At 55.1% G+C, this 138,595-nt stretch overlaps 6 protein-coding genes and 1 long non-coding RNA gene across 18 annotated transcripts; 2 read left to right on the forward strand and 5 right to left on the reverse strand.

Annotated features, from left to right (window-relative positions):
* Positions 1-1,709: 1,709 nt before the first annotated feature.
* LOC120392543 lies at positions 1,710-15,975 on the reverse strand. Of its 5 annotated transcripts, none has more exons than XM_039517361.1 (3): positions 15,877-15,975; positions 13,200-13,349; positions 1,710-4,451 (listed from the first exon to the last, which is right to left on the reverse strand). In XM_039517361.1, the coding sequence occupies exon 3, from the start codon at positions 4,440-4,442 to the stop codon at positions 3,057-3,059; it is 1,386 nt and encodes a 461-aa protein (XP_039373295.1). In that variant the 5' UTR covers positions 4,443-4,451; positions 13,200-13,349; positions 15,877-15,975; the 3' UTR covers positions 1,710-3,056. The 5 variants fall into 5 exon arrangements, with proteins under 5 accessions (XP_039373295.1, XP_039373293.1, XP_039373294.1 ...); XM_039517359.1 differs by having other exon boundaries at positions 13,196-13,349; XM_039517360.1 differs by lacking the exon at positions 15,877-15,975 and adding an exon at positions 13,718-13,795 and having other exon boundaries at positions 13,196-13,349.
* A 12,907-nt stretch (positions 15,976-28,882) lies between these two features.
* Positions 28,883-34,574, reverse strand: LOC120392360. The gene is made up of 3 exons (XM_039517078.1): positions 34,563-34,574; positions 33,133-33,633; positions 28,883-29,460 (listed from the first exon to the last, which is right to left on the reverse strand). The coding sequence occupies exons 2-3, from the start codon at positions 33,599-33,601 to the stop codon at positions 28,883-28,885; spliced, it is 1,047 nt and encodes a 348-aa protein (XP_039373012.1). The 5' UTR covers positions 33,602-33,633; positions 34,563-34,574.
* A 9,745-nt stretch (positions 34,575-44,319) lies between these two features.
* LOC120392541 lies at positions 44,320-51,650 on the reverse strand. The gene is made up of 2 exons (XM_039517357.1): positions 51,324-51,650; positions 44,320-46,302 (listed from the first exon to the last, which is right to left on the reverse strand). Exon 2 carries the CDS (start codon positions 46,215-46,217, stop codon positions 44,844-44,846), a length of 1,374 nt encoding a protein of 457 aa, XP_039373291.1. The 5' UTR covers positions 46,218-46,302; positions 51,324-51,650; the 3' UTR covers positions 44,320-44,843.
* A 3,894-nt stretch (positions 51,651-55,544) lies between these two features.
* LOC120392383 lies at positions 55,545-61,406 on the reverse strand. Its single transcript, XM_039517098.1, has 3 exons — positions 59,239-61,406; positions 57,498-57,982; positions 55,545-56,585 (listed from the first exon to the last, which is right to left on the reverse strand). The coding sequence occupies exons 2-3, from the start codon at positions 57,949-57,951 to the stop codon at positions 56,113-56,115; spliced, it is 927 nt and encodes a 308-aa protein (XP_039373032.1). The 5' UTR covers positions 57,952-57,982; positions 59,239-61,406; the 3' UTR covers positions 55,545-56,112.
* A 4,749-nt stretch (positions 61,407-66,155) lies between these two features.
* Positions 66,156-73,514, reverse strand: LOC120392508. 5 transcript variants are annotated; one of them, XR_005591706.1, is made up of 4 exons: positions 73,337-73,514; positions 71,915-72,217; positions 70,330-70,644; positions 66,156-67,514 (listed from the first exon to the last, which is right to left on the reverse strand). It is a non-coding gene; the product is annotated as an uncharacterized LOC120392508 (long non-coding RNA). The 5 variants fall into 5 exon arrangements; XR_005591708.1 differs by having other exon boundaries at positions 70,520-70,644; positions 73,337-73,511; XR_005591707.1 differs by having other exon boundaries at positions 70,541-70,644; positions 73,337-73,510.
* DDR1 (discoidin domain receptor tyrosine kinase 1) lies at positions 71,941-117,476 on the forward strand. Of its 4 annotated transcripts, XM_039517305.1 has the most exons (19): positions 71,941-72,075; positions 85,084-85,265; positions 101,732-101,867; positions 104,291-104,393; positions 104,747-104,975; positions 105,729-105,876; positions 105,975-106,077; positions 107,114-107,300; positions 107,505-107,751; positions 108,426-108,584; positions 108,700-108,863; positions 109,206-109,404; positions 110,864-110,974; positions 111,633-111,871; positions 112,863-112,990; positions 113,618-113,818; positions 113,951-114,185; positions 114,555-114,704; positions 115,732-117,476. In XM_039517305.1, the coding sequence occupies exons 3-19, from the start codon at positions 101,792-101,794 to the stop codon at positions 115,870-115,872; spliced, it is 2,820 nt and encodes a 939-aa protein (XP_039373239.1). In that variant the 5' UTR covers positions 71,941-72,075; positions 85,084-85,265; positions 101,732-101,791; the 3' UTR covers positions 115,873-117,476. The 4 variants fall into 4 exon arrangements, with proteins under 4 accessions (XP_039373239.1, XP_039373240.1, XP_039373238.1 ...); XM_039517306.1 differs by lacking the exon at positions 85,084-85,265 and having other exon boundaries at positions 71,959-72,075; XM_039517304.1 differs by lacking the exons at positions 71,941-72,075; positions 85,084-85,265 and adding an exon at positions 86,943-87,218.
* Positions 117,477-120,900: 3,424 nt separating this feature from the next.
* On the forward strand, positions 120,901-127,015 carry LOC120392539 (nuclear factor 7, brain-like). Its single transcript, XM_039517355.1, has 6 exons — positions 120,901-121,396; positions 122,693-122,788; positions 123,556-123,789; positions 124,676-124,698; positions 125,214-125,545; positions 126,677-127,015. The coding sequence occupies exons 1-6, from the start codon at positions 120,968-120,970 to the stop codon at positions 126,718-126,720; spliced, it is 1,158 nt and encodes a 385-aa protein (XP_039373289.1). The 5' UTR covers positions 120,901-120,967; the 3' UTR covers positions 126,721-127,015.
* The last annotated feature ends 11,580 nt before the right edge of the window (positions 127,016-138,595 follow it).

The following is a 138,595-nucleotide window of genomic DNA, read 5'->3' on the forward strand; positions in this document are numbered from 1 at the left end:
TTGACTCAGACAATTGGTTGTAAATGACCTTATTTACCTGAAGCCTTCTTGTGTAGGTGTGGGCCAGCCCATGGGTACTGGGGAATGAGGTCTCTCAGACATGTGACCATGTTACATGATACTGGAATCCATCTTAATCCTGGTACTTTTCCATTGAGAGGCTGGGGGTGGGGACCAAGCACAGATAAAAGACTCCCGCCTTGTGCCAAAGCTATAAAAGGGAGTGGAGCAGGACAAAGGGGTGGCCAGTATGAGAAAACCCCAGGTTACCACAGGAGATGTCTGCTGGAACTAACAAGGAAAGGATCGGGCCCAGACTAGGAAGGAGTCTAGTCTGTGAAAGAAGCTTATTGGAACATCTTTGAGGGTGAGCTATTACCTGTCATCAATTTCTTAATGTATTAGGCTTAGACTTGCATGTTGTTGCTTTATTTTGCTTTGTGACTTACTATGTTCTGTCTGTTATTACTTGATACCACTTAAACCCTACTTTCTAATAAGGTTTCTTGGGGATGCAGTATTTCAAATGAGCTATATAAGCTACTCCCTGACCTCTTGTGTTTGTTCTAGATCTCCAGTCACTTCTGCCCTTGCCCCCAGGATGCCGGTTACAATCTGGCCCTAGGTCCTGGGGAACTGGCCACCCCAAGGTTTGAGTAATGTGAGATGGGGTCTTTCTTGTCTAGGGGCCACTGGCTTCAAACTTGCACCATTTCCCTTTGTGGTGTAACATTGTGTGTTTGGGGGAGCCTGCCCTGCCTCTGTGGGGGCTACTGAACTAGCACCCAGGTATAAAAAACAAGCTGAGCTGGTGCATGAACTGATGTGATCACATGAAAGCGCAAAAACCTAACAGAGGAGATTAGGCTGCATTTACCCTGGACAGACTAAGAACTGATGCACCTGTCACAGGTTAATTTCAGTAGGTGTATCTAGCAGCACTGCTATGGCCTGGCAGTCAAAGAGCCCAGGGTGAACTCCTCCAAGAAATAAGGGCCATCACAAACTGCACCACTTTCTGCTCTCTAAGTGCAAGGTGCATTTCTTTGACCTTGTCCTCTAATGTAAACACAGAGCAATAGGTATGTTAAAAAACCACCCGACCAAAACAAGACTCTACACTGCCCATGCTTCTCACTCTCATCACTATGGTGTTGAGAATGGTAAAAAAACCCTTAATAGATTGGAATAGAGACTACATGTTGGTGTTTGATGCAGGATCTCTCAGTTTTGGGCCCCGCACTACAGAAAGAATGTGGACAAATTGGAGACAGTCCAGCGGAAATGATCAGGAGGCTGGAGCACATGACTTACGAGGAGAGGCTGAAGGAACTGGGCTTATTTAGTCTGAGAAGAGTGAGGGGGGATTTGATAACTGCTTTCAACTACCTGAAGGGGGGTTCCAAAGAGGATGGAGCTCGGCTGGTCTCAGTGATGGCAGATGACAGAACAAGGAGCAATGGTCTCAAGTGGCAGTGGTGAAGGTCTAGTTTGAATATTAGGAAACACTATTTCATTATTTCACAGCCGCCTAGTCCGCCTAGTGGTTGCACCGGCCCTGCTGGGTGGGATGATTTAGTTGGGTTTGGTCCTGCTTTGAGCAGGGGGTTGGACTAGATGACCTCCTGAGGTCTCTTCCAACCTTAATATTCTCTGATTCTAAATTTTGACTAAGCTGTTGTAGACAGAAGTACATTCAGAAGCCTTGGTTAATTGGAGTCACAGAAGCTTTATTGAATCAGAGCCACTAAATGAGTCACAGGTAAGAATTGCAGCAGAAATGCATCCCAGATAAAAGTCAACTCATGCACCCCAAATATACGGCAACAGGGAGTCAGCAGCACTTCAGATGGGACAGTATTGAACAGCTGTCTCTCAGCCAGTTCTACCCACCTCCCCTCAGCCCTGGGAATGGAACTCAGGAGTCCTGAGTCCAACTCTCCTACTTGAACCACTAGTTCCCACTCCGCTCTCAGACCTGGGAATAGAAACCAGGATTCCTGACTGAATCTCTTGCTTTCACCAGGAGCTAGCTAATGGTTTATTTTGCAGTCACTGATGTGCTGTATGTGCCAATGCATAAAGATAGCAATCAGCAAATAAAGGAGAAGAAAGATCAGGCCGATGATTCTCTCCTTGGCCAGAGGCTCGTCAATTGGTTAATTCTTTATTCACCAAAAGCAGCATTGCTAATGGGATTGGTTCTTGCTTTCTCCCTAGCACCGTAACAAGGTGGACAGCGTTACACCAAGTGAAACATATTAACAACCCCCAGACTGTCAATTCACTGGAGAGCTAATGGATCTTGAGTTGACAGGGCAGTGTCCCAAGAGGAAGCTCCCCTCAGGGCACTCTGGTTCCAGGTTTCTTCAGTCTCCATCCCTATCAGAGAAGGTTGGAGTTTCTGGCTTCTTCTATCCCTTTGGAGGAACATGGGGTTCATCCATGATAGGCTCTCCCCCAAATGTTCATCATCCATCCTTGTTCCAGCCGCTGATGACTTCCTCTGCCTCCCATGAAATCTCCAACTACTTCCTGCTGATGTCTCCTCTAAACTGAGCTAATGTGTCAGGATCTGCATAGACCCACTTCTTGCAGTGGGGCCCATTCGAGACTCTTCATTATGTGTTTAATAGGAGAGATATATTTGAAGGGTCGTATGTGTGTGTGTGTGTGTGCGAGAGAGAGAGAGAGAGATGAGAGTCTCATCACTTGGGACATTTAAAGCTAGAGCCCTGGGGAAATAGACTGAAGGGAACAATTCTGCCTTGGTGCCTGACTGGGCTGAATGAACTGAGACCTGACGGGGCTTCTTTCATTTTTGTTTCCCAAGAAGGATGAAGTGGATCTGAATGGAGCTTTTCAGAGGTGAGCTTCGAGAGAATGGCTGGTTGAGATCTTCAAGCAGAAAACAAAGCAAAAGAAAAAGGTGGGAATTTTTAATCACTTGATTGTGGAGCTTTGTCCAGTAGCTGGCACCTAACTGGGACCTCATATTCATACTAATCTTCTAACTTTGCAGTTGGCCCCATGAGTCGCTTTCAGCTTCTCCTTGCTCATGGGTGCTGCATGGCCTTCATCTTCTCGATGGTCTCCAGCCCGGCATTTAAATTCCTCTTGAACTTATCCTTCATCTCCAGCACTAGGCTGGAGACAGCTTTCTGGGCCTCATCACAGCCACTGGCTATCTTAGCACACTCAGAGTCAAAACTGGGATTGGAAGGTTCCATAGTGAGGATTCTCCCTGAGCTGCTGACCAAGTTTATCAGGTATTTTTCACATACTTGAGTGAATGTCTGGGAGATCATGTGCACCAGCTGAGTTACATTGGAGGCACTGAATGCATGAGTGATCTGCTGGATGCCTTCAACAGACGCTAAACATTCCTGAATGTGCCAGTTGAAGCAGAATTGGATCAGGTTGGAGATCATATGAAAGAACTGCACCATCTTATCCCACTGTTGCTCCACCTTCCCCAGGGCATCTTGCCCTTCGTTCAGCATCTTCTTGGCTGTCTCAAAATCTTTTCGTCTCATCTCATACTCCTTCATCTCACAGAGGATTTCTGTCTGCTCCTTCATCAGTTCAATGATGTTCTTCAAACTTTTGTAATCCTCCTTGTGGGACTGCCTCAGTGCCTCCCCACTCTCCTCCACTTTCGATAATTGTTTTTTTATCCACTCAGTTTTATCTGTCACATCTGAGCCTATGTCATAACATGAAATGGGACTGAAGTTCAGAGCTTCTTCAATCTCACTGAGGGCCCTCTTTATCTCCCCTTCCACTTGCATTTGCTTCCACTTAGCATCCTCCATAGTCTTTCTGACTGACTCCTGCTTGATCTTTGCCTGCTCCAGCTTGATCTTCACCTCATCCAGGTCCTTCTCATAACCATACTCGGCATTCCGACAGGCCTGCAAGAGCTCCTTGACCAGGAAAATCACCTCCAAGAACTTTTCCTTCGTTGCTTGAGCTGACTTTGTGCACTTCTCTGCCTCATTCTGTATGTTCATTATCTCTTTCCTGAGCTGGTTCTTTCCCTCTTGAGCATTTTGGAAGAAGCCCTGCCTGATCGTTGTCATCTTCTCTGAGACATACTTGGAATGGCAGCAGATCGGCTGCATGTTGATCTCATTGAAGGCCTCCCATGCTCTTTCACTTACTTGGCGCAAGCAAGCCCTGAAGGATTCTGGGTGTTCAATAGATTTAAACCCATCTGTAGGGCGGTTCTTATTGATGGAGACATCATCTTTCTGCCTCATGGAGATGAGTCCTAGTTCCCCCAGGATGGCGATGGAGATGGGGGCTGGCATGAAGATCTCCTCCCACTTGGCATCAGGCTTCAACAGCAGCTCTGCCTCCTTCCTCACTTTGTCCGCTTCTGTGATGCTTACCATGGCTTTGGTTATGGCCTGAAATTGACCTTCTGCTGCTGCTGCCATTGTCTAGCCCTATAAAACACAGAAAGATATCACAGACCTGGCTGAGATCCCCCCGCTGCACTCGCACAAGACTTCACTGTTTGGATCCAGACAGTGGATCCTGCATGCTTCTAAGTCAACTGAATGTGAGCCATGTCCATGCACCATCTCCGGCCTCTCAGGCTCACATCTGGCATGCAGACTCTGTCTGATATGACTGCTAGGAACTGGGATCCCACAATCCAGCTGCCCCCCAGTGCGGACCCCCCAAGTCTTCCGAGTAGCTTAGGCATCACCTCCCCAGAGCTCTTGGGGACTCTGGTTTACAGTTTAACCCTTCATGGACATGTGACAGTTTGAAACAAGTAACTCACAGGCTTTGGAGAGGGATTATAAACCAAACACATTTTCATAGATTCCAAGGGCAGAAGGGACCACTGTGATCATCTAGTCTGACCTCCTGTATCACACAGGCCATAAAACTTCCTCAGAATAATTTACAAGGCAGAACTTTTAGAAAAACATCTAATCTTGATTTTAAAATTGCCATGCTGGAGAATCCACTGTGACCCTTAGTACATTTTTCAAGTGATTAATTCCTTTCCCCTTTAAACATTTTACATCTTATTTTCCAGTCTGAATTTGTTTAGCTTCAACTTCCAGCCACAGGATCGTATTAGACCTTTCTCTGTTATACTAAAGAGCCCGTTATCTAACATTTGTTCCCTATGTAGTTACCTATAGACTGTGATCAAGTCAACCCTTAACCTTCTCTTTTTAAGCTAAACAGATGGAGCTCCTTGAATCTATCGCTATGTGAGGTATGTTTTCTAACCCTTTAGTCCTTCTCATGGTTATTACCTTTTGAACCCTCTCCAATTTAGCAAAATCCTTATTGAATTGTGGACCCCAGAATTGGACACTATTCCAGCAGTGATTGCACCAGTGCCAACTACAGAGGTAAAATATCCTGTCCACTCCAACACAAGATATCCCTGTTTATGTATTAAAGGATTGCACTAGCCCTTGAGGCCACAGCTTCACACTGGGAGCTCATGTTCATCTGATTATCCACCACGACTCCTAAATCTTTTTCTGAGACACTGCTTCCCAGGGTAGAAGCCTCCATCCTACAAATATGGCCTACATTTTTTATTCTTAGAGGTACGCATTTACATTTTTCCATATTAAACCACATATTCTTTACTTGAGCCCAGCTTACCAAGCCCTCAACATCAGTTTGTATCAATGATTGGTCCTCTTCATTATTTTCCACTCTCCCAATTTTTGTGTCATCTGCAAATGTCATCAGTGATGATTTTATGCTTTCTTCCAGGTCATTGATAAAAATGTTAACCAGAGTAGAGGGGCAAGAACCAATCCCTGTGGGACCCCAATGGAAACACACCCACTTGATAACGATTCCCATTTCAGTTAGATTTTAAGACCTATCAGTTAGCCAATTTGTAATCCATTTAATATGCGCCATATTAATTTTATATCAGAGTTTCTTAATCAAAATGTTGTGCAGTACCAAGTGAAATGCCTTACAGAAGTCTATTACATCAACACTATTACCTTTATAAACCAAATTTGTATTCTCAGCAAAAAGAGATATCAAGCTAGTGTGACAGGATCTATTTTCCATAAATCCATGTTGATTGGCATTAATTATATTACTCTCCTTTAATTCTCTATTAATCTAGTCCCATATCAGCCATTCCATTATCTTGCCCCAGATCAATGTCAGACCGAGAGGCCTATAATTACCTGGGTTCTTCTTTGAGTGATTGCTTATATTGATTCCAATTAAGCGTGCATGTGCCCTGTGCACACTCGTTGGAAAGTTTTTCCCCTAGCAGCACCCATCGGGTCAGCTGAGGAGCCCCCTGGAGTGGCGCCTTCATGGCATTCAATATATGACTCTAACGACCTGGTACCTGCTCAGTTCCTTCTTAATGCCAGTAATGGTCACTGGAACAGTGGTGTCTTGCTCAGCAAGTTCTACCATGTTTCTGTAGCCTCGTTTGTTGTTCTTTATTCATTCTTTTTAGTTTAATTGTTGGTTAGTATTAGTAGTTAGCAGTTGGGCTGGGGGGTTTACCCTCTGTCCTGACCGTGTTTCTTTGGGAGGGCTTTCATGCCCAAATCCCAGAGGTTCAAGCCCTGCAAGTCCTGCTCCAAGCCCATGCCAACTGGCGACTCCCATGACGCTTGTCTAATGTGCCTGGGGGAGGCTCACCAAGCCAATCGGTGCAGGATTTGTAATCCGCTGGCGTGGCAGGACCTGGCAACAAGTTCTTCAGTGTGTAGCACCCCGGTGACAGTGGTGGACGCAGCACCATGGAAGGACTCTGGCAGAGACCCGCGGCTCTGCTGCTCCCTGGCGCCGAAACCAGCGGGATCGACCCAGCACCGCTCCCACTCCCCGGCACAGAAGCGGCACTGGAAGCAAGGGAGGAGCAGCTCTTGTCACAGAGGCCCACCCCGTTGGAGCCAGTGAATGGTGCGCGTCCTCGTGAGGAGCACCTAGTGCCAAAGTGTGCAGAGACGGTGCCGCCGCCTTCGGAGCCGCAAGGCGGCCTGTTGAGTCCGGTGTCATTGGACTCCCGGGTCATCAAGGAGGTGGAGCTGCCATCCATCTCAGACACCTTTTGAGGCCACGAGGGACCTCATTACCATGACAGCACCAAGGTCACCCAGCATTCATGCCAACCCTCCAGTACCACATCGGATGGCACCATCTCGAGGCAAACCAGCATTGCTCCGGCCCTCGGCACCGCTGATAGAATTGCGGCACCGCTCGGAGTCCCGGTACCGCTCGGAGTCTTGGTGCTGCTTGCACTTGCAGCACCAGTTGGACTCGCGGCACCGCTCCAGGTCGTGCCAGCGCTCCCGCTCGTGATGCCAATCCATGCGTCGATCCCTATCGTGCAGCAGCATCGGTCTCAACACCACTTAGCGACCCTGCACAGCTCCAGATCATGGCACTGCTCCAGGTCACGACACCGCTCCCCAGTCTCGCGGCACTGCTCCCCAGTGTGGCACTGCTCGCTAGATCAGCTCTGCTCAGCAATGCCCTGGCTTTCGCAGTCCCAATCTCAGTCTTCAGACTTGGAAGCAGGCTCTAGATACTCAGAGTGGGGCTGACACTGATGAGGCTGTGGATGCTCTGAGGTGAGGACCAGAGCAGTGGCCATTCTGGACTCTGTGGGCATAACCACCAGGCCCGGGGCACCCAGTATAAAGGCTCCTGATCAGTCACCTCTTAACTGTGGGTGCCGGAGGCCTCCGCTAGTCATCCCACCCCTAGAGCTGCCGAGGAGGCGTTGTGCCCCTGCTCCCCCTTGGAACCGACTCCAACTCCGGTTCCTGAGCCTGGTCCAGCCAGGGAGACAGGACGAGAGGTTCCTGATGAGCAGGAGGGACAGGAGCCAGTATAACTTCAGCTCCTGGGACTTGATACTCAGGTTCAAGGAGCTAGTGCCAACAGAGTCCAGGGAGGAATTTGGAGCTATAGTGGAGGAGAGCAAGGCAGTGGCTCAGACCTCTTTTCAGGCCTCACTGGACGCTGCGGATTTGGCAGCGTGCACCTTGTCCTCTGGTATCTCCATGAGGCGCACCTCATGGTTGCAGGCCTCGGGCCTACCATCCGAGGTTCAACAGACAATGCAGGACCTGCCTTTTGATGGGGCAGGACTGTTTGTGGAGCAGACTGACTCTTGGCTGCATAGCCTAAAAGACTCAAGGGCTACTATGAAATCTTTGAGTATGTACACCCCAGCAATCCAACGCACTATCGTTGGGTTACAAGCAGGCCTTTTGAAGGGGCACCCGAGGACAGCACCCCAGACTCATTCTCCGATTCTTCTCTGTCCTTTTTTAATCGTCTGTCCCACTTCTACCATGCTTGGTTCCAAATAACTTCAGGCCTCTCGGTCCTCTGCACGGTGGAAGTGGGATACTCTCTCCAGTTCTGCTCCTACCCCACTTCCCCGTCCCTCTTCAGGGACCCCTCTCACGAGCAACTCCTTATTCAAGAGGTGCAAGCGTTCCTCGCCATGGGAGCGGTGGAGGAGGTTCCTCAGGAGCTAAGGCGCAAGCGATTCTACTCCCAATACTTTCTAATCCCCAAGGCCAAGGTGGGATCTCAGACCCATTCTAGATCGGCACGGACTCAACAATTTCATGGTAAAGCTGAAGTTCTGCATGGTCTCCCTGGGCACTATTACCCCTCCTGGGATCTGGGAGACTGATATGCCACCCTCGACATGAAGGCTGCGTACTTCCACATAGCGATTATCCAACACACAGGCGCTTCTTACACTTTGTGGTCAACCACAAGCATTACCAATTCACTGTCCTACCATTCGGTCTCTCAACAGCTCCCCAGTGTTCAGCAAGTGCAAGTCGGTTGTGTCTGCTTTCCTCCATCGACAGCAGGTCAAGGTATACCACTACCTCGATGACTGGCTGCTCAGGGGCCGCACTGGGGCACGGGTGCAATCCAAAATCCGCTTGGTCAGGCACACATTTGAGTGACTAGATCTCCTCCTCAACTTGGGGAAGTTGACCTTGGAACCGACCCAAAGAACAGAATTCACTAGGGCTCTATTAGACTCGGTTCAGGCGCAAGCCCTTCTGCCGGAGACCTGATTCTGTGCCATCACAGACATAATTCAAAGCCTCCAGCAATTCTCACCCACAACAGCAACAGGGTGCCTGAGTCTCCTCGGCCACATGGCTGCTTGCACTTACATGATCTGGCACGCCAGGCTGTGGCTCAGACCTTTGCAGGCATGGCTCGCCTCGGCCCACCACCCAGGGTGCAACAGCTTGAATTCAGTGGTCACGGTGCCAGGGCAGCTCCTCACGTCCCTCCACTGGTGGTCCAACCCTCAAGTGATGTGCAAAGGAGTCCCCTTCCACAACCCTCAATCTTCCTTGTCCTTGGCTATGGATGCGTCGGCTCTAGGATGGGGTGCGCCCATCCTAGTGGTTTAGGCACTTTACTGGTTTGCCAAAATCTCCCCGAACAGAGGAGCCCGTTCCTCTCTCTTATGCCAGGAGGCCCTCCGACTGTGGGAGTTCTGCATATCCCACTCCATTCACCTGGAAGCATCCTTTCTACCAGGAGTTCAGAACATGCTGGTGGACTGCCATACACACACACACACACACACACAAGTGGCCCATCCGGCCGGATGTCATACACCTCATTTTTCAAAGATGGGGATTTCCCCAGGTCGACCTGTTTGCCACCCGACGCAACAGGAAGTGCCCAATGTTCTGTTCCTTCCAGGGTCACAGCCCAGGCTCACTCATGGACGCATTCCTGGTACCCTGGAGAAGTTACCTGCTCTATGCCTTTCCCCCATTCCCTCTCATGCAAAAGGTCCTTCTCAAGGTCTGCAGGGAAGGGGCAATGGTAATTCTGATAGCTCTAGCGTGGTCTCGACAACAGTGGTACCCTAAGCTACTGGAGCTGTCGGTCGATGCACCGGTCATGTTGCCTCTCCTCCCTGACTTACTCGCTCAGGACTGCAGTCGCCTCCACCACTCCGACCTGCGGTCCCTCCACCTCACAGCTTGAAAGTTTCATGGCTGAACCCCGTGGAACTTCTGTGCTTAGAACAAGTAAGGGAGGTTCTCCTCGGCAGCAGGAAGCCCTCCACTAGAGCCACGTATCTGGCAGAGTGGAAGAGAGTCTTGTGCTGATGTGATCTGTGTTGTAAACCCCTCCTCCAGGCACCTGTACCCCTCATCTTGGACTACCTCCTACACCGGAAAAAGCAAGGCCTGGCAGCGTCCTCCATAAAGGTACACCTGGCTGCTATCTCGGCCTTCCACCCAGGAGCATCTGGTCGATTCGTCTTCGCCAGAATCCTGGTTCCTAATCTTTTATCTGCCCTTCTTTCATGTCTAGATTTCTGGGACTTTCCAGGGGCTGAAAATAACTCTGGGGAAAACCCAGCAAAAATTGGGGTAGAGCCACCCATGGGTGCCTCGATCTCTGCCTGGGGTTTACTGTCCTCCCCTCACTCGATGGGAGGGGAGTAGGCTCTCGAACCTGGGAAAGTCCCTGCCAATTAAGACCAGATAGGGGAGCTTGGGGACCACGCCTGCAGTCATGTTGGTAGTGTTCCCCTGGATCTCAATCCATATTGGGGTTCTGGGGTAGAAATGTACTGTGCCATGGACACACATCACTCTTGGGCTCTTGGCTCGGCTCAGCAGGTGTTCCCACACTAACTTCCCTGAGACCAGTGTGACAGCATTCCCAGAGTCCACCAAAGCTATGGTCTGGATGCCCTTCATCTTTACTGGCTTGGTGTACTCATGTGGGGCCATTGTGATGCCCCCCAGGCTGATTAGGCCACACTGGTCCCCGTGATCCCCCAGATTGCATTGCATGGGCTCCTCCCTATTGGGGCACTGGGCTGCTATATGCCCCAACTTCCAACACTCGTACCAACGATATCTCATCCTGGAGATTGCCCTCTGTCTTGGACTCTCTGTACCGTTCCCCCAGTCCTCTCCTGCCGGAACCCAGGTCCCTTCGGGGCCTCAGGCTGCTTCTTGGTGCCTGGTCTTCCACCTGTGGCTTTCCTGGAGTTCTCGATGATCCGAGGCCTCGGGAATGGGACTGGCTTCCTGGAACACTGTGTTTCACCTCCCGGGTTTTCAAACAGTTCAAGGGCTGCCAGTTGTCTCTCCATGAGGGTGACCAGTTTGTTATAGGTGGAGGAGACATTCTGACCTAATCAGGCTTGGAGGCCCGAGGGTAGTCCCCTCGTATAGCGGTCCAGCACCAGGAGTGCCACAGAGCTGAGGGCCTCCGGGCATAACCACTTCCAGGCTAGGTGGATTAGGTCAAACAGTTGAGACTGCGGTGTCCTGTCTTCAAAATACTGCCATTCATGGAACCTCTGGGCTCGCAAGGCCGTCGTTACCCTGGACCTGGGCAGGATCTACGCCTTCAGTTCGGGGTAATCTGCCACCTCCTCTGAGGTCATATCATAGCAGGCCTTCTGGGCCTCCTCACACAAAAATGGGGTGAGGATGCCCAACCACTGGTCTCAGGACCAGACCTCCTGCAGGGCTGTCCTCTCAAAGGACAGGAGGTACGCCTCCACATCATCCTCCTGTGTCATTTTCTGCAGACAGTAGCTGGCCGGTATAGTCCACGTCCCGTCATACCCATGGCTCAGCTCCCTAGGGGTCTTCACCTGGCTCACTAGTTCCTGCAGCATGGCCCGATCTTGGGTGGCCTGGGTCATCAGCAAGCGATTGGTCTCTTGCTGCAGCTGCATGGTCTCCTGTTGGGCGGCTGCCTGGACCTGGGTCGCCTCCTGCTGGGTGGCAGTGGCTTGCACCAGTGCTTTGACCATGTCCTCCATCTTGTGGGCAGGGTGGTCATGCCCCACCCTGGGTTACATTCAAGGTGCGGAAATCCCACTTTTCGCATCACATGTGACAAAATGACCAATGTTGGCATGATAGGTCCCGTGCTTTTCTTGACGGGGGTGGGGAGGGTGGGGTGGGGGGCTAGGATGCCATCCCTGGCCCCTACTCTTGAGGCACCAAGGGCCTTGCTAGTGGCCCGGGAAGGTGGTAGAGGAGGGAAGGGGTCTGGGTTTGCTCCTCACTCTGAGCCCCAGCCCCTCTCAACCCCTGTAGGCGTCTTACTCTCTTCCCCCTTGGGTAGGGTTACCCTTGGTCCTTGACACTGGGGGAGGGAGTCTGCCTTCCTTGCTGGGGCAGGGTCTCCCTTCCTCTGGTTCTCTGGTCTGTCAATTGTCAGCAACACAGCTCCAAACTCCAGTCCTCTCTCCTTCATTGCACATCCTGTCTGCCTGAAACAGGGCGTTTTTATTAGGTTCCTGACAGGCCTTTAATTGACTACAGGTGCTCCAATTAACCTATAGCAGCCCTCCCTAGTCTACGGGGAACCATGCCTAGGGTTTATATATCTCCCCTTTACCACTCTCCTGCTTCGAGGCGCAATGGGCGCTGTCCAGGGTTCTCTGCTCAATGTCCCCTAAACTTGGTTGGGTTCTGAGTTTAGTTTATCCTCCCTAGGCTGAGGGAGGGGCTTTTGGCAGTGAGCAAGCTAACACCCACCCATGTCCCGGCACTCAAAAGGGGCACTCTCCCACTTCGAGCAGCTGTGGGCGCTGTCCGGGATTCTCTGCTTGGTGTCCCCGTCAAGTTCCCTTCATTTAGCCGTGACCTCACTCCTGTCCCTGTTATATCTTTAGTTGTCCCTCATAATTAATTGAGATCCCGGACTTTGTGGATCCTCCCGCTAGGCCGGGGGAGGTCCTTTGCCAGGCTTCCACCCACCCACTTCCAGGATCCCAACAGGACCACTCTCCCACTGCTCCCTGGCCCTGCTGTATCACACTCCCAAGACTGGTGGGTAATACTGAAGTTAACCCCCCCAACCAGTCAGGAACTGTGCTTCTGATCCCCCACATTGGTTAGCAGGAAGCAAAAAACTAAATCACACAGCCCCCTTTACTGCATTCCAGTTCTCTGGCTCCCAATCACACATAGGTCCAGTACAGTGAAAAGTTATTTAAAAAATTCTGCTCACATATACAAAATGTTCTTCTGACCCCAAAGCCACATTACCAGGTCAGTATAGGTTTGGATATTACCCAAAATACCATGCTGCCAGCCAGTCCTTTAGTGTCTAAAACTAAAGGTTTATTATAAAGAAAACAGAAAGAACAAGAAGAGAGACGTTTAAAGGTAAAACAGTCACATACATACAAAGACTTCAAAGTCTATCAGGTTCCTAGCAGTACCGGTGAGTTTCCTGGCTTGAAAGTCCCTCTGGAACACATCCACAGCTTGGATGGGTCATTCAGTCCTTTGCTCAGAGCTTTGTAGAAAGGTTACTCCAGAGGTAAGAAGCAGGGACTGAAGACAAAATGGAGAAGAGGCAGTTGCCGTTTATAGTCTTTTGCCAAGCAGCTTGTATATTTCCTTTGTTCCAAACACAAGCTGCTCAGCACATGAAGCCAAGTTCTGGCCATAGGCATGCCCCTGCCTGCCTTGCTGAGTCATAAGCCTTTCAATGGGCTCATTGTACAGCTGATGTCCCTTGATGGGCCATCAAGCAGGCTAGGCAGTGCTGATGCCAACCTGTCTGGGGATGTCACCCAGATGCACAGCACAAGTTTGAAATACAGATATACCCTACGTATCTATAACTCATAATACAAAGATGATACAAACATATAAAGAAGATCATCATATCTGGCAAATCATAACATTTCCACAGATACCTTACACAGCATATCTGGTCAGATTCCTTGCAATTTTACAATATGGGTATTCATAATATCCTAAAGTGTCCCCCAGGTTCCATACAGTGTCCCAGAGCTAATGTCGTTTTTCAGAGTAACACTCCCATTCCCCTTTTGCCCATTCAATCCTTCCTCAACAAGTTATAACTGTTCAGTTTCACATTCCAATTGTGTGAAAAGTCACAAGAGTTACACAGTTCTAAACAAAATAATAAAACTCCCATGTGATATTCCCTCCCCCAGTTTCCTCACTACTGTTGAGCATTGTTTGGATTTGATCGGTGTCTTCAAGGTCCCAAGACCACTCTCTCTTCCTTCCTCCTGCTCAGTCTTGCCCTTTTGTACTGGTTGATGAGAGAGTTACACAGAGCAGAACTTGTGCTTTCAGAATTTCCTGTCCCCTCTCTCCTGCCATCCCCCTGGTCAGCATCAAAGCATCAGGTGATCAAGGTCCCTGGTCAAGTGATCTGTTGTGGGGCTACTACCCACCTGTATTCCAGACTAAAAAGCCTGGTTCTTGATGCTCAGCTACCCCTGCAGCCAACTCATTGTATGGCCAGGTCGACCCAATCGAATGTTCACATGGGCCCTGCATTGCTCATCTTTGTTCACCCTGTATCAACACCTCTTGGAAATAATATCAGTTGTGATGGGGCAAGGCCAGATGGCTATAGAAAAGTAGTGGGAGACAGATATATTAGCCCCAGGTTAAACAAATCTCTGGTACCAGGATAAGTAAATGGCAGCTGCTCCAGGTCAATTAAGACACCTGGGGCCAATTAAGAGCTTTCCAGAAGGCAGGGAGGGCTCTAGGTTGATTGAGACACCTGAGGCCGATCAGAAGCTGGCTGAAACTAGTTAAAAGCCCCCCAGTTAGGCAGGTGGGTGTGCATGCCAGGAGCTGTGAGAAGTTGTTCTGCTGGAGAGACTGATCTGGACACACCATATCAGGCACAAGGAAGATGGCCCTGAGGTAAGGGTGAAGTGGAATTGAGGAAGTAGCCCAGGGAATTGTATGTGTCCTGTTCCTAAAAGGTCAGTTACCACAGCTGATACTATTAGGGTCCCTGGGCTGGAGGCCAGAGTAGAGGGTGGGCCTGGGCTCCCCCCCGATTAATCACTGAGACTGGGAGACAACAGAGAGTGTGCAAGAGAGGATAGTGTTTCTTCATCTCCCTTGCTGGCTTATGATGATGATGATGACTCAGACTGTGACCCTTCTCTCTAGAGAGGGAAGGGTTAAGTGGAGGGTCACAGTGAACTTCTGAGGCTGGTGAAATCAGTCAGGAAATGCAGGACCCATGGAGACAAGGACAGAGCTTTGTCACACAGGGCAAAATGGAGCCAAAAACCCCACAAAACAGAGTTTGTATTTTGATAGAGATGCATACAGAAATATACTAAACCCTCACAAAAGCTCCTGAGAAATGTACCAAGATATGACAAAGGAGGAGGGAAAGATGCTTTATGGTTTAAGTCCGAGCATGTCAGTTCAAGATTCAAGGCTGGGAAATCCTTTGATTTAAATTTTTCCACCTTTTGTGCATTTATTAAGCGCCTCAAAGTTGATCTGCAAGTAGGAATAAACCAATCCCAGTACTTCAGGTTAATGTGCTGGATACCTTTGTCTGCTAGATTGAAGAGCCAACTGTCAAATATTTGTTCCCATGTAGATACTTATAGACTGTGATCACGTCACCCCTTCATCGTCTCTTTGTTAAACTAAGGAGCTTGAAACTCCTTGAATCTCTCCCACTATACAGCATGTTTCCTAATCCTTTAGCCATTCTCATTGCTCTTCTCTGACCCGCTCCAATTTATCAACATCGTTCCTGAACTGGACACAGGATTCCAGCAGCAGTCGCACTAGTACCAAATACAGAGATAATAGAACCTCTCTACTCCTATTTGAGAGTTCCCCTGTTTATACATCCAAGGATCACATTAGCCCTTTTGGCCATATGGTTGGGGATCTGACCCCACTGAATCCAATGAAGCAACTTTTTCCTCCCAGTGCAGGGTCAGATCCCCAGCTGGTGTGGATTGATATACACCATCTGAAGATCTGGCATATAACCCTACAAGCCTTTTTGCTCTTTCTTGTGCCTTACCAACTCCCAGTGACAGAAGGGACTCACCTTTATATGATGGAAAAGTTGCCTGGATTTTTGTCAGCTTATGATGCCTCTCAGAGTCAGGCTGAATCTCCAGTGCTGGTGAGTTGCAGGCAAAATGGGACCTCAATATATGGGAGTTCTTATGCAAATGACCTGGTGGGTAGCTCAAGTAACCATGGCTGAAGGAGGGCCCTCTTAAAGTGATAGTGCACTGAAGTGTGTTTCCAGGGCTCATTTGTGTTTTACAGCAGTGGGTCTCAAACGTTTTTACTGGTGACCCCTTTCACTTTGCAAGCCTCTGAGTGCCCCCCTAATAAATTAAACACACTTTTAAATATATTTAACACCATTATAAATGCTGGAGGCAAGCAGGGTTTAGGATGGAGGTTGACAGCTTGTGACCCCCCCATATAATGACCTGATGACCCCCTGAGGGGTCCTGACCCCCAGTTTGAGCACCCCTGTTTTACAGTATCCAAATCTCTATAGCTGGTAGCTCCATTGTATTGCTAGGGCAGGGATATTAATCAGGCATTAGGTTAACACATAGTACAGAGAGACAGTACAAGTGAGGTAATATCTTTTACTGGGACAGTGTTAGTTGGTGGAAGGGACAAGCTTTGACGCTTCACTGAACATTTCTGATGAGCTCTGCAAAGTTTGAAAGCTTGTCCCTTCCACCAACTAAAGTTGGTCGAATAAAATATTACCTCACTTATATTGTCTCGCTCATATCCTGCGACCAACACATGTACAACACTGCAAACAAATATAGTAATGACATTTATACTGTTCTGAATCATAGATTTTTATCTTTTTTTTGTCCTTGCTGGAACTAGAATCTAGAGGCTCCTCACACAAAAAATTGATATTTGACCTCTTTTTCAAAGGCCCCACCACGTTATGAAGAGTCAACACAGACTTTAAGGTCAGAAGGGAAAATCATGATCATCTAGTCTGACCTCCTGCACACGGAAGGTCTCAGAAGGCTGCGTGTTACCTTGCCTATGAGCCTGAGATTTACACTGAGATGGACCCCGGACCCCTGACTCCTACGACCCACCTCCATCCGGGACCCAGGCTGAGGCTGCTGCTCCTCCTGCCCGACACTCTGGCTAGCTTCTCCCCCGCCCCCAAGTGGTGACGTGTATCTTAATTATTCATTTCCTGGATTTCAGATGTTTACGTTTTGTGTTATCTAGGGGCAGGAGAAGGGCTTAGATACCCCATGAATTCAAGGCTGACACGCCCCAAACCATAAACCCCCATCTTCCTTTGCTACCCCTCTTAATCTCCAACCTCCCCAGTCGCCTTCCCTCCCACTCTCTCCCCAATCCCTACCTTACCCCTCCCTTTTACTTGAACGTACCCTCTTCCTTCCCCTGCCACTCATTCCCATTCATCTCACATGCATAGTCTCTAAGGACCGTTGCACCAGCCAGAGGGGCCACAAGTGAAGGCATCGCACCAGGCGACATGTAGCTAAATTCACAGAATTAGCTCGTCCAACGAATCCATGAGGTTAGGGTCAGGGCATGCACCCTGTTGCATGTCCCATTTATGCCCCTCCCCATAATACCCCCATCCCTTGCTGCAGATCCAAACTCCCCTTCCCCATTACCACCTAGTCTTGCACCCCAAATTACCCCATCCATCCCAGTGAGCATAGGCATGTGTCATTTTTTTCTTTAAAAAAAAAGTCAGCACTTATGAATATTCTGACATTCAGATTACATTTCTCCAACATAATATAATTAAAGCGATTTTAAAAAGTAATCATGATTAACATTTTTATCATGTTTAATCACACGTGTGATTGTAACTAGAATATGCTTCATGCCAAAGGTCTCTTGTAAGGTAACGTTACAAAGTTTATAATCTGAGTAGTCATCCTATTTGTTTGTATGTATCACTCTTGTATCTGAAACTAGAAATATGAAATATAACTGAGGGCCTATTATAATTATGCAAAGTAGGGCCATTAATGGTGGTTTGGAATCTTGATGGCTCCCATCAACCAGGACGATTGACTGTGGGTGGCTCTGTTTGCAGCCAGGCCTTCCTGTGAGTCAGTATGGGAGGAGTGAAGGCTTGGAGTCTTGCAGTGATTATGTCACCTGAACTGGAATCCATCTTTAACCTGGTGCTTTTCCATCTAGAGGGCGGGGGCCAGAGAGGGACACAGGATTCCCACCTTGTGCAAGCTGTATAAGGGGGTGAAACAGAAGAAAGGGGGTTGCAGTCATGAGAAATCCCCTAGCTACCACCTGAGCTGGAACAAGGGCTGTACCAGGGGAAAGGATTGTGCCCAGACTAGGAAGGAGTCCAGTCTGTGAGAGAAGCTTATTGAAACATCCAATGGTGAGATCATTATCTGTATTCAGTTTTCTTACTGTATTAGGTTTAGACTTGTGTTATGTTTTCTTTTGTAACGCACTTTGTTCTGTCATTACTTGGAACCACCTAAATCCTACTTTTGTAGTTAAAATCATTTTTTACTTATTAATTAACCCAGAGTATGTGTTAATACGGGGAGCAAACAGCTGTGCATCTCTCTCTATCAGTGTTATAGAGGGTGAACAATTTGAGTTTACTCTGTATAAGCTTTATACAGGTTAAAACAGATTTATTTGGGGTTTGGACCCATTGGGAGCTGGGCATCTGAGTGTTAGAGACAGGAACACTTCTTAAGCTGTTTTCAGTTAAGCCTGCAGCTGTTTTGGGGGAGGAGGGGGGAACCTGGTTCAGATCTGGGGCTGTTTCCAGCAGGCAAGAGTGTCTGGCTCAAACCAGGCAGGGCACTGAAGCCCTAAGCTGGCAGGGAAAACAGACTCGGAGGTAATCAAAGCACATCATCTGGCAGTTCCCAAGGGGTTTTCTGTGACCCAACCCATCACAATGCTATTAAACAATAATAGAATACTATTTATATAATTTTTTTTGATGTTTTCCACATTTTCAAATATAGAATCATAGAACTGGAAGGGACCTCAAGAGGTCGTCTAGTCCAGTCGTCTTCACTCAAGGCAGGACTAAGTATTATCTAGACCAGGGGTTCTCAAATTGAGGGTTGTGAGGCTATTACATGGGGGGTGTAGCAGGGTGGATCCCTGCTCCAGGTTTTAAGGGGTTTAAAAGCGGCTTGGCAGGGCTTGAGAGCTGCTGCTCTCAAAGCTGGGCTGATTGGGGAAGTAGCCGCAGCTGGGCCACGCCCCAATCAGGCCACAGCTGACCCCTATAAAGGCTGTGAGCCAGGAGCCCAGTCAGTCTCTCTCTGCCTTCAGAGAGAGAAGGGCCTGGCTGCAGGGACCTGAGACAAGGTACCTAGGGTGAAGCAGGGCTGGGGAAAGGCTGAGGAGCTGGAGAAGCTCCAGCCTAGAAAGCCCCAGGCTGTGGCCTAGCATAGGGCAAAAGGTACTGGGGGTTGCAGGGGGCAACCTAGGGGTAGGCCAAGGCAGCAGGTCCAAACCCCCTTTGCCGATGATGAGTGCTGGCTACTGCAGTCTGCCCCAGCGAACGGGGGCTAGATAGAGACTGGGCAGTAGCCACTACTGAGGCGAAGTGGGGATAGTAGGGTGGGGGTTCCCCTGGGAGGGGGAAACCCAGTTAAGATTTAAAGGGGCACCGGGGTCCTGGGAGGGACCTGGGGGCCAGGAGAAGACAGGGGGATCACCAGCCTGCAGAGGGCGCTCCGAATGCTGGAAAGAGCTAATTCCCCAGAGTCACCAGCAGGAGGCGCCGCAGGGGTGAGTCAGCCTGTCTACAGGGAGTCATGAGGTGTCAGCCTCCACCCCAAACCCCCACTTTGCCTCCAGCATTTATAATGATGTTATAAATTAAAAACACTTTTTTATACATTTAAGGGGGGGTTGCACTCAGCAGCCTGCTATGTGAAAGGGGTCACCAGTACACAAGCTTGAGAACCACAGATCTAGACCACCCCTGACAGGTGTTTGTCCAACCTGATCTTAAATCCCCAATGATGGAGATTCCACAACCTTCCTAGGCAACTTATTGTAATGCTTAACCACTCTGACAGTTAGGAAGTTTTTCCTAATGTCCAACCTAATCTGCCCTTGCTGCAATTTGAGCCCATTGCTTCTTGTACTGGCCTCAGAGGTTAAGAAGAACAATTTTCCTCCCTCATCCTTGTAACAACCTTTTACGTACTTGAAAACTATCATGCCTCCTCTGTTTTCTCTTCTCCAGACTAAACAAACCCAATTTTTTCCAATCTTTCCTCATCGATCATGTTTTCTAGACCTTTAAAAAATTTTGTGGCTCTTCTCTGGATTTTCTCCAACTTTTCCACATCTTTCCTGAAATGTGGCTCCCAGAACTGGACACAATACTCCAGTTGAGGCCTAATCATCATGGATTTCAATTACAACACAGAATACAAAGTGTACAGTGCTTACTTTATATTCATATTTTATTATAAATATTTGCACTGTTAAAAATAGGATTTTTCAATTCACTTAATACAAGTACTGTAGTGCGATCTCTTTATCATGAAAGTTGAACTTACAAATGTAGAATTATGTACAAAAAATAACCACATTCAAAAATAAAATAATGCAAAATTTTAGAGCCTGCAAGTCCACTCAGTCCTACTTCTTGTTCATCTAGTTGCTCAGACAAACAAGTTTGTTTACATTTTCAGGAGATAATGCTACCCTCATTTTGTTTACAATGTCACTTGAAAGTGAGAACAGGTGTTCACATGGCACTGTTGTAGCCAGCGTTGCAAGATATTTACATGCCAGATGCACTAAAGATTCATATGTCCCTTCATGCTTCAGCCATCATTCCAGAGGGCATGTGTCCATGTTTATGATGGGTTCTGCTCAATAACAATCCAAAACCGTGCAGACCAACGCATGTTCAATTTCATCATCTGAATCAGATACCACAAGCAGAAGGTTGATTTTCTTCTTCTTGTAGGCGCTTAAGTTTTACTATTGTTACTTTGAGTGCAGTTGTGTAACAGAGACTGATGGGGCCAGGATATTGACTTTCTTTCCAGGAGTCAGTCTTAATATTGAGCTTGATCAAGGCATCCAGACCGGCCAGTGACTCTACTCATACCAGCTCATCTTTGATCTGCACTTCAAGGCTGAACCAGAAGGGGTAGCGCTGTGCAGACTCATTCCATGCAGTGTCAGCCACCAGATATTGCAACTCCACAGCATAATTGGCAACTGGCTAGTGTCCCTGCCCTATGGTCTGGAGTGTGACCTTGGCTCTGTGCACACAGTTTGGCTTGACCAAAGTCCTCACACTGGTTCAGAAGAGGACTAGGCTTTCCAGGAGTGGGGAGGTCCAAGCTAACAGCTCCCCAGGCAGCAAGCTAATAAGTCCCACCTGAGACTGGTCTGTGGGGAAGGACTGTGGGTGCAGCAGGATAGGACCCGGCGCTGGTACATAAAAGTGCAGACTGGCTGTAGTCACCTGTCTGGGAGGGGAGCTTTAGGTTCCTGAGGGGGAGGAGTCATGGGTGACAGGGCCTGTGACTGCGGCATAGCATTCTGCACCTGCAGGGTGTCTGTCTGCATCTGTAGATATGTAGTGTGCCCACTATCTCCAAGAGCGAGATGCTAGCCTTAGCAGGATCCATTCCTGTAAACAATCCATCCCTCCACCCCTTCTTACCTCCTTCTGTTTGTGTTTGGGCTGCTCCAATTGTCTCAGACAGGGGTGGAGGTGGTCCAGCCTAGTTGTTGGAGCTGAAGTTAAGATCCAGGAATCAGACAGAGCTGAGGGTCACAGCTCGGGTCAGGAACTAGAGATCAGAAACTGAGCAAGAGAGCAGGGCTGGAATGGACTGGAGCAAGGTTGGAAATCAAGCCGGCACAGGAGTGATTGCAGCTGTGGGCACAAGCACTGAGCAGCCACTGGCCAAGTGCGACTGCTGGGCATAAGAGCAGCCCTGGCAATGCCGCTCAGGCTATCTAGCTCATTCGGGGTTTCGGCTGTTAACTAGCTGATCCCAGGCCCTGCTGCAGCCCTCATTCCTGGCACCAGCTTCTGCCCACAGAACAAGTGTAGGAGAGAGAAGATCTCGTGCAGGAATTGGGGCTGAGGAGGTCTCTGTCACCCAGCTCGCTGCCAGGTAATTGGGAAATTACCTTGATATCTTCTCCACGGGGGATGATATCCTGGGGTGCACGGGGTTGACGCAGCACGGGACTGAGACTGAAGATGTCAGATATGTGAGACAGGGATGACAAAGGATCCCAATCCACCACCAGGCAGAGTTCAGCAAACAATTGCAACAGATGGTGAAGAGAGGCATGATCCAGCTCCCGATGAGCCCATGGGCTTAAGGAAGAAAGCTGGAGGGAGATGGACACGGGTGGATTATTGACAGCTGGATTATATTACCATGAGAGATGCATGTCTCCTCCCTTAAACTGGTGACACTCAGGACTTGTTGGTAAAAGCCTGTTGGTTCTTCACCCTGGGCCTGGCCAGTGGCTACTGGCAGGTAAAGGTGCACCCTGATGACTACTAACAGAAGACAGCATTCACCACCAAATAGGGTCTTTCTGAGTTTCATGGCATGTGTTTTGGATTCTGTAATGCTCTGAGGACATTCCAAAGGTGGTTGGATGTCGTGCTGGCAGATTTGCAGGGCACATCCTGCATGGTGCATCTTGACGTTATTGTCATTGTGAGCTCATTTGAAGAGCACCTGCAGATGTTGGGCACAACAGTGACCAGACAGCAAATGTGAAAAATCAGGATGGGGTGGGGGGTAATAGGAGCCTATATAAGAAAGACCCAAAAATCAGGACTGTCCCTATAAAATCAGGACATCTGGTCACCCTTTTGGGCACTGCTGGAGAGACTACACCAACCCAACTTAAAGACAAAAACAGCAAAAATCAATTTCCTCTCCCCCCCCTTCAATGAAGCAAATTGTCTGAGGCATGTGATCTCAGAGGATGACATGGGAGCAGCCATGGAAAGGGTAGAAGCCATCCAATCCTGGCCAGTGCCACGTTCCCTCACTGAGGTGCAGAGTTTCATTGGCCTAGCTTCATACTATCGAGATGCTGCTGATTTCACCACAGTTGCGCAACCACTGCACAAGCTGGATAGAAAAAGAGTGGTGGTTTGAGTGGACTACCCCATGCCAAGAAGCTGTTCTTGAAGTGAAGACTGACGTCTGCATCGATAGTGGCTTCCCAGATCCTCAGCTACCATTCATTCTTGACACAGATGCCAGTGAAACTGCCATTGGCTAAGCCAAGACAGCACCATATGGAGACAAGGAAAGAGTAGTTTGACCCAAGAACCTCCTAAAACTAATTGACAAAGGGACAGTGGGGTTACAGAAGGGGTTACAGAAATCTCATGAGCTCGGTATGTACATTCTAGTTTACCAAAGAATGTCAGTGAGGTCTTAAATGAAAGTCAGTAGCACACTGGTCATTAATATCATTGTGAAATGTGTGTACAAATACCATGTAAGGAGGTGTGTGTTTACTGCATATTGAAAATATGTTCTTAAAGTCTGTGTTTGGGGGATTGGTCCAGAGCAAAGGTGAAAACCAGAGTTTCTGCCAGATAAGAGATGTTTAGTCATCTGTGTTTACGTGTAAAGTGAGGATTGTCGTCTTTACTATGCACTTCTTACCGCTAGTGTGTAAAGTCAGCAGGCAGGGTGCACACAGTTAGGTTCCCACTGCTCCATTTATCTGGTTGCTACACTTCACAGGTTTGATGGACTATATTTTGGGAAGCAGAGAAGATGCCCAGACCCCGTTTACTGAGGAAGCAAAAAGGACAGTGACTTTGCTTTATGAAAAAGGGATGCAGGATCTGCATCAAGGCTTCATTGGAGTAAATGGATCAGATCCCCAGCTGTCATAAATCAGCCCTACTCCACTGGCATGAATGGGACCAGATCTCCAGTTGGTGCATTTAGTGCTAGGTGCACTGAAGTCACTGGAGCGACACCATTTGCACTGTCTGTAGATCTGTTGCAAAGGATCTAGATGTATAACTTGGCATTTGGTGGCTCTGGGGAGGAGGGGGGTGTCACTCCTATTCCCATTTCGCTAAGGCTCGGATGTAGTTGGTATTCGCAACATCATTGGAGGGAGAGTTGTGCATCTGTCTTCTGAGGATGCCTGTGAGAGTCAGCTTGGTGCTGTTCAGTGGTAGGGCTACCCACATTGCTCATGTGACTTATAGGTGTCACCTACCCCTCAGTACAGCCCACGCTGTGTATTATCACCCCATACCTTAATGTAGTATATTTCACAGCATGCAATGAAACATGCTGTACCCAGGATCCTTGCTCGTGCTCATGCCTGACTGTGGAGGGGTTCTTCTGTCAGCATAGGTAATCCACCTCCCCGAGAGGTGGTAGCTAGGCCAATGGAAGAATTTGTCTGTTGACCTAGCACAGTCTACACCAGAGATTAGATCGGTATGTCTGCATCGCTCGGGGATGTGGATTTTTCGCACCCCTGGCCTGAACAACATAGTTATAGCTACTTAATTACCTAGCATAGGCCAGGCCTAATAGTACAGGCTATAAGAAGGCAAAAGTGTTACTGGGCTATGATTTGGCTAACAGAAACTAGCAAGTTGGTCAATATCACGATTTAGGTTTTCAGAATCAAATTACACAACCACAGTAGAAAATAACACTTGTGGGAAGGTGACTTTATATTTCTGACTGAATCCATCAAAATAGAATCTCTCTTGTTGCAACTGGTTATCAACTCATGTTGCTAATACAACAGAGGAAAACCGAACAGAGCTAGGTCACGAGACAACTTGATCAATTACCTACATGCCAATTTATCAAGGTTTCCTTCCCAGTGTATCTGTAGTAGTCAACCTTTGTTATCTATTTCCTAATGAATCACACTAGCTCCAGAATCGGATTTAACACTCCTAACTGCCTAAGGGCACATCTTCACTGGCAATGTTAAAGCGCTGCCGCGGCAACGCTTTAACATGGCTTGTGTAGTCGCAGCACCACCTCCACGAGGGCGCTGCCATTGTCTACACTGGCACTTTACCGCGCTGCAACTTGCAGCGCTCAGGGATGGGGGGAGTGGTTCACACTCCTGAGCAAGAAAGTTGCAGCTGTAAAGTGCCAGTGTAGACAAGCCCTAAAATCTCTTACATATATGACAGGCTCAGCCTGTGTAGACTGACAACAATTCAAAGAGTTTGCATTCTGGGTCTCATTTTATGTCCATACACACCTAGAATAGGGGTCGGCAACCTTTCAGAAGTGGTGTGCCGAGTCTTCATTTATTCACTCTAGTTTAAGGTTTTGCGTGCCATTAATACATTTTAATGTTTTTAGAAGGTCTCTTTCTATAAGTCTATAATATAGAACTAAACTATTGTGTATAAAGTAAATAAGGTTTTTTAAATGTTTAAGAAGCTTCATTTAAAATTAAATTAAAATGCAGATCTCCCAGACCGGTGGCCAGGACCTGGGCAGTGTGAGTGCCACTGAAAATCAGCTCGCGTACCACAGGTTGCCTACCCCTGACCTAGAATGTGAACATCATTATGAAACTGTTGACTATGGTAAACACATGTATAGTGCTTTACAATCTTAGTTAACAACAGTAACTTGTTCAGTTTTAAAGGTACTTCATGAGAACATGATTGGAACCTGTTACAAAACAAAGACACACTGTCACAGAGTTACTATCATTACAACATATACACAAGCGTGTACATTTAATTAGGTAACCAGTTTAAAGAAGTGGTCAACCGACTGCTTTGGGTCATCACCCAAGTGAAATTCTGTGTGTTACGTGTCACCCTTTGCACAGCTGTCAGCTTTCAGCTCAGTTATTGTTCACAGCAGGAGCTGACACTGCAAACACAGGTGCAGTGCCACAGGTGGAGTGGAGGATGGCTACAACTATTGCCTTTTCCTGGTGAAAGCAGGCAACCCAGCCTGCTGGAAAATAGAAAGAGACGGTTAAGGTTGCCTAACTAAGATAGGTACTTGATGTCCCCAGGAGAACTCCCAGATGGCTGGCCAAGACCTCAAACTTCTCCCATCCAGGTGTTTTTGGCTTTTGGGAAACGATGGTGCTGAAAGAGAGGATGTTTAATCCCATTTCTGCTGGGTGGTCCAACTTGATTCCTCTTATTGGAGGTGCTGGTGTGGACCAATCAGATGGTGACCCATACTTCTTCCAAAGATTCGAAATGTCCAACCAGAATGAGAGTCGTCCCCTCTCATGGTTCAGTCAGGGAGTGAGTCATCAGCTTTTGGGTTCTTGCAACTTGGACTGGAATCTTCCAGTCACTTTGTAGAACACCTCTGGTGTCACTAGTTTTTGTAAGACAAGTTAGGCCACAGCTGTTGGTACGACCATCTTGGGATAGTACCTTGGACAGTGGCTGGTTCACTCCATTCAGCAATTTACCTCTGCAAGTTTCTTCCCATGGGCCCGTTTGTGGTGCATCATGCAGTTACTCTGCTAGCTGCTGAAATGTCCAGTTTGGAGTTTACATTCGTAAGTCCCTTCCTATTCTCCGCTGCTCTTTGCGTTGTATGGCGGAGTGCTCAAACACCTTTAAAGTCGCTCCAAGAACTGCTGTGCTCCAGCAAGCTGGGACAATTGTATAAATCTTCCATTTCTCCTCTCCTTGTTTTATCAACAATGGTGGAACCTTAGTATGTCTGGCTGAGCTGAGTCTGTGCATTATTAACCAACCAGTTACATTTCTGATTATTCCACTTTGTGGTTAAGTGTCCTTAAAAACACATTACTGGGTTCCTTTTATTTATTCTATCAGGTTCCCTATTTTACTACAGTATCTGGCACAGAATATGCTATAAATATTTGATATTAATTTAATAAGATTTTTGAATCAATTTCTTTATTCACAGACAGGGGAAAAAAGGGGAAGTCTTTTCAGCTGCACCAGTGGCTCACTCTTGCAGAAGGCCTTCTTCAGACTATTGAAGAAATCAGGCCCTTAGACTTTGGCTTTTTATTCTCTTAGCTCTCCATTGTCTTTTCTAAAAGACCTTGTTGCCTGGGCAACACTTGAGTAGTAATAACTTATAATTTTGGGGCCTAAGTTACTATACGCCCTACCGGGCGAGCCATTTTACTTATCCAAAGGGCTTTACAATCATTAGCCAATAGATTAATGTGTTTTCATGCACTGATTTTCATGTGGCAGTTCAGACACCTGAGGAAAAGGATAAACGGACACAAATCAGACATTAGGAATGGCAATATACAAAAACCTGTAGGAGAACACTTCAACCTCCCTGGCCACACAATAGCAGATTTTAAGGTGGCCATCCTCCCCAAAAAAAAAAAAAACCAGAGACCAGAGAAGAGAGAGAGAAAGCTTCATTTGCAAATTTAACACCATCAGTTTATCAGTTTAGGAAAACTAAAGATGTGAATGGCTTGCCCATTACAGTTACAGTTTCTCCTCCTCCTTTTTTCACACACTCTGCTGCTGAAACAGGGCCCCTCCTCCTGATTGATCTCTAATTCGTTATCTCTAGCCTGCTTGCTGCTTGCTTATATATACATATACAAATTTCCCTGGCTTGCATCCGAGAAGTGGGTATTCAAGTGGGTATCACCCAAAACATATGCTGCTGCAAAACATCTGTTAGTCTATAAGGTGCCATCTCTCTCTTTGCTCAGAAGAGAACTAGACTACCTACTCTCTGATCTGACACCTATTTCATGTGTGTCAAATCTTTGCCAGCATGGATGTGTGCCCCCAAGAACACCTAACAGGGTCTGGCTTTTACTGATGGCGTTGGGGTTCAGTTCCCCACCTGCTCACCCAGTAGCCTGACTGGAGACATTCTGATCTCTAGGCAGTTCTCTCTGTTCAGTGGGAGGATGCCTCTGGAATCAGGAGCATGGGCTGGGCAGAGGGTCACTTGGTGGGGGTGGGGGACACTGCCCAATGTGCAGATAAAGAGACTGAGACAAAGAGCTGAACTGAGAAAAGAAACCAGAAATCCTGCTCCCTAGCCCCTGCATTAGGGTTTATCCCAAATAGTCAGATGGACTTAAGCCCTGATACATGGGAGTTTAATATCCTTAACATCTAATTTTTTATATAATTAATTTTGATAACTCTGGATATTCTTATTCTTCATATAAACTTCCTATCCCATTTTGAATTTTACTAGCTTCTTGGCCTCAACAACTTCCTGTGGCAATGAGTTCCACAGCTTAATTACATGTTATATTAAAAATATTTCCTTTTATGTTATTCAAATTAGCCCAGTGTACCATGCGGTCCAGATCACTCTGTAGTGACCCAAGCTTATCCTTATTACTGTTCTACCAATTTACCAATTTGTGTCATATATCAGAGGGGAGCCGTGTTAGTCTGAATCTGTAAAAGCAGCAGAGTCCTGTGGCACCTTATAGACTAACAGACGTATTTGAGCATGAGCTTTCATGGGCAAATCCGACATGCATCTGGCATGCATCCAACGAAGTGGGTATTCACCCACAAAAGCTCATGCTCCAATACATCTGTTAGTCTGTAAGGTGACACAGGACTCTTTGCTGCTTCTGTCATATAAAAACCTTACTAGCAATGATTAAATGTTTTTCTTCCAGGTATTATTGATCCTGTTTCCATAGGAGACTGTATGGATGACTGGAGAAATGGTAACATTGTTTCATCACAGATAACAAAAGAAGCAAAACCCAGATGATTGGTAGATGAAGAGATATTTATACAAAACTGTTTTGGGGCAGATACAGAGGTCATGATTTATAAACTGGTGTAAATGGGCCACTTTTTTGATGAAATGAGACAGCCTTATACTCACTTACAAAGACGTAACATATACCTCTTCCACCCCAGCTTTGATCTCCAGCCTACCCCAGTGCAAATCCAGAGAGACCCCAGGGACAGCAGTGGAGTCAGAGCCGGATTCTGATCTCAGTGACCTGGGTGTAAATTTGGTGTAAGTGGGATCAGGCTCAGGCTCACTGACATGTCGCACCCCCCTCTGCCCTGGCTTAGCTCAGCTCTAAAAATTCCTGTCTTTAGCCTTGGCCATATCCTCCCTAAGCTTTTCAACCACACATTTTAGCTTCTCGACCGGGTTCTTTATTGTCTCTGTGTCAAGGAACCTCCTGCTCTCCCACCCTCCTTTTTCTACCACTGGCCGCACTAACTGATAAATCTCCTCCAAAATCATGCAGGCATATTCATAGTCTGAGGGGTCATCAATGTATGACCTGAGCGCGTTGACTTTCCCAATCAGCTGACTCACAAATTGTATGTGTTTTTTCAGCTCCTCCACCTCCTCCTGCACTGCTGAAAGCTCAATTGGTTCACCACCAATCTCTCTGTTTTTCCCCAGACTGGCCCTGATGTGTTCAATCTTCTCCTTGGTTTCTCTCTTCTCTTTGTCACATATGCAAACTTCCCGTTTGTAGTCGGAGACCTGGATTTTGTACTGGCTGATGGTTTTGTGCAATTCCAAGGCTGCTTTCTGAGCAATGTACATAGACACCTGGCAAATGATGGTCACAATGCTAGCCGACAGGAAAAGCAACTTCGTATCAGTCACTTTTAGGGCTTCTTGAAAAAATTCCATCGAAACTATTTATAAAAAGAAAATTGGGTTTTTGACTAAACAACATTTTTCTAAAAATTACCTGTTTACGCTGGAAAATTTTGATTGTTCTGTTTTATTGTATTTAATTTTATTTGATAAAAAACAAATACACCAGTAATAATAAAAAAAAGTCTGAAATAGCTTTTGTGCAGCCTGATGAGATTTACAGTTCTGTTGACTCGCATCCCTTTCTCCTCTGTGGGCCAGGCTCCTTGACAAGACAACCTCTCCCATGGTGCACACTCTCCCCACAAGAAGAGAAGAGGCATGTGATGCATCATGGGAGATGTAGTTTGACCAAGGAGCCTGGCCTATATAGGAGAATAGATGCACCTGAACTACAACACCGATGAGGCACCAGCACATTTCCAAATCAAAATGTTCCTTTTTCCATATATGATCTTTTTGATGAAAACTCAATTTTCTGTGGAAAATTGACCAAAAGAATTATTTTCATTTAAACTTTTCATAGGAACAAAGGAGAGAGAGGAAAAACTTTAACAACTGTATAGTCTTTGCTAACAGAGTTGGGTCTTTTGCCTCATGCACTATAGGCTCATGACTTAAGATCCAAAGGTCGGGTGTTTGATCCTGTGGTGAAAGCTGATTCCTTCTGTGTCCCCCCAGAGCAAAGCCAACCTGGGTAGTGTCAGGGTGAGCTGTTCCCACACACAGAGCCACCATCACAGTGCCTCCCCCGACCCGATGGGTACCCCTGTGACAGACAGTACCCCTGTGTTCACCCCTTGCACACTACGGTAGTGATCGTGTACAAAGTGTGCCTTGTGGGCTGTTCAAAGTATGCCTCATGAGCTATCATCTGAAAACTCATCATTTACCAGTCTTTATTGTACGGGTGAAATGTGTGGCAATATTGTAGGTAAAGTTATGAGTCCATTACACAGTGTTCCTAACACGTGTTCCAAGCCTAGGGCGTAGCTGCACCAGTTCCTCAAGTGTTTGGGGAAACTCCATGTGGGATAACAGGATTTGTGCATATCATTTCTAGTAATAAAATGAAGGACTTGGTAGGAGCTTCTATTGAAAGGGCCGGCTCCAGGCACCAGCTCAGCAAGCAGGTGCTTGGGGCGGCCAAGAGGAAGGGGCGGCACGTCGGGATCTTCGGCGGCGGGTCCCTCTCGGAGGGAAGGACCTGCTGCTGAAGTGCTGCCAAAGAAGAAAGTGGCACGGTGGAGCTGCCGCCGATCGCAATCGTGGCTTTTTTTTTTTCCCCCACTGCTTGGGGCAGCAAAAACCCTGGAGCCGGCCCTGTCTATTGTCCAGGAGAGGGCTGGGCAGTACCAGATGTACATTTCGGGGGAAAGTCTGGAGCTGAGAGTGAATTGGGATTTGGGATCACTCTGCCTTGGGAAGAGCCAAGGTGCGGGTGGCTGGTTGGCTGCAGCACACCCACAGACATAGCTGGGAGAGACTTATATACTGGGGGCTGTTGGTGAGCCATCTAGGACCGGAAGCTTTGGCAGCAAAGTGCTGTGAGGGGCCACCCAGGGTAGAGGGCAGGGGGACACAGGGAGATTAGTCAGTCACAACCCCCTCTACTAGACTAAGGGGGGTTCAATCTCTGTGGCCCGTTCAGCAACGCGGCTGAGGTTGCGAATGACGGGGTGAATGCAGCAGCTTCAGAGATCCCCAGAAATAGTAAGCCTAAGGCTGGATCGGAGCTGCCATGCCCCAGAGGTGATAGGCCCCATGGTCAATTTCTCACCACCTGAGCCAGCCAGTCCCCCTGTCCTGGGGCCAGATCAGAGCCGCCACCTTCTAGCTGGGAAAGGCCCCATCTCCTGATCCTGGACCTCCTGGGCCAGGCAATCCCCCACCCTGGGACCACATTGGAAGCAGCACCCCTCTGCCCCCAGGGGATTAGCAACTTTAGTCACACAAAACTGAACACCCCACCCCTCCTCCGGGGCCTGCCTCTTCTCCAAGGCTCCGCCCCCACACACTCACTCTCCCCACCCTCAATCACTTGCTCATTTTCGCTGGGCTGGGGTGGGGGTTGGGATGCGGGAAGGGGTGAGGGCTCCATCTGGGGGTGCAGACTCTGGGGTGGGGTTGGGGATGAGGGGTTGAGGTGTAGGAGGGGGCTCTGGTCTGGGGGGTGGAGCCAAGGGGTTCAGAGAATGGGAGGAGTCTCTGGGCTAAGGCTGAGGTGTTCAGGGTGCAGGAGGGGGCTCTGTGCTGGGGCAGAGGTTTGGGGTGCGGCAGGGTGCGAAGGCTCCACCTGGGGTTGCAGGCTCTGGGGTGGGAATGGCAATGAGGGTCTTGGGGCGCAGGAGGTTGCTCTCGGCTGGGATTGAAGGATTCAGAGGGCAGGAGGGGGATCAGGGCTAGGGCAGGGTGCAGGCTCCGGGTGGTGCTTACCTTAGGCAGCTCCTGGAAGGAGTGGCATGTCCTGTCTCTGGCTCCTAAGCGGAGGGATGTCCAGGTGGCTCTGCACGCTGCTCCCCCAGATGTGCCACCCCCCCCATAGCTCCTAATGGCTGGGAACCACAGCCAATGGGAGATGCAGAGCTGGTGCTTGGAAGGGGGCAGAGTGCAGCGCCCCCTGGAGGCAAAGCAGGGACATGCCGCTGTTTCCGAGAGCTGCACAGAGCCACAGCAGGCAGGGAGCTTGCCTTAACCCCACTGCGCCACCAACCAGACTTTTAACAGCCCGGTCAGTGGCGCTGACCGGAGAAGCCAGGGTCCCGTTTTGACCAGGTGTCCGGTCGAAAACCGGACACCTGGTAACCCTACCCCCAAAGAGGAAATTCCCTGTGTCCCAGGCTGAAGGGCTGGATAGGCAAGTAGAGGTGGAAGTGCAGCAGAGTTGTGGTCAGGAGGAGGGGCCCCTTTAGGGCTGGTAGGAGCAGCCGGCCAAAGCAGAGCTGGCAAGCAGAGAGACAGGGGAGGGCTGGGTGCGGCCCAGTATCCGTGCGCACTGTTGCCAGGGAATTATTACTGGTGATGAGAGGCCTGAGCAGTGAGTCAGGGCGCGGGGTGCATCGAGCATCCATGGGGCAGAGAGACGACTCTCAGGGGACACTACTGATGGCACCAGAGCCAGCCCCAATCCCTAGCCAGAAAGACCTAGATCAATGGATCAGTGGAAGGACTCAATGGGCTTTGGATCAGACCCTTCCAGGGGAGCCCTCATGTGTTGAGCCTGAGGATGTCTGTTGTGGTTCCTGTCATTGAGACTAACCCCTTTGTACCCAGGTCTCCCACACACTCGTTTCCCACCTCAGCCCTAGAAGATAGCCCTTTCCTGGCTGACATGCCTGGGGGCTCCCTCTGGGTGCCCACAGCACTATGTATCCCCATGGTGGGTGGGTGTTATCCATCGCCCTCTGTGCCACCCACAGGGGATGTGAGTCTGTTACAACCCGTGGATAGGAAACATGGCTTTTTAGCTCAAGCTGCAACAGCTCGGGCTCCCAGCTCGGGAGGTGCCTGGTTCAAACCCTGGGTATCAACCAAGGTGGTGGCAACCATGTAAGTGGCTCAGGGAGAGAAGGGGACACACGAGACATGCCGACCCACGTGCTATGCTTCTCTGTGAGCCAGTGGCAGCAATTGATGTGCTATCAGGCATATTGCGAAGGTCTGATATCCTGCTGCACCCCTGAGCTGGAGCGGCCTTGGTGGATACTTACCTAGGAGAGTGTAAAGAGGCAGGAGCACCAGGGTGATATTTGTCATGATTTTACTACACTTCTCCTCCTTTCTCGCCTTCTTCAGCAGTGCCATCAGCTCCTCCAGATGGTTCTCGGCCATGGTCAGCTTTACTTGGACGTAAAAGTGCATCTGCTCATGGTTTTCCATTTGGATCTCTAACTGACCGAGCTCCCTTTCCTTCTGCTTCTCTTCATCGCTCTGCTCTTTCTTTTTGACAAGCAGTTCCCCCATTTGGGAACTCAGGGCATTTTTTCGGGCTTCTAATTCCTTCTTCGTGGCGTTCATTTTCTCCAACGCACATTTACTGTGTCCCTGCAGCTTCTCATGCTTGTCCGGGTCTGTTTCAGCCTGGGGCAGGCATTCGGCTAGAGACACCAGAGACTTCATCCCCATGGTGAACTCACGCACATAACTGTCATCTTGTGAGGCCCGTGGTGAAAAAGCCATGATGGGCAAGCCAGAGACAGGGCATGTACAATCTACAGGAGGGAGAGAACTTTCATTACCATGGACCAGAGAAGGAACAAGGGGAATTGTTTTCCTACCCTTGATCTCAAGATTGCCTGCCCCATGCATTATGCAACAGTGGCAGCCTCTCTACAATTAGGATTGAATGCCCACACAAAAAGAGTATTGTGAAGGCTATTAGTTCCTTCTGAACATTTAACCCTTCCGGCATGTGGGATATTAAATGTGTTAGAAAACCGGGAAATAGAGAATGAAGGTGATTGAGAAGGAGCTAGGGGATGGGAAACGCCTCTGAAAACTGATCCCTGATCTAAATCGGAGCTCCGCCAAAGTCAATGGAGTCAAGGTCACATCCTGATCTCAGTGACCCTGCAGTAAATCTAGTGACTATATGGAACTAAATGGAGTCTGGGACAGATTCTGATCTGAATTACTCCAGTGCAAGACTAGAGTGATCCCACTGACCTCACTGGAGTGAAGTCCAGATTCTAAACTCCACTCCCCCAGTGTAAATTCTGAGTGACCCTAGTGACTCTGGATGAACCGTGTTATAACTGAGATGAGACTCTGTCCCACTGAATTTGCCATCTGGAACCAAGTCTGTCCAACCCGCAATCCTGGCTGCCTTCCTGGACCAAATCAGACCATGTATAGCTCAGTATAAATCCATCCCCTGCCACACCAGATCAAATCAGTGTGCCCAATCTGCAGCCCACCACCACCACCACCACCCAGGATCAAACCAATGGGATCATCTAGCCCAATATCTCCCCTTCCCCCCCCGCACTGGTTTAGACCTTCTGATCTCTCTTTGTCCCCGGTACAACACTGGACAGTGCCTCCGGGGGACAGGCTTTCCCCAAGCTCCCCATTGCAAAAGTACCATGAAATAATCCCTACCCCACCCCACCCCACCCCACCCACCGCCGCCACCACTTACCTTTCTGCTCACTTCAACCCTCTTCTCTTCTGTAACTGAACCAAGTGCCTGAGTGGCGGTGATATTTATACAGGGCTCTGTTGATCAAGGACTCAGCCTAGTGGTGTGTTAGTGTCTCTGCATGACCTCAGCTGAATCTTGAAATCTCAACATCCAATGAGGTTACACGTAGGAAAACGCCTTTGATCACTTGTCCAGAAGGTGAGCACTAACCCTCAGCATCCGTGGGTGAATTGCAGCTGGGATGGTTCCATCCAACCTCCCTAAAAGCCAGTTCCAAATGGACACGGGATTCTCCTTTTGGAAACCCAGGAGTCCCAAGTCCCTGCAGTGTTGCTTGCTCTGATCTCCTCAGCTCTAGGTGAGGTTTCCTGATCCCCAGCCAGAACTTCCTCGTTGCTCATTCTCTGCCCCCTCTCAGCAATCCTGCTCCTTCCACACAGTTCTCAAACTTCAACAATGATCGCTGCTGTATAGATCTCTAGCTATAAAACCAGCAGGTACCACTGTGATCATCTAGTATGAACTCCTGAATAGCACACACCACAGGAGTTCCCTGAATTAATTCCTGTTTGAATTACAGCAGGTCTTCTAGAAAAAGAGATTTCATCTTTCTTTAATAATTACTTCTCATACCCCCTAAACAGAACGGAGTTACAGCCTGGGCACAACATTGCGTTTATCCACAGGGGCTGCACATTCTTCTTCTAAGGGCCTCTTCTGGTTGACTTGACACAACCCAGTACTTCTGGGTTTTGTAATTCGTTCAGCTTCTAGCCACCTGAGCTAGTGAACTGACCACAGAGGGCTGAGTGGATAACTTCCCTGGCCCCAGCACTGCTGTGTCTTTCCATCCTGTCATTTCCCCGTTGAATAGGTTACCAGAAAGCTGGAAATCATCTCATTTTCAGGACCTCTCTGTCCACACATTCCATGGGAATAAAACTCTGCTGTCCCTGCTCTAACCACTAGATCACCCTCACCTTGCAGAGCCAAGAATAGAACCTAGGAGCCCTGGCTCCCAGCTCTAACCAATAGACCTCCCCCAGAGTTGGGAATAGAAGCCAGGAATGCATAGCATTATCATGTGCATTGCAGTAGTGCCTCAGGGCCCGAGTCACAAACCAGGTCTCCACTGTGCTAGGTGCTGTACAAACAGAACAAAAAGATGGTGCCTGCCCCAAAGAAATTCCAAAAGGGTACGTCCAAACTGCACACTTCTTAGGTGGCGTGTAGAGTCCGTACACTGAACAGGTGTGAATAGCAGTGTAGATGGACACGCCTGAACCCTGCTGCAGTGAGAGACTCCAGCAATGAGGAAAGGCTCTGGCAGTGGGGAGGCAACAGGGAAAGCCTCCATCAGCGGGGACAGGGCCGAGCTATACATACCCTCCGCACCGCCGCCTGTAGTGTGCAATGTAGACACAGCCCAGGTTACATGGCAGTGCCACCTCAAACACCCGAGTCAAGGTTTGCTTCTCCAAGAGCTGAGGGGCAAAGATGGGTGCTCTAGAGGTCTAACGAGGGAGGCTCTAATGAGCACCCAAAGATCACATGGTGGCAGGGTGTTGGTTTATGGGGTGGAGGGGAGGAATGAGAAGAAAACACACACCTACATACTGCTAAACAAATATTAAGGAAATTCAAGAGTGTCAACATTCATAAGCTGTTTTACTCAGGTGTCGCAATCCAAACATATCCTCCAAATGGGCATTTATTCCAGCCCGTGTGAACACTCAATATTGAATTTTATCTCCCTTCCCTCCACTTCTCATGCCCAGATGTATTGATGCTTGGAGATTTTTCAATCCCTAACTAGAGCCAGCTGAAATTTCACACAAAGATTTTTTTTCCTGTGATTTCACTGAAAATGATTTTTCAAAACAGGAAGTGTCGTGGTTTTGGGTGGGAAATGTCAGTTTTAGGCAGGGAATGTTTTGTATTTTTTCTGAGAGTGGAAAATGTTTTTGCGTGAAATATCAGGGTTTTCTATGAATCTTCCATTGCTCTTCTCCTTTTAACAACAATGGTGGAACCTTAGTATGTCTGGCTGAGCTGAGTCTGTGCATTAACCAGCCAGTTACATTTCTGATTATTCCCCTCCGTCGGCAAGTGTCCTTAAAAACACATTATTCGGTTCCTTTTATTTACCGCCTCTTTCAACACAGGTGTATTTCATTAACTCGATGGCACAAGCATGAGCCTTACTTCTTCTCCTTTATCACTGGCACTCGGAGGGCAGGTCTACACTTAAAGCACTGCAGCAGCACGTAAGTGAAGACGCTCCTATGCTGACGGGACAGAGCGCTCCCGTTGGCGTAGTTAATCCACCTCCCCGAGGAGCAGTAGCTATGTCGGGGGAGAAGCTCTCCCATCCACATAACGCTGTCTGCACAGGGGGGGTTAAGGTCAGTATAACTATGTCATGCAGGGGGGTGGATTTTTCACACCGCTGAGCAATGTAGTTATACCGACGTAGGTGGAGTAGCCCAGAACTGAGTACATTTCCCAGAGCTGACAAAGAGCTCTGTGCAGCCCCAAAGCTCGTCTCTCTCCCCAACAGAAGTTGGTCCAATAAAAGATATCACCTCACCCCCTTCCCTCTCTATTATGGGGTGGGAAGTTTGGGAATAAAACAAAAAAAATTATTGCATTTGTTTCACCTAGAAACTTCAATTTCAATTAAATTTTGAAAAATTGAAATTTCCGATTTTTACCCTCATTTCCCCTCCTTTGTCTTTCTTCCATGTAGTTACTTGTCCAAGTGTCACTAACTTGTCTAAGTGTCTCCGCAAAAGGAAAAAATGAAACCAGTCACTACACAAGTGTGTTACTTTCCAAAGGTGAGGAAGCTTAAAAAAATTAGAGTGAAAAAAATGGAAAAAGTTGGGGGGGGGAAACCCCAACAAAGATGGACATTATCCATTTTATTTCTCCCACTGATGAAGCGCTGTCCACACTGGCGCTTTTTGTTACTAAAACTTTTGTCATTCAGGGGGGTGTTTTTTCACACCCCAGAGAGACAAAAGTTTTAAGGCTGAAAGTGCAGTGTAGACATAGCCTGTGTCTACACTAGGAATTAGGGGTGTGAGTCCCTGCTTGTGTTCACATATTTATATAGCGCTGATTGAGGTAACACAAGTGCCAATAGCAGTGTAGGTGCGGTAGCATGGGTAGCGGAGGTATGGCTGAGCTGTGCTGAGTACGTACCCAGCTCAGCTGTACCTCTCTCACTGCTGCCTGTGCTACATAGACTCATAAACTTTAAGGTCAGAGGGGACCATCATGAAGATCTGTCTGATCTCCTGCAAATTGCAGCCACAGAACCTCACCCACCCACTCCTATGATAGACCCCAAACTTCTGGGTGAGTGACTGATGTCCTTAAATAGTGATTTAAAGACTTCAAGTTACAGAGAATCCACCATTCACAGTTCTTTAAACCTGCAATTGACCCATGTCCCATGCTGCAGAGGAAGGAGAAAAACACCCTGGGTCTCTGCCAATCTGACCCGGGGCGGGGGGGGGGGATTCCTTTCTGACCCCAAGTCTGTTGGTAAGTAGGACCCTGAGCGTGTCAGCAAGACCCAGCAGCCGGACACCTGGGAAAGAATTCTCTGTAGTGAATCCAAGCCCTCCCCATCTAGTGTCCCATCACGACCACTGTGCATATTTGCTGCTAGCAGTTGCAGATCGGCCACATTGCAGGCCACCTTATCAACTTATCATGCTCAGCCTTGAAGCCAGTTCGGGTCTTTGCCCCCACTGCTCCCCTTGGGAGGCTGTTCCAGAGCTTCGCTCCTCTGATGGTTAGAAACCCTCCTCTAATTTCAAGCCTAAACTTGTTGATGGCCAGTTTATACCCATTTGTTCTTGTGGCAACATTGGTTCTTCACATGAATAACTCCTCTGCCTCCGTGGCATTTACCCCTCTGATGTATTCATAGAGAGCAGGTCATATCTCCCCTCCGCCTGCGTTTGGTTCGGCTACACAAGCCCAGCCCTTTGAGTCTCCTTTCATAGGAGAGGTTTTCCATTCCACCGATCATCCTAGTAGCCCTTCTCTGCACCTGTTACATGGCACACTGCTATTTATAGTCACGCTAGCTCGAGGAGAGGCAGCACGGGTAGGTGTCCGTGAGCTTGTAGTGTGGGCATAACCTGAGAATCGTAGCAGAATCAGAGAATCTCAGGGTTGGAAGGGACCTCGGGAGGTCCAACCCCCTGCTCACAGCAGGACCAACCCCAACCTTAGTGAGGTCAGAGCTGGGAACTGATTAATGCTCTCCAGAACCCAGCCCAATGCCTCCCCCACAAGCTCGTTCCCCTGCTCTTAAAGTTCAAACAGTGGGCTGGGACTCAGCAGATCCGCATCCAGTTCCCAGCTCTGCCATCGGTTCCCTGTGTCACTGCAGCTCTCTGGGCTTCCAGTTTCCCCATCTGTAAAACTAGGGATACCGTGAAGATTCCTTCATACACGTCTGTCACGTGCTCACTATCTATTATACCAACATAAAAGCTTCTCTTTATGAAGCTAAAGAGATTTAGTTCCTGAGTCTCTCACTATACGGCAGGTTTTCCAGATCTCATATAATTATTGTAGCTCTTTCTGAACCCTTTCCAGTGTGTCAACATCCTTGGTCAGGTGTGGACCCTAGAATTGGTGTCACCTGCGCCATGTGCAGAGATGATCCCACGTCCCTGCTCCTACTAGGCAGGGCCAGCTCCAGACCCCAGCGCGCCAAGCGCGCGCTTGGGGCGGCATTTTGCCAGCAGGGCGGCAGGCGGCTCCGGCGGACCTTCCGCAGACATGCCTGCGGATGCTCCACCGGAGCCGCGGGACCGGCAACCGGCAGCGCGCCCCCTGCAGTGTGCCGCCGTGCTTGGGGCGGCCAAATTCATAGAGCCGCCTCTGCTACTAGGTATCCCCCTGCTTCTCCATTCAAGGGTCACGTTAACCCTCCTGGCTGCACCATTGCACGGGCTGTATCTGGAGTAACATAGGGAAGGATCAGACCCCCTTGTATCTGATTCTTGAATCTAAGGTCCCTTTTTACCTCTCCAGCCGCGTGAAGGGGTGGCAGAGAACTGGAGCTAGTTGAAGCTTTTTCAGTGAAGATATTGTATTTGGGAAAGAAAAGCATTGAAAATATTCCTCAACAAAAGAGGTTTTTCCAATACTTTTCCATTTTTTTCTACAAAATCCCCCATTTTTTTCAGTTTTTCTTCCCCATCTTTTTCTGCAGCAATAAAAAGGGGGTGGGGGAAGTGAGCTCGGAAGAAGAAGGAGTTGTAATGGGGGGGGGGGAAGAAAAACCGAAAAAACCAAAATTTTCATAACTACCAATTTTCTATGAAAAAAAAATATAAAAAAAACAAACCTGGTAACAAATTTGAAATGTCAATATTTTTTGTGAATTTATTTTTCTGCTTTCCAAAGAGCTTCAGATTTACCATTTTGTCTCTTACAAACATTCCCACCCTCCTCTTAGTATTTATTATTTGTACTGCAGTAAGCCAGTCATGGACCAGGGCCATCAGACAGGGTACTGTACAAACAGAACAAATGCAATGAGGCAGCCAGAAGATTTACGAGAAAGGTGTGTCTCTTTATTTCCTGGGCCCAGGGCCCAGCACCTATGGCTGAATTAACTCATTCTGTGGAAGTCACTCCTAGTGAAATAATACACTCAGGGTGATATGTATCTCTGCTTGCTGGGAACTGGGTAAAGGTGAGCGAATGAAGGCAGTGATCTGAGGCAAGGAATATTTTCTGCTGCTGTTTACAAAAACCCGTTCCAATACCCTGCACTGACTCAGGGTAGCAGGCGGCTCTGTTAACCCCATGTCTGAAAACCCTCATGTTGTTTCATCTGGTTAACAAAGAGTGAATTTCCTAGGGGCTATTGGGCAGCGTGTGATTGGTGTTAGGTAGTCAGGGGCATGGCTGAAGGTCATATTGGTCAGTACACAACTGAGCAATGAGACTTCACCCCAAATACCTTCCCCAGGACAGGGCCAAAACAGAAGCTTTTATCAGGGTCAGGGCCAGACATTGAATCAAAATCTTCAGCTCCCAGCCTAATGGCTTAAGCACGCACCTGTTCCCCCTCTCTTGACCTTATAGCCTTGGGCTGGGACTCAGGAGATCTGCGCTCAGTTCCCAGCTCTGCCACCGATGCCTTGTGTGATCTTGGGTAAGTCATTGCATTTCTGTGGGCCTCAGTTTCCCTATCTGTAAAATACAGGATTATATGAGGATTCCTTTGCACTCACTGCATTTTATGAACTTTTACTCACTTTCTTACAGCTGGGCTCACAATTAGGATACGTGTGTAGGCCCAGTTATGGCAACCAACCACACTCTCCACCCAGAAATAGAATCCAGGAGACCTAACTCCAAGCCCCCACTGCTGTGATCCATGAGACCCCCATCTTCTCCCAGAGCTGGGTACAGAACCCAGAGTTCTGGTGCCCCAGCCCTCGCTCTAGTGTACTCGGTCCATCCTCCCATTCCTAGATCTAGGGATAGAACCCAGGAGTCCTTACTTAGCGCCCCCTCTGCTCTACCCACTAAGCCCCACTCCCCACCCAGAGGCCAGGATGTAACCTAGGTGCCCTAAGCCCTTGCACCCCTGCTGGAGTCTTCACACCCCTGGGTCTGACCAAAAACATTACGGATCCGGCACCTATGCACGTCCTTCATGGTAATGGCATTTTGTGAGGGCTAGCGGGGCCACTGGGCCACACCAGGGAAACCGGGGCAGGATGGGAAGGGGGTGGGGGCTGTGCAGGGAGGGCAGTATTGGGAAAGGGATGCAGTTCACAGGGACTGAATAGGGTGGGGACAAGGGCTGCATTAACTGTCGTGCTGGTCTCACAGAGCGTGGACCATCCTTTGCTTCTCCCATTTAAAATAACCTCTAAATAGTTCCCATTGTTCCTGCTAGAACATCCAGTGTTCAGTGGCAGGTTTATGGGAACTGCCCGTCCGGGCTCACTGTAGCCACGTCTCATGTTTCAGACACTCCTAAACTTTGTAAACATGGGAGTGAGTCCCCACAAACACCAAACCCTGTGCACTTCCGTGGAATGAACCACAAAAATCTCATTGGATTTCACAGCACAGGGGCAGGAAGCCCATGGCCTCACCCTTGGAGGGTGAATGAACCAGAAATGCAGCTGTTCTCATCCAGGGTTGGGGATGCCATTTTCTCTCTAGACTTCTTGTTACTGACCGCCCTTCACAGGCTTGGCTGGTGATAGAGAAAACTGATCTCAGACCCCCAAAGGATAAAGAGGGGGCTTTGTTCCAGCACAGATCACCCATCGCAGCCGCTGAAAATTCCCTTCTAAGTCAACCAGCCAACAGCACAGCTGGAAATAGAGCCAAGGGGATCTAACAACCAGTGCTTCTCACTGCTGGATCCCACTCCCCTCCCAGGGACAGGATCAGAACCCAGGAGTCCTGAGTCCCAGCTTCCCCTGCTGCTCTAACCCACTAGATCTCACCTGCCTTCCCAGAATTGAGGAGAGAACCCAGGAGTCCTGACTTCCACTCTTATGAACTGTAACCAATTAACCTTGCCTAACGCTATGATAAAGGGCGTGTATTATTGTTTGGGAAGAATGCCTGGTAAATATGTGCCAAAGCTTTGCAAACAGGATTGTGAGTTCCCATGAATATCAAATATTGCAGATTTCCGTGGGAGAAACTAAACATCCTGCTTGATTTTACAATGTGGTTGCCATAAAGCCTCAGCCTTCTCTGAGGCCGCCCGCATGCCCCGACACTTCTCTGAGTCCCCGTCCCCCGTTCACTCCATGCCCCCTCCCTCTGTGGCTCACTCCTCCCCACCCTCCCTCACTTTCACCGGGCTGGGGCGGGGGGTGAGGACTCTGGCTGGGGGTGCAGGTTCTGGGATGGGGCTGGTGATGAGGGGTTTGGAGTGAAGGAGGGGGCTCTGGGCTGGGGCCAGGGGGTTCGGAGTGCGGGATGGGGTGTGGGCTCCAGCTGGGGTTGTGGGCTCTGGGTAGGGTGACGAGGTGTCTGGTTTTCAACTGGACACCCGGTCAAAAAGGGACCAGCCAGCACCACTGAGCGGGCCGTTAAAAGTCCGGTCGGCGGTGCTACGGCGCGAAGGCAGGCTAGTCCCTACCTGTCCTGGCTGGCACCGCGCTGCGCCTTGGAAGTGGCCAGCGGCAGGTCCAGCTCCTAGGCAGGGGGGCCATGGGGCTCCGCGCGCTGCCCCTGCCCAGAGCACCGGCTCCGCATTCCCACTGGCTGGGAGGCAGAGGCGTAATGGGAACATCATGATGATCTAACACGGTTGCTACTGGCTCGGCACCCAAAGGGCCCAGACTGTTGGTGTTTGGGGTGTCAGCCCAGTTGTTATAGACAGAAGGACACACAGCTGCCTTGGTTCATTGCAATCAGCACCGCTTTATTGCTTCAGCGCCACAGAGCGAATGACAGGACAGAATCGCAGCAGAAATGCACTGCAGATAAAAATCAACTCAGCCGTCCCACACCCACCACAACACGGAACCAGCACTTGATTCCCAGCTCCACCCTGCTCTAACTACTAGAGCTCACTCCCCTCTCAGAGCTGGGACTATACCCAGGAGTCCTGACTCCCAGCCTGCCTTTCTAACCGCTAGACCATGCAGTCATAGAGCTGGGGAGTCCCAGCTCTGAATCTCTTGCTCTAACCATTAGCTGGCACTCGCAGTTTATTTTCCAGCCATGCAAACGCTGTATGTACCAATGCAGCAACATGCTAAGAACCTATTGAGACAACTATCAGCAAATACAGCAGAGCAAAAGTTCAGGTTAATGGTTCTCTCCTTGGCTGGGGACCAACCACTCCCTCTGCAGCTGATCAATGTCAGGAGCTTGCACCAGGTGCAATAAACTAAACAAACCCGAGATGATCAACTCCCGTGGAAGCACAGGCAGTGGGGGGCTAGGGGGCTCAGCCCCTCCAATCTATTTTCTGAGCCACCCCATGCACTTGTCCTGACAGGCGAAGCCCCACATCTGGCAGTGCCAGGGCCAGGAAGGGAGTGAGGTGGGGTGTCATGGGGGGAAGGCCCCATCTGCACACTGGATTCCAGGCAGATGGAGCTAGATTCCTCAGTTCCACCAGGAGCCCCTGGCTTCTGCCTGCTTCTTCCTGGACAGGTTCACTGGGAGGAGGCGAGAGTCCTGGGGGAGGAGAGTGAACCTGAGGTTATGGGGGGAGGGGGAGCCCCAGGACAGGAGGGATTCTGAGGTGTCTGGACCCAGCCCCAAAGGACAGGAGCCTCTGCTGTGGGGTGAGTGCGGGGTGGGCTCAGCTCCTACCCCAAGAATATTTTCACCAGCTGCTTTGCTTAGGAAGCTAATGGCTCTTGAGGGGTCAGGGCAGGGTCCAAGCTGAACCCTGCCCAGCAGCAGCTCAGGTGGCACCATTAGGCCTCAGGGTTCCCAGCACCTCATGGTTCACTTCTCTCTCAGGGCACTCTGGGTCCATCTTCCTCTGTCTCCATCCCTGTCAAGGGGTCTGGCTTCTCCTGTCCCCTTGAGGGAACACGGGGTTCATCCATAATAGACTGACCCCCCTCACACACCGATTTTCATGACCCACCTTCCTCCCCGCTGCCAATTCCTTTTCCAATCCCCCTCCTCCTCCTCCCGTTCCCTGCTGCTGATTCCCACTTTAAACTAAACTAAGGTGACAGGATCTGCATAGACCCACTTCTTGCAGTGGGGCTGATTCAAGACACTTCATTATGGGTTCAGAGGGGATAAAGGGGAGGAAGAAATGGAGATGGCATATCTTTGATGTCTCCTCTCACTGGGGAAACAAGGTGAGTCCCTGATGTTGGCTATGGACCACATCTCCTCAGGTGTGTATCCAATAACCATCCAGTGCCTGGGCTGAGTTAGCGGAGAACCTCATTGTTCTCCTGGGTCACTGACCTTGGAATTATCTCCTCAGGGGAAGGGCTGGGAGATGCATCACTTGGGACATTTAGTGCTAGAGCCCTGGGGACATAGACTGATAAGAACAATCATGACAAGGGCTTGCTGGGGATGGCTGAGTTGGGAACTGGCGGGACTTCCCCCAGAGGGTCGAAGAGTAGACTAATGGAGTTTTTCCCAAGGTGAGCTTTGAGAAAGCGTCTGGTGGGGATCTCCAAGCAGAAAATCAAGCAACAGGAAGAGGTGGAAATTTTTAATCTCAGTTTGAGCCAGTAGCTGGGACCCCACTGGGTCGTCATATTCATACTGATCTTTCTATTGCACTCTCAGCTCCCTCATTGCCTGCCGCATGGCGCCTTCTATCGCCTTCAGCTTATCCTCATTCATTGGGGGCTGCATGGCCTTCATGTCTTTTTTGATGGTCTCCACCTGGCCCTTTAAATTCTTCTTGAACTCTTCCTCCTTCTTCTGCACCAGGCTGGAGATGTTTCTCTGGGCCTTGTCACACCACTCCTCAGATTTGAAACTGTCTTTGGAAGGCTTTGTAGAGATTTCCTCCAGCTCTCCCAACAGAGGCATCAGGTGTTTATCAGATACCTCGACATAGGTCTTGGAGATCATGTACACAAACTGAGCCACGTTGGAAGCTTTGAATGCCGGAGTGTAGACTGGGTCCATTGTGGAGGGGTTCGTGATAGCTTTAACAGAATCGAAATATTCCCTGAAGCAGGATTCGATCTCACTGGAGATCATCTGAAAGAACGGCACCATGTTGTCCCACTGCCTCTTCATGCTCTTCAGGGATTCCGCCCCTTGGCCCAGTATCCGTCCAGCTATCTCTAACTCTTTTTCTCTTGCCTCATATGTCATTATGTCACATTCGGTTTTCATCAGCTCCTGGTTCTGCTTCTCGGTGAGCTGAAATTTCTTCTCCTCCTCCTCCAGGGTTGACCTCAGCACCTCCCAGTTCTCCTTCACTTTTAAGAACGTCTCATCTGTCAGCTCAGTTCCGTCCTGCTCTTTGAAAACAGGTCCAGGTGCTGCTCCTGGGTCAGTGACACAGCTTTTTATCATTTGCAGCAAGCACATGCCTACCGATTTGCCTGAAGTGGGGATGCTTGCCTTGTACTTCTGGAAGGCCTCTTCCAGCTGCTGTCTCCTCTTCCTTCCATCCTGCTCTGACTCCTCCTTGTCCGGCTTCACCCTGGTGATGTCTGCCTTCAGATTCTGTACATCCTTCAGCTCATCCTCATAGGCCTGCTTGGCCTTTTCACAGGCCTGCAGCAGCTTCTCAATCAGGTCGATCGCAGGAGAGAATGTGTTGTTAAACTTCTGTGTGGAGTCTCTGCAGTTCTTTAATACAAGCTGCATGCTTTCAAGCTCCTCCTTGGAGGGAGCCTTCCCCACTTCATCCTGGAAGAAGGCTAGGACAATGTTTGCCATCTTCTTTGGGACACCCATGAAGTGCCCCTTGATTTCATTCATGATCTTTCTGGTGTTGCGAAAGGACCACCAGACTTGGTTGTTCACTAGCTGCAAGCAAGCCCCAAAGGATTTCGACAATGTTGGGGTGTTCTCCTTGAAGACGACATGTTCCCCACCTGCAGAGATGGACATCAGCTCTCCCAGCTTGGTGATGAAGATGGGGGCCGGCATGAAGAACTCCTCCCAGTTGGTGTAGGGCTTCATACCTAGCTGAGTCTCCTTCCGCAGCTCCTCTTCTTTGCTGGTGCTCAACTCAGCTTTGGCCTGAGATTGTCTGTCAATGTGTGGCCTATAAAAACAACACAGAAGATCAAGAGGAAAGTAGCGAGGGATGGAGAAATGTGCTTTATGATTAGAGTCAGAGTGAAGCAGTTCAAGTCAGTACCTTTAAATATATATATATTTCCACCAATTTTTGTTTTGTTTAACCATCCAGCAAAAAGTTGATCTGCAAAAAGGAATAAGAAAACCTCACTAACTTTAGGATGATGTAATGGGCACATTCCTCCCCATGCACCCCAGATAAGGAAGGGGGACCTCGGCTTACAACTTTTGGGGTGGGGAGGGGCAGAATTGATCCCTGATGTATCTCCACTCTAGTGGCCACAGTAAACCAACGAGTTGAATTCACGCCCATATAATCATGAGGCAGTGTAATCTAGTGGCCAGTGTAATCTAGTGGCCTCCTTATGCCTCTGCTTCTCCTCTGCCCTGTGTCTGTTTAGAGTGTAAAACCGAGATCCACAAAGGGACTCAGGCATTGCAAAGCCTCGTCACGTAGGGAATCTACAAACCTTGGCTTAGGCCCCTAAACTCCCTATACAATGTGTGGGGAGGGATTGGTGCCTGAGAACAGGATCCAGACAAGCCAACATGCTAGGCAGGGAGCCACCTAAGCTAGCAAGGAGGAGATTGGTGCCTAAATCCAGGGATTTCTCTACACCCCTCTGATTTCTCCCCCACCCCTACCCAGTGGTCAACTAGTCATATTGAAGTGTTGCCAATTTAGTCATTTCCCAACTAGATCTTGTTTTAAATTTTTCTAGTGGGGGAAAAAAATTCCATGTAGTTGCTGGTTGGAAATTTGAATTGAAATTGAAACCTTAAGACACACTTTAAAAGCAAATATAAGATCAAATACTTGTATCTGAAAAAGCGTGATCGGTTTGAAAACTAGCAACAAAGACTAGCTTCCTCCCACAGCTGCGTATGGTATGACGGTGCCAGTGCAATCATTTCGGCCAAGTTGGCCGACCCAATAATTTCAAATGGTGATTTATAAACAACGATCAATCAGCGTAAATTCGAATGCTGATGTTTATTGGTGCTTTATGATGTTTAAAATGTGGGGCTGAATTGCCTTGCTGACGAAAATGTACAGCGCACCTTCACCCTCACGGTCTCGCCCCATGGCCCTCACCTCCCCCGTAAATTCAAACACTCCCTCGAATTTCAATTCCTGGGGAAACACTGCCTACATGTGGGCTGGAATGAGACATCTGTCTCAGTTTAGGAGCCACCGTTGGGAACCCGGAGTGCCGGAAGCTCCCTAGAAATGGAGACCACCGAGGCCTGAACTGTGGCCCCGCTCTGCCTCTTCCCCCAGGGCCTCACACCCCCTGCTCACTTCTCTCCATCCCTCCCCCTGTTGCTCACCCTTAAGGCAGGTAAAAAGTCATGGGGCCATGGCCACCCCTGCAGGGAACCCCTGTTCTGCAGTCAGGCAGCTAAGCCAGGTCTCACAGGAACATCAGTGGCAGACACCTAACTCTGTACTGGTGGAGAGGTGGCCTCCCATCCAGCCTTTAGCCCAGTGGTTAGAGCACTTCCCCGGGATGTGGGAGACCCTCTCTGCCTGATGAGGAAAAGGGGTTTCCTGCTTAACCACAGGACTATGGGATGCTCTGCTGAGGGGCTTGCTTGGTCTCCCGGGGTGAGGCTGTTCCGCTGGGCCAAAGAGAGCTTGAGAATGGCTCCATAGCACAGTGGTAGGGCTCTTGCCAAAGGGGTGGGGAAACTCCCTTCTCCTCATCAGAGAGAGCGAGCAACTGAAACAGGATGTCCCCCAAAATCCCAGCCAAGCGTCCTAACCACTGAGCTCACAAGAGAGGCTTGTGTGGAGTTAGGTGTGATCTGAGAACGATGCAGCAACGTCTGGTTTGGCCTGGTTTGTGGATCCTGTTGAGGTTAGGCATGAGATAGGCGCCTAGATGGAGGCACTGAAGCTTAAATGCCTCCACCATGAGGACTTGTACAGTGAAAATTTAAGTGCAGAGGGGTTGTAGGAACCATCAGGGATGAGGAGCAGGGATTTTGAGGATCTCAGAGGTGCCTACATTTGGGGAGTTAAGTACCAAAGTCCTTTTGTGGATCTTAGCCTAAGATCTTTGGGGCAGGGACTGTCTCTTACCATGTGAATGTAAGGCATCCGGCTCAATGGGGCCTGATCTGGATTGAGGCCATTAGGTGGGAGACCAACAGGGCTGGCTCCAGACCCCAGCGCGCCAAGCGTGCGCTTGGGGCGGCATTTTGCCGGCAGGGTGGCAGGCAGGTCCAGCGATCCGTCCGCAGTCATGCCTGCGGGAGGTCGACCGCAGCCGTGGGACCAGTGGACCTCACGCAGGCATGACTGCGGAGGGTCCGCTGGTCCCGCGGCTCCTGTCGACCTCCCGCAGGCATGACTGCGGATGGATCGCTGGTCCCGCGGCTCGGGTGGATCTCCCGCAGTCATGCCTGCGGATGCTCCACCGGAGCCGCGGGACCATCGAACCCTCCGCAGCTGCGGGAGGTCCTCTGGAGCCGCGGGACCAGTGGACCCTCCGCAGTCATGCCTCTGGGAGGTCTGCTGGTCTCGCAGCTCCGGTGCACCTCCCGCAGGCATGACTGCTTGGGGCGGCCAAATTCCTAGAGCCGCTCCTGGAGACCAAGCAAGTAATCCAGTTCCCACTGAAATGATACATCTAATATTACAGAAATAGTAAGTAATAGCAGGGAAATGCGTTAGAGTATCTTTTGTTTTAGCTTGTGAATTTTCCCTGTGCTAAGACAGAGGTTTATTCCTGGTTGGTTGTTTTTTTTTGTTTTTTTTTGTTTGTTTTTTTTTGGTAACTTTAAAGTTTTGCCTAGAGGAGAATCCTCTGTGTTTTGAATCTTTTGTTACCCTGTAAAGTTATCTTCCATCCTGATTTTACGGAGGTGATTCTTTTATCTTTAAATAAATTCTTCTTTTAATAATCTGATTGATTTTTCATTGTTCTTAAGATCCAAGGGTTTGGGTCTGTGTTCACCTGCACCAATTGGTGAGGATACTATTCTCAAGCCTTCCCCAGGAAAGGGCGTATAGGGCTTGGGGGAATATTTTGGGGGAATAGGACTCCAAGTGGTCCTTTCCCTGCTTCTTTGTCTAAATCACTTGGTGGTGGCAGCAATACTGTTCAAGGACAAGGTGGAATTTGTGCCTTGGAAAAGTTTTTAACCAAAGCTGGTAAAAATAAGCTTAGGGGATCTTTCATGCAGGTCCCCACATCTGTACCCCAGAGCTCAGAGTGGGGAAGGAACCCTGACATGATGGCAGAGTGGTGGGATCATTTTGAACCAAAAGCACAGTAGGAAAGCAGGGAAGCTTTTTTAAGGATTTTTTTTTTAAGTTGTGAGCAGCTGGAGGTTTTTTTTTCTCTGCCTGAGGGCAGGGTAGTTAACTTCCTGCAAGGGAATTCACAAGTTTTTTTTTTTCTCTCGGGTTAGGCTAGGTTAAGCACAGGAAGGCTGGGATGATGGACAGTGAAGTCCAAAAGAAATTCGAATTAGCCAGATTCGAAGCAGAAGAGAGACAAAAAGAACACGATAGACAGGTGGCCTTAAGGCACTTGGAGATGGAGGCAGAAGAAATATCCTGGGTGACCCTGGCCAGACTTCCACATCCAAAGCACAGGCTCTGGGATGTCTGTTGAGGGTCTCACTTGCGGCAGCCATTCCACTTTAATTAATATTAATTGGACCAGAGAGAGTGAGGAGGACTGTAATTCGGTGGCTAGAGCAGTCACCTGGGAGGTGGGAAATCCCTTTTCCTCATTGGGTAGGGAGAAGGGGAATCAAGCTGGTGTTTCCCATATTGCAGGTGGGGACCATGACCACTGGGCTAAAGGGAAGCTGCAACCTCCTCCCTCTGCTCCCGCAGCCATTTGGTTTGGAGTGAGGCAGCCACCTACAGTGCCTCTCTGAAGGCCAGACTCAGGCACTACAATCTGAGAGAGGCGGGGTGTGGGACACACCTCTCTGTCAGTGCCTCCCATTGGCTAGCTTAGACAAATCCCTGCTGTTATTGTCAGGTCCTTCCTCGGTCTCTCCCAAGACTACACAGGGCCAGTTTTTTTAACCTAGCCTCACAGGTCAGGTTTTCTAACTTTCTGATCATTTCTGTTGCTCCCCTCTTGACTCTCTCCAAATTGTCCACAGCTTTGTGAAACTGTGGCACCCAGAACTGGACACAGCATCCAGCTGAGACCTCTCCAGTGCTGAGAAGAGCAGGACAATGACCTCCCATGCCTTAAATACGACACTCCTGTTAATGCACCCCAGAATGATACCAGCCTTTTTTGCAACCGCATCACATTCTCGACTCATATTCAATCTGTGATCCACTATAACCCCCCAGATCCTTTTCAGCAGTACGGCCACCTAGTCAGTTATTCCCCATTTTGTAGCTGCATATTTGATTTTTTTCCTTCCTAAGTGAAGTACTTTGCACTTGTCGTTACTCACTTTCATCTTGTTGATTTCAGACCAATTCTCCAATTTGTCCGGGTCATTTTGAATTCTAATCCTGTCCTCCAAAGTGCTTGCAACCCCTCCCACTGTGGTGTCATCCACAAATTTGATAAGCATGCTCTCCAGTCCATTATCCAAGTCATTAATGAAAATAGTGAATAGTACCGGACCCAGGACTGACACATAACCCCTCTCCCTTCACCTTTATTGGATCCCTTGCTAACAAAGCCTAACCCCTAAAAATCATGGCACTGACATGGCTGCTATTACACTGATCACTCTGCCTGTGTGTTCTACCCCTTCCCACACCATGGCTTTGTCTGATCTATTGAGACTGTCAGCTCTTCAGGGCAGGGACTGTCTGCTACACTCTGTGTGTGTGTGTGTGTGTGTGTACGTGCGTGCAGCACCTAGCACAATGGGGCCACATTCTTGGTTGGTCCTTAGGCACCACTGTAGTGAACATAATTAATAATAAGTATAACTCAAAGTTTTTTTGCCCCTCTTCTGTCTTACCAACACCCACCAGCAGGAGTGACTCACCCTTCTATGGAGTAGAAGTTGCCCGGCTTTTCCTCATCTTGTGATGCCTCTTGGCGTCAGACCTGGTCTCCAGATTCTGGTGAGTTGCTCGTGAAACAGGCTCTCCGGGTATTATGGTGTGCATGCAAATGACCTTGTGGGAATCTCAGCTTATTGTGACTGAATATGGGAGCTCGTAAAGTGATAGAGTGATTACAACAAGGTTACAGGTGATAAATGTAATAGTGCTGATGTAATAGACTTAGACTTCTTTAAGACTTTGTACCGCAAGACATTCTCTTAAGGAACTAGAACGATATAAAATCAGCAAGATGCCCTTTCAATGGATTACAAACTGGCTAACTGATAGGGCTCAGACTGTAATTGTAAACAGGGAATCATCACCGAGCAGGTGTGTTTCTAGTGAGGGTCCGCAGGGAATAGTTCTTGGCCCTACACTGTTTAATATTTTTATGGAAGAAAACATAAAATAATTATTGACAAAGTCTGCAGATGACACAAAGATTGGGGGAGTGGTAAACAGGGCCAGGCTTAGGGAAAATGACACCCTGGGTGAACTTGTAGTTTGGTGCTCTGGCCCCTGGGGGTGCGGTGCCCCCCCCCTCCATTGCCCTGGCCCCCATGAGCTCCCCAGACTCCCCACTCCCCCTTCGCCCCAACCTCTGCCCCCTCCTCTATCTCTAACCCCTGCACACACACACTGCACCTCAACCCCTACCCCCTGCTCCCCTAACTCCTGCACTCCCCCTTCACCCCAACCCTGCACCTCCCTTCTGCACCCCTAATTCCTGCACTGTGGCCCCTTCGCCCCAACACCTGCACCCCCACTCCTGTGCCCGTGTGGGGAAACTGACCTGGATGCACTGAGCACCCGGCACTGCTGCTTGCTCCCCCTAGGGGGCTGTGAGGGGGTGGCAAGGAGCACCGTCAGGGCTCCCTGTATCCAGGTCACTTTCCTCCCCTGCGCTCCATAAGGGGAGGGCAGGACAGCAGCAGTTCCTGATGCTCAGCTCACAGCGCAGCCCAGGTGCAGAAAGTGACCTGGATGCACGGAGCGCTTGCTGCAGCTCTCACAGCCCCCTAGGGGCACAGAGGAACATTGGGGGGTGGGGGCAAGGTGAGCAGTATCTGTGTGTCACCACTTACCCAGATTTCCCCCCCGCAGAGGAACATGGAGAAGGGGGTATCCCCCCTCCCCCACACGGTGCTCCCCTACCGCCGGGAGCCATTTCTGATTCTACAACAGCAGCATGCGCCTCTGTGCTGCCACACAGCACCCCCTTGACCACCAGCATCCCTGGGCAGTGGCCCGGGTGGCCCACCCCTAAGGCTAGCCCTGGTGGTAAATAATAAAAGGGCAGATCCCTGATACCGAGTGATCTGGATTGCTTGGGAAGCTGCACACAAGCAAACAATATACATTTTTATACAGCCAAATGCAAGGTCATATATCTGAGAAGCAGTGACTGAAAAATACTTGAGGGTCATTGTGATGGATAATCAGCTGAACATGAACTATCAGTGCAACGCTCTGGCCAAAAGCGCCAATGTGATCCTTGGATATACTAACAGCGGAATCTCGAGTAACAGAAGGGAGGTTGTATTACCTCAGTATTTGGCCCTGGGGTGGCCGTTGATGGAATACCGTGCACTGTTCTGGTGCCCACAGTTCAAGAAGGATGTGTTGGAGGGGTTCAGAGAAGAGCCACAAGAATTATTAGAAAACCTGCTTGAGAGATGCAAGGAGTTCGATCTACTTAGCTTAACAAAGAGAAGGTTAAGTGGTGAATTGATCACAGTCTATAAGTACCTACCTGGGGAATAGAAATTTGATCATAGAAGGTTCTTCGGCTTAGCAGACAAAGGTCTAAGAAGATCCAATGTCTGGAAGTTGAAGCTAGACAAATGTTGACCAGAAATAAAGTTAAAAAAAAAAAAAGAGAGTGAGAGGGTAATTAACTACTGGTACAGCTTACCAATACCAAGGGTTGTGGTGGATTCTTTGTCACTGGCATTTTTAAATCAAGATTGGATGTTTTTCTGAAAGATTTGCTGTAGTTCAACCACAGCTATGGGACTTGAAGCAGGAATTAATTCAGGGAAGTCCTATGGCCTGTGTCCTGCAGACGCTCAGAAGATGATGGCAGTGGTCTCTTCTGACCTTAAAAATTTCTGAGTCTATAGTACAATGAAGTTCTCTTTTCCCATTTCCCTTTTCTACTCTCCAAATCTCTATAGCTTAAAGCTTCATTCATTCTATTGCTAGGACAATATTCACCAGGCTTTGGATTAATAAATATGATAAAGACTCTTGTGCTGGGACGAACCACTGATTGCCATGTTCCCACTGGAGCTAGAATTTTCAAATTTCATAGATGTGTTCTCTGGGACACTCAGCACAGATTCTAATGTTGGCCTTAGACCTTCAAATTACCCCCAGAAAAGGTCATCATTTTTTTCACGTGGGATTTTAACCTTTTTACTGTAGCAGCACAGTAGGATTTTAAATTTGCACTGGCACATGAAATGAATTGGCCAAACGAGGTTATGGAGACATTTCAGAACGCACAGATTTTACAAGGCATCGGTAGCTACATCACAGCTCTGCTAACCCCTTTTCACCCAGCTGGCTTCAGACCAACTACTGCAAACATCTCTGTGTTTTGCAGTGCACTTTGGCCAATCAGCAAGGATCATAAATGAGAGTTTAAGATAAATATAGTGTTTTGTGTTGGCACATAGGTTTGCAAGGGAACAAAGACTTCTCAGAGCCATGGAGGTGGGGTTTCCTGTCAATTCCAGCATCAGCTTGGGAACCCAGGCTGCATAGCTAGCTGGTTTACCCATTTTCTTTTTGCTCTTTGCCTCTTGGGGACAAATCTCATGGTGAGCTCCCAGGGAACATCAAATCCTGCACCGCTCCAAGGAAGAAGCTGTAAATCTCCTGTTTAATTTTACAACCCGGTGGGATAAAGTCCTTGGCCGTGCCCTGCAGAGGATGAATGGCCCAAAAAAGGGAGCTGTACCCATCCAGGTGTGTGGATGCCACTTTCTCTCCAGACTTCCTCTTAGGGCAGGTCTACACTAAGGGCGGGGGTCGAACTAGGGTACGCAAGTTCAGCTACGTGAATAGCGTAGCTGAATTCGAAGTACCCTAGTTCGAACTACTCACCCGTCCACACGCCGCGGAATCGAAGTCCGCGGCTCCAAGGTCAACTCCGCCACCGCCGTTTGCAGTGGTGGAGTACCGGAGTCGACCCCAGTGCTTCCGGAGTTCGAACTATCGCGTCCAGATTAGATGCGATAGTTCAAACTCCGAGAAGTCGAACTCACCGTGTCGCCCCAGCTGGTAAGTGTAGACTAGCCCTTACTGAACGTGCTGAGGCCAGTGTCAATATCCAGGCAGAGAAAGACAGACGTGCTGCAGCGGGTGCTGCTGAGGGGGGTATCTCACTCCCCTCCCAGACCCTGGGTGGCGATAAAGAAACCTGATCTCAAACCCACAAAGGATAAAGAGAGGGCTCTGTTCTGGCTCAGATCACTCATCGCATCCCTGCTGAAAATTCCCCTCCAAATAGATTCTCCTAAGTCAGGAAACCATCCAAAGGCACAGGTGAAAATAGAGCCTAGGAGAACTGATAACCAGTGCCCTCCACTACTCGACCCCACTTCTCTCCCACAGTGGGGACCAGAACCCAGGAGTCCTGACTTAGGGTTGGAAATAGAACTGCAATCCAGACTCCCACCTGCTATATTAGATCTCATCCTGATCTCGGATAGTTAGAGAGTGGTTTAAACCCAGAAGCCTGAGGTCTAATATCCCTGCCACAAAATTGTATTATCATTGTTATGATAACTCAAGATGTTCTTGTTCTCCATATAAACTTCCTAATTTTTGGCCTCAATGATTTCCTGTGACGATGAGTTCCACAGTCTAATTAAAACACTGTGTTAAAAAGTGAACCAAGCTTACCATGTGATCCAGACTGCCCTGCCCTCATCATTAATAACCATTCCCCCAAGCTGTGTGTTAACTGCAAACTTAACAAGCTCTTATTTTATATATTCTTCCAGTTATTAACTATCCTGTTTTCCCTGGGAGACTATGGCTGAATGGAGAAATGGCAGCATTGTATCATCACAGATAGCCATGCAAGTGAAACCCAGCTCATAGGGATATAAAGGAATTTTTATTCAAAACCCACTATTATGACAGCCCTTATATTTAACTCAAATGCCGACTAACACCTCAGAGAAAAGCTTTCTTAGTTAAAGATTCATATGTCCCTGTCCCACAATAAAAGCTGAGAGTGCTTCAGCTGCAGTTCTGTTGACCTTAACCAAATCTCCGGCAAAGACATAGTGCGCATGATGTCTGAAATCTTCTCCCACTGCAAACATGGGAAAAACTCATTGACTTCCCTGGAGCCCAGATTCACCCAATATTTTGTAAGTATGTTTAGCATTTCCTGAGCCAGATGCAAAGGTTGTGACATATTATGTGATTTTACTGGGCCACACTCTGACCAGATGAGACACCCTTCCATTACATATCTGTTTTCCAGTTTACCCTAGGATAAATCTGGAGTCACTGAGGTTGGAACTTAATTCTGATCTGGTATCCCAGTGTAAATCCAGAGTGACCGCACTGAAGTTAATGGAGTCAGGGCTGGATTCTGATCTCTGTGGCCAAATTGTAAACCCGGTGTAAGTGGGATCAGAATCAGACCCACTAACACATCACATTCTCCTCTGCACTGGGCCCAGCTCAGGTCTAAAAATCCTTCGTCTAGGCCTCATTGCCAGCCCTTTTCTCAGTGAAGTCCTTTAGTTTCCAGACAAGGGCACTTATTTCCTCTTGATCCAGAAAGTTCAACACCTCTTGGCCGTCTTTGTCCTGCCACATCTCTGCAATCGTTTCCAGAGGTTCCCAGGCAATTTCATAGTCAGAGTCATGCTGCACCTTTGACTTGACTATCTTGACCTCCTCGGCCAGCCGACCCAGGAAGTCGACATGTTTCCTCACACGCTTCTGATCGTCCTTCCTTGGTGATGCTGAATGTTCCTGATTGATCTCGTCAATTCTCTTCTTATTGGCCTCAATCTTCACCTCAATTTCTTCTTTCTCAATGGTGCATTTGCAGGTATTTTGTTTGTATTCCGAGACTTTGGTTTCATAGAGGGCGATAGCTCCTTGCAGCTCCTGGGCTGTTCTCTGAGCCATGGACAGAGAGGTCTGGAAAATGGCAGCCACAATCCCAGCTGAAACGAAAGAGCCATTCTTACAGGTTACATATAAGGCTGGTCAAAAAAGGTTTATTTTTGAGAGAAAATTGGGTTTTTACCTAAATTATTTTTTCTTAAAGACTCTGCTTTCCACAGAAAATCTCATCCTCTTATCAAAATATTTCAGCCAAAAACTGAAATATTTGGACCACAAATGGAAGTTGAGTTGCCTCATGGGAGTTGTAGTTTGCTCCTTGTATTTCCATTCATTTCTATGGGCCACACTTGGTGGTGCATCATGGGAAATGTGGTCTGACTAGTGAGCACAGTCTATAAAGGTGAATGAGAGCATAAGGCACCTGAACAACAACTCCCATGAAGCACTGCTGTGCTATTTCACAATTGAATTACTTCAGTTATCAGTGTTTGATTTTTTTATTGCTGAAAAATCAAAAATTTCTCTGGAAAATTTGGACAAAAACAACTGTTTTGCTATTTAGTTTGACATTTTCACAAGGAAAAACAAATTCCAACCTGCTCTAGCTGCGACTGACGGAGCTGTGTCTCTTAGCTCAGACAGCTCATGGCGTTTGATCCAGAGTCGTGAGTTCAATCTCCACAGTGAAAGTTGATGCCCTCTGTGTGTGTCCCCCCCACACACATCAGAGCATGGCTAGCCCCCCCCACCACCATTCCCCACACAAAACCCCTCCATCAACTTGCCTTCCTATGGACCTGGAGGGGTCCCCTCTAGCAGACTGAGAGGAGCTCAGTCTCTATGAATGAAGAGGGGGAGTGACAAATGCAGAGTTGCACCCAAAAGAGCTAAAAGGCCCCATGTCCTATTCCCTGCCCCCTGAGTCTGAGCTGACTTTCTAGCAGGCACATGAGAAAGCACCGATGACCTGCAGCACCCTGTGTAATGGAGCGGTCTTGGTCGATACCTACCCATGAGAGTGGAAAGAGGCATGAACAACAGGGCGATATTTCTTGCAATTTTATGCCACTTCTCCTCTTGTCTCACCTTCTTCTGCATCTCCTTGAGCTCCCCCAGGTGCTTCTCTGCTGTCCTCTGCATTTCTTGGGCACAGGCATTGGTTTTCTCACTGTATTTCAGCTGGATTTGTAATAGATCCTGGCTTAATTTTCTTTCATTCAATTCATTGTTCAGCTGTGATTTTTTGTCAATCAGGTCCACGGTCTGGTCATCGATGGCAAGCAGCTGTTTTTCCAGCTGCTCCACCACCTCTGTAATTTCCTCACATGCATGGTGGGCATCTTCCCTTATCTCCTTGTGAACATCTGGGGTTTTATTGGAAACACTCAGATTGTTGGCCAGAGACACCAGAGACTTCATCCCCCTGGCGATCATACTTTGTTGGTCACGGGTCAAAAGAGCCATGTTGAGCGAGCCGGAGACAGGGACATATGATCTGCATGAAAGAGAGAACGTTCAGTACCACAGACAAGAGACACTTATTTTCTCCCCCTTGGTTCGCAGACCACCAGACCCATGCATCATGCAGCAATGGCCGCCTCTCCACAGCTAAGTCTGAATTCCCACACAGAAAAGTATTGTGAAGGGAATTAGTTCCTTATCTTTGTTGTGTCCTTCCTGCACCTGGGTGTTTCAATGCCACAAATCAAGTGCTGGAAAACCAGGAAGTGCAGAGCCGCTGTGGGTGTTCAGCACTTCTGAAAACTAGCTCTCCAGCTAGTGTGAATCCGTGGAGCTCCACCAAAGTCAATGGGGTCTCAGTGACCCTGATGTAAATCCAGATGGGTCAATGGAGTCAGGGGTGGGATTCTGATCTCAGTGCTCTGGTCTAAATCTGGAGTGACTCCACTGTCACCAATGAAGTCAGGGCCAGATTCAGATCTGAGAGCTGCCGGAATAAATCCAGAGTCACCCCCGTGACTTCAGTGGATCTGCTCTGGGTTTACAATATTATAACTGAAATGAGAATGTGGCAATTGAATTCATCACCCTGAATCAGGCTTGTTCTGTCTAGCCAGCTGTTCTTGCTGCATTGCTGCCCCAGATCAGACCACCTATAGCCTGCTATGAACCCACCAGTCCTGTATCCTCCAACCCTTGACAGAACAAGGAGCAATGGTCTCAAGTTGCAGTGGGGGAGGTTTAGGTTGGCTATTAGGAAAAACTTTTTCACTAGGAGGGTGGTGAAGCACTGGAATGGGTTCCCTAGGGAGGTGGTGGAATCTCCTTCCTTAGAGGTTTTTAAGGTCAGGCTTGACAAAGCCCTGGGTGGGATGATTTAGCTGGGGATTGGTCCTGCTTTGAGCAGGGGGTTGGACTAGATACCTCCTGAGGTCCCTTCCAACCCTGAGAGTCTATGATTCGATGAACCCCCAATGCTGCCGTGGATCAGAGCAGTGGGTCCAGCTAGCCAGGTGTCTGCCCCCATCTCTGCTACCCTGGATTGGACCTATGGTCCATAGATTCTGGTCTCTTTCTGTCCCCAGCCTGCTCTGCACAGTGCCTCCATGCTCTTCCCTGAGCTCTCCACGTTCCCACCACAAAAGTGCATCGAAATATTGTTGTTTATTCATTTGCACTAGGTGGTGCCCAGTTAGAGACCAGGACCCCTTGTGGAAGGCACGGTACAAACACAGAACAAAAAGACAAGTCCCCACCGTAAAGACCTTCAGGTAACTCCCCCCCTCTTACCTTTCTGTTCACGTCGAACCTCGTCCCGTCGGTAACTGAACCCAGTGCCACGTCGTGGGGGTATTTATACAGGCTCTGTTGAGGAAGGGCACTGCCTGGTGGTGTGTTAGTGTGTCTGCATGAAATCCCAGCGTCCAATGAGCTTACAGGTAGGGAAACACCTTTGATCGCCTATCCAGCGCTTGGGTGCGAACCGTCCACGTCCCTGGGTGAATTCCAGCTGGGGTGGGTCCTTCCTGCCACCCTAAAATGCAGTTCCAGCAGGACACAGGCTTCTCCTTCACGGAACCCAGGAGTCCTGAGCCCTGAACCCTTCTATTGTGCTGCCTGCACTGATCTCTAGACGAGACTTCCCCATTTCTAGCTTGCCAGCCCCACCCCCACCACTGACAGTCCTTCCTCTTCCATATGGTTCCAGGGACTAACAGCTGCTGCTCCTATGCCCAGCAATTGGAGTTACATCCTGGGCGTGACTCCATATTTCCCCAGGCTGGCCATATGTCCCTCTTCGCCGGGCCTCTCCTACTCGGCTTGGCAAACACCACTGGTCCTGCTCTGGGGCTGTAACCCTTTCCTGAGCCAGCCGGCCGAGCTAGTGAAACTGGCCATGGTGTCAGGCCAGTGACATTGGCCCCTATTGCAAACTGCCCTTTCCTTCCACACCCTGCTGGGTAAGTGACCAGTATTCAGCACCCCCTTCTTCATGCTCTCCTCTCAGAGCTGGCAATAGAACTCATCCAGCGGACAAGTTAAAACTAGAAGTGATTTCACAAATGCAGCCCACACAGCACTGGATGTCTGGAGTTTACACGCCCAATGAGGACAGCCCTCATATGTACGTCACCATGACTCCGGATGTTCTGGGTTCCCTGAGATGGTGGATGAACAGGTCAAGTGTTCTCAGGAGTGTTCTGTTCAATCCGCCTTTGCCATTGGTGATGATAATGTAGAACACTTCCTACCCTGGACGGAAGCCCATTTTGTTCAGTGTATAATCTAGGGTCACAACTTTGCAAGAAAATGCACAACAATGTGTTGGAATGAAGGGCCACTTGTTTGGGTCTCAGAGCGTTTCTCTGACACGTACAAGGGAAGGTGGTAATGGACAATTCAACTGCTCTCATCACGTGAGCAAACAAGGTGGAGCTCACTCGCTCCAGTTATGTGCTAAAGAGGGCAAGTTATGGGATTGGCGCATTCTTCATGGGATCTGTCCAGTGGATCCTGCATTTAGCAGGGGAAACCCATGTGCTGGCAGATCATTTCAGCGGGGACAATTCTCAAATTCATGAGTGGTCTCTGAAGGATCGGGTAGTTCAAGGCAGCTATTCCCAGTGGGGTCAACCCCGTGTAAACCTGTTTGCAATGGAAATCAACAAAAAGTGTCTCCTTTTCTGTTCGAGAGCTGGGAGGGACCGTTAATGTAGACGCTCCTTCTACAATGAGGAAAAGACCTGCTGCAGGCTTGCCCCCTCGTTTCCATTGATTCAGTAAGTAGTAAAGAAGATTTGTCAGGACAAGGCTAAAATTATATCGATTGTTCCAACTTGGCCGAGACAGCCGTGGTACGCAGACCGGCTTCAGCTGTCCAATGGATGGGACACGCGTGTTCCTCTGTGTAGCTCGAAAGCGTGTCTCTTTCCCAACAGCAGTTGGTCCAGTAAAAGATATCACCTCCCACACTTTGTCTCTCCAGATATTTTGTCGCAGCAACAAAGCAGGGTTCTTCATCCAGATCTGCCGTGGCTTCATCAGATAGCTTGGGTCATCTGACTTTGAGCAGACTTGCAGTCATGTTCTTCCTTTGTGCAGAATGTTCTGCTAATTCTAAAAATCTAACTCTCCAAGGGCAGCTTCCATAGCCTGTATTTTGGAATATTTAATATATTTAAAGTCTGCAGGATTGTCTAATTCTTCTGTAAAAGTTCATCTGGCTGCTATTTCAGCTTGCCGTGTTTTGGTCAATGGCACAGCAGTTTGCACATGCTACTGTTCAAAGGTTTATGGAGGGTTATCCAACATGTATCCTCTAAGAGATCCGGTTTCATGCTTACCTAGATTTATGTGATCACCCTTTGGATCCACAGCGGATTGTTCTTTATCTTATTTATGTATTAGCTAAAGCAGTGCTCCTTACGGCGATTAGGTCAGCTGGAAGTGTTGGTGCATTGTGTGCACTGATGGCTGACCCGCTGTTTATGAAGGTTCACAGAGATAAGGTGGCTCTTGGACCTGATCCCATAACTTGATCTATGATCACTGCGATCCCTGTGATCTATTATCCCTGATCTACATAGCCAGACAATCCTGCTGCCAGGCAGTTTCTTGAGTCATCACGAATAGGTCGAAATATGAACGAGTAAATATGAACGAATAAAATAGTGTCTAAGTTCCATCAGGGCTGCCCAGAGGATTCCAGGGGCCCGGGGTCTTCGGCGGTGGGGGGCCCCGCTTTGGCGGTAAGTCGGCGGCAGGGGGGGGGTCCTTGCGTTCCGGGACCCGCTGCCAAAGTGCCCCAAAGACCCACAGCGGGGACCCCCCGCCGCCGAATTACGGCCGAAGCAGGACGCCGCCGAAGTGCAGCCCCCACCGCGGGTCCTCCGGGCCCTTAGGCGGTGGGTCCTGGAAAGGAAGGAGCACCCCCCGCCCCGCCGCCCAATTACCGCCGAAGACCCAGCTGCACTCCGGCGGAGGGTCCCGCTTCGGCGGTAATTCGGTGGTGGGGGGGTCCTTCTGTCCCGGAGCGGAAGGACCCCCCCGCCAGCGAAGACCGGGAGCGAAGAAGCTCCGGGGACCAGGGCCCCGCGACAGTTTTCCGGGGCCCCCGGAGCGAGTGAAGGACCCCGCTCCAGGGGCCCCAAAAAACTCTTGTGGGGGCCCATGCTGGGCCCGGGGCAAATTGCCCCACTTGCCCCCCCCTCTGGGCGGCCCTGAGTTCCATAGCAATCAGACAATTAAATTATTGGTTTTCTTTCTGAAACATCATGTTAATAAAGGGGAGTCTTTAGATGCTAGGCAGCTCTTGCTTGCTACTTAGATAGAACTAGAAGTTTTAGGAAGTCATCTAGACATTTTTTCTTATGCTTAAAATCATAGGGGTCATAATGTGCCCGGGCAGATTATTTCTAGGTGGGTTAAATGAAGCATAGTGCAGTGTTATGAGTTAGCCCTGCCGGTTGTGTGGTCTCATTTGACTAGAGCCATATAAGCAACATCTTTTGCTTCACTGAAACTTGCTATTAGGAAAATTTGCAAGGCTGCTACATGGACGTGAGAGCACACAGTGAGTAGCCATCACAAGCTGGATCTTGCTTCTGGGATGGATGCCAAATGTGACAGAGCAGGGTTACAGTCCTACTTGGATTAGGACTCCACTCCCCCCGTGAGTTTGTTCAGCACTGCAGGGTCAAACTACCCACAAGTGGGAATATGCAGAGCCACCTGAAGAAGCAAAAGTTACGTGCTTGCAACCCACGTCCTATGAGATGACTTTGCATATTCACACTTCCCACACACCTTCCCCTCTCTCTCAGCGTCCTATTACATGGTCAGCTGGTTGGGGGTGAAAGGCACTGAGGGGGTAGGGGATACAGCCCGGATTCCTGAATTCATAGTTGTATAAGTCCACAAGGGATCGTAATGTTCATCTTCTGTGACCTCCCGCATGGCACAGGCCAGAGAATCTCAGCCCGTGTTCAGATCCAACGACTTCCCAGTGAATTGGAGCAGAGCTCTTTTGAAACACCCAAGGTATCTAGGCGTAAAGACTCCAAGTGATGAAGAATCCATCACATCCCTAGGGAAATTGTTCCGACTCTTCATTACCCTGCAAATGTTCACCTTATTTCTAAGCTGAATTTGTCTAACTTCAGTCTCCAGCCATTGCATCTCGTTTAGCCTTCGTCCAATAAATTAAAGAGTCTCTGCTGCCAGAAATCTTCTCCCTGCATAGGTACTTATTGACCATCACCTATTAACCTTCTCCTCCATGAGCTAAAGAGATTAAACTCCTTTGGTCTCTCACTGTATGAGTGGTTTTTCAGACCTTTTCTGGCTCTTTTCTGAACTCTTTCCAATTAATAAAATGTCCCTTTTGAAAGGCAGACACCAGAATAGGACCCGTATCCAGTAACGGCCGCACTAATGTCGTATACAGAGGTAGCACCACGTCCCTACTCCGGTATTCCCCAGCTTATACATTAGTGCTCTTAGCCACAGCACGGCATTGGGAATTCATGCTCGGTTGGCTTCTATGGCCCCAAAGTCCTTGAGAATGTCACTGCTTTCCAGGCTACAGCCCCCCATCTTACTGGATTCCCCTGATCTAACCCGCTGGACCCCTCTTTCCCCAGCGCTGGGAACAGACTCAGGTGTCCTGACTCCCACTTTCACTCACTGTAACCAGTTAATCTTGTCCAGCGCTTTCTCCAAGGACCAAACGGCTTGGCAATCATTAACCAGTGGATTGATCAATCTTGATTCCTGGGAAAAAATTAACACACCCCTGGAAGTGCCCGGTTCACATATGTCAGAGCTTTGTAAATATGGGGTGAGTTCCTATGAACCTCAAACACTGCCGATTTCCACGGAAGAAGCAATAGACCTCCGTCCTCGGCCCTTAGAGAACGGGCTAAAAGGGGAATGGGCGCGGCTGGCCCTGTCTCCTCCTGCCATGTCCCACACTGCACCCCAATACAGCCCCGCTTGGATCGACAGCTTCAATGTTCAGTTCCCCACCTGCTCCTCCAGCAGCCCGAGTCTCTGGATGATTTGCTCTGGTCAGCGGGAGGGTGAAGGGGAGACGGCTGCTGATAATGAGGGTGGGCTGGCATATGGGACAGTGACTCCACTACAGTCACTGATCTCAGAGGCCCCTGTGTAAACTTGGCGAAAGTGAGATCAGAATGTGGCCAACTGACATGTCACGTTTCCCTCCGCACTGGGCCCGACTCAACTCTGAAAATCCTTGTTTTGGCCTTGTGGACGGCCCTAAACCGAACGGTACCAGTTCGCTTCCCAACAAGGCCCGGCCCTAAACCGAACGGTACCAGTTCGCTTCCCAACAAGGCCCGGCCCTAAACCGAACGGTACCAGTTCGCTTCCCAACAAGGCCCGGCCCTAAACCGAACGGTACCAGTTCGCTTCCCAACAAGGCCCGGCCCTAAACCGAACGGTACCAGTTCGCTTCCCAACAAGGCCCGGCCCTAAACCGAACGGTACCAGTCAGCTTCCCAACAAGGCCCGGCCCTAAACCGAACGGTATCAGTTCGCTTCCCAACAAGGCCCGGCCCTAAACCGAACGGGACCAGTTCGCTTCCCAACAAGGCCCGGTCCTAAACCGAACGGTACCAGTCAGCTTCCCAACAAGGCCCGGCCCTAAACCGAACGGTACCAGTCAGCTTCCCAACAAGGCCCGCCCTAAACCTAACGAGCGGTACCAGTTCGCTTCCCAACAAGGCCCGGCCCTAAACCGAACGGTACCAGTCAGCTTCCCAACAAGGCCCGGCCCTAAACCGAACGGTATCAGTCAGCTTCCCAACAAGGCCCGGCCCTAAACCGAACGGTACCAGTCAGCTTCCCAACAAGGCCCGGCCCTAAACCGAACGGTACCAGTCAGCTTCCCAACAAGGCCCGGCCCTAAACCGAACGGTACCAGTCAGCTTCCCAACAAGGCCCGGCCCTAAACCGAACGGTATCAGTCAGCTTCCCAACAAGGCCCGGCCCTAAACCGAACGGTATCAGTCAGCTTCCCAACAAGGCCCGGCCCTAAACCGAACGGTACCAGTCAGCTTCCCAACAAGGCCCGGCCCTAAACCGAACGGTATCAGTCAGCTTCCCAACAAGGCCCGGCCCTAAACCGAACGGTATCAGTCAGCTTCCCAACAAGGCCCGGCCCTAAACCGAACGGTACCAGTTCGCTTCCCAACAAGGCCCGGCCCTAAACCGAACGGTACCAGTTAGCTTCCCAACAAGGCCTGTCCCTAAACCGAACAGTATCAGTTCGCTTCCCAACAAGGCCCGGCCCTAAACCGAACGGTACCAGTTAGCTTCCCAACAAGGCCCGGCCCTAAACCGAACGGTACCAGTTAGCTTCCCAACAAGGCCCGGCCCTAAACCAAACGGTACCAGTCAGCTTCCCAACAAGGCCCGGCCCTAAACCAAACGGTACCAGTCAGCTTCCCAACAAGGCCCGGCCCTAAACCAAACGGTACCAGTCAGCTTCCCAACAAGGCCCGGCCCTAAACCGAACGATATCAGTTAGCTTCCCAACATGGCCCCTTGTTTCCTCTCCAACCAAGAACTGCCACAACTCCTGGCCCCAATTTTCCAGTCACAACTTCACAATTATTTCCAAAAGGACCCAGGAAGTCCCATAGGCAGAGTCTTCACCGTCACCTTCCTGACCTACAGGGCCAAGAGGCAGACATGGTTCCTCTGCTTCTTCTGCTTTTCCTTCATCTTTGCCAGCCATGCTGAAAGCTCAGCTGGTTTCTCGTCAGTCTCTTTAATTCTCCCTCCATTGGCCTTGATCGCCTCCTTGATTTCTTCCTCCTGCTTGGTGCACGTGCAAATTTCCATTTGCATATGTTGGTTTCATAGAGTCCGGTGGATTCTTGCAGCTCCTGGGCTACTCTCTGAGCAGCGTACGGGGAGGTCTTAGAAATGGCGGCCAAGATACCCGCGGAAAGGACAGAGCCAGGTCACATTTAGGGCTTGTCAAAAAATGTCCAGTGAGAGAAAATTGGGTTTTACTGCACTCCTCTCCTCAGCTCTAGGATAGACATAGTGAAGGACATAAATCCACACCGGGTAGAGGTCAAGCATAGGAGTTTATTACACACAGCGCTGGTGGAGTGTCACCTGGCTTATTAGGCTCAAAGACACTGTCAATCAATTGATTACAATAGAATATATAGATTTTCCGTGGGTGGGGGAAAGTGACGGGGTGGGCAGTTCCACACCCCCGGATAGGTTTTGCAGCAAGACAAGATAGCACATTAGCCAGTGGTTAACAGGTTACATAATGTCTCTGCCGATGGTATCCAGTTAGCAAATTAACATTTAATTAATACTTTGATAAAATGTTATTAGTATAAAATATCTATGTTGAATTCTGATTTGGGGTCCATAGGAATGGAGCAACTCCTCTGATTGTCCACCAGGTACATTCCTTGGGGTTAAAGCAAAGAAACAGTGAAAGTATATGGCAATAAAGATTGTCCCCTTCATGTCTTAAGGCAGGCACTGGTCCCTGGGAAGGGAGGTGGAAGGAGGCCATATCTTATACTGACATGTGCCAACTTTTCATATACTCAAGGTTGGATCTGTGGGAAGAACCTTCCCTTCAGAAGAGACTGACACAATAGGAACAGGGATCCTTTGTTCAATTTGAAACATTGGATGAAACATAATTATTCAGTTATTGCTTCAACATCTGGCATTTCTACTGACCACGCATGTCTTAGCAAAGGCAGTTATCTTGTTTACCCGGCTTTCCCTTAGCTAATCACTATTTGCTGGGCCTCTGGTCTGTTGACCAAACTCTGGACTTTGGGTCTAAAAAAAGAGCTGGCACAATCCATATACCAGGTTGGTATATAATGCACATGGATTTTAACCCTTCAGGAAGGAAAACTCAAGTGCACAACTACAAAACGGGGAATACTGCGGTGACTGTGTCCAGGACTGATGTCAGGCTAAACAGTCTATAGCAGGGGGCGGCCGATCGCGGCTCCCAGCACATCCCTCGGGCTGCGGCACTTCCCGCCTCCCCCATTGGCCTGGAAGGGTGAACCGCGGCCAGTGGGAGCCGTGATCGGCCGAACCTGCCAACGCGGCAGATAAACAAACTGGCCCGGCCTGCCAGGGTGCTGACTGACCCCTGGCCTCTAGTTACCTAAGTCATCTCATTTCTCATTTTAAAATACTGGCACAATGGTCGTGTTTTGCCCAGTCCCCTGGGACTTTCCCGGTGTTTAAAAAACTCTGAATACCAACATTAATGGCTCAATGAGCTCCTCAGCCAATTCTTTTACATCACTCGGGTACAAGCTTTCCAGGTCCTGCAGATCTGAAAGTGTTTAGCTGTAGCAGCTGCTGTTTAAGTCCTCCCTGGTTACTCCTGGAATAGAAAGTATTTCATTCGTACTGCACGGCGTGGATGCACTAAGCTTTCACTGGGCTTTGACTCGGGAGATCTGGCCTCAATTCCCAGCTCCACCGCAGACTCCCGGTATGACCTTGGACAAGGTCACTGTGTGCCTCAGTTTCCCCATCTGTAACAGGAGAGTGAAGGTGAGGATCCCTTCATGGACAGCTGTCAGGTGCTGGGATATAATGACAGGCACCAAAGGGAAGTTAGTGAATAATGCTTGTGAAAAGAGGGAGAAATTTATTTTGAGGGAGGAGGTATTTGTGGCAGCTTGGCCCTGATTCACCACGGTGCTAGGGAGGCAGCGTGGCCAACTGGCTAGAACAGGCTCATTTTAGGTGAGCTCAGCTGGAGCAGAGCTAGTGCGTGTACAAATTACAGCGCTGAGCTGTAGTATAGACATGAGGCGAAGGGATCAGCGTTCACGTCACACTCCACGACGGTAACCAGACCAGGCCAACAAATGATCCGATCAGCAAAGCGAATTCAGTGCTGAATCTGGTCACGTGCTGCCCAAGGCACGTTGCACATATGCTAATGTGTGTAGACATGCCTCAGACTGCTTGGCACCGTCCTGGCGGTGGAAAGGGGCCTCAGAATTGGAGCTGGGAGGAATTTTTTTAACACATTTTGGGGGGTGGGCAAAAATTGGTATTTTTGGAACATGGAAATGTACGTGATTTTCTCTAAATTTTCCCTTTTCAAAGAAATCCAAAACCGAACAAAATCATTTGGTTTTGCTCCCCCCAAATACATCAGTCTGAGGCAGACATCCAGCATGGGACATTTTACCCCAAAGGGCTAACATTTGGCAAAGGCCTACGCACCTGAAAACAGGGATTTACAGTGAGACCTGCCTGGCAACCTCAGCTATAGGCATCACTTGCAAACTTGTCTATGATACCCTAGGTACCTTTCCCCATCATTGGCGCCCTGGCTGCCCCCGTGCGGTCACTGCACAGTACAGCAGTCCCTGCTTCCCGTCCCATATCCCCCGTCGCCCCGTGCGGTCACTGCCAGTACAGCTGTCCCTGCTTCCCATCCCATATCCCCCGTGCCGTCACTGCCAGTACAGCTGTCCCTGCTTTCTGTCCCATATTCCTTCCTTTCCCCCCCCCCGCCCCCCCGGTCATTATATAGAATAGCAGCCCCTGTCACCTACGTCCCCTCTGTGGTCATTATACAGACCAGCGCCTTCACCTGGTTAAAAATGATCTGATCCAGGGTGGGGAAGGGTTCGGAGCCTGGGGCATGACCCCCACCTTGGAGATGAGGTTTAAGAAAGGAACAAACAGAGGCTAATGGCTTCTCTGTGCTGCGGCAAAACTTTTTAAGCTCCCTGTACTGAGGCACGACCTACCCTGCCCTCCACTCCAACCCTGAGCCAGCTCCCCAGAAAACACCCCCACCCCAGCTGCTAATGTTTACAACCCTTCAGCTCCTTAGGCACCTGATAGCACGTAACCCCCGACTTTCACTCCCCCTGCATCAAACCGTCCCATCAAACCGTCCGCTCACAATCTCCTCCCACCTACCCACTGGCAAGAGAACTGCTGTCCCGGGCTGGCCGGCCCTTTAAGGGGAGCTGGGCTCATCCCCACATCCCAGCCCCAGCTGATCCTCATCAGCCAGCCCAGGGCCCAGCTGGGAGTGGGCCTGAAAGCCCAGAGCCTAGCAGGGCCAGCGGCTGCTGGGATTACACCAGGCCAGGGGACCTCGCCTGGGGAGAACAAGGGTGTGGTGGAACCGAAGCTGGTTCACAAGGAGCTGGGTGTCCAGGCAGCTGGCCCCACAAGGGAGCTGCTGCTGCTGGGGGAACTGAGGCACAGTGGGGGCTGTACAGTCCTTTGTGTTCAGTTTGGACTTCAGCTGCCCTGGGCAAGAGTTTCTGGCCGGAGGAGCTGCCTCACCAGCACCAAGGAGCAGTGTGAGCCAGAGCGGGGTGAGTGATGCTCTGGGGCAGTGTGTGATAATGGCATTGAATGGGGGGTGGGGGTGCTCTGGGGCAGTGCATTATAATGGCATTGAACATGGCCAGGAGGGTGCTCTGGGCTGGCCGGAGTCTCCCATCCTGGATAATGAAGTTTTTTCCAATGTAATTAAGGCCCAGCTCCTCCAGGGTTTTTAGATGCCCCTGGGGAGTTGGGCACCCACGTCCCCATGAGGGGCTGGGTCTAAGAGCTGGGGTTTGGTACAGCCTGGCTGGGACCAGGGGGAAGCTAAACCATGGTCAGCCCCACCCCGGCTCTCGCATCCTCCACGCAGCAGCTGGTGGCCACCTGGCTGAGCTGGGCCAACCAGGCTGGTGTGAGTCCGAGTCTAGATGGGGAGGGCGCCCCCCACTCGCCGCATGTCGCTGCCCATGCCCAGGGGCTGTATCAAGACAAAACTATAGAAACCTCCCTGGGCGAGATCAAAATGAGTCCGTGTCAGCTGATGTTCACCACCAACGAGGAGCCCAGGAGGGGAGAGACTTGGGGTGGGGGTGGAGAGGGCCCAAGGAGGGGACACACATGGGGGTTCTGGTGCTCTGGGTCATTTCCCACTCTCAGATTTGCCCTGCCCCCGGCTGATGGGGGCAGGGCACTTTGCCAGGGGGATGGTCTTTCTGCTCTCCAGGCCCTGGTGGCTGCTCTGCCCCAACCCAATCCCCTGTGGGGAGATTCTGTGTCTCCCCCCACGGTGCTCCCAGCCAGTGCCCCTCATCAGATCGCAAAGTGCTTTACTAGGCAGGTCAGCGGCGTTATCCCCATTTCACAGAGGGCCCTACCGGTCCCCCATACGCGAGGGGTTTGAGAGGAATGTGGCTCTAATCGAGACGTGTGGAGGGGGCTGTTCAAGTCCAAGTGTGGAGGGGTGAGGGTGAATCTGGCTGTACTGGGATCCCCTGTGGGGGATGGGAGCATGGGGGGGGGGGGGGAAAGAAGAGATAATCACACCTCTCCTAGCACTGAATTCCCAGCTCAACACTGCACACCACGGGTGCCCCCCAGTGGCCAGTGCTTGTATTGCAATTTCCCCTCTTCAGGCTGTTTAAGGCCTGCAGCAAGGGCAGTGGCTGGTGGTTAGTATCCACCCCCGGCTCCATTATCTTGGCTGGGCTGTGTACAGAGCGAGGGCACCACCCACTGGTCAGGGCTTTTATTGCACCTCCTTCTCCCCCCCATTCGTTCCCGTCTTCCTGGCTGGCTCTGGCTGCTGGTGGCAGAATCCGTTGGGTCTCCCTCGGCTCGTGCCAGCCGGGTCCCGAGAGCCTAGGCGAGAAGGAAGGTGTGTTAGGAGCAGGGGGTGGGGAGAGCCCTGCAGACACAGGCTTTGCCCTGGTGGAGGGGGGCTGGATGTAACAGCGTTATGGGGGTGCCCCGGATGAGCCCCCCAGGCAGTGACTCGGCTTTGCTGTGGGGGGTGGGAAGGACGGGATCCTCGGTTGTGTGGGCAGGGGTGCCCCATGGGTTAGTGAGCAGCACACCCCGGTTCAAGGGGGTGTGATTCCACTCCCCTGAGCCAGCCAGTCCCCTGCCTTGGGGTCAGAGCCAATGCCCCCTAGAGGGGAAAGGGCCTGTGCCCCATTTCCCCACCCTCCTGAGCCGGCCAGTCCCCTGCCTTGGGGTCAGGGCCAATGCCCCCTAGAGGGGAAAGGGCCTGTGCCCCATTTCCCCACCCTCCTGAGCCGGCCAGTCCCCTGCCTTGGGGTCAGGGCCAATGCCCCTAGAGGAAAGGGCCTGTGCCCCATTTCCCCACCCTCCTGAGCCGGCCAGTCCCTGCCTTGGGGTCAGGGCCAATGCCCCTAGAGGAAAGGGCCTGTGCCCCATTTCCCCACCCTCCTGAGCCGGCCAGTCCCCTGCCTTGGGGTCAGGGCCAATGCCCCCTAGAGGGGAAAGGGCCTGTGCCCCATTTCCCCACCCTCCTGAGCCGGCCAGTCCCCTGCCTTGGGGTCAGGGCCAATGCCCCCTAGAGGGGAAAGGGCCTGTGCCCCATTTCCCCACCCTCCTGAGCCGGCCAGTCCCCTGCCTTGGGGTCAGAGCCAATGCCCCCTAGAGGGGAAAGGGCCTGTGCCCCATTTCCCCACCCTCCTGAGCCGGCCAGTCCCCTGCCTTGGGGTCAGAGCCAATGCCCCTAGAGGAAAGGGCCTGTGCCCCATGTCCCCACCCTCCTGAGCCGGCCAGTCCCCTGCCTTGGGGTCAGGGCCAATGCCCCCTAGAGGGGAAAGGGCCTGTGCCCCATTTCCCCACCCTTCTGAGCCGGCCAGTCCCCAGTACTGAATGTGTTGTTGGAATAAAGACACCTGAGCAGCTCCGATTCCGGCTACCCCGTCGGTAACTCTCCATTCCGGTTAATCTGCCTCCGGTTCTTACGCACCCGAACACGGGGGGTCCAGGCACGCCTTTGTGGGAGGGCACCGTGTGCTAAGGCGGGAGCATCCCCTGCCCCACACCCCTCTGCCCCACTGCGGAGCAGCATGCAGTTCAAGGTCACAACGTCTCAGCTATTCACTGCCTTGGGGTTTGTTGTTTTTAAACTTACCAGACAAAACTGTTCGCTGCTGTGAACCGGTGACAACTGCTGCTCTCACATTCCTACCGCCCTGTCTGCTTCCTGGGAGTTCAGCATCCACGCAGCAGGGTTTGCGGCAACGTCCTCTCCAGTGCGTCCCACCCCAGAGGTGGCTGCATTTCAGCAGCAGGGTGAGTGATCCCTGCCCCCCCACCTTGCAAGGCAGGCTGGGACCTTGCAGATTTGGAGCTAGGAATTGGTGTCCCTGGAAAGCCACATCTCGTTGTCATGGGGACTCCATGCCGAGGGCACCCTGCAGGGACATCAGCCATCCTGCTGCAGCAGAGGGGAGACGTGTGGCACAAAAGGGTACAAATAAGGCAAGCCCCCCCCGTGAGAGAGCCAGCCCTTGCAGGGGGACGTGTAGGAAGGGAAGATACAGGAGCAGCCCAGGGAGCAGCTGGCCCGTTATTCGTTCCTTTCAGTGCTTTGCCTCCGGTTCTTACGTGCCCGCACAGTGCAGGGGACGGGCACGCCTTTGGGGGAGGCTACTGCAGGGAGTCCTGCCCCCTCCCCCCGGGCATGGAGACCGAGAGGGGACCCAGGCGTCCGGGAGGGCAGTGCAGGGCGCGCACCCCTATGGGATCAGAGAGAAGAGAGGGAATGGGATGCAGGGAGGACAGGGAAGGGGGACCCAGGTGTCCGGGCTGGCAGCACAGGGTGCCCCTGTTCAGGCTCCTGTGGTTTCATTGGCTGAGGTTACTCAACCAGGCACCACAAAACCGACCCCAGCGCTTCGGGGGTGGGGGGGGGGAGGGGGGAAGGAATGAGCACCCCCTTAATCTCACGCCCTAAGGACTACAACTCCCAGCATGCCACGGGAAAGCCAGGGATTAACCCTTTCTCACCTTGGTGAGAAACAGGCAGCCCGCAATTCCCAGCCACAGTAAGAACATTCAAGGACACTGGGTTAAAACAGAACCCAGGAGTCCTGGCTCACCCCTGCCCTTAGGCTGACCCCCCTCCCAGAGCCAGGGTGGTAACCCAGGCGTCCTGGCTCCCAGCCCCGCCCCCCCTGCTCTAACCACTAGCCCCCCCCCCCCGGGGTCTCTAGCTCTGTCCAGCCGGGCCTCTCAGGGCTGATCTAGGTCCATGGTGACGGCAGGTGTCTCGGGCAGCCCCCTCGGCTCGGTCACCTGGAGATCGCTGGGTCCCGGGACGAGCCGCTCCGGAGCGGGGCTCCTGGGGCAACACAGGGAAACAGCCGAGCAGCTGGGCCCTAGGGCGGGGCGGGCGTGAGAACCGGGATTTAGCGACGGGCAGTTCCAGAGAGGAGCTGGGGGGGGGGGTCACCGGGACCCGCAGCCGCCGGCCGCGGGGGGTCTCGTCGTTCTGTGCAGCGCCGAGCACAGCCGCGGGCTGGCCCCCACCTCCCCGGTGCAAACCGCTCACCCCGCTGCTCTCGCTCAGGCCGGCCGCTCCCGCACCAGTCCCCAGGCTCCCCGCTGCCGGGCCGGGCCCTCCCGAGCCGGGGCCCCCTGCCCTGGGGCACGATGCCAGCGGATCCTCCCGGCCCCCCGGGTGCCCCCTGAGCCGGCTCCAGGGCCGTCCGCGCCGCAAAGCATGCCGGGAGGGCGCGAGTGCCAACAGCAGGCAGGGCCCCCTCCTCCCATTGGCTGGCTTCCCGGCCTCCTGCTGGGCCGGCAGCCGGGGGCGGGCTGGGATTGGGGGACGCGGGGTGGGAGGGCTCCGCCCCGCGCTGGGGCCGGATGGAGCTGGGCTGGTCAGTGAACGGGAGGCGGGGAAGCGCCCCCCCCCCTCCCCCCGAGAGACCCGCCCGCTGGGGACAGCCGGGGGGGGGCTGGCAGGACCGGCAGAGGGCGGGTGGGGGGGCTGGATGCAGGGAGGGAAGGGGGTGGGGGCTGGGCAGGCAGAGGGGGTGGGGGCTGGATGCATGGAGGAAGGAGGTGGGGGCTGGGCAGGCAGAGGGTGGGGGCTGGATGCAGGGAGGGAAGGGGTGGGGGCTGGGCAGGCAGAGGGTGGGGGCTGGATGCAGGGAGGGAAGGGGTGGGGGCTGGCAGGGCAGGCAGAGGAAGGGTGGGAGGGCTGGACAGAGGGAGGGAAGGAGGTGGGGGGCTGGGCAGGCAGAGGGAGGGGGGGCAGGACAGGCAGAGGGAGGGGTGGGGGCTGGATGCAGGGAGGGAAGGGGGTGGGGGGGCTGGGCAGACAGAGGTGGGGATGACTTTGTACTCAGAGCCGCCCCCCCTTCCGATCCTCTGCTGCCATCTCGTGGCCCTTCACTCAGTCCACCCACCGCCCGGCTCCCCTCTGCCCCTCTCTGAGCCCCACACGCGCCCTGGGGACTCCCGGCTGCTGCCATGTCCCTCCGTGTAGCAGGTCCCCGAGGACCCAGTCCCAACCCGGGGGCCCTTGTGTGCTCGCTCCCGTCACCCTCTGCAGAGCCTGGCATAGAGCAGCCCCCTTTCCAGCTCCCATCAGCCCCCCCACTCACCCCTGAGCCGTGGGGCACGTCGCTAGCGAGCCGCAGCGCCTTGCGGTTCCCAGGCGCTGCGCCGTTCCAGCGCCACATCCCCCGCAGTCTGCAGGGACCAGCTCCCGGGTAGCCCCTGACTGCTGGAGGCTGGGGCCTGGCCTGGCAGCTCGCTGGCTCTTTGTTCTTTTTGTACAGCACCTGACACAGCGGGGTCCTGCTCTGCGATGGGGCCTGGGGCTCTCGTGGGTCACACACACTGTGCTCTCACTCCTCCAGGTGACCTGACTTCAGGTCTGTCTGCCCCTTCCCCAGGGCACAAGGGGTCGCTCCTGCACATTCTTGGCACTGAGGCAGGAAGGGGAGGGATTTTGCAGCCACACTTAGATCTGTATATTGCGGGGGGGGGAGTGTCACTGGGGTACATTTAGTTTATTAACAGGGATGGGGGCATTACCTGAATTCAGCCCCCCCCCCCCATACACAGAGGCCAGGACGGGTGAGACTGGAGGGATTTTTGATAGGAGGCAAAAATGAGTATGAATGTATCAGGGGGGACACAGGCAGGATGGACCCAGGGGACTGATCCGGGCGGGGAGGGGGGATGCCGGGCCGGATGGACCCAGGGGTCTGACCCCGGCAGGGGGGTAGGGGGGATACAGGCCGGATGGACCCAGGGGTCTGACCCCGGCAGGGGGGTAGGGGGGATACAGGCCGGAGGGACCCAGGGGTCTGAACCCGGCAGGGTGGGGCGAGGGGATGCCGGGCTGGATTGCCCCAGGGGTCTGATCCCGGCAGGGGGGTAGGGGGGATACAGGCCGGATGGACTCAGGGGGTCTGACCCCGGCAGGGGGGATACAGGCCGGAGGGACCCAGGGGTCTGATCCCGGCAGGGGGGTAGGGGGGGATACAGGCCGGAGGGACCCAGGGGTCTGACCCCGGCAGGGTGGGGAGGGGGGATGCCGGGCTGGATTGCCCCAGGGGTCTGATCCCGGCAGGGGGTGAGAGGGGTCTGTGGGTTTGATCCACACATTATAATTTTGCATTGAAAATGAAGCCAGGGGGATGTGGTGGCGCTACCTGATCTGGGCACCAGGGGTCACTCTCGAGCGAGAAACTTTGGCTGCTTGGTAAATCCCTATTGGGAAGAGGCTGCCGGGTAGGGCCCCCCCTCCCCGCACGCTCTGGGCAGGGGTGGGCAAACTCTTTGGCCCGGGGGCTACAACGAGGTGGGGAAATTGCAGGCAGGGCCAGAGGGTGGGGGTGCAGGCAGGGGGCTTGGCAGGGGGTTGGGGTGCAGGAGTGTGGGGTGCAGCAGGGGGCTCAGGGCAGGGGGTTGGGGTAGCAGTGGCTGGATGGGGGGAGGGGAGGTAGATATTCCCCCGCTGCAGAACTGGCCAGCTGGAAATGGGCCGGGCCAGTCCCCTGCCCCCGCTCCCTGCCCCCGACCTGGATCTGAGCCAGGGGCTCCTGGGTAGCCCCCCTCCCCGGGGCCCAGTCAGCCGAGGCCAACTCCGATTTCCCACCCGGCCGCTCCCATGACCCCAGCGGAGAAACATCCCTGCCCAGGCCATGAGCCAGCCCCGGCCTGGGGCTGGGACCCCGGCGCCCGGCTGGTCCTTTGGGCACAAGGCCACGGTGGGCACAAATCGTCACTGAAGGGGAACGGGCCACCTGCTCTGCCCCGCGAGACCCCACTGCCCCCCTCCCCTCCCAGAGCTGGGGAGAACCCAGGAGTCCTGGCTCCCAGCCCCCCTGCTCTAACCACCAGCCCCCACTCCCCTCCCAGAGCTGGCAGAGAACCCAGGAGTCCTGGCTCAACCCCCTGCTCTAATCACTAGCCCCCACTCCCCTCCCTAGATCCTTGGCTCCATAATCCCACGGGGAGCGGGGCCTCGTCATGGGGCAGGAATTCCTGAGAGGCACAAATTATCCTGCCGGGTGAGTGGGCGCGGAGCCGGCTCTTAAAGGCTCCCTGCCCTGGCACGGGGGGGGGGGGGAGCCCAGAGCCCTGGCTGGGAACCAGAGACATAATGAGCTCGTCAGCCAATGAGCCCATGGGGCCTGCAAGGGGGAGGGGACCCCCAGGAACTGTCCCGTTCCCTGACTCAGCTGGTCTCTCTGGAGCCTGGGGTTGGACCAGGACTCCTGGGTTCTCTCCCCAGCTCTGGAAGGGGCGTGGGGCCTAGTGGTTAGAGCGAGGGGGGCAGGAGCCAGGACTCCTGGGTTCTCTCCCCAGCTCTGGGAGGAGGGGCAGGAGCCATGACTCCTGGGTTCGCTCCCCAGTTCTGGGTGGGGAGTGGGGTCTTGTGGTTAGAGCGGGGGCTGGGAGCCAGGACTCCTGGGTTCGCTCCCCAGTTCTGGGAGGGGAGTGGGGGCTGGTGGTTAGAGCAGGGGGGGCTTGGAGCCAGGACTCCTGGGTTCTCCCCAGCTCTGGGAGGGGAGTGGGGCCTAGTGGTTAGAGCGGGGGCTGGGAGCCAGGACTCCTGGGTTCTCCCCAGCTCTGGCTCAGGCACCTGGTGTTTCTAGGCAGCCCGTTCCCCTTAGGGGGCCCAGGGGACCCTGGCTAATGGCTGACCCGGCAGCTTCAGCCTCCGCTGATCTCCCCGCAGGGAGCCGCCTGCCCGTGACAGTCACGCCTGGGCCGGGAAACAAACGGGCTTTTAAGAACCCATCAATGTCAGTGCGGAATGGATGGGGGTGTGGGGGGTGGTGCTGACCCCAGGGCGGCGCTAGGTGGCGCTGTGCTGGGCAGGGGCACGGGGCGGGGAGGGGAGCGGGGAAGCCAGGACTCCTGGGTTCTTTTCCCACGCTGCGTTTGTGGGCTGGGTTTGGCCAGATCAGAGGAAAGGGCTTTTCCCCCACCCCCACCTCAGCTGTTTCCATCACCCCCCAGCTGCTCCCTGCGCCCCCCCTCACCTTGATCCTTCTACAGCTGTTCCTGAGAGACAACAGGGAGCAGCTGGAGCAACAGCTACGCCCCGGAAGGTGGGGGGTGAAGGGGGAGACTGGCTGGCTCGGGGGGTGGGGAATGGGGCAGGGGCCTGGCCCCTCTGGGGGGCGCCGGCTCCCATCTGGCCCCAGGGCAGGGACTGGCTGGCTCAGGGGGGTGGGGAATTGGGCAGGGACTGGCTGGCTCAGGGGGGCAGGGAATGGGGCAGGGACTGGCTGGCTCAGGGGGGCACAGAGGATGCGACATGGGGCCTTTCCTCTGGATAAAAATCTCCCCCTGGCCTTGGCCCTGTGCTGGGTCTCGGTTCCCTTGGCCGGTAGCCGCGGTGACCCCGGCCGGTAGCCGCACCCCCGTTGGCCTGGGGAGCCCTGGAGCCTGCGGGTCTCTCTGATTCCCACCCGGGGCTCTTGGCCGGTTGATGGGACCAGCGCATTGTTTGGGGGAAGGATCCCTGTCCCCCGCCGGAGAGACTGGGATGGGGAATGGGACCCAGGTGTCCGGGAGGGCAGCGCAAGGCGGGACGGAGAACCAGGCAGGACCCAGGTCTCCCTGCGGTTCTGATGTGCTCGGAAATCGATGGCTTCCTCTCTGCAGGGATCAATAGCGGCTGGAAGCAAAGCTGATTTAGTCACTTTTATTTGTGGAAGGGAGGAGAAAACACGGATAATCATTCGGAGCCCAGGGCTGGGCTGGCAGGGGCTGCGGGTCGGGAGTGAGGGGCACCGGCAGAACTGGGGAGGCAGGGGCTGTGGGTCGGGAGTGAGGGGCACTGGCAGAGCTGGGGGGGGCAGGGTGCTGCAGGTCGGGAGTGAGGGGCATTCAGAGCCGGGGTGACTGCATTACACTGCTGCCCCCAGGTATTTTTAGCCTACGCTCTTGTTTGCACCGGAGGATGCAAAGGTCACTGCTGCAAACGAGCCATTAGGTCACCGCTCATCCATTCCCGGCCCCCTGCGCTGAGGCTGGGGGCAGGGCTGGGAGCCAGGACTCCTGGGCTCTGGCTCTGGGAGGGGAGTGGGGTCTAGTGGTTAGAGCGGGGGGGTGGGGCGGGGAGCCAGGACTCCTGGCTCTGGGAGGGGAGTGGGGTCTAGTGGTTAGAGCGGGGGAGCAGGGCTGGGAGCCAGGACTCCTGGGTTCTGGCTCTGGGAGGCAAGTGGGATCTAACTTGCTTCTCACCCCTCCTGGCTCAAGGGGGCAGGATGGAGCCAGCTGCCCCCCTGGCCTTTAGGGCTGGAGGCGGGGTTAACCCCTTGGCTGCTGCTCTGCCAAGAAGTGAAGAGGGGAAAGTGACTGTCTCTGTGGCTGGGCGGGTGCAGGGGTCGGGGGAGGGGTTCTGGGGGGGGGGGGGCGCAGCGGCTCATCACCTGCTCCGGGGATCTGCTGATGCAGAACGGGCGTTATTGGCAGCGCCATCGATCCCACCCCGTTCGCTTAGGTTCCCATTCGGCTCCTCTCTCTGTTAACCCTCCGGGGCTGCCTGAGCACCAGGGGCAGAGCTGGGAAAAGAACCCAGGAGTCCTGGCTCCCAGCCTCTCCCCCTGCTCTAACCACTAGCACCCACTCCCCTCCCAGAACCGTGGACAGAACCCAGGAGTCCTGGCTCCCAGCTCCTCCTGCTCTAACCACCAGCCCCCACTCCCCTCCCAGAACCGTGAACAGAACCCAAGAGTCCTGGCTCCAAGCCTCCCTCCCCTCCCCTCCCCGAGCTGGGGTACCCAGGGGTAATGTGGTTGCCTTACATTGATTACCCATCATGCAGTTCAGTGTCTGTGTGTGTGTGGGGGGGGGGAGATCAGAGCCCCCCAGGCGGATCCAGACCCCTTTGCACTGCCCTGCTAATATCACAGGGCGAGGGTGAGAAATTTCACACATGGGGCAAAATATTTCACAGGCGTCAGCGTGGCCTGGATCTCTGAGCCGCCGCCTTCTGTGGCCAAATTCCACAGCTCAGCAAGGTCCCCCAGGACTCCTGGGTTCCCGCCCCAGCGCTGGGAGCGAGCGATAGGGGTTAGCGGAGCCAGGACTCCTGGGTTCTATCCCCAGCTCTGGGTGGGGAGTGGGGTGGGGGGAAGGAAGCCAGGAGTCCTGGGTCCTAGCCCTGGGAGAAAGTGGATGGCGTGGCTCTGTGCCTCAGTTTCCCCACTGGGAGGGAATGGCGCGGGGCTGCATCTGTGTCCCAGGCCCCTTCCCCGCCCCAGGCCGGTTCATCGATCGCTGGCAGCTGCTTTCCTGGGGCTTCTGAATAATTCACCAGCTCCCCCACTTCCCGTGGGGGGCTCATTTCACAGCCCGGCTGGTGAATAATGGATGAACGAGTCCTTGCTAATGGGGGCTGCAGACCCCGCAGGGGGGGGGGGCGGGGAGCTTCTGTGAACAGCCCCCCGCCAGGAGAGCGGGGGTGGGGGAGAGGTGAGTCCATTCCAGGGATGGGGCGATCCGGTGCCGGGGTTTCCTTTAATCCCCCACCTGCCGGACCCTAACAGGTCTCTCGCTGAAGCTCGGTGGGAGGGAAAACCTGGACTGGATCCACTAGGAATCTGGAACCTGCCCATCCTGGGTTCTAGAACAGGTTCTAGGTGCCCTGGTCTGGAACGGTGCCTGGGAATTTGGTGGCCTTGAACGTGTGTGTTGTGTGGGTGTGCGGCCTGTAGCTGCCTGCCCCAGCTGGAGCTGTGGCTCAAGGGAGCAAGGGGTGTGTGTGTGTCCCTGCCTGTCTTTGTGTTCCCGTGTATGTGGTTGTTGCCTTGTGGGTCCTTGTGCCTCTGTGTTGCAGGGTACCCGTGTGTCGCACCATGCGTTGCATTGCGCATCTTTGGCAGCGGGTGTGCGTTTCCTGCTGCATCGCTGTGGCCCGTGGCGTGTGTCTGTGTGGGTTGGCTTGTGCGCCTGTGTGTGATTGTTTCCTTTGTGTTGAGTGGTGCATTGAGCGTATCTCCTTGTGTTGCGGTGTGTGCGTGGGGTGTGTGTGTCTGACTCAGCGTGAGCAGAAAAACCGGACAAACCAGAAACTTGGGAAGGAAAACAGAGAAGGAGAAAGTGACTGAGATGGGGGTTGGGAAGAAATGATCTCAGCGGGGTGCGAGTCTGTGTGTGTGTGTGTGTGTGTCTGTGCAGGCATCTGTCTGTGTCTCTGTCTATCCCCCTATCGCCTCCCCCTCCCCCCAGCCTGTGTCTATATTTAACAGTCCGTCTCCAGCCGCCAGGAATCTCTGCTGATAAAAACCCACTTGTCAGGCAGGGCCCCCGGCTGCCGCCTCTCCCCCGCGCCCTGCCCGGGCTGGGCCCTGCCCCGTGCCCAGGGCTGGCAGCGCCGGGCACCAGCAGGGCTGCGAGGGGACAGGCCGGGGCTGGGGGGCAGGGGTGAGGGGGGCTGATGGAGCTGTGGGGTGCCTGGGTAGCTCATTATCTGCCCCCCCATCACGGGCCGCATGTGTCCCCGTGGAGATGGGCGCAGATGTGGAGCGAGAACTAATGAGCTCGGGCCGCTCCCGCTGTCTGGGGACGGTGCGGATCTGTGGGCGCGTGTGTGGGGAGAGAGAGATCAGCGCTGTGCTCGGCCGCGGGGATTCGGGGCGGTGTCTGGCTGCAGCTGTACCTCTCGCTCCTTTTCTGCTTCAAGGTCTCCCCTTCTGGCTGGGAAAAATGAGTTTCAAAGCCCTGGGTTGAAAGGTGCTTCCCCACCCCCACCCTGCCCTGGAGGGATGTGGGGGTATGAGCCTCCCTCCCCAAAATCTGGGTCAAAATCTCCCCCTTGCATCCTTTATTTAAAAATTCTTGCAGGGTTTTAGCTCTCTGCTCCCCACCGCCCCTTCATATCAGGGTAAAATGCATTTCAAATCCCCTTTCTTGCTGGGTTAAAAATCGGTTTCAAATACCCTTCTCCCTCTTCTTGCTAGAGAGAGAAGTGAGTTTCTAGTCCTGCCTTCATGCTAGGATAAAGTGAGTTTCAAATCCACCTTCCTGGGTTAAAGGTCAGTTTCAAATACTCCTCCTCTGGGAAGAACTAAATGAGTGTTACAGAGCCCCCCACCTCTCTTCTGGGGGACAAAAGAGTGTTTCAAATCCTCCCACAGGGACCATGTGAGTGTTAAATCCCGCCCACACCTTTGTTAGCACAGGCTGTATTCTGCCCCTGCCCAAGTCCTCCCCTCCAGTGGGGCAGGGATGTGTGTTAAAATCCCCACACCAGACTCACTGCTATTGCTAGCGGTGGCGGGGTGGGGGGAGCCTGGAAACAGACCCCGCTGTCCCCTCGCACTCGCACCACACTGCTCCCTGCCCCACTCCTCCAGCCCGGCAGCCAGGAGATCGCACCTGCTGGGGATGGGCCCCCGCACGCCTGCCACCGAACCCGGCACCTTCCCTGGCTTTATTGGCAAAGGTGCCCAGGGCGGAGCCGGGACAGGGCCTGAGCAAACAGCTCAGCTGGGGCCGAATTCCTATTAACCTGCTGAGTGCCAGTGCCGGGACCTTCGCCGCTAGGGGGCGCCGGCTCCAATGGCTGCGGCAGGGACGGGTGGGTGGGGGAGGAACCTCTCTCATCCCTGGCTGGGGGATGATCTTGCTGCCTCCTGCAAACTGGCACCAGCGCTGATCTCGCACCCGACTCGGCTCCGGGCAGCTGGGGGAGGCAGCCTGGGAGCTGGCCAGAGATAAGGGGGAATGTCGGTGCCTCTGCTGGTGCCCCTCACTCCCGACCCGCAGCCTCTGCCAGCCCAGCTCTGCCCCCGCAGCTCTGCCGGTGCCCCTCACTCCCAACCCGCAGCCCCTGCCAGCCCAGCCCTGCCCCCCCCAGCCCTGCCAGTGCCCCTCACTCCCGACCCGCAGCCCCTGCCAGCCCAGCCCTGCCGGTGCCCCTCACTCCCGACCCGCAGCCCCTGCCAGCCCAGCCCTGCCCCCCAGCCCTGCCGGTGCCCCTCACTCCCGACCCGCAGCCCCTGCCAGCCCAGCCCTGCCCCCCAGCCCTGCCGGTGCCCCTCACTCCCAACTTGCAGCCCCTGCCAGCCCAGCCCTGCCCCCAGCCCTGCCGGTGCCCCTCACTCCCCACCCGCAGCCCCTGCCAGCCCGGCCCTGGGCTCCCCCCAGCCCTGCCGGTGCCCCACCCTCCCGACCCGCCGCCCCTGCCAGCCCCGCCCGCCCCCCGCCCCAGCCCTGCCGGTGCCCCTCACTCCCGACCGGCAGCCCCTGCCAGCCCAGCCCTGCCCCCCCCCAGCCCTGCTGGTGCCCCTCACTCCCAACCCGCAGCCCCCTGCCTGCCCAGCCCCGCCCCCGTTCTGCGGCTGCAGCAGACCACGGCCTGCTGGGCTATTCATGCCCCTTGTTCTTTTGAGCCCATTGAAATCTCAGCACAAAGCCCCCGTGTCTGGGATTCTGGGAAACCCGCTTTTCACGGCATCACGGCTCAGTGGCTAATCCCCCCCCTTGCAAACCCAGCCCCCCCCAGCGCTGCTGGAGCCTCCAGATTAACCCTCTGCTCTCTGAGGTTGGTGTCGGGGGTGTACAGCGCCTGGCGCAGGGGTGCTGGCCTGGGAGGGGGCTGGATGTTGCCCTGGCTGGGGGGGCAGAAGGGGGCACACAGAGCAGAAGCAGGTGAGGGGCTGCAGTAGAGGGGGATGGAAGGTGGCTTATGGGGGGCCTGCCCCCCTCTGGTTGCCATGAGCACAAGCTCCGAAGCCTGCGCCCCTCTGGTCACTAAGGCCCTGGCTGGGATGCTCAGACGCTGGAATCGAGCCCCGTCCCAGGGGCCAAGGGGCACTCGCTTGCCCAGGCCTGTCCAGCCCAGGGTCTCCCTGCTGCGGCTGCCGGCCACGAGGGCCCGGAGGGGGCTGGCTGGGCTGGCAGGTGTCCTATGGAGAGCTGATGGGGGCAGGGCTGGGAGCCAGGACTCCTGGGTCCTCTCCCAAGTTCTGGGAGGGGAGTGGGGTCTAGTGGTTAGAGCAGGGGGGGCTGGGAGCCAGGACTCCTGGGTTCTCTCCCCAGATCTGGGCAGGGAGTGGGGTCTGGTGGTTAGAGTGACGAGGGGCTGGGGGCTGCATGTCAGGACTCCTGGGTTCTATTTCTATTTATTGTTTCCCTGTCTGGGCTCGGGGGGGGGTGCTCTTTATCAACCAACCCCCCCTTTAACCCTGCCTCCCCCCACTTTCCTCTCCTTCCCTAGGAACGCCCCCACCCCCACCCCCTTGGCAGGAGCGCTCCCAGGGAGGACGCGGGAGGGGAACAGGCGTCTCTGCCGAGTGCCCAGCGCCAACGTGCCCAGACAGGGCCGGGCAGGGGAATCTGCCGCACGTGGGGCAGCGTCTCCTGGCAGCTCGGACCGCGGGCGCTGGCACAAGTCTCAGCGCCTCCCTCCCGCTGTTTGTCTCTTTCTTCCCCCAGCCCTCGCCCCCCCTCCCCCTCTTCTTCGCTCCTGCCTCCCCCCGGCCCTCCCCACCCCACCCTGCCTGGCGTAGCACGGCCCAGCCCCGGTTTTCCCCAGGTCTCCGCAAGCCGGGGCCAAGATTTCCCACCTCACAGGACCGGGGGGGGGGGGGGGGCGACATGGGCCCCAAAATCTCCCTTTCCCACTGCCCACCCCCGGCCTCGTCCTGCTCTGAGTCACCCCAGCGCCAGGGCCCGGACCTGCCTCGGCAGAGCCGCCTGCTGGGAAAGGCGCCTCCAACCCGCTGGAGCTCCCAGCTCGGCCCCGGCGCCTGGCTGGGGACTGGGAAGGAATCTGTGTCTTCAGACCTGCCGCCTCCCCCGCCTGGGGCCGGATCGGGGCCGGCGCCCCCTAGAGGGGACAGGCCCCTGCCCCATTCCCTTCCCCCGAGCCAGCCAGTCCCCGCCCTGGGGCGGGTGGGAGCCGGCGCCCCCTAGAGGGGACAGGCCCCTGCCCCATTCCCTGCCCCCGAGCCAGCCAGTCCCTGCCCTGGGGCCGGATGGGAGCCAGCACCCCCTAGAGGGGACAGGCCCCTGTCCCATTCCCTGCCCCCTTGAGCCAGCCAGTCCCTGCCCTGGGGCCGGGTGGGAGCCGGCCCCCCCGCGTGGAGCCTGGCGCCTGCCCCAGTCCCTGCCCCCCTTGAGCCAGCCAGTCCCCGCCCTGGGGCCAGATGGGAGCTGGCGCCCCCTAGAGGGGACAGGCCCCTGCCCCATTCCCTGCCCCCTTGAGCCAGCCAGTCCCTGCCCTGGGGCGGGTGGGAGCCGGCGCCCCCTAGAGGGGACAGGCCCCTGCCCCATTCCCTGCCCCCGAGCCAGCCAGTCCCTGCCCTGGGGCGGGTGGGAGCCGGCGCCCCCTAGAGGGGACAGGCCCCTGCCCCATTCCCTGCCCCCTGAGCCAGCCAGTCCCTGCCCAGGGGCCGGGAGGGAGCAGTGCCCCTAGGGGACAGGCCCTGCCCCATTCCCTGCCCCGAGCCAGCCAGTCCCTGCCCTGGGGCCGGATGGAGGGGACAGGCCCCTGCCCCATTCCCTGCCCCCTGAGCCAGCCAGTCCCTGCCCTGGGGCCGGGTGGGAGCCGGCGCCCCCTAGAGGGGACAGGCCCCTGCCCCATTCCCCGCGCCCTTGAGCCAGCCAGTCCCTGCCCTGGGGCCGGATGGGAGCCGGTGCCCCCTAGAGGGGACAGGCCCCTGCCCCATTCCCTGTCCCCTTGAGCCAGGCAGTTTGGGTCCGAGTTGGTGCCCCCTACAGGGGACAGGCCCCCATGGCTGTAGGGAAAATCCTCCTCTGCTCTTGTGCTTTCTAATCCCAACTTTCACTCTTGCTATTTTCCTGTCCCCAAAGCCACGTAAGGCCTGGAGGGTGGATCGAAGCCAAACTGAAGGGCCAGCAGGAGCCAGGATATCCGAAGATTGACTCCTGCATGATTCACACCTTCAGCTCAGCTCTCACAAACATTGACTCCGGCCGTTGCCTCTTGCTGGGAATAAATGAGTTTCGAAGCCATGTCTAGTTACTGGGAAAATGTGAGTTCCCTCTCCCAGCTGTTGGCTGGGGAAATGACTTGTGATAGGAAATGTGAGTTTCAAGTCCCCCCCCTTCCTTCTGGTGAACGTGTGAGTTCCAAATCCCCCATCTTGTTAGGAGAAAGTGAGTTTTAAATCACACCTCTTGTGAGGACTAAAGACTTTCAACCCTTCTGTCTTGCTTTGGGGGAAATGAGTCTCATATCCTCCTTTTGGCTGAAGGGAAAATGTGAGTTTTCATATAAAAGTTCCCAGCACAGGGACTAGAACCCAGGTGTCCTAGCTTCCAGCCCCCCGACCCCACTCCCTTCCCAGAGCTGGGGATATGACCTGGCACTACTGAATTCCAGTCTTTTGACTTGGTGACACAACAAGGCTGCAAAAGAGGGGGGCTCTTTTCCCAGCGGTGGCAAGAATTTGGGCTGGGGCAGAACCGAGGCCAGTGCTAGTGCACAGGGGCGACTCGAAACTCACATTTCCCCCCAGGCAGAAGGAGGGCGTGAAACGCTTTTTCCAGCAAGCGAGGAGGTTTTTCCTCACTTGTCCCATCAAAAGGGAAGATTTGAAATTCACATTTTGTCCCCCAGAGGATGGACTCAAAACTCATTTTTTCCCAGTGGGAGAGGAGATTTATAACTGACCTTGTTCCCAGCAGGAGGAAAGAACTGAAACTCCGAATTTCCCCACAAAAACCACAATCATTCAGACAACAAGTGGGAGGGATTTGAAAGGGATGAGAGAGAGAGAGAGAGAGTGTGTGTGTGTACACAAAAGAGAGTTGGGGTTAAAACTCACTCCTTTTCCACAACAGGAAGGTAAGAATTGAAATTCCCTTTATCCCAGGAATGGGAGGTCAGGGGTAGGGGAGAATTTGAAAATCACTTGATCCTAGCGTGAGGTGGGGCTGAGGTAGGGTGACCAGACAGCAGGTGTGACAAAGCGGGACAGAGGGTGGGGGGTAATAGGAGCCTATATAAGAAAAAGCACCAAATATCGGGACTGTCCCTATAAAATCGGGACATCTGGTCACCCTAGGCTGGGGGGAATTGAAATGTGCCTGAGGGTAACATGTTGGGGGGGAATTGAAACTCACTTTATCCTGGCATGGGGCAGGGGGAGGAGGGAATTGAAACTAATTTGATCCTGGAATTGGAGGGGGGAATTGAAACTCACTTGATCCCAGCATGAAGTGGGGGTTGGGGTGCAGTGGGGGGGACCCACTCACTTGATCCTAGCAAGGGGGTGGGAGGAATTGAAACACTCTTTATCCTGGCATTGGAGTGGGGGGAATTGAAACTCCCTTGATCCTAGCCCTGGGCAGGTGAGCAGAGAGAGAGAGGCTCCTTTTCCCAAGCCAGCAGGTGGGGATTTTGCAAACAGCTCTCAGACCACGGAGCTGGGATCCCCCCCTCCCTTCCTTTCTGTGCTCGGTGGCAATCCAGGGACCCCCCTCCCCCCGGAGAGCTGCCTCCTTTCGGCCCGGGGCTACTAGACACAGCCACCCCCTCCAAGGGGCCCTCCCGTGGGAAGCCAGCAGCCAGCAGCTGGGCGGGGGGGGGGGGGTGTTAATTCCAGAGCAGAGGGAGGCGGGGTGTGTGGGAAGGGGGGGGGATTTCTGGGCTTTCTGCCCAGCCTCTGCCAGCGAATCGCGGCCCCTGCAGCAGGCACCAGGCTGCGGATTTGCATAAACGCCCGATGAGCTCAGGGGAGCAGCTGGGGAGACTCCGGAGCCGCAGGACTCTGGGCAGAGCCGGGCGCCGGGATTGTTCGGAGCCGCCGGGTGGATCTGGGGGGTTCGCTCCGGAGCCGGCTCCCCCGCAAAGCTGGATTTACACCGCGGAGTAAAACCCGGATCTTTCCCTTCCCTGCCGAGGGATTTTCCCCTTCCTGGTTTCCAGGGGATTTCATGGTGTTCGGCGCCCGCCAGGCGGAAGATCGGCGCGGCCGGGAGAGGTACCGTGGTTGGGCTTGACCTTGATTCGGGAGGGCAGGAATCCGGGGGGATCTGGCGGCTCCCCAACACTTCCGGATCTCTGACGGGGGGTGGAACTCCGCTGGCTTCTGATCTCGGTGATCCCGGTGTAAATCCGGAGTGACCCCGCTGCAGGTCCCGACTCCAGGCTGGATTCTGCTCTCAGTGACCCTGGTGTAAATCCGGAGTGACTCCCCTGCAGGTCCCGACTCCAGGCTGGATTCTGATCTCAGTGACCCCGGTGTAAATCTGGAGTGACTCCCCTGTAGGTCCCGAGTCCAGGCTGGATTCTGATCTCAGTGACCCCGGTGTAAATCCGGAGTGACTCCACTGCAGTTCCCGGAGTCCAGGCTGGATTCTGCTCTCAGTGACCCCGGTGTAAATCTGGAGTGACTCCCCTGCAGGTCCCGAGTCCAGGCTGGATTCTGATCTCAGTGACCCTGGTGTAAATCTGGAGTGACTCCCCTGCAGGTCCCGAGTCCAGGCTGGATTCTGATCTCAGTGATCCCGGTGTAAATCTGGAGTGACTCCCCTGCAGGTCCCGAGTCCAGGCTGGATTCTGATCTCAGTGACCCCGGTGTAAATCCGGAGTGACTCCGCTGCAATGGGGTCCAGGCTGGATTCTGATCTCCAGTGACCCCGGTGTAAATCTGGAGTGACTCCCCTGCAGGTCCCGAGTCCAGGCTGGATTCTGATCTCAGTGACCCCGGTGTAAATCCGGAGTGACTCCGCTGCAATGGGGTCCAGGCTGGATTCTGATCTCCAGTGACCCGGTGTAAATCTGGAGTGACTCCCCTGCAGGTCCCGAGTCCAGGCTGGATTCTGATCTCAGTGACCCCGGTGTAAATCCGGAGTGACTCCGCTGCAATGGGGTCCAGGCTGGATTCTGATCTCCAGTGACCCCGGTGTAAATCTGGAGTGACTCCCCTGCAGGTCCCGAGTCCAGGCTGGATTCTGATCTCAGTGACCCCGGTGTAAATCCGGAGTGACTCCGCTGCAATGGGGTCCAGGCTGGATTCTGATCTCCAGTGACCCCGGTGTAAATCTGGAGTGACTCCTCTGCAGTTCCTGAGTCCAGGCTGGATTCTGATCTCAGTGACCCCGGAGCAAACTGAGCTCAGCGTCCGCCTGTTGCTATTTCAGGTTCCGCCCGGGCTGTGAAGTTCCCAGACGGCTCCGACAGTGGCGTGCGGGGGAGACGCCAGGTAGCGCCTCAGACCTGAGCCATTTTTAACCAGCCACTTCCAGGCGGGTCCCTGCTCGCCAGCCGCTGCGTCCCACTCAGCCGCTCCCAGCCAGCTGCTGCGGGGCCAGCGGGGGGGGGGGGGTAACTACCCCCTTGCAGGGTGCAGGGTGACACCCGTTGTGCCAGGGTCTCTGTGTGGGTGTGTAGCGTCCTGCGGCGTGTTCCTCCGCCTGCATCCGATGAAGTGGGCTGGAGCCCAGGGAAGCTGGTGCTCGGATACGGTTGTTAGTCTGGGAGGTGCCACAGGGACGCCGGTTCTTTTAGCAATGACAACAGCGTGAACAAGGACCCTTATCCCCTTGCTAGGAAGGTGGGGGGAGAAAATCCAGCACCCGTGGGCCCTGAGTCCAAAGGAACAGGCCCGAGAACCAGCCCTGCCAGTGGTGACGGCAAATGGGAATGAACAGCGTTGCTACTGACTGAATAGAGACAGTAATAACTAGAGCCGCTGCTGCTGCTAACAGTGAACAAAAGAAAGTAGGAAGAAAAGGGAATATTAACAGCGAATGCAGCAGCACCTGGTTATGGCATCACAGGTGAGACGAGACAATAGAATCGACTCTTCCTATTACACTCGTGTATCTAAGTATTTATTACGATAATTTATGTATTTATTTGTGTATAAGCTGCAGCTGAGATCAGGGCCCCGTTGTGCCGGGCGCTGCACAGACACAGGGAGAGACAGTCCCTGCCCCAGCTGAGATCAGGGCCCCGTCGTGCCGGGTGCTGCACAGACACACAGGGAGAGACAGGCCCTGCCCCAGCTGAGATCAGGGCCCCGTTGTGCCGGGTGCTGCACAGACACACAGGGAGAGACAGTCCCTGCCCCAGCTGAGATCAGGGCCCCGTTGTGCTGGGCGCTGCACAGACACACAGCGAGAGACAGGCCCTGCCCCAGCTGAGATCAGGGCCCCAGGGTGCCGGGTGCTGCACAGACCCACAGGGAGAGACAGGCCCTGCCCCAGCTGAGATCAGGGCCCCGTTGTGCTGGGTGCTGCACAGACACACAGGGAGAGACAGGCCCTGCCCCAGCTGCGATCAGGGCCCCATCGTGCCGGGCGCTGCACAGACACACAGGGAGAGACAGTCCCTGCCCCAGCTGAGATCAGGGCCCCGTTGTGCCGGGCGCTGCACAGACACACAGGGAGAGACAGGCCCTGCCCCAGCTGAGATCAGGGCCCCGTTGTGCCGGGCGCTGCACAGACACACAGGGAGAGACAGTCCCTGCCCCAGCTGAGATCAGGGCCCCGTTGTGCCGGGCGCTGCACAGACACACAGGGAGAGACAGGCCCTGCCCCAGCTGAGATCAGGCCCCGTTGTGCCGGGTGCTGCACAGACACACAGGGAGAGACAGGCCCTGCCCAAAGATCTTACACACAAGCCAGACAAGGGGTTGGGCTGGAAACTGAGGCCCAGAGAGCAGGGCCGGCTCTAATATTTTTGCCGCCCCAAGCAAAAAAAAAGAGCGCTGCCCTGCCCCCGCGAGCGCTGCACCGCCGAACCCCCCCGAGCGTTGTGCTGCCCAAGCCCCCGCCCCCCTGAGCGCCGTGCCGCCTAAGCCCCCTGCTCCTCCTGAACACTGCACCGCGGCACCGAAGTCCCTGCCCCCCGAGCGCCACGCCCCAAGCCCCGCCCCAGCGCCCCGCCGCCCAAGCCCCGCCCCCCCCAGCGCTGCCTGGCCGAACCAAACAAAAACCAAACCAAACCCCAGTCGCCTCCCTGTCCCAAGGTGCCGCCCCAAGCGCATGCTTGGTAGGCTGGTGTCTGGAGCCAGCCCGGCCAGAGAGGGCCAGTGAGGTGACAGAGCCAGGAGCAGAACCCAGGTGTCCTGCCGCCCAGGGTGGAGCCCAGCCCATTGACTGTCGTCATGCAGATAAGCACTGATAGTAGCAATGGCAACGGGTATAGTCAGTTAAGCTGTGGGGTGAAAGGTCGTGATTATTTCTGCAGCAAAGCCCCGTTTAGGAGTGAATCCACTGACCCAGCGGAAATGGTCTGCAAGGGTGGTAGCCTGGGGTGAACGCAAGAGGTGGATTTTTCGAATCTAAGTAATAGCCTCATTTTGATTTAGCTGAAAACAATTAGGAATTGATTTAAGTTTCAACCAAATGAAAACCCACACTGGGGTTTGGCACCCAGCTAACACAATTGTTTAACGGTGGCAGATTTGTGGGCAGATAAAGCTGGGATTTGAGAGGGGCCTTGAGACTCACTTTGTCCCCCAACAAGATGGGGAGGTTTGAAACTCATTTTTTTTCTCCAAGGAAGAAAGAGGGGGATTTGAAACTCACTTTTCAAAGGCCCAAATCCCATTTTATTTCAGCAAGAACCTAGTGCTGTCAGAAATCTGACCTGGGATCCTCATTGCTGTTGTGAATATATTCATTGCAATTGCAGTTGTGTGTGTGTTGCTGTTCTAATTGTCAGGGGGCATTGTAGTCTATTGTGTATGTTCATGTTGTGGTTGGCTGTTGCTACTGCAGACCTGCATCATTGTTTAGGTCTTGCTGGAAGTACATAAGAACATTAGAACGGCTGTACCGGGTCAGACCAAAGGTCCATCCAGCCCAGTATCTGTCTACTGACAGTGGCCAATGCCAGGTGCCCCAGAGGGAGTGAACCTAACAGGCAATGATCAAGTGATCTCTCTCCTGCCATCCATCTCCATCCTCTGACGAACAGAGGCTAGGGACACCATTCTTACCCAAGTTGTTTCTTGCTACTATTTGTGTGCGTTGCTACTGTAATTGGGTGTTCTCATTTATTGTGTGTGTACCTGTATTGGTGGCTAGCATTGTGTTTCATGCATTGGTTTCTCATCTTGTGGTTGTGTGTTGGTTCTTGTCCTGGTTCACGTGTGTGCGATATGGTTGTGCGTTGTTGTTTGTTGCAATGTGCGTGTTGTTGGGAAGTGTTGTAACAGTGACACATTTTGTTAGTTTTGTGTCGTCGCTTCTTGTCACAGGTTTGGTAGATCTGGGCAGGAACTGCGTTTTCCATTTTGTGGGAAATTCCACAATGTTGAATTTTTTTCCTGTTCTAAAGTGAAACAAAAACACATTTCTTTAAAATTTCCCATGAACCAAAATTCCCAAATAACGCCATTTTCAGGCCAATCAAAATAGTCCATTTCAAGGGCTGTGAAAGATTTCTTTCTGCCTTTGAGCGTACACAACTTTTCATTATTTGTGTCTCTGAAGAAACAAGGCCCTGTGTGTCCAGGTGCAGTTTCCGAACGAGAACGCCAAACCATTCCGAAAACGTCAAAACCGGGACATTTCCGCAGGAGCCAAACGCTTCGTTCCGGGTTGTACCAAAATGAAATGTTGTTGAAATTGACACGTTTTTTTGAAACGTTTTGGTTTAGCCGAAAATTGTGCTGGCGATGAGGGTGGGGGTTTTGTCACCAAAAAGAAAAAAGTTTAGATGAAAAATGTCCAGCTTTGCTGATCGTCCTGGAGTGTCGGGGTTTATTGTGCGGATGTGAACAGCAAACGGCAGTAAGTTTATGCCGAGGACTGGTAAATGTCTGAGTGGAATGATACACTGGGGCTGGCTGAAATAACAGGACTGGTCCCAGTGACCCGGTTCTGTATCCTATGTTCCTCTTACCAGTAGCTCCTGTTGCCAATACAGGAGCTATATTCTCCTCCTTGCTAGCAGGCCAAGGTACGTGTTGCTGTTGTGGTTTATTGTGTGTATCCATATCCGGTTGGCAGTGGCTGCTGTTGGTTTGTGTTCTTGTTAAATATATTTATCGTCGCCGGTGTGTGCGTTGTGGCATCTGTGTTTGGTTGTGGCTAAGGTTGCCGGCGGTGGGTCGTGTGTTTGCTGTTTGTTTGTTAGTGTTGGGTCTGTGATTTCGATCCAGAACTCTCCTCTCTCCATGCCCGTCTGCGTCGCTCTGTATCCGTCCCTGCACGCCTCTCTCCCGATCCACCCCAAGCCAGTTTCACACCCTAGGCCGGCCTCCCATCTGCAGCCCGTGGCCAAGCGCCAGCCGTCTGACACGGGAGCTGTCCCCCACGGTGCACGACTCCGCGGGCACCAGGGTCGGCTGAGCATGTCGGGGGCGGTTACGGGTGCTCTGGGGATGCGTGCGTGGGCCGGGAATCCCATCTGAGGGGGCCCCAGGGCCGTTACGGCAGGTTTCGGAGCAGCACACCGGTCTCCTGGCTGCTCCGGGCGGTGGGGGCTGGCTGGACGGCTCTGATCCAGGCCGGGGGGAAGGTGGGAGGCTTTGCAGCGGTGCCTGGGGAGGGCCGGCTGGGAGGGGGCGTTGCGGCTGCGTGGGGAGCACGTGGGAGGTGGGAAAAGGTGGCGAGAAACGCTTAGATCAATAGATCATGAATTATTAAGAATTCGTCGACTGCCCAGCTGGCTGTAATTAACCCGCATTATGACGACTCCAGAGCCCAGATCAATACGTTCTTGGTAATACTCACTCTAAGGGCTGGATCGCGACGTTAGGAAGAATTGGTGATAATTTCATACTCGTTTACGGCAGGTTGACGAGCAAAAGCACAGCTAGTGTGAGGAATGCCTAGATTAACACTTCATTAATTACACACGAACAGTTATTAACCACTTAATGACTAGAGCAATGCCTTAATACTTATTAATGACGAGATTAATCCTTAATAATTTGACTGCATCAATACATCATTAATAATTATGACCAATGACTAGATAATTAATGTATTGATCTAGGCATTAGACTCAACTGGTAATTAATCATTAATGCAATAAGCTAGGCATTAGAGTAATTATATATTACTTGAATGTATTCATTAATTAATGTATTCATTAGAATACTAAATATTAATGGATTGCTCTAATCATTACAGGAATTAATGTATTGAGTCATCATTATTAATGTATGTATGTAGTCAGTCAGTTATTAATATATAACAATTGTATGTCAGAGTAATAATTAGTGGATTGCGCTAATCATTCGAGCAATAATTAATGTATATTTATCTAGTTGTTAATCATAAATATTAATAAATATATCACATGAATAATTATTCTAATGACTAGAGGGAGCCATTGTAATTATGATGCTAATGGCTAATATTTGATCAATGATATATTAATAATCACTCCAGTGCCTAGATCTATGCATTATTAATTACTCATCCGCTGACGGGCTCAATACTCTATCTCTTGTCACCCGACCAGCGGTTGGCAAACAAGAGCTGCACATCTCCGCAGTCAGCAGGTCTGTAGCGTGGGCCCGGGTCCCGAGAGGAGACAGGCACCTCACTGCCCCCTTAGCCCCCAAAATCCCAGCACCAGGCCCCGCTGGCACTCCCTCGGCGCCGTGGATACTCCCTGGGCGTGGCCGGCTCTGCGCCCGCGACCTGCAGCGCCCCCTCCCTTCGGCATCCGGACGCCTCAGCCCCAGAGCGCTGCCCCAACCTGGGGGGACACGGACGTTCCCCCGCCGAACTCGCCTGTGGGCCCGAGCCGGCCGGCGAGCTCCCAACACGCTTCCCGGATCGGGCCACAACGCAGCCCTACCTGGGCGCCCCCTGGCTGGAGGGAACCTCAGTTCAATCCCCCCGGCCTGAAAAGCCGGGCTTTCAGGAGGGGATCTCAGGTGAGGGCTCCAACCACCGAGCTCCGGGGAGACTCGGCAGAGGGCGATTGGTTCATCATTTTGACAGACAAATCGATGTTTCTTTTTAAGCATCCCCCCCCTGCCCCTCAATGTGGATTGATTGACACTTTCGCAGTTGTGTGCACTCCTGGGGGGTTCAGTATTTCCCCCCTCCTCTCAGTTTGGTAGCGATTTTAGCTGTTCACAGTTGCAGGAGATGTGGGGGGTGGATTTGATGCTGGCTTTTTAGCCACATTAACGCAGAATTCTTCATACAATCCTAGAAACGTCGGGCGGGGAGGGACCTCGAGAGGTCATTGTCCAGCCCCCTGCGCTGAGGCAGGACCCAGTAAACCTGGACCGTCCCTGACGGGTGTTTGTCCAACCTGCTGTTAAAAATGACGGGGATTCCACAGCCTCCCTTGGAACCTGGCCCAGAGCTTAACTCCCCTTGTAACTAGAAAGTTTTTCCTAATATCGAACCTAAATCTCCCTCAGAAGAAGCCAATTAACCCTTGTCCTGCCTTCAGTGCATACAGCAATTGATCACTGTCCTCTGTAACAGCCCTTAACAGATCTGAGGTCACTTTGATCCCCCTTTGCCTAGCTGGGAATTTGGATTGTTATCGGCGGGAATAACTTTTCTTGTCGGTTTCGCTGTGCCCGGATGGTGAAATTGACATTTACCGACATTGACTGAGAAAAATCGACTCCCTCCAGGCCTGGATGGCGTGCGGCTCCCTCAGTCTGTCAAAACTTGGCCACTAGGGGAAAATATTTTGAAGAAGCAGTTGGAGCAGGGGGCGCTGGGGCCTGACTTTCCCATATGAGAGCTCCCGCCGCCGGATGACATGGTCGTTCTCCTGCTTGCTCTCCTGCTGATCCTTTCGCTCCTTAATCCAGAGTGGCACCACTTCCACAGGAGAGATGGAGGGAGCCGGGCAGACTACCCTGGTGCCCCGTGGTTCGGGCACCCCCTAGAGAGGTGGCAGAGTCCAGTTCAAATCCCGGCAGGCAGAGCGGGGAATCGAACCCGGGTCTCCCAGCTGAGTGCGCGAATGACCAGGCTAAAGGCTACGCGGGAGACTCTCCGCCCCCGCCCGGCGGAGGCCCCCAGGCGCGGGTTTGCGGCTGAGGCGGCCGAGCGGCACTAGACTTTGTCACCTGTGTCGGGGAGAGGGGCGGGGCTTAGGCCACACCCCTCTGGTTGGTCTCTCCCATTGGCTGATTTAGGCTGCTTCCCACTGAGCCTACGTTCCGTTGTGAATCTGGCCCTTAGACGCTACGTGCCTCAGTTTCCCCGTCTATACATTGGCTCAAAGAGCACTGCCTGCCACACAGGGCTTTGGGGAGGATAAATCCCTGAGTCTGTGAGATGAACGAGAGCTACGGGTGAGAAGTGCTGTCTAAGAACTAGGTATTCCAATTCCACATCTCGCCTGTTATCAACACCAATCAGCAGCATCAACAATTAGAGAGATTTTATTGTTACAATCCACATATTCATCTGTGGCCAACAATGAATGCGATCAGCAGTTGCAGCTACACGGTTCTTATAATCATTTCATGAAACCAGCTATTAAGTATTATAACTAACCTTATTAGCAAGAACTCCTTTGACTGGTTTTGCTGATTAACGTTCAGTACGTTGCTGTTGCTATATCAGCTAGTGGGCGATAATTCCTAAATATCACCTTGTTGTTATAACTGTAATTAGCAAAGAGTCAGTCTGTATTTGTCACTATTTGCTCTTAGAAGCATTTATTCATGCCAGGCAAAATTCTGACCCCGGTGTGAATCCGGAGTGAGCTGAGTGCCGTCAACGCAGTCAGAGCCGGCTTCTGATCTCGGTGTCTCCAGAGTGAATCCGGTGTGACCCCGTTGGGCTGGGTGCGGGGTGGTACCTAAACGGGGTGGGGGAGACAGACGTTAGAACAGGACAGAAATTGGTACGTTTGGGTGGAGTTGCTGGTACCTGATCTGGTTCTGGGGTTGGAGTCAGACTTTGATCCCCATTTTTTTCTTTCTTTCTTTCTCCCTCCACCTGCCTCCTGCCTGAACCCCAGAACCCCAACTGGAATTGGGGGCGGGGGGTAGAGTCTGACCGCTCCCATGCAGTGACTGGCTGGCTAGTGTGCCACTTGCTGGGCAGAGGTGTATTATACTGGGAAAGGGGCTTGGGGGGTGGGGCTGGCGGGCGTGGGAAGCGGAGCTTGAGAGGTGGGTGCGTGTAGGTTGACCTGCAAGCAAGTGTGGAAAATCGGGAGGGTGCGTGTGTGTGGGGGGTGGGGGGACGAATAGGCACCTATATAAGACAAAGCCCTGAATATTGGGACGATCCTGATACCGTCCGGCCGGGACGTCTGGTCACCCCGTGTGTGCGCCTGGCCTGGTCTCTGCGCTTTCGGGCTGGCTGGGAATTTTTTGACAAAACGTTTCTTCCCTCCCCCGCCGAAAAATGTCGATTCGGTCGAGCTGATCCCTCCTGCCTGGAAAACGTGGGGAATTTTGTTCCCGTAACTTTCCAAAGCTCCGGTGTTGGTATTTTCGGAATGAAAAGTATCGGGTTTTTTTTTCCCCCGGCGAGAAACAACTTGTTGCTTTTAACACAGAACTCGGCAGGACGTAGGGAGAGGTTGGACTGGGAACAAACCGTTTGGCTGCTTTCCACTCCCCCAACCCGCCACTTTCTTTGTTTTGGGCCCAGTTTTAGTTTAGTTTTGAAATTTTGACTTTCGGTCCCGATTCGGGTGGGAAAATCGGCCCGAATCTCAGGGTTGGGGTTTTTTTTTGCGTGATGGGGGAACCGGGATAAGAAAAAGCCCTTTTGTGTGTGTGTCCGTGCGGCCGCGCCGAGCATGAGGCTCTGTCTGGCCCTGCCCTGGGCCTGGTTCCCAGCCAGGAGCCTTGGCTGAAGGTTAATGAGATACCAGGGGTTGTGTTTGCAGGAGCTGCTCGGGGGGGCGTGGGGGGGGGGCATGTGGACCCACCTGGTTCCCCAGGTGCAGAGTCTAGCTCAGGCTGAGCGCACTCGCCCTGCCCCCGCCAGTGTCTGGGCTCCCCCCCCCCCGAACCAGCCAGGCCATTGTGCTGGTCTGAATAGAGCCGGGGGAGCGTGGGCAGCATGGCAATGAGATCGGGGGAGGGGAGACATAACATGCTGCTCACGGCACCGCAGGGCGCACTCAGGGCCCCACTGTCCCGACCCGCGCAGAGCACTGGTACCTCATAGCCAGTCCCCCACACAGCCAGCCCCCGCTCTAACCACTAGGCCCCACTCCCTTCCCAGTGCCAGGGAGAGAACCCAGGCATCCTGGCTCCCAGCCCCCCCTGCTCTGACCCACCAGACCCCACTCCCCTCCCAGAGCCGGGGAGAGAACCCAGGCGTCCTGCCTCCCAGCCCCCGCTGCTCTAACCCACCAGCCTCCACTCCCCCCTTCCGAGAGCCGGGGAGAGAACCCAGGCGTCCTGGCTCCCAGCCCCCCCTGCTCTGACCCACCAGACCCCACTCCCCTCCCAGAGCCGGGGAGAGAACCCAGGAGTCCTGACAAGAAATCGCTGAAGTTCGGCAAGTCGCCTGTGGGCCCCTTCACCCTCCCCTGCTGTCTGCTGTGTCACCGTGGCTGCGCCCCACATACCCAGCTGCCTCTGACATTCAGCCAGGCCGCCAGCGGGAAATGCCTTGTGCTGTAAGGGCCTTTGCTTGGGAACCACCCGAGCCAGTCGCCCGCCCTGGGGCCGGATCGGAGCCGGCGCCCCGAGGGGACAGGCCCCTGCCCCATTCCCTGCCCCCTGAGCCAGCCAGTCCCAGCCCTGGGGCTGGGGGGGAGCCGGTGCCTCCTAGAGGGGACAGGCCCCTGCCCCATTCCCTGCCCCCCTGAGCCAGCCAGTCCCTGCCCTGGGGCCGGATCGGAGCCGGCGCCCTGAGGGGACAGGCCCCTGCCCCATTCCCTGCCCCCTGAGCCAGCCAGTCCCTGCCCTGGGGCCGGATCGGAGCCGGCGCCCTGAGGGGACAGGCCCCTGCCCCATTCCCTGCCCCCTGAGCCAGCCAGTCCCAGCCCTGGGGCTGCGGGGGAGCCGGTGCCTCCTAGAGGGGACAGGCCCCTGCCCCATTCCCTGCCCCCCTGAGCCAGCCAGTCCCTGCCCTGGGGCTGGGGGGGGGAGCCAGTGCCCCCTAGAGGGGACAGGCCCCAGCCCCATACACAGCCCCCCTGAGCCCGCCAGTCCCTGCCCTGGGGCTGGGGGAGCAGTGCCTCCTAGAGGGGACGGGCCCCTGCCCCATTCCCTGCCCCGAGCCAGCCAGTCCCGCCTGGGGCCGGATCAGAGCCGGCGCCCCTAGAGGACAGGCCCCTGCCCCATTCCCTGCCCCCCTGAGCCAGCCAGTCCCAGCCCTGGAGCCAGGTGGGAGCCGGCGCCCCCTAGAGGGGATAGGCCCCTGCCCCATTCCCTGCGCTCCCCGGCAGAGGGGTGGGTGTGGGGGGAGGGGGGTCTCATCTGGTGCTCTTGGCAACTGGAAGGTCCCTGAGTTGCTCCGCCAGCATCTGAGGCTGGTGACCCGGCGACCTCCCCGGGCCCCTGGGCTGCGGGAGAAAAGGAAACTCATTGAACGGAGGCCAGGGCGAGGAATGGCAGCGATGTGCCAGGAATGCGAGGCAGCCGCGAGCAGCGCGCCAGCCCGCACGGTGCCCTGCGTGAGAGCCACCCTGCCCTGCGGTGCCCCTCACTCCCGACCCGCAGCCCCCCGCCAGCCCTGCCCTGCGCTGCCCCTCACTCCCGACCCGCAGCCCCCCGCCAGCCCTGCCCTGCGCTGCCCCTCACTCCCGACCCGCAGCCCCCCGCCAGCCCAGCCCTGCGGTGCCCCTCACTCCCGACCCGCAGCCCCCCGCCAGCCCTGCCCTGCGGTGCCCCTCACTCCCGACCCGCAGCCCCCCGCCAGCCCTGCCAATGCCCCTCACTCCCGACCCGCAGCCCCCCGCCAGCCCTGCCCTGCGCTGCCCCTCACTCCCGACCGCAGCCCCCGCCAGCCCTGCCCTGCGGTGCCCCTCACTCCCGACCCGCAGCCCCCGCCAGCCCTGCCCTGCGGTGCCCCTCACTCCCGACCCGCAGCCCCGCCAGCCCTGCCAATGCCCCTCACTCCCGACCCGCAGCCCCTGCCAGCCGTGCCCTGCGGTGCCCCTCACTCCCGACCCGCAGCCCCCCGCCAGCCCTGCCCTGCGGTGCCCCTCACTCCCGACCCGCAGCCCCCCGCCAGCCCTGCCGATGCCCCTCACTCCCGACCTGCAGCCCCCTTTGGCCTTGGCAGGTAATTTGTGCTGGAATCCAGCTCCTGTCTAATGCCCAGGAATCTCCCCACCCCGCTGGGAGCCGCTCCAGCCCCTGCGTGGGACCCAGCCTGGCTGTGAGCAGCTTCAGTGGGTACAAAGGGACCCGCCCTCCATGCCCTGATGGCTCCTCTCCCCGTCCAGCTTGGCACCGGCCCCCCCGCCCCAGCCTGTCAGCTGCTGTTTACCAGGGCAAGAGCCAGGCAGCTGTTGGGAGGGACATTCCAGCACCGCGTTGTCGGAGCAGCTGGCCCGGGGCGCCCCACACCCACCCCCTCCCCTCTGCAGCCAGGGGCTCCTGCTGCTGGGAAGGGGGTTAGTTTGGGACACTGAGCTGCAGGGAGTGGGGCTCACAAGGGGGCACTGGACTGTGGGGAGTGGGGGCAGCAGGGGGCGCTGCGCTGTGGGGAGTGGGGTGGGGGCTCAGTGGGGTTGGGCTGTGGGGCAGGGGGCAGCAGGGGTGGTGGGCTGCAGGGAGTGGGACGGGGGCTCAGCAGGTGCTGGGCTGTGGGGAGTGGGGCAGGGGCAGCGGGGCTGTGGTGAGCAGGGTGGGGACAACAGGGGCACTGTGCTGTAGGGAGCGGGGCAGGGGCATCGGGGGCAGCAGGGGCTGTGGGGGCGGGGCGGGCAGCAGGGGCGCTGGGCTGCAGGGGCAGCAGGGGCTGTGGGGAGGGGGCTCAGTGGGGTTGGGCTGCGGGAGCGGGGACAGTGGGGGTTGGGCTGCGGGAGCGGGGCAGGGGCAGCGGGGGCTGTGGGGCGGGGACAGTGGGGGTTGGGCTGCGGGAGCGGGGCAGGGGCAGCGGGGCTGTGGGGCGGGGACAACAGGGGCGCTGGGCTGCAGGGAGCAGCAGGGGCAGCGGGGGCTGTGGGGAGGGGCGGGGCAGTGGGGGTTGGGCTGCGGGAGGGCAGGGGCAGCGGGGGCTGTGGGGAGGGCAGCGGGGCAGCAGCAGGGGCTGTGGGGAGGGGCGGGGCTCAGTGGGGTTGGGCTGCGGGGAGCGGGGGCAGTAGGGGTTGGGCTGCGGGGAGGCGGGGCAGGGGGCAGCGGGGCTGTGGGGAGGGCAGCGGGGGCAGCAGCAGGGGCTGTGGGGAGGGTGGGGAGCAGCGGGGTTGGGCTGTGGGAGGCGGGGGCAGTGGGGGTTGGGAGGCGGGGCAGGGGCAGCAGGGGCTGTGGGGAGGGGGCAGCAGGGGCTGTGGGGAGGGGGTCCTGGTGAAGGTCCCATTTTTTCCCCCAAGGTCCTGACTCCTTAATAGAGTCAGGCGTGAACCCCGGTGTCCTGGTCAGACCCCAGTGGGGTGAGGGTCCCATTCACGCCCGGGAACTTCGCGCTGTGTCAAGCGAGGTTGGGAGTCACTTCCTGTCCTAAACAACTCTGCCGGGGTGTGCGTAGGGGGTTGTGTAGTGGGGTGTGTGTGTGTGGTAGTAGTTCATGTGGGGGAGGGGAGGCAGTGTGTCTATGCGTTTGTGTGTGTCAGGGTCAGTGGTGTCCGTGGGCAGGGCTGTCCGTGTGTGTTGGGGTCAGCGGTGTCCGTGCGTGGGGGCAGTGGTGTCCGTGCAGGCACCTGTGTGTGTGTGTGTGTGTGTGTGTGTGTGTGTGGTGGGGTCAGCGGTGTCCGTGCGTGGGGCGGGGGGGGGGGGGCGGTGGTGTCCGTGTAGGCACGTTGCGCATCCCGCTGGCAGGTCCCTCCTCCGCCCGACGTTGCTCCAGGGCAGCGCTGACAATCGCCGGAAGCCGCGAGGCTCTGGCTCGGCAGCGTGTGTTACTCAGCCCTCGGGGATTCCCAGCGCGGGGACCTGCAGGAAACAGCCCTGGCTGGGGAGGGGCAGGATTTCCCATTCATCAGCTTCCCCGGCCCTCTGCTGCACCCCAGAGCTGGCTGCATTTCCCCACCGGGGTCTACGCGGTGTCTCTGCGTGGCTGGTACCCAGCTGCCGCACCCCAGAGCTGGCTGCATTTCCCCACCAGGGTCTACACGGTGTCTCTGCGTGGCTGGTACCCAGCTGCCCCACCCCAGAGCTGGCTACATTTCCCCACCGGGCAAACTGCATCCACGCAGTGTCTCTGCATGGCTGGTACCCAGCTGCCCCACCCCAGAGGTGGCTGCATCTTAGTGCTGGGCAAACCTTCCCTTTGCAGAGCTGCTCTGCGTGGCTGTTCCCCCATCGCCCCACCCCAGAAGCAGCTGCAGCCCAGTGCCGGGCGAGCCGTCCTGGAGCAGCATCGCTGTGCGGCAGGTAACCCAGCTGTTCCGCCCCAGAGGTGGCTGCATCTTGGTGCCGGGGCGAGCGGTTCCCGCCGAAGTGACCCTGCTTCCTCCTTTCCGCAGGCATGACGAGCCTGTTGCCGGCCTAACCTGGCCTGAGGGGCTGAGACCGGGCGGAGCACGATGAGACCCATAATCCTTTGCAGCTTCCTCTTGGCGTCTGTCCGGCCATCAGAACTGGAGGGGCACTTTGATCTCGGTATCTCAAGGCGAAACCGGCTTGGGGGCTTGTGCAAAGGGCTTGTGGCCAGCTAGTGCCATGGCGGGGTGGGGAGGAGTGAACGAAGGGATGGAGGAGCGATAACCGAACGCAGGGGTGAAGGATCGAAGGGCAGCGGCAAGGCCGGGGAGGTGTGGATGATGGGGAGGGGAAGAATGGGGTGGAGCAGGGGATGGGGTGCGAGTGGGGATGGGGTGCAGAGGATGCGAGGAAGCCGGAGAAGGGGTGCGGGTGCAGGGGATGAGTTGGGGAGCGGGGCTGCAGGAGGAGTGTGGGGAAATGGGATGGGGATTGGGGTGGGGATGGGGTGAGCAGGGAGGGGTGCTGGGTGTGGGGATGAGTTGGGGAGCGGGGCTGCAGTGGGGATGGGATGGGGTGGGGAGGAGCAGGAGGGGTGCCGGGTGCGGGGATGAGCAGGGGGCAGCAGGGGATGGGGTGGGGTGGGGAGGAGCAGGGGAGGGGTGCCGGGTGCAGGGGATGAGTTGGGGAGCGGGGCTGCAGGAGGAGTGTGGGGGAAACGGGATGGGGATTGGGGTGGGGATGGGGTGAGCAGGGGAGGGGTGCCGGGTGCGGGGGATAAGTTGGGGAGCAGGGGGCAGCAGGGGGGATGGGATGGGGTGGGGAGGAGCAGGGGAGGGGTGCCGGGTGTGGAGGATTTTGTATGTTCTGTACATGGTAACACACACGCACGAATATGCTGTGTATATGCTAAGCCACAGAACAGATCTGATTCCCACCAGCAGGGGGCGCTCACACACACACAGAAATGCCCTGCAGCTCCTCACCCCGGGCATGGGCATGAGGTGCCCCCCCCGCGTGAGGAGACCCCCACACCTGCCCCTCCAGCTGTGCCCGGGCGAGCAGAGCAGCTCTGGGGTGTCGGGTGCTGCTGGTCGGGAGAGGGGGCAGGGCAGGGGCGGGTGCGCAAGGGGCTACGGGCTGCATGAGCCAGGAAAGGAGGGGAGGGGAGAGGAGGGGATGGGAGGGGAGGGGAATGTGGGAAGGGAGGGGAGGGGAGGAGGGAGAAGTGAGGAGGGGGGAGAAGAGTGGGGAAGTGGGGAGGTCAAGGGAGGGAATGTGGGAAGGGTGGAGTGGGGGTGTGGAGGGCAGGGGAGGGGGAGAAGAGAGGGGAAGGGTGAGTGGGGAAGGGGTGGGGAGGGCAGGGGAGGGAGGAATGTGGGAAGGGAGGGGAGGGGAGAAGAGAGGGGAGTGGGGAGGGAGGGCTGCGGTGAGTGTGAAAGGGGAGAGTGGGGAGGGCAGGGAGGGGGAGTGGGGAGGAGGGTGTGGAGGGTGGGGAGGGGAGGGCTGCAGTGAGTGTGAAAGGGAGGGTTGAGTGTGGAAGGGGGTGGGGAGGGGATGTGGGAGGGGAGGGGAAGGGGAGTGGGGAGGGCAGGGGAGGGGAGGAGGGGTGTGGAGGGTGGGAGAGGGGGCTGCGGTGAGTGTGGAAGGGGGGAGTGGGGAGGGCAGGGGAGGGGTGTGGAGGGCGGGGGAGGGGGGCTGCGGTGAGTGTGGAAGGGAGGGGTGAGTGTGGAAGACCGAGTGTGAAAGGGGGAGGACAGGGCCATGGCCAAGTGTCTTGGCTCATGTGTGGGGCTGCGGTGCCCCCTGGTGGCCGGATTGGGGCTCTCCCCCTCCTGCTGCTAGAAGACCCCCCCCCCAGCTGGGCCGCGCTCCCCCCCTCGGGCTGGGGGCGGTGGAGGGGGCAGGTCAGGGGACCGGAGGACGGGGCGGGAGGAGGGGTGCAGGGTCAGGTGGGCGCGATGAATAGGGTGTGAGGGGGAAGGCAGAGGAGACGGGTGCCTTATAGGGACATGTATGGGGTGTCGGTGGGGTGTATAGGGGCTGGATGTGCTATATGGGCCAGGTAGGGTGAACATATAGGGGCTGGCTGGGTTATAGAGGCAGGCGAGCTATGGATGAGCTTATAGGGCCCAGGTGGGCTATAGGGGATGTATAGGCCCAGGTGGGCTATTAGGATTTAGTGGGGTTGGGGGGACTATAGGGGCTACAGGGGGTGTATTGGGGCCAGGTGAGCTATAGGGACTAAGTGGACTATCAGGGTATATTGGTTCTTGGTGGACTGTAGGGGGTATATAGGGCCCAGGTGGACTATCAGGGATGTGTTGTGACTGGATGGGTTATAGGGGGTGTATAGGGGCTGGGTGGGCTATAGGGGGTGTATAGGTTATAGGGGTGGATGGGTTATAGGGGCTGGGTGGGCTACAGGGGGTGTATAGGGGCTGGGTGGGTTATAGGGGCTGGGTGGGCTACAGGGGGTGTATAGGGGCTGGGTGGGTTATAGGGGGTGTATAGGGGCTGGGTGGGCTATAGGGGGTGTATAGGGGCTGGGTGGGCTACAGGGGGTGTATAGGGGCCATTCTCCATTCGCTCTCTCTCTGCAGCCAAGTGTCGCTACGCGCTGGGCATGCAGGATCGAACCATCCCCGACGAGGATCTATCTGCTTCAAGTGCCTGGTCTGACTCCACGGCCGCCAAGCACAGCCGGTGAGAGTCCCCCCTCCCCCACTACGATAAGTTTCAGCCCTCCCGGGAGACCCTACAATAACAAACCAGCCCCAGATCTCCTGAGAGACCCTACAATAACAAAGCAACCCTGGTCCTTATCAAAGACGCTATGATAACAAATGGGCCTATGTAGGACTGCGAGGCAACCCTACAATAACAACCCAGCCCTAAATCTTACGGGAGACCCTACAATAATAACCCACCTTCAGATTTTATGAGAGACCCTACAGTAACAAACTTGCCCTGGCAGCCCCAGCGTTTCCAAGACACCCTACAATAACACTGGGGCTAACCCCCCTGTGCGTGTCATGTCCCCCCCCCCTCGGGCGCAGGCTGGACACGAGCGACGGGGACGGGGCGTGGTGCCCGGCGGGGCCCGTTTATCCCAACGACGCCGAGTTCCTGGAGGTCGACCTGCGGCGCCTGCACTTCCTGACCCTGGTGGGCACCCAGGGCCGCCATGCGGGGGGCCACGGCAAGGAGTTTGCCCGGACCTACCGCCTCCACTACAGCCGCGACCGGCACCACTGGCTCGCCTGGCGGGACCGCTGGGGCAGCGAGGTACGGGGAGGGGGCAGCAGGATGTGGGGAGGAGCAGAGGGGAAGGGGAGGGGACAGGGGAGGGGGGGAGGGCGGTGACGGGGTGGAGGAAGAGGGGGTTTAGGGTGTGGGGAGGGGGCGGTGGCAGGGGAGGGGGCAATGGAGGGACGGGGGCAGTGAGTTGGGGAAGTAGGTTTCATGCCCAGGCTCTGTCATGCTGGACTTCCCCCTTCCATCGCCACCCCCTGTGACATCATAATCATCTCCCCGTGATGTCACGGCTCCATGTGACATCACTGTCTGTGACCTCATGACCCTCTGTGCGGGCTCCTCAATGCGACTTTGACATCATGACCCCTTTGTGACATCGTCTGTAACACCACAGCCCCTTGTATGTGACATCACGACTGCCTGTGACATCACAGTCATCTCCGTGATGTCATCGCCCCTTCAGACATAGTCTTTGCCCACCTGCCTGTGATGTTGTCATGCCATGTGACTCCGATAACACCGGTGGTGGCGGGGTCACAATGTTACAGGGCTCATAAGGTTACCGCAAGAGCGTGACGACATTCAGATTGTCACAATCAGAGAACGATGACATCAAACGGGGGGCGGGGGTGGCAACACCGTGGTGTGATGTGCTGTGATGTGATAGGGCCCAGGGCTGTGATGTCCGGCAGTGGGGGAGGTCCCAGCAGGGGTGGGTGGAGCTGGCGCGAGGAGCGGGGCTCCGGCTCCGGCTCCGGGAGTGATTAACCCCTCCCTGCCCAGGTGATCTCTGGGAACGAGAACACCAACGAGGTGGTACTGAAGGACCTGGGGCCGCCCATCATCGCCCGCTACGTGCGCTTCTACCCGCGCGCCGACCGCGTCATGAGCGTCTGCCTGCGCGTGGAGCTGTACGGCTGCATCTGGCGCGGTGAGGTGCCCCGCCCCCCACCCCCGACTTCGCTCTCCCCTTCCCCCCATCGTGTGGGTCCCGGTGGCTGATGCACGTCCCTCTGTCTCCCCCTGCAGACGGGCTTCAGTCCTACACCGCCCCCCTGGGCCAGACCATGGGCCTCCAGCCGGAGCCCGTCTACCTCAATGACTCCACCTACGACGGCTACAGTGTCAGCAAGTGAGTTCTTACCACCCCCACCCCCTTCTCCCATCCCCGGTCCCCCACCCTCCACCACTGACCCACCCTGCTCCACTCTCTGCTGACCCTGCCACCCTTGTCCCCGAGCCCCCATCCCCTGAGCCCCATGTCCACCCAGGTGAACTCCCCAACCCCTAAACAAACACTCTGCCATACCTGACCCCCCTGCCTGGTCCCCTAAACAATCCCCTTCCCCCTCGGCTAAATCTGAGAATGGGTGAGTAAATGGATAGGTAGGTCAGAGAATGAGTGGATGGATGGATCTGACAAGGTAGAACTGAAGATGGCTTGACAGATGAATGGAGAGATAGATCTGAGGATGGATGGATCTGGTGGGCGGATGGATAGACTGGAAGATGGATGGATCTGGTGGGTGGGTGGGTGAATCTGGTGAGCAGATGGATAGACCAAAAAAAGGGTTGATCTAATGGATCTGGTGGTTAGATGTGTGGATGGTTGGATGGATCTTGTGGGTAGATGGACTGACCATCAGATCTATCCATCTTTCGGACCTGGTGAATAGATGGTTGGATGGATCTGGTGGATACATGAGTGGATGGTTGGATGGATGGATGGGTGAATCTGGTGGGCAGATGGATAGACCAAAAGATGGGTAGATCTAATGGATCTGGTGGATAGATGAGTGGATGGTTGGATGGATTAACCAGAAGATGGATGGATCTGGTGGGTGAATTGGATAGACTGGAAGATGGCTAGATCTGATGGATATGGTGGGTGGATGGATGGAAGGGGGGAATCTGGTGGGTGGATGGATACACTGGAAGATGGGTGGATCGGCCTCTCCTGTAGGTCCAATCCACCCTGTTCCCCAGTGTACCAGCCTGATGTACTGGTCTCACCCAGTGCAAGAAACCAGGAGTCCCAGCCAGTCCCCCTCCTATGGGTCTGGAGGGACCCCTGGGGCCACCCCCCTCCCAGTGCAGCACCTGACTCAGGGCAGCTGGGGAGCTGGCATTATTACCTATGTCCATGGTGCTTTGTCTCCTCCTGGCAGGCTGCAGTTCGGGGGGCTGGGGCAGCTGACGGATGGCGTGGTGGGGCTGGACGACTTCACCCAGACTAAGGAGCTGCGGGTCTGGCCGGGCTACGACTACGTGGGCTGGAGAAATGACTCCTTCCCCAAAGGCTACGTGGAGATGGAGTTCGAGTTCGACAGCCTGCGGGTCTTCACTTACATGAAGGTACCATCTGGCCCCAGGACAGGGACTGTCTGGCTCATGGGGGGCAGAGAATGGGACATGGGGCCTGTCCCCTCTAGGGGGCGCCGGCTCCCATCCGGCCCCAGGGTGGAAGAACTGGCTGGCTCAAGGGTGCGGGAATGGGAGAATTTGCCCTCTATGGGGCACTGGCATCCTCTCCACGGCTGACCCTCCTTCTCCCCCCAGGTCCACTGCAATAACATGCACACGCGAGGGGTGAGCATATTCCGGCAGGTGGATTGCAGGTTCAAACGCAGCCTCCCCACAGCCTGGGAGCCTGATCTCGTCTCCCACGTCCTGGCTGTGGACGTCAAGGACCCCAGTGCTCGGTCAGTCACCGTGCCCCTGGAGGGGCACCTCGGGCGTTTCCTGCAATGCCACTTCCACTTCTCCGGCACTTGGATGCTCTTCAGTGAGATCGCCTTCCTCTCGGGTGAGTGGGCTTCGTTCGTTAGCTAGCTCATCCTTGAATCAATTAGTTCGTTAGCTCATTTGTTCATTCGGGGTTGTTGGATAATTTTTGTGTAGGTTCCCTCATTATTTATTTAATTAATTCTTTCATTAATTGGTCAGTTCTCTTAATTAGTTGGTTAGTTTGCTGGTTGGCTGGTTGATGGTTGGTTGGCTTGTTGCCTGGTTGATTGGTTGTCTGGTTGGTCAGCTAGTTCATTGGTTAGCTGTCTGGTAAGTTCATTGATTGGCTTGTTGGTTGGTTAGTTTAGTTCATTTGTTGAGTTCATTGGCTGGTCAGTTCCTTAATGAATTGGTTGGTTGGCTTGTGCTTTGATTGGTTGGTTATGCCATTGTTTAATGTGTTGGTTACTTTGGTTCGTTTGTGGTGGGTTAGGTGGTTGGTTAGTTTGCTGGTTGGTGGGTTAGTTCATTGGTTCAGTTGGTTGGTTGTGTTGATTGGTGCGTTGCTTTGTTGGTTCGTTAGCTCTTTATTTTGTTCTTTCGTTTGCTAATTCTCTCGCTCATTAATTAGTTGGTTCTTGTTGGTTGTTAACTCATTGGTTCTTCTTTTCCGCCCTCTCATTCTTCAGTTAGTGCGTTCCTGGGTTCATACTTTCGTCTGCCATCCATTAATTCGCCCCCTCTTTTCCCCAGATGTGGTGGACGACGCGTCCGTTTCTGGAACAAGTCACTGGCCCCCGATGGCTGGTCCCCGGCCCTCGGGCAGGGGTGCTGCAGCCCCCCCTGTCCTGGAAGACCCTGGCTCCACGCTTCACAGAGACACCGAGGCCACGTCCAACCTCACACTCCAGGGTAAGCCACTCGGCAAGGGGTGGGACAATGCAAGGGGCTACTGTGGCCTTCTTCCCTGGGATCCACCCACCGAGAGGCTGGTCCCACATCTTCTCCTTGCTTCTGTCCATTTCAGACCTCGAGATCCAAGGAGAGTCTAAATCTGGCCAGCCAATCGCCAAGGATGATAACAGCAATACCTCCATTCTGATTGGCTGTCTGGTGGCCATTATCCTGCTGCTGCTGGTCGTCATCTTCCTCATCCTTTGGAGGCAGTATTGGAAGAAGATCCTGGGGAAGGTAAGTGAGATGGGGCCGGGGGGCTGCAGGTCGGGACTGAGGGGCCCTGGCAGAGCTGTATAGGGAGGTGAGTGTGTGTTATATTTGCCATTCGGTGGCATTACAGAGCATATACCTATCGATCCCTTAACATGCTTGCTGCTCCTCTGTCTCGTGGGGCAGACATGAATCAGGACATCTGGGTTCTGGTCAAGCTCTGGAAGTTGGGACTGGGGTCTAATGGGTTACAGCAGCGGGGGCTGGGACCCCGGACTCCTGGGTTCATTCCTAACCCTTGGCGAGGGAGTGGGGTGTTGTGGTCAGTGCCGGGGGCTGGTGTGATCTCTCTGCCGCCCCCCTCAGGCCCAGCGGCGAATCTCCGACGACGACCTGACCGTGCACTTGTCGGTCCCGGGTGACACCATCGTTATCAACAACACGATGGGCTCCCAACGCCACTCGAACCGCTACGAGCGCATCCACTCGGGGGAGACCGAGTATCAGGAGCCCAGCCGTGCCCGCATGAAATTGCCCGAGCTGCCCCATGGTGCTGAGAACTCTGGTGAGAGGCAGGGGATCGGAGGGACCCACCAGCCATGCCGTGGGGAGAGAGGATCCATCCAAACATGGAGAGCCAAGGCCAAGGGGACTGGGTGGAACAGGATGGTAGAAGGAAGGGGTGGGAGAAAGAGGTGGATGGGTTGACAGGCAGATAGACAGATGGATGGACAGGCAAATGGATGGATGGAGAAATGGACGGGTGGGTGGATGGATGGATGGACAGACAGGCGGATGGTTGTATGGATTGACAGGTGGATTGATAGGTGGACAGACAGGCAAATGCGTAGATGGATGGCCGTGTGGGTGGACAGGTGGATGAAGGGATGGATAGATGGATGGACAAATAGGTGGATGGATGGATGATGACCACACGGATGGATGGACTGACAGGTGGATGAAGGGATGGATGAATAAATAGGCGGATGGATGGATAATGGACAGGTGGATGAGGGATGGATAAATGGCTGGACAAATAGGTGGGTGGATGGATGGATGATCACACGGATGGATGGACTGACAGGTGGCTGAAGGGATGGATGGATGGATAAATAGGTGGATGGATGGATGATCGACAGGTGAACGAAGGGATGGATGGACAAATAGAGGGTTAGGTGGCTGGATGATGGCCATGCAGACAGATGGATGATGGACAGGTGGATGAAGGGATGGAGAGATGGATGGATGGACATGTAGACAGATGAACGTATAGAAGGATGATTAGCTGGATTGGCTGACGGATCGAGGGAGAAGTAGAGAAGTGGGCAGGCAGGGAGGGAGGGAAAGGCGGAGACAGAGCGGTGGAGAGACGTGGGGATTTCAGTGGGTGGAGGAGGAGGAGGAAAGAGCAGGAACAAGAGAGCAATGGGGGCCTGGAGAGATGAATGGGGAGGGCTGGCTGGAGGACAGGAAGCCCGTGGCAGAGAGCAGGAGGCTGCAGGAAGGGGACAGGGAAAGCCAGGAAGGAAAGATGGAATGGAGGGAAAATCCGGGGTGGGCGGAGAGATGGAAGGGGGAGGCGGCTTCCTCCCATGTCCCCTTCTCTGGTGCTGCCCCTCCCCCCTCAGCTGCAGATTTGGGACCCCCTCCCCCATCCTGCTGTGTTTTCCCCTCCCCTCCCATCTCATCCTGTGTGTCCTCCCCCATCCACGGCCCCAGAGAGTGACTGACGCCCGGCTCTGGGAGGGGAGTGGGGTCTAGTGGTTAGAGCCGGGGGGCTGGGAGCCAGGACTCCTGGGTTCTATTGCCCCAAAGGAGGGGCCTGGCTTTATTACCCTCATGTGTCAGGAATGTCCATCTCCCTTCCACTGTCTCCGGAAAGATGGGGGCTAAAAGGGGAGGGGCATAATGTAGCCCCGCCCCTTTCCCTGCCCCACCCCTCTCGTGTGCGTCTGTCAGTCCGTTCTCATCCATCCGTTTGTCTCTCCCTCCCATCCCCGCCCCACATCCCCTTCTCCCGACAGCTCTGCTGCTCAACAACCCGGCCTATCGGCTCTTCCTGGCCACATACGCCCAGCCAATGGGAGGGCTCGCTCGCCCGCCAGCCGACGGGGCTAAGCCAATCAACACAGATGGTAAGGGGGGCGCCACCTGGCGGCCCGACCTGGGAGCACAGCAGCTCGTGGGCTGCATTCCTCCGTCCCCCTCTAGGGGGCGCTCTCTGCTTCCCACCTGTCTGACCTTCTGCCCTGTCTGCATGTGTAACCCAGGTTGGCATTGACCCGTGGCCCTCTGCTCCCATGAACCTCTCTGCTTTGGCTTATGGGACCGGGAGGGGTCGGGGCTTTGATAAGAGATAACATTGTACCTTCAGCTCTGTAGGATTCTCCATCCTGGTGCCAGGATGCAGCTGGCTCTGGGGCGGGGCACATTCACACATAACGATGCTGCAGAAGGATCCCTCGCCTGATTTGCAACTGCTTCTGGGCTGGGGCAGCTGTTCATACATGGATCCCTTATCTGGCATTGAGATGCAGCCACCTCTGGGGTGGGGCAGCTGTTTATACAGAGATCCCTTGCCTGGTGCTTAGATGCGGCTGCTTCTGGGATGGGGCGGCTGTTTATACAGGGATCCCACATCCATCACTGAGAGGCAGCCAGCTCTTGGATGGGGCAGCTGTTTATATAGGGATCCCAGCACCAAGATGCAGCCAGCTCTGGGGTGGAGCATATCGGGGTCTCCCAGCTGACAGGAACGTCCCCGCTAACCCCCAGTCTCTTTGCCCCCCGCAGCCTGCAGCGGCGACTACATGGAGCCAGACCCTGCCGGGGCCCAGGCCACGGCGCAGAACAACGTCCCGCACTACGCCGAGGCAGACATTATCAACCTGCAGGGGGTGACGGGCGGGAACACCTACGCCGTGCCCGCCGTGGCCGTGGACGCGCTGGCCGGCAAGGACATGGCCCTGGGGGAGTTCCCCCGGGGGCGTCTCCTCTTCAAGGAGAAGCTAGGGGAGGGGCAGTTTGGAGAGGTGGGTCCCTGAACCTCATGTGCCCCTCTGGCCACCCCCAGCCCCCCTCCACCGTCCCAACTCTCCGCCTGCTTTCAGCCCATTCTCCCACTGCATCCTTCGCGTTGTGCTTTCATCCGTTCTTCCACTCGTCATTCCTTTGGTCCTCCCCTGGGCCTTTCGTTCATTCCTTCGTCCGTTGGTTTAGCCGCTCACGACTTCAGCCTTTGCCTCATTCTCCTGGCCTCGTGTTCGGTCGCCCCTTTCGTCTTTCACGAATTTAGTCCTTCACTTGTTCATTTACACATTCGTCAGTTCCTGTGTTCTCTCTGTCGGTGCATTCGTTTGTGGTTTTGTGCATTCATTCATTCATTCATTCATTCAGTTGATGGTGTTTTCTTTTTTTCATTACATGCGTTTGTACTTCCATTGTCGTCTTCACTCATTGGTTCATTCTTTCCTTCAGTCAGACGTTTTTATTCGTTCTTTTGTTTCTTCGTGTGTTTGTTCGTCTGTGCATTCGTTTATACGTTCTTTGATCCATTTGTTCTTTCATTCTTTTTCCTCCATTCTCTCGTTTGTTCTTTCATTCGTTCGTTCCTTTGGTTCAGCCTTTCATGTTATTTCATAATTAATTCTTTTATTCTCTTCCCTTCTTTGTTTTTCTTTCTCTCTATCCATCTGTCCGTTCTCCCTCCAACCAGCCTAGACTCTTCCGTTCTCTCTCTCTCTCTCCCTTTCACTCTCACCTTCTGTCTATCTCTTTTCCCAACCCCCCTTTGTTTCTGTCTGTCTTTCTCTGTAGACTTGTTTTCCCCTCCACACCTTCCTCCACCTCTTTCCCCATCCCTCTCTCTGCTCTGAGGAAGCGGGGGGACTATTTCATAGGCGGAAGGATCTGGGAGGCTGCGCTGAGTCCAGGGGAGGGTGTGTTAGTGGGCGGGTGATGTGGCTGACCCTGCCAGGTGCTGATTGGCTGCTGCTCTCTGCCCACCCTACCCCTACCTCCCAGGTGCATCTCTGTGAGATAGAAAGTCCCCAGGATCTGCCCATTCTGGAGTTCCCATTCAACGTGCGCAAGGGACGCCCCCTGCTGGTGGCCGTGAAAATCCTGCGCTCTGACGCCACCAAGAACGCCAGGTGAGTGCACGAGGGTTGCGGGGGAGAGGTGGGGGACGGTGCTTGTGCAAATATGGAGCATCTCATTGCACATGGGGGGAGTGATTGTGGAGACACAGTATCTCCTGCTGCACATGGAGAGTTCCTTGGGAGACCTCAGGCCATCCCTTGTGAGTGCACGAGGAGGGGTACATGTGCAAACATGGCATGTCCCGATGCACAAGGAAGGATGCTTTTGCGACCTCAAGCCATCTTTTGTGAGTTCACGGGGGAAGGGGGGCAGTCGTGCAAACACAGACTGTCCCATTGCCTGAGGTGGATGCTTGTTCCACCTCGGACCATCCACTGTGAGTGCACAAGAAGGGAATGCACGTGCCAACTCAGAACATCCTGTTGTACCAGGGGAGACAGGTGTGTCACCAGAGGCCTTCCTTTGCACAAGGCAGATGGTTGTTTCACCATGGCTCGCTCATTGTGAGTGCATGAGAAGGTAGCTTGTGTCCACTTGGGCTGTCCCATTGTGAGCGTGCAACAGGGATGCTTATGCAACACCAGAATGTTGCACGAGGGGGATGCTTGTGCAGCCGTGTGTTGTTCCCTCGTGAGTGCACCACGGGGTGCTGATGAGACCTTTCCCCCCACCCCAAGGAACGACTTCCTGAAGGAGGTGAAAATCATGTCGCGGCTGAAGGACCCCAACATCGTGCGGCTGCTGGGCGTGTGCGTGCGGGACGACCCCCTGTGCATGATCACCGAGTACATGGAGAACGGGGACCTCAACCAGTTCCTCAGCAGCCACGAGCTGGAGGACAAGCTGGGGGGCAGCACCAGCGATGCCCCCACCATCAGGTACCCCCCGGGCAGGCCAACCCTGCACCCTGTGGGGTCCCAGTGCATGCTGGGAATATCTCATGTTCCCTCCCTTTCTCTACCTCGGTGCATGCTGGGAATCTCTCTGACCTCCCCTCCCCCTCTGTCCAGCTACCCCACGCTGGTCCACGTGGCGGCCCAGATTGCCTCGGGGATGAAGTTTCTGGCCTCTCTCAACTTCGTGCACCGGGACCTGGCCACGCGCAATTGCCTGGTGGGGGAGGGCTTCACCATCAAGATCGCCGACTTCGGCATGAGCCGCAACCTCTACTCGGGGGACTACTACCGCATCCAGGGGCGCGCTGTGCTGCCCATCCGCTGGATGGCCTGGGAGTGCATCCTCATGGTGAGACCCCCCGGGAGGCGGGGCCTGGTGGAGAGGGGGCGGGGTCTGGGGAAAGGGGCGGGGCTAGTGGAGGGAAGATCTATGCCTGCATCCTGGGCCACAGTGTGCGGCCCATTTGCTGGATGGCTTGGGAGTGCATCCTGCCAGGGACAGGAGGCGGGGCCTGTTCGGGAGAGGGGCGGGGCCTGGGGGAGAAGGGAGGAGTGTAGAAGTGGGGAGTGGGCAAAGGGAAAGGGGGGAGTGTGGAAGGGGAGAAGGAGGAAGGGAGCGGGGGAAAGAGGAGTGTGGAAAGGAGAGAGGAGTGGGATGGGGGCAGGGTTCTGTCTTGGCGTTTATCCCCCCCTCCACTAACCCTGCCCCCCAATGCAGGGGAAGTTCACCACGGCCAGCGACGTCTGGGCCTTCGGGGTGACGCTGTGGGAGGTGCTGATGCTGTGTCAGGAGCAGCCCTACAGCCAGCTGACCGACGAGCAGGTCATCGAGAACGCCGGGCAGTTCTTCCGGGACCAGGGCGAGCAGGTACCGGAGACAGGGCATTACCCCCCGCCCCGTCCCCCAGGGACGCCGGTTCCCATCCGGCCCCAGGCATTGGCACGGCTGGTTCAGGGGGGCAGGGGAATGGGACATGGGATCTTTCCCCTCTAGGGGGCACTGGCTGCCCTCCGGCTCCAGAGGTGGCTCAGGGGGTGGGAATTGGGCCTGTATCCTCTAGGGGGCTGTGACATCCCCCGGGGTACAACCTGGCCTGTGGAATCGCTGCGCCCCCGTAGCTCCCTAGCACAGGAGAACCCCTCCAGACTCTGCCCGCACACAGCCATCCGCATGGGACGCTGCACCCAGCAAAGTTACACGAATCCTCTCCCAGCCACTCATGAACAGTACACGGGGAGACACCCCCAAATCCCCGCAGCCCCAGCCTTGCACCCCAGAACTGTGAGTCGTCTCCCTGCTCCCCACAAACACACAGTTCAATTATTCTTCTCTTTGTCGTCCAAACGATCTGCTGTCCATGTGTCCAGATGGTGATGCAGATACCATTGTCTCTTATTTTATACCCTCCTCCTCTCCTTGAGGAACATCCTCCACCCGCCCTGCGGGGGTGTAGACAAAGCAGTCCCCTGCGTACGTGAGGTTCAAAGCATCTCTCAGGTGCATTGTACATTTCTTGCTCGCACCTTCTGGTTCATGACATTTGGGGTGACGGGCAAGGCCTTTGTTTACAGTCCTTTGTGATTTCTGAGGAGCTAGTCCATGAGCGTTCCCCAGACTCACAATATGTTTCAGTAACAAACACGTAGCAACATCTCATAACTCAGTATACAATGACACACACGGCTTTTAATGGGACAATGATGTTCAGCAAGTTATGACTTTTCAAATGATACTTCACAAGGCGTACTTTGCACAAAATATATCATAACCATATACAAGGGGTGAATATGGAGGTATAATATGTCACAGGGGTACTGGCTCTGACCTTGCACCAGGGTGGCACAGCTGGCTGGCTTGTGGGACAGGCACCCACTGCCCCCTCTCTGCCCCCCAGATATACCTGTCCCGGCCCCCTGCCTGCCCCCTGGCTCTCTATGAGGTGATGCTGCGCTGCTGGGTCCGCGAGTCCAAGGACCGTCCCTCCTTCCAGCACCTCCACCGCTTCCTGTCTGAGGACGCCCTCAACATGGTGTGAACCAAGCTGAGCAGAGGTGGGGGGGCCAACCCATGTGGACCCCCAGGCGTCAGCTTCTATTCTGCATCTCTCCAGCTGCAGCTGTGGGTCGTCGGTGCGGGAGCTCGGGTGGGGAGCTGGATTTGGGAACTGGAAGCTTCTCTACTGGGGTGTCTTAAGGGGCATCTGTCCGTGTGTCTGGCCCTACCTCTGTCTGTCCATCCCTGGCTGGGCCAGCCTGCCGGCCACCCCTCCAGCTAGCTCACCCCTCTCCAGGCATTCCTGAGCCTTTCTAGCCATCTGTGTCGTCTTCTGTTCATGCTTTCTTCGTTCTCTCTCTCTCTCTCTCACACTCACACACACACACACACACACACACACACTCCATATCCCCCTCTCTCTCTCTCTCTCTCTCTCACACACACACACACACAGAGTCCATATCCCTCTCTCACTTTCTCTCTCTCTCCCCTACTCTCTCTGTCACCATCTCTCATCCCCTCTACGTCTCTCACTCCCTTTTTTCCCCATCTACCCTTCCTTGCTCCTTACTCCTCCTTTTACTCTCCCCCCCCCCCCGTGTCCCTTGGAGGGTGTTTCTTTCCTCCCCACTGCCATCCTGCAGTGGGGCTGACTCTAAAGGGGACTGGGCAGAACTGGCTTGCGGGGTCAGACATCTGTATTATTTTAATTTCACGTGGACTGGACTAACACTGGGGAAAAAGTAGCACCCTGGTCTCATGGCACTGGGGTGAGCTGAACACTGGATGTACGAGTGCTACTGACATGGACAGGGGAAGGGAGGGGTGGGACGAAGCTACGGGACAACAATGAAACAGCCTGGAGGCAACCAGGCCACCCCCAGAGGAGGGAGACTGGGCTGGAGGGGCCTGGGGGTCGGCGCTAACAAAGCAAGAGACACTGTTCGTTCTAACAGGGCCAGATCCCCAGCTGATGCCAATCAACAGCAACGCAACTACTGCTGGTTGGCACCAGCAGGGGATCCGGGCATCATTGTAATTTAATTTTTCCTTCCTCCTGAGACTCGGAGGAAGGGATTGTAGATACCGTACTGTAGACTCTGGGGGCAGCGAGATTTTCACCGGGGCCTCGTGTTTTAGGGGGCGTTCATTTCTGTAGCGGGAAAGAGGCACCGCGCTAAAGGGCCGTCTCAGAAAAGCAAGTGCCTTTAAGATGCGAAATCACGGACCACTTTGCAAAGTCTTGAGCTGAGCTTCTCAAAGCAGGCGAAGGTGAGTGAAGGGCTCAGAGAAATGAATGACCTTTGAGCACTAAATTGCCTTAGACTTCTCCGAAAGCCCCAGTCCTATTTTTGTTTCCAAGGAGTAAATATTGATGACGGTGATATAGATTTAATGATCCGGATGTGTATGTTTTTGTCTCTCTCCGCCCACACACAACCCTGTCAAATGCTTTTTATTCATTTTTTTTTAAATTCCTTGCTAATCTTGGTAGTTTTTCTCTTTTTTACTGTTGTTATTTGGAAACGGGATCTGTACATATTTGGCGAGTAGAGAAAAAAAGATTTTTACACTAATATATAGATTTTTGTTGTTGTTTAGCTGTTTCCTTTTATGTGGTGAATAAAAACTTTGCATTTTCTATACATGTCTCCTTGACGTTGCTTTCCTCATCAAAAGTTGTGGGAATTCGGTTGTAACGTTTTGTCAGACAAACTTGATATTGGGTTTTTTGATGATTTCAGAACTGCGGTTGAGTGTTGTAGATACACAATGTTGAGAAAGGTACCTCTGTTGACATAATACAATGAGACTTTTGCACCACACAACATCCCAATTTTAAAAAGTCAGCACTCTGAAAAGATCAAGGCAGCCCACGTGAAATGGGTAAAAACTGACATACCGATAAATCTCTAGACATAGTTTTCAATGGGAAATCATTATTGAGTGAGGGGACGTCTAGTTGGAGCTGTTCTGGCACTTACACTGGTCAGTTTGAGGGGGAAATGTGGCCTTCTGTCCCCAAATTACGCCCATGTAAAAAAGTGAGCAGGCTCCTCTTCCCCCCCCCAGCCCCGCCCTGACCTCCCCAATTCTGGCACCCCTGGTTTCAGTAAACAGCCCCAAGATTCCAGGGTTGGAAAACCTGCATTATAGGGTTGGGAGGGGACCTTGGGTACTACAGGCTACACAATGGAGGAAAGTGGGGAAAAGAAGGCAGGGGGTCTCGGGGTGGGCCACCCAGGTGACTGCCCAAGGCGCTGTGGTCGGGGGGGGGGACGTGGCAGCACAGGAGGTGTTTATGCTGCGGGTGTCGTGTCAGAAATTGCTCCCTGCTGCTCTCCTGCCCTCCCCTTATGCAGCCCAGGTGGGGGAAGTGACCTGGGTGCTGGGAGCCCTGACGTCGCTCCTCGCTCCCCCCTCACAGCCCCCTGGGCAGGGCCGACTCCAGGGGTTTTGCCGCCCCAAGCAGCCCCCCCCAAAATCCACGATCGGGAGTGAGGGACCCTCTGCCGAATTGCCGCCAAATACCTGGATGTGCTGCCCCTCTCTGGAGGGGCCGCCCCAAGCACCTGCTTGCTAAGCTGGTGCCTGGAGCCGGCCCTGCTCCGGGGGGGCGGAGGAGCAGCGTTCGGGGGAGGGAGCAGCAGTGCATCCGGGCCAGCTCCCCCATGTGGGTGCAGGACGGGGTGGGGGAGCGGCAGGAGTTGGGGTAAAGGCAGGGAGTGCAGGGATTAGGGGCACAGGATGGGGTGCAGGGGTTTGAGATGCAGGGGGCACAATACAGGGGTTTGGGGCGCAAGGGATACGGTGCCAGGGTTAGGGGTGAAAGGGGAAGTGTGGGGATTAGGGGTGCAGGGGTTCAAGATGCAGGGGGCACAATACACAGGTTGGGGCAGAGGGGGCACTGTGCAGGGGTTGGGGTGAAAGGGGAAGGGCGGGGATTAGGGGGCAGGCGTTAGAGGGCGAAAGAAGGGTGGGGAGCCAGGGGCAATGGGGAGGCACCCACAGGGGGCCGGGGCAATGGGGGGACACTGCACGCACGGGCCAGGGGTGCCAAAACCCAAGTTCCCCCAAGGTGGTATTTTCCCTAAGGCCGGCCCTGGCGGAGGGAAAGAAAAGGAACGAAAGCAGCCGAGCGAGCGAGCGAATGAAAACCGGTGGGTTGGAGGAGCGGTTACCAGCGGGGAAAAGAGGAGGGTCGCGCACAGAAAACCGAGCAAAGGGAACAAGGGCAGAAAGGGTCAAGGAACAATCGACTGAGGAAAACCCTGGACGGTTGCTGCAGGTTGGCAGGACCCGGCTGCAAACTGGGGAAAGGAGCTGGACCGAGAGCCAGCGAATACAGGTCTCGGGGAGGGCCACAGCTGCAAAACAGAGGCCGGAGGGATGGAGGCAGCCGGCGGCAGAAAAAGAGAAAATGGCTGAAGGTTGGTAGGAGCTGGCTGCAGACTGGGGCCAGGCTCCCAACGGGCGCATGAGGGCCGGGGGTGCGGAGAAAGAAAACGGACAAACGAAAGTTGCCGCAGGGCGGGACGAGCTGGTTCGGAGCTGGGGGCAGGCCAGGAACTGGCAGCGCTGCCCGGAGGATTCAGGGGGCCCTGGGACAAAGCAATTTCGGGGGCCCCTTCCATAGAATAGTCTATTCCCATGGGGGGCCCCTGCAGGGCCTGAGGTCTGGGGCAAATCGCCCCCCCCAGGCAGCCCTGGGACCTGGGGGGACGGGGTGGGGTGCAGAAGAGGCTGGAGAGAGGGGGGAGCGGGCGAACAAACGCGGGAAACCGAGTCACAGGAGGGACCCTGGAAACTGAGCAGCAGGAGGGGGGGTTACATAGCACCTGAGCGCAGGGCTGCACCCTGCTGGTGGAAAGCCCGAACTGCAGGCTCTGCTCCAGCAGGGATGGGGGAGGGGTTCGCCCGGGTGACCCCTTCCACACAGCAAGTCTCTGAGCACGACCCCCCCGTATAAATTAACCCCCCCTTATTTGTATATTGAACGCCATTAGAAATGCTGCAGGCGAAGCAGGGTTTGGGGTGGGGGTTGGCAGCTACCGACCCCCATGTAATACCCTCACGACCCCCTGAGGGGGCCCGACCCCCTGGATTGGGGGAGGGGGGATTCATTGCAAGGGGTGTAGAAAGCTGCTGGGGAGTGGAAGTTTTGATCCCTCCCCCCTCACCAACCCCCCCCTCCCCGTACACATTGGTTATGGGCGAGGTTGGCTGGGGGGAGAACAGGACGGCAGTGGGGAGGAAAGAAACACCCTCCAAGGGGTACAGAGGGGAATGGGGGAAGGAGGAGTAAGGAGCAAGGAAGGGTAGATGGGGGGGTGGGAAGGGGTGTTCTCTCTCCAGCTCTGGGAGGGGAGTGGGGTCCAGTGGTTAGAGCGGGGGTGGGGGGATCCAGGACTGCTGGGTTTTCTCTCTAGCCCTGTGAGGGGAGTGGAGGCTAGTGGGTTAGAGCTGGGGGGAGGGCAGGACTCCTGGGTTCTCTCCCCAGCTCTGGGAGGGGAGTGGGTTCCAGTGGTTAGAGCAGGGGTGGGGGGATCTGGGAGCCAGGACTCCTGGGTTCTATCCCCAGCCCTGCGAGGGGAGTGGGGGCTAGTGGGTTAAAGCTGGGAGCCAGGACTCCTGGGTTCTCTCCCCTGCTGTGGGAGGGGAGTGGGGTCTGGTAGGTAGAGTGGGGGAGCTGGGAGCCAGGACTCCTGGGTTCTCTCCCCTGCTGTGGGAGGTGAGTGGGGTTCAGTGGTTAGAGCGGGGGCGGGGGGAGCTGGGAGCCAGGACTCCTGGGTTCTCTCCCCAGCCCTGGGAGGGGAGGGGGTTCAGTGGTTAGAGCAGGGGCGGGGGGAGCTGGGAGCCAGGACTCCTGGGTTCTATCTCCAGCCCCGTGAGGGGAGTGGGGGCTAGTGGGTTAGAGCTGGGGGGAGGGCAGGACTCCTGGGTTCTCTCTCCAGCTCCAGGCACTGCTTATGACTCATGCGAAGGAGCTGAACTTTGGCCAGCCTGCGGAAGCGTGTGAGGCGGTGACAGCTGCCGGGTTCTCCCTTTCCTCTGGCGGGGGGTGTGTACGGGTGTGCAGGAAACGAAAGCAAAAGCCCCCAGTGCCCGTGGCTCCGGCTGGCCGGGGGGCTGCGATGGCGTCGGCGCTGGACGTCTCCAGCCTGGCCGAGGACCTGATCTGCCCCATCTGCCTGGCCCTGTTCCGGGAGCCCCGCACGCTGGAGTGTGGGCACAGCTTCTGCGCCGCCTGCCTGGAGCCCTGCGCCCCCAGGGGGCAGCGCCGGGGGCTGTGCCCCGAGTGCCGGCGCCCCTTCGCCCCGCGCAGCGCGGCCTCCAACTGGGCCCTGGGCCGCCTGGCCGAGAAAGCCCGGCTGCTGCGGCTGGACGAGGGGGCCCAGCCGGGCGGGGGCGGGGCTGGGTGGCCCATCTGCCTGGAGCACGAGGAGCCCCTCAAACTCTTCTGCAGCCAGGACAAGGGGCCCATCTGCGTGATCTGCCGGGACCTGCCCCAGCACCGCGGCCACGTCTTCCTGCCGGTCAAAAACGCCGTCCAGAAATATCAGGTGAGGGCCTGGAGGCCTGGGGTCTCTGGGAGGGGAGTGGGGCCTAGTGGTTAGAGTGGGGGGAGGGGCTGGGAGTCAGGATGCCTGGGTTCTCTTGGAGGAGGGGTCTAGTGGTTAGAGTGGGGAGGGCTTGCAGCCAGGATGCCTGGGTTCTGTGGGAGGAGAGGTGTCTAGTGGTTGGGGGCTGAGACTGAGGATGCCTGGGTTCCGTGGGAGGAGAGTGGAGTCTAGTGGTTAGAGCAGGGGAACTGGGAGCCAGGACTCCTGGGTTCTCTGGGAGTGGGATCTACTGGGGTAGAAGATAGATGCTGGAAGTCAGGACTTGTGGGTTCTATCCCCAGAGCTGAACCCACAAGGGGTCCCTGGGTTCTCTGGGAGGGGAGTGGGTTCTATTGGTTAGAGCTTGGGGGGGCTGGGAGCCAGGACACCTGGGTTCTGTGGGAGGGGAGAGGGATCTAGTGGTTAGAGCAGGGAGGCTGAGAGCCAGGACGTGTAGGTTCTCTGGGAGGGGAGTGGGATTTAATTGTTAGAGTGCAGGGGGGTGGGGCTGAGAACCAGGACACCTGGGTTCTCTGGGAGGGGAGTGGGGTCTAGTGGTTAGAGCAGGGGGGACTGGGAGCCAGGACTCCTGGGTTCTCTGGGAGTGGGATCTACTGGGTTAGAAGATAGACGCTGGAAGTCAGGACTTGTGGGTTCTATCCCCAGAGCTGAATCCACAAGGGGTCTAAGTAGGTCGAGTTAGGCTGGGGGACACTCCCGGGCTCTGTCCCCAGCACTGCTCCTGTCTCATTGCATCCCCTGGGTGGCCAGTTCATGGTGGGGGGGGGGGGGCTCCTCGCTGTGTCCTTGGAGAATGGAGCTGAAATCAGGATGCCGTTCAGTAAAGACACGTGCAATGTGCTACACTTAGGAAGGAAAAAAAATCACACGCAGGCCTGCAAAGCCGGGAACCACAGGCCGGGTGGCCCTGCTGCTGGAACGGAGCCGGGGGGGTCTAGTGGCTCAGAAACGGAAGAGGAGTCACCCGGGTGATGCAGCCCCAAAAGAGGCTGATATCATTCTGGGGGGGTTCACGGGTGTCGTACGTAAGACACGGGAGGGCAGTGTCCCGCTTGGCACTGGGGAGGCCTCAGCTGCAGGGTCGTGTCCAGTGCTGGGTGCTGCACGTTCGGGAAGACGGGGCCGAACTAGAGAGAGGCCACAGGGGAGCAACGAAAAGGATCCAAGGTTGAGAAGCCCTGGCCTGTGAGGAAGGGGTAAAGCCCTCGCTGACGGGTGGGTCTCTCTGCTGCACAGGACAAGCTGAAGGCATCTCTCGTCCCCCTGAAGGACAATCTGAACTCGGCCACCCAGGACCAGCGCCACCAGCAGAAGAACATGGCAGAGCTGGAGGTATGGTCCCGAGATGGGGTCAGGCTTTAACCCACGTTTACGGGGGGGGGGGGGCTCGCTGTCCCCTCCTAGTGGCTGGACCGTGCATATAGGCCTAGGTGAGCGATGCCACGTACCCTGGTGGCTCGAGCGCTGGCAAGGAATTCAGGACGCCTGGGTTCCATTCCTGGCTCTGCCGCTGGATGACCATGGGCCAGTCCTTGCCCCAATCCGTGCCTCAGTTTCCCTACCCGTCAGACAGGGATTATGACACTGGCTTCCTTCGGAAACCCCCCTTTTGAAAAATCAGCCTTTCCCGCAAGTCCGGTTTTTGGCCAGCGCTCGTTAACCAAGGGCCAGTAGCCAAGACTCAGGATTACAGCGCAGACCCGGAGGTTGGCAGAGCCGGGAAAACTTGCCAAGGGCTGCTGGATGTGAGGCTGAAAAGTGCTAGGTGTTGTTATTGTTAGGAGTCAGTGATTGGCCCTAAGTTACCAGGGCCTGGCCTGTTACCTCACCTTCCCTGCCAAACTGGTCCTGATTTAGGAGAGTTGTCGCGTCCAACCCCTGTTTCACGCACAGTTTCGATTGTTCTGAATTTTTTTATAAAAAACATTTTGTCAAAAAAATTCCCATCTCACCCCTCTCAGCCTCCCAGCCCCCCCGTGAGGTAAGGAAGTGCTGTTCTCCCCACTGTACAGTTGGGGAAACTGAGGCACCGATCGTCCTGCCTCCCGCACACGCTCCGTGGGTGGCGTGTTTTGAACCTCCCGCTGGTTTCTTTGCAGAGCTGCACCCAGGACCTCTTGGGCTATATCACCAAGGAGTTTGGGGTTCTCCACCAGATCCTGCAGGAGAAGGAACAGGGCATGAAAGAGACCGTGGAGAGGCTGAAGGAGGAGAACCAGGCGGAGATGGAGGAGAGGCTGAAGGAGCTGGATGAAGAAGTGACCTTTCGTAACGAGACCCTGTCCAGAGCCCGGGCGGGGCTGGACACCTCCGATCACATTGTTTTCCTCAGGGTGAGGCGGGATTTCATCTGCCAGGCGCTGCATGACGGAGCTGTGGGATGGGAGATTGTGTAATGCGGATGGGAGTCAGGACTCCTGGGTTCTCTCCCCGGCTCCAGGACAGCAGTGGGGTTTGTTGGGTTAGAGCGGGGGGGCTGGGAGCCAGGACTCCTGGGTTCTCTCCCCGGCTCCAGGACGGCAGTGGGGTTTATTGGGTTAGAGCAGGGGGGGCTGGGAGCCAGGACTCCTGGGTTCTCTGCCGGTGCTGGGATGGGAGTGGGGGCTGGTGGGTTAGAGCAGGGGGGGCTGGGAGCCAGGACTCCTGGGTTCTCTCCCCGGCTCCAGGACAGCAGTGGGGTTTATTGGGTTAGAGCAGGGGGGGCTGGGAGCCAGGACTCCTGGGTTCTATCCCCGGCTCCAGGATGGCAGTGGGGTCTAGTGGGTTAGAGCTGGGGGGCTGGGAGCCAGGACTCCTGGGTTCTCTGCCGGCTCTGGGAGGGGAGTGGGGGCTGGTGGGTTAGAGCAGGGGGGGCTGGGAGCCAGGATTCCTGGGTTCTATCCCCGGCTCCAGGATGGCAGTGGGGTCTAGTGGGTTAGAGCGGGGGGGCTGGGAGCCAGGACTCCTGGAGTCTCTGGGAGGGGAACAGGCTGTCGAGGCAGAAGCAGGTTAGGGGGGATGGGCAGGTGTATGACGTGAGGAACACGCCGCAGAAGGGGTATGGAGGGAAAGCAGCTGGGGACAGGAGGGGTTGGATGAGGCAGGGGTGGGAATTGGGGCTGAGTGAGGGGGTGGGAAAGGACTGTCCCATAGGGCTGGCATCTCACCCACAAGGGGGCACTGGTGTTCCTGTGGTGGGGAGTTCCAGGGGCTAATCCTGTCGCCTTCTCGCACATCTAGGGCATCAAGGAGCTGATGAGAAGGTGAGTGTGGTTCCCCCCCACCCATGCACACTTCTTTCTAGGGCTACTCGGTCTGCGTGTTCCTCTCTTTGTGTTACTGACACACACACACACAATCGCACAAGGAGTCACACACACATCTGCCCTCACACATAGAGATCTGTACACACACAATCGCACATGGAGTCACACACACATCTGACCGTACACACAGATCCATATGCGCACACACACACACACACACACACAGATCTGTACACACACACAAAATCGCACATGGAGTCACAAACACATCTGACCTCACACACAGATCCGTATGCGCGCACACGCACACACACACACACACAGATCTGTACACATGCACACACACACAAAATCGCACATGGAGTCACACACACATCTGCCCTCACACACAGAGATCCGTATGAGCACACACACACACAAAGAGATCCATATGTACACAGAGGGAGAGGGGTGTGTGTGTGTGTGTGTGCACATGCACAGGTGGCTGGTGTAATAGCTTTCTCCCTCTGTAGAGTCCGGGAGGATCAGTCGAGCCACGGTGGGGAAGAGGACGGTGCAAGTGACGAAGGGTCCAGCAGCGACGACGATGATTGGATTGATGAAGATGAGGATGTGGCTAATGGCGAGGAGGAGGAGGAGGAGGGAGATGAAGATGAGGATGTGGCTAATTGCGAGGAGGAGGAGGAGAGAGATGAAGATGAAGATGAGGCTCATGGCGAGGAGGAGGAGGAGGGAGATGAAGATGAGGATGGGGACATCGTTGCTGTGGACCCGGCTCTCGAGGAATTCAAGGACTCGCTGGACTTTGAGGCCTGGCAGGAAATGCTGGGGACCATCCAAGCAGGTCAGGCTGGTTCCTCACCCTTGTCCTTGTGACGGGTTGTCACCCCCGGGCTGCAGTCCGGGAGCCGTGGGAACGGCTGTGCCCCTAACCACTCAACTGGGCTGGCCCTTCTCACGCGGCTCTGCTGGTGGCTCAGCCAGCCTCTCCGGGCCGTTATCACCCAGCACGACAGCAGGTGGCGCCACACGCCCAACTGAACTACCTGAGTGCTTTACCCGAGCCCCTCGAGGACCTGCAGGAGACAAGAGCCAATTTCCCAGCTCCCCAGCCCTGCACCCAGAATGATCCTGTCTTGCACTGCACGGGGAGCTGCACCATGCAAGCTCATTAATACAGTGGCTTTCCTCTCGATGTGGGAAGGATTTGCACAACAAGCCTGTGTCCACCAAGCCGAGATTTCCCCAGGCACTTCACTTCAAGACCCACTGGTTAAGATAAAACCTTTGAACAAGTGTATTAACTGCAGGAGGAGAGATTTTAAGGGATTATAAATCCTTTGTCTTCCCGAGCTTCTTTCAGCTGTTGAGTTGTGGAGGAGTGAAAGCCAGTCATGCTGTCACTCCCCACCTCATATCGTCTCTCCACACCGCGGGAACCCCTTTGTTTCAAGCTAAGTTCCCAGCCCAGTTTCTGGCAAAATGCAGGTGCCAAACTGGAGTTTAACGTCACGTGTTCTGGTCACAGGCCCTTTCTGGGGCATAGAAGCCATTACTCATAGGCTTCCTGCCAACGTTTCAGCCGGCCTAAGCTCTTCCATGGGCCATTGTCTTTGCTGACGAGCCACCAGCCCTGGCTAGAGTCCTCATCCTTGTACCTGGAAGGCTAGTTGTGGGTGTTACCCAGAGTAAGCCCATTTGAAATACAGCTACAGAATCAATATTCAGATACACAAATGATACATGCGTAAAAATAGGATAATCATATTCAGCAAATCGTGTCTTTTTCATAGACGCCTCACATGACACATCTTGTACAAAATACATCATTTTTATGTCACAATCATGCCACTGTGATGAATATGGGGTGCAGTGTCACAGTCCCTTTTGCAGACACCAGGGGGGAGCCGGGACCCACCCCAGAGCTGGCTGCATTTCTGCAAGGTATCAATATCCGACTATTTTTCTTTTCTAGCCACTGTCCTTGATGGGGAGGTCACACCTATCACATGGAACTGACGACTGCCCGGGGTGCCTCTGTGCGGCCGATCCCAGCCCTCGGAGATTCCGATTCAGAGGAAAAGCTGCCATATATTTTGAGGAGGAGATTTGGTGGAGGGTGAAGGCACCAGGATCCAGCCTCTCTAGCCTGCCAGTGTGAGGGACACGCCATGGAAATGTACCCGGATTGCCCAGCAGGCAGGACACCGGCATTTCATTGCGTGTTGCATGAGTAGCTGATTCTATCGAGTCTTTGGATGATATTAACCTGGTTACGAGGACATTTTCAAAGTGGTGTATCAAATAAACCAGAGCTCAGAACAGAACCCAGGAGTCCTGGCTCCCAGCCCCCCCGGCTCTAACCCACTAGCCTTCACTCCCCTCCCAGAGCTGGGGATAGAACCCAGGAGTCCTGGCCCCCAGGCTGCATGGCTTGTTGTGGGGCAGTTTCAGGAAGGGGGGAGGAGGTGTTTGCTTAGACTGTCCCCCAAAATGACTTCACCATGACCCCCCCCAACATTGCCAGGGCAGCTGCCAGAGCCAATCACAGAGGTGCCCGGTCATTGCCAGCAGCCCTGGAGAGGCGAGGGTTAATGGGGGGCAGGGGAGAAAGCAGATTGGTGCTGAGTCAGGGCTGGGTGGGGAAGGATGGAGGCACCTCGCAGCGCAGGAGGAATCGTCGAGTCAGCAGAGGAGGTGGGTCCTGCGGCAGCTGCAGCCTGGCCTCATTGCACTGCAGCCAGCTCCAGGGCCTCTGGGCTTGGGGACAGAGACAGGGCGTCCCGGCCCCGGGGAGAAGGGACGTCCCGGCCCAGCAGCGTCCCGGCCCCGGGGAGAAGGGACATCCCGGCCCCAGGGAGAAGGGACGTCCCAGCCCAGCAGCGTCCCGGCCCCGGGGAGAAGGGACATCCCGGCCCAGCAGCGTCCCGGCCCCGGGGAGAAGGGACGTCCCGGCCCAGCAGCGACCTGGCCCCGGGGAGAAGGGATGTCCCGGCCCAGCAGCGTCCCAGCCCCGGGGAGAAGGGACGTCCCGGCCTAGCAGTGACCCGACCCTGAGGAGAAGGGATGTCCCGGCCCAGCATCGTCCCGGCCCCGGGGAGAAGGGACGTCCCGGCCCAGCAGCGTCCCGGCCCCGGGGAGAAGGGACGTCCCGGCCCAGCAGCGTCCCGGCCCCGGGGAGAAGGGACGTCCCGGCCCAGCAGCGTCCCAGCCCCGGGGAGAAGGGACGTCCCGGCCTAGCAGCGACCTGGCCCCGGGGAGAAGAGACGTCCCGGCCCAGCATCGTCCGGCCCCGGGGAGAAGGGACGTCCCGGCCCAGCAGCGTCCCGGCCCCAGGGAGAAGGGACGTCCTGGCCTAGCATCATCCCGGTCCCGGGGAGAAGGGACGTCCCGGCCCCAAGGAGAAGGGACGTCCCGGCCCAGCAGCGTCCTGGCCCAGGAGCGTCCCGGCCCCGGGGAGAAGGGACGTCCCAGCCCCAAGGAGAAGGGACGTCCCGGCCCAGCAGCGTCCTGGCCCAGGAGCGTCCCGGCCCCGGGGAGAAGGGACGTCCCGGCCCAGCAGTGACCCGACCCTGAGGAGAAGGGATGTCCCGGCCCAGCATCGTCCCGGCCCCGGGGAGAAGGGACGTCCCGGCCCAGCAGCGTCCCGGCCCCGGGGAGAAGGGACGTCCCGGCCCAGCAGCGTCCCGGCCCCAGGGAGAAGGGACGTCCCAGCCCAGCAGCGTCCCGGCCCCGGGGAGAAGGGACGTCCCGGCCTAGCAGCGACCTGGCCCCGGGGAGAAGGGATGTCCCGGCCCAGCAGTGTCCCGGCCCCAAGGAGAAGGGACGTCCCGGCCCAGCAGCGTCCTGGCCCCAGGGAGAAGGGATGTCCTGGCCCAGCATCGTCCCGGCCCCGGGGAGAAGGGACATCCCGGCCCCGAGGAGAAGGGACGTCCCGGCCCAGCAGCGACCTGGCCCCGGGGAGAAGGGACTTCCCAGCCCAGCAGCGACAGGACCCTGAGAAATAGCTTTTTGAATATTGCGAGGGCTGTGTCCAAGACACGAAAGCCCAACGGCACCGTGACTTGGACATAAACTGCAAGCTCTGGGGCCTTTGGAAAGCTTATTAAACACTGTTCTTGCCAGAGGTGATGCTATGCAATGTCTGTGCCTAACCCAAGAACATTTAGTGCAAGGGGTGACCTTGATAAATGCCGTGCGATTCAGGGGAGACCCTGCCCCGGTTTTAAAGAAAATGACCAACCTGGAGGATGCCGGCTTCCAGAGATCTATCGACCGTCTGGTGTGCGCAAAAAGTTACAGATCCCTGCTTAGGAAAAAGACTATTTGTCAGCAATCGAAAAGGATTCAGTTAGAGGATGGTGAGGGGACAAACATGCGATGGAAAAGTTGGTAGCTGTAAATAAAATATATGTATATATAGAAAAGGGCTTTGGGACTATCGGTGTTTTTGTTCGAAGGGCTCTGTGGCCCTGAAGCGAGCTAAACGTTGTGATGGAGCCGCCTGGTTTGTTTTCAAGGAGCTGTACGTCTTTTCAATTTAAAAAAAAAATTGTTTGTGAGGAGCTAGTTTTTGTGTCTTGTGTAAAAGAGACCCACAGACGGGAAAAAGCTGAGATGTATCTTGTAGAATCTTGTGGAGGGAGAAAAAAACAAAAATGTGTTTATACTAATAATTAACCCCCCCCCAGGGATGTTTCAGACGTGTGTTTGAGTACAGTGGAGCTGACCCACCCTATTGAACTGGATGGGTTTAACCACACCCCCACTGACTAGCCAGGGTGACTGAGATTCCCACCCTGTTGCCGTCAGGGTGAAAGTGTTAGTGATCAGTAATTACAGTTGATGGGTGCACACCCGCAGCAGGCAGGGGGGTGGGGGGGTGAGGATGGCGAGTTCTGATTAATATGAAATGAAATAAAACCTCAGGAGTCCACAGATGCTATTGGACAGTTTAAATATGACCCCTGGAGTTGGTGGAACTCTATTGGACAGCCCCTGCAGGAAGGTCTCATGAGGCTGACACGGAGCCAGTGCCACCAGCAGGAGAACATAACAGTGCTGCAGGTAGGAGGCGGGATACCGGGCTGGATGGGCACATGGGCTTGTTCCAGGGAGGGAAGGACTCCTGGGTTCTATCCCCAGCTCTGGGAGGGGAGTGGGGTCTAGTGGTCAGAGCAGGGGGCGGGGAGGGTGGGCTGGGAGCCAGGACTCCTGGGTTCTATCCCCAGCTCCGGGAGGGGAGTGCGGTCTAGTGGTCAGAGCAGGGGGGCGGGGAGGGCGGGCTGGGAGCCAGGACTCCTGGGTTCTATCCCCAGCTCTGGGAGGGGAGTGGGGTCTAGTGGTCAGAGCAGGGAGGAGGGGCTGGGAGCCAGGACTCCTGGGTTCTATCCCCAGCTCCGGGAGGGGAGTGGGGTCTAGTGGTCAGAGCAGGGAGGAGGGGCTGGGAGCCAGGACTCCTAGGTTCTATCGTCAGCTCTGCAATGGACCTTGATGTAGAAGTGGGCCTGGTTCCTGACGGATCAGACACACACTCAGGTCTCCATCCTTCCCCCCTCCCCCCCCGCGTCGCCTAGAGCTGCTCCGAGTTACTGTTTGACCACATCTCGGGGGAGTTTGAGAAGATGCGCCGGCTGCTGAGCCTGCGGGAGCTGGGCCTGAAGGAGGTGCTGGAGCGGCAGCGGAAGAAGAACCTGGCGCAGATGGAAGAGAAGCTCCAGGAGCTGAATGGGAAAGTGGCCTCCTGGACTGAGACCCTCCCCAGGGTACGCGTGGGGCTGGAGCGCAAGGACAACATCGGCTTCCCTAAGGTGAGGGGAAGGGCCAGACCTTGGTGGGGGAGGGTCAGGAGGGGGCAGGGAAGGCCGGAGGGGGACAGAGCTGGGGCAGAGCTAGCCTGGGGGGCAGGATAGGGCTTTGCAGGGGGCAGGGGAGAAGAGCTGGGGTTTGGTTGCCTGCAGAGATGGGTCAATGTGGGTTGACAGGACAGAAAGGGAACAGAGATGAGGATGGGTATCCAGGGAGGAAACAAGGGTCCTGTTCACGGGGTGAGGCAGCAGTTATGGGGCTGGGGAGCAGAGTTTCTCCCATGGGCAGAGGTGCGGGGGCAGAGGTAGCTGCTCTGGGGGTTGACTCATTCCCATCCCTTTTCTCCTCTCATCCAGGATGCCAAGGAGCTGATGGAGAGGTGAGGATCTTTGGGGTTCTCCCCACGCCCCAAATTTCCATGAAAAAGTTTGAGTTCATAGCTCACCTGCAAGGTTCAATCGAGGGTCCACCAGACCTAGGAGCAGGGGCCGCTACCGTGCGAGCGACAGGAGCGACTCCATCGAGCTGGTCGCAGTGATAAGCTGTTCTCTCCCGTGGGCCAGCGCACGCTGAACTCTACCACTGGAGCTCCGGCAGTACCATCTTAACTGGTGCCAGCAAGTTCCTGATTGTTGTTGAACCCGCCCTGTTACCTTACCCAGGGAAAAGGGACCTGCTTAATCTGGGGCAAATATATCTGCCTTCGATCGCTCTCCTGTACCACATAGTCATGGGACCTCCTAGTCAGTCTCCTCCTGGCCCTGGCTAAAATGGCCAGCTATAAAACCTGGGAGAGGAGGTTGGCCGGTGGGGTCTCCTGCAACTGTGGGGCCTATTTCCGCTCCTCCGTCCGCTCACCCAACTGGGCGGAGTTCCTCTGGGCGGCGTCCGCTGGCTCCCTTGACGCCTGGGAGGAGCAGTGGGTGCTGTCCAGGGTCCTCTGCTCGGTGTCCCCGTCAGGCTCCCTTCATCTGACCTTTACCGCACTCGCGTCCGTTATGTCATTACTTGTCCCCCGGAATCACTTGGCTTCCAGCTCCTGTGGATCCTCCCCTTAGGCTGGGGGCGGGAGGGGTCCTTTAGCAGTGGGTCGGCTTCCGCCCGCCCAGTTCCTGGATCCCAATGGGATCACTCTCCTGAAGCCATCTGGCCTGACCCTGTCACACCACACAAGGAGATCCTAAGCCAACGTAACAGTTACATTGTTAAGGGTTACAAAAGTTATATATAGAAAACTATACCTGCCTGAGGTAGAAAAGAAAAGAGAGAGAGAGAGAGAGCGTGCGCTGGGATCTCACCACTCCATGAAGCTTGAACTGGTCGGGGTTCCCAGGTGATGGTGGTAGCTCAGAGTCCTGAGGGCTGGAGACAGGCAGAGCCCCCAGTATAATCAGTCAGGAGAAGATGAAATCCCAGTGGAACTGATGCAGAGTTTGGGTCCAGGCATCAGAACACTGACTGGAGTGTGAGTAGAGTTTTTGTAAGGAAACAGTGGTTCAAGGGAGAACACTCGATTTGTTTCTGGGTAAACTGATACCTCAAGGGTTTCTTTAGGGTAGACAATAGGAGCGGATCACTCCTAGCTATGGGTGATGTTCCTTCCAGGGAGCTCACAATACAATTATGCTGCTTCCATATTTTGGATATCAGTCAGATTCATTTCTAGAATTGGTCTGACAACTGCTGAGCTGGGTGTGTGCAGACGTGGGTTCATTGACATCTGGAGCGGAGATCTCCCATGACGCACTGCTTCCCTGCTTTTCTGGTCCCAGAGTTCAGTGCAGTTCTTGCCTTGGAATCTCTGTTCTACATTCTGTAGCTAATGGAGATGCCACCCTGTCCCATCTTTGATGCAGATGAGGCTGGGGAGTTGCCTTAATCGTGTCACCCTTGTCAGGAAGGGTCTAGATGTGTCTCCCACCGCCCCTCACTGCTCTCTGCAAGTCTTTTCTCTTTGGTTTTGGTTCCAGCAGCGGCTGGGGGGGGGGTCCTTTCATGGGTCAGACAGGCTGGATACTGCGCCCTGGTTCCCCAAGAACACAGAGCTGACCGGTATCACCACACACACGCCAGACATTACACCTGAGCTAAAGCAGTAACTCCGCTAGCTGGCAGCGGTACATAGGCCAGTACCCTGATAACGCTATCGGTTGACAGAGGTGGGTAGGCTGTTGCCGTCATGACCCCATAGGCTGGCGGTGGTGGGTAGGCTGTTGCCGTCATGACCCCGTTGGCTGGCGGTGGTGGGTGGGCTGTTGCCGTCATGACCCCATTGGCTGGTGGTGGTGGATAGGCTGTTGCCGTCATGACCCCATTGGCTGGCGGTGGTGGGTAGGCTGTTGCCGTCATGACCCCGTTGGCTGACGGTGGTGGGTGGGCTGTTGCCGTCATGACCCCGTTGGCTGGCGGTGGTGGGTAGGCTGTTGCCGTCATGACCCCGTTGGCTGGCGGTGGTGGGTAGGCTGTTGCCGTTATGACCCCGTTGGCTGGCGGTGGTGGATAGGCTGTTGCCGTCATGACCCCGTTGGCTGGCGGTGGTGGGTAGGCTGTTGCCGTCATGACCCCGTTGGCTGGCGGTGGTGGGTGGGCTGTTGCCGTCATGACCCCGTTGGCTGGCGGTGGTGGGTGGGCTGTTGCCGTCATGACCCCGTTGGCTGGCGGTGGTGGATAGGCTGTTGCCGTCATGACCCCGTTGGCTGGCGGTGGTGGATAGGCTGTTGCTGTCATGACCCCGTTGGCTGGCGGTGGTGGGTAGGCTGTTGCCGTCATGACCCCGTTGGCTGGCGGTGGTAGGCCGTTATCCTCGAAAACCACAGCAGGGCCACTCACGCCAACCCACCAGCTTCTCCACAGGGTCCGTGAGGGGCAGGGGGCCCAGGGGAAGGAGGCGGAGAAGCCGGACAAGGTGGAGGCGGAAGAGGAATTGAGAACCAGTGACAACGACAACGACGAATGCGAGAAAGAGGAGAACGGGGAAGAGGAGGAACCTGAGGTGGAAGAGGAGGACGAGGAGGAGGGGGCTGAGGTGGAAGAGGAGGACGAGGAGGAAGAACCTGAGGTGGAAGAGGAGGACGAGGAGGAAGGAGCCGAGGAAGACAAGCCTAAGGAAGAGGAAGACAATGGGGTGGTGCCTGTGGACCTGAACCTCGGGGCGTTTAAGGGACCCCTGAAGTTCTGCGCCTCGAAGGAGCTACCGGGGATAGTTCACACCAGGTGAGGTGACCGCACTCAGCCTCTGTGCTGTGGGGAGCGGGGCAGGAGCTCAGCAGGGGGGGCTGGAGGCTGAGGAAGAAGAGGCAGAAGACGAGGGGGTGGTGCCGTTCCCGTGGTATTGCTTTGCATGCCCCCAGTGTTGGTAAAAGCACCCCCCACTCTGCTCCCTGCCGCACAGCGCCCCCTAGCCCTGCAGTGGGGTATTGGGGTCAGCAGTGATTGGGAGGGGAGAGATCCCCCTACTGGTCCCCCACCCTGCTCCCTGCAGCACAGCGCCCCCTAGTGTTGCCATGGGGCCAGCACTGACTTGGGGGAGAATACCTCTCTTTAGTTGATGGGGAATCCCACTCCCCTGCTGCCAGTACGGGGCATATGAAACAGAGCCCAGGCATTAACCCCTTCCTCTCAAGTTCAGCCCTAATCCTAACCCCACCCCCTAACCCCAGCGCTTCACGGCCAGCCCCTGTGTGGTGGGGCGGGAGGGCTGCGCAGGCGGCCGGCTCTACGGGGAGGTGCGGGTGGGGGACAGCCCCGGCTGGGTGGTGGGCAGCACCCAGAGGTCTGTGAAATGCAAGAGACGTCTCAGCTTCCAGGCCAGGAAGGGGTGTGGGCCATGGAGCGGCGAGGGGGGCGGTACCGGGCCCTGAGGGACCCCCGCCTCGCCCCATCCGTCTGTGGGAGGCTGGAGAAGGTGTGGGTGGATCTGGACTTCGAAAGAGGCTGGTTGTCCCTCTACAACAGCTCCAGCTGGAGCTGGAGCACCCAGTCCAGCGAGCCCGTCTCCCTGTGGGACCTGGAGCTCTGACGCCCTGAGCGGGGAGAGGCTCCACGTCCCATCGCCCTGGGCCAGCCAGTCCCCCGACCCTGCGGCCTGACCAGAGCCACCTTGCTGCCATGGCCAAGTTCCCTGAGTCCTACACCTGGACGGATTCTTCTCTACTCAGTACCTGAGGGCCAGGGAGTCCTGGCTTCTCCGCCAGTGACAAGGGGCCAGTTAACAGCAGGGTCAGTGACGATGGCTTCAGAAACCCTTCCTCAGGACCCGCCAACATCCCACCACCTTGTTTGAGCCAACCCGACCGCCCTGGGATTCGAACCCGCAGCCTAGAGGCAAAGGCAATTTTGGCTGCAAGGCCGTGACATCCCGACTTATCCGCGAGCTGGGGTGGTTCACACTCCCTGAGCCTCTAGCTTGTTGCTGGTCCTTTGTTCTCAGCAGCTCCTGGGTGCATGGTCCGGCCATTTCCCCGGTGAGATGTAACCTTAAATAGGAAGCATTCAATGGCAATTAGATTGGTTTCCTTTGAGAATTGCTGGTTCATTCGTCCCTTTGGTGCTCCACAGAGGTCAGCAAAACACGCACGCACGCACACACACACACACACACACACACCCATCCATCCATCCATCCATCCCTCTCTCACTGCCTTCTGCCAGCTCAGAACATTACCGGGCCTCATGTGTCAAAAGTCTTCTGACTGTGGCATGAAAAGAGACAAATTAGTTTCTTTATTCAAGCAAGATTACCAAGTTACAGTGGGGAAGACAGATGGCGGGGTGGGGGCATGGCCAGGAGGGATCCCGGCAGCAGGAGGCGGGAGATGTGAGGGGCGAGGGCGGGGATCCCAGCAGCGGGAGGCGGGAGACGTGGGAGCGCAGGGCAGGTGGGGATCCTGGCGGCGGAGAGGCGGGAGATGTGGGGCGCGGGCGGTGGGGATCCCGCGGTGGAGAGGCGGGAGATGTGGGAGCGTGGGGCGGGGTGGGGATCCCGCGGTGGGAGAGGCGGGAGATGTGGGGAGAGCGGGCGGGGTGGGGATCCCCGGCGGGAGAGGCGGGAGATGTGGGAGCGCGGGCGGGTGGGGATCCCGGCGGCGGGAGATGTGGAGCGCGGGCGGGTGGGGATCCCGGCGCGGAGGGGCTGGAGATGTGGGAGCGCGGGGCGGGTGGGGATCCCGGCGGGAGAGGCGGGAGATGTGGGAGCGCGGGCGGGTGGGATCCCGGCGCGGGAGAGGCGGGAGATGTGGGGAGAGCGGGCGGGGTGGGGATCCCGCGGCGGAGAGCGGGAGATGTGGGAGCGCGGGGCGGGTGGGGATCCCGGCGCGGGAGGGGCTGGAGATGTGAGGAGCGCGGGCGGTGGGGATCCCGGCGGCGGGAGAGGCGGGAGATGTGGGGAGAGCGGGTTGGGGATCCCGGCGGCGGGAGAGGCGGGAGATGTGGGGAGCGCGGGGCGGGGTGGGGATCCCGGCGGGAGAGGCGGGAGATGTGGGAGCGCGGGCGGGTGGGGATCCCGGCGGCGGGAGGGGCTGGAGATGTGGGGAGCGCGGGCGGGTGGGATCCCGGCGGGAGGGGCTGGAGATGTGGGAGCGCGGGCGGGTGGGGATCCCGGCGGGAGGGGCGGGAGATGTGGGAGCGCGGGCGGGTGGGGATCCTGGCGGCGGAGAGGCGGGAGATGTGGGCGCGCAGGGCGGGGTGGGGATCCCGGTGGCGGGAGATGTGGGGGGCGCAGGGCAGGGTGGGGATCCCGGCGGCGGGAGAGGCGGGAGGTGTGGGGAGCGCGGGGCGGGGTGGGGATCCCGGCGCGGGAGAGGCGGGAGATGTGGGCGCGCAGGGCGGGGTGGGGATCCCGGTGGCGGGAGATGTGGGGCGAGGCGGGGTGGGGATCCTGGCAGCGGGAGAGGTGGGAGATGTGGGAGCGCAGGGTGGGGTGGGGATCCCGGCGGCGGGAGAGGCGGGAGATGTGGGAGCGTGGGGCGGGTGGGGATCCCGGCGGCGGGAGAGGCGGGAGATGTGGGGCGCGGGCGGGGTGGGGATCCCGGCAGGGGAGAGGCGGGAGATGTGGGAGCGCAGGGCGGGGTGGGGATCCCGGCAGGGGCGAGGCGGGAGATGTGGGGAGCGCAGTGCGGGGTGGGGATCCCGGCAGGGGGAGAGGCGGGAGATGTGGGGAGCGCAGGGCGGGGTGGGGTCCCGGCAGCGGGAGAGGCGGGAGATGTGGGGAGCGCAGGTCGGGGTGGGGATCCCGGCAGCGGGAGAGGCGGGAGATGTGGGGAGCGCAGGGCGGGGTGGGGATCCCGGCAGCGGGAGAGGTGGGAGATGTGGGGCGCGCAGGGTGGGGTGGGGATCCCGGCAGTGGGAGTGGCGGGAGATGTGGGGATCCCGGCAGGGGGAGAGGCGGGAGATGTGGGGAGAGCAGGCAGGAATGGGGATCCCGGCAGCGGGAGGAGGGGGTAGGCAGACAGATTCCAGTCTCCGTAAGAGCTGGTGAGTTTTAGGGCAAATGGGTTTAGAGGCTGGGGGAGGGGCAGTGGGGGGCGGGGACAGGTTTGCTTTAACTTCTGGAGATGAAGGATTTGGTGCAGTCGCCCAGGAAGGAGCCTGCCTCAGTTTCCCCACTGGCCTCTGCTCAGCGGTCACTATTTGCTGTAACTGTAACGCTGGATGGTTTGGCAGATGTAGGCGACCAGCTCCCAGTATTCCTCGAAGGAGTGGAGCTGATTCTTGTCTGTATCCAGCTTCTTGAACAGGTCCTTCCCCGCCTCCGAGCTCTGCACGTCCTGCAACGCACGGGAGACACGGCAAAGCCTCGGTGGGGGAAGCCGCTGGCCCGGGAAGGCTGCTACTGCTGGGGGGCAGAGAGGGGGATGGCCCCTGCTGGAGGGAAGCACACCTGCTACATGGGGTGTATGTGTGGGTGTGTGTGTGGCTGAGCTACAAACTAGCGGCAGAGGTGGATAAAGGAGGGTGAATTAAGGGGCATCATCAGAGCTGGTGGCAGGAAGGGGGATCCCAGGGCCAGGCTAGCAGGGGCTGCAGGTCAGGACTGAGGGGCACCGGCAGAGCTGGGGTGAGGGAACCCAGGGCTGGGCTAGCAGCAGGGGGCTGCGGGTCGGGTTGAGAGGCCCCGGCAGAGCTGGGGCAGCAGGGGGCTGCGGGTCGGGATTGAGGGGCACCGCCAGCCCCCCCCCCCCTTTGCCATCAGTGAGCAGCTGGCAAGTAGCCGGGTCTCACCGTGAGCTGATGGCTCAGCTCATTGTTGAGCAACTTCTGGAAAGCCGCCTGGTCCAGCGCCTGGGCTCCACCTTTTTCTTTGGCGTATTTGTAGAAGCTGCCCACGACGGCATGGAGGCCTTGCTCCAGCTCAGAGCCTTTCCCAGCCATCTTGGCCGGCTTCCTTCCACCTGCAAAGCAAAGGCAGACGTGGCCTGTAGGGTCCACCAGCCCCCGAGACCTCAGCCAGGGGCCCGTGTCTGAGTCTCGCTGGGGAATATCTGCCTGTGTGGCAGTGCCCTCTGCTGGAGCTAGCCAGACCCACTCGACTGTGGGATGGATGGATGGATGGATGGATAGATAGAGGGGGTGTTTGGGGATGTGTATGTAAGCAGAGTCAGGAGGAGCTCTACCCTGACATCTGGTGGTGAATTATGGTGAGAGTTTCAGGGACTGATCATGTTTGCATAGGCACACCCACCCCACCTAGCATCGCGCACAGCAGCCTGGGATGGTTATTTTCACAGCTGTGGGATCCCCAATTTCTTTGTTATTGGGGCAGGAGGAATAAAGTTTTGTCACCCTGATTATGTGAATGAGGAACTGTGAAACTGCCTTATGACAGAGAGTCTCACCATCAAGTAAATAGCACTCGCTAGACAAGGGACATGGGTGCCAAAACCCAGTGACTTGAGAGAGGTTGGGGACTGGTGTGTGTACCTGATGGTATTGGTCCTTTTTGAGTGTCTGGAACACCCATTGCACATCCTCCTCTCTTCACTGTTAAAGAGCAGAGCTGATTTTGAATAATTTAGGAGTCCATCTGGAGGCTGCTGACCTGAATTCATGTTGGGCCAATGGTGCACCAGCACCTGGGCTCCCCTACTAC

Source organism: Mauremys reevesii, unplaced genomic scaffold (assembly GCF_016161935.1).
Source record: "Mauremys reevesii isolate NIE-2019 unplaced genomic scaffold, ASM1616193v1 Contig1, whole genome shotgun sequence".
In the NCBI taxonomy this organism is placed as follows: Eukaryota; Metazoa; Chordata; order Testudines; family Geoemydidae; genus Mauremys; species Mauremys reevesii.

Bases quoted from the DNA above. Each gene is read 5' to 3' on its own strand.
- LOC120392383 (XM_039517098.1), bottom strand. From the start codon at position 57,951: ATGGCTCTTTTGACCCGTGACCAACAAAGTATGATCGCCAGGGGGATG. The intron at 56,586-57,497 runs GTAGGTATCGAC...CTTTCGTTTCAG, and splicing joins GCCTCTTTCCACTCTCATGG to CTGGGATTGTGGCTGCCATT.
- LOC120392541 (XM_039517357.1), bottom strand. From the start codon at position 46,217: ATGAAGCCCTACACCAACTGGGAGGAGTTCTTCATGCCGGCCCCCATC.
- LOC120392543 (XM_039517361.1), bottom strand. From the start codon at position 4,442: ATGGCAGCAGCAGCAGAAGGTCAATTTCAGGCCATAACCAAAGCCATG.
- LOC120392360 (XM_039517078.1), bottom strand. From the start codon at position 33,601: ATGGCTTTTTCACCACGGGCCTCACAAGATGACAGTTATGTGCGTGAG. The intron at 29,461-33,132 runs GTAAGTATCCAC...TTTTATAAATAG, and splicing joins GCCTCTTTACACTCTCCTAG to TTTCGATGGAATTTTTTCAA.
- LOC120392539 (XM_039517355.1), top strand. From the start codon at position 120,968: ATGGCGTCGGCGCTGGACGTCTCCAGCCTGGCCGAGGACCTGATCTGC. The intron at 121,397-122,692 runs GTGAGGGCCTGG...TCTGCTGCACAG, and splicing joins ACGCCGTCCAGAAATATCAG to GACAAGCTGAAGGCATCTCT. The intron at 123,790-124,675 runs GTGAGGCGGGAT...TCGCACATCTAG, and splicing joins ATCACATTGTTTTCCTCAGG to GGCATCAAGGAGCTGATGAG.
- DDR1 (XM_039517305.1), top strand. From the start codon at position 101,792: ATGAGACCCATAATCCTTTGCAGCTTCCTCTTGGCGTCTGTCCGGCCA. The intron at 111,872-112,862 runs GTGGGTCCCTGA...CCTACCTCCCAG, and splicing joins GGGAGGGGCAGTTTGGAGAG to GTGCATCTCTGTGAGATAGA. The intron at 113,819-113,950 runs GTACCCCCCGGG...CCCTCTGTCCAG, and splicing joins AGCGATGCCCCCACCATCAG to CTACCCCACGCTGGTCCACG.